Source organism: Rhinoraja longicauda, chromosome 36, assembly GCF_053455715.1.
Source record: "Rhinoraja longicauda isolate Sanriku21f chromosome 36, sRhiLon1.1, whole genome shotgun sequence".
NCBI lineage: Eukaryota > Metazoa > Chordata > Chondrichthyes > Rajiformes > Arhynchobatidae > Rhinoraja > Rhinoraja longicauda.
In genome coordinates, this window is record NC_135988.1 from 13,606 (window position 1) to 157,784 (window position 144,179).

Here is a 144,179-nt window from a genome sequence, read left to right on the forward strand (position 1 = left end):
GTCTCAGATCAACACTGCTTTCCAATCACCAGTTAGAGTGAACCAAATTATTAAACAATGCAAAGGAATCTATTTGGAACATTGGGATGAAGTAACTAAAAGCCAAAGCAGACTAGAGTGCTACCGTGTCCTAAAAAGACATTATAAATTGGCAGACTATCTCTCAACTGTTAGAGACATAAAGCAGAGACAGACCCTCACCAAGTACAGGTTAAGTGACCATCATTTGGCAGTTGAAAAAGGAAGACAGAAGAGATCTTGGCAACCAAGAGAAAATAGAATATGCGGTCACTGCTTGACAGATGAGGTTGAAACAGAGGTGCACTTCCTCTTAAAATGTAAAAAAATCGATAAAATAAGAAAAATATATCTTGAAAAACTCAGTCTGGCGACCCCAGATTTTACAGAACTAGACGATATGTCAAAACTAAGAATAATCCTTGGCGAAGGAAATACGGCACATCTTGGCGCACAACACATAACAGCATGCCACAACCTGAGAGACAGTGAATGACCAACATGTACACATACACTCATACATCAATTGACACTAAGGAAATTAATATCGAGCTATTAAACTTGCTACCTTGCTGTACTATTTACAACTGCAAGAACGAGTAGCAAACGATAAAAGGCCATAAATGTATTGCGTAAATACATATATGTACAGGGGCATATCGACCCATGCATTGTATACTTGTTTTTATATTCATGCATTTTAAATATGTATGCAATGTTCTATACTTTGGCAATATAATGATGTACCTTATCATGCCAATAAAGTAAATTAAATTGAAAATTGAAATTGAGTGTACAGTGGAAATAGGTACCGCAGTATACCAAAATGTCAGAGGATCAGACAATTTAGAGATAAGTGCAGTAAATACCACCATACCAGGTGTTTCCTGACAGCTCAACAGGCAAGCATGTTTTGCAGAGACTTGCTGTGCCTCTGCAGAATGTGGTCGGTTCATTTTACCGACAGGGTTTAAAGTATGAAGGGCAATGTTCAGCATTACCATCTCATCAGACCATTTCTAATTGTGTGTAGGGTACACCAGTTATTGCTTATTGATGCAGAAAATCATCATTTATGCAAGAGGATGTTATTAGAATACATAACTTAAAATCTGCTGCAAACACCCAGCAAACCGCCACAAATACTCACAAAAGGCAATTTGTGAAGACATTTGGACCCCATATCTGAGGAAGGACGGGCTGGCTCTGGAGAGGGTCCAGAGGAGATTTACAAGAATGATTCCAGGAATGAGTGGGTTAGCATATGATGAGCGTTTGACAGCACTGGGCCTGCACTCGCTGGCGTTTAGAAGGTTGGGGGCGGGGTGGGTGTGGACCTCATTGAAACTTACAGAATAATGAAAGGCATAGATAGAGTGGATGTTTCCACTGGTGGGAGAGTCTAGGACCAGAGGGCATAGCCTCAGAATTAAAAGGCGCTGTTTTAAAAAGAAGGTGAGGAGGAAGTTTAGTCAGAGGGTAGTTAATCTGTGGAACTCATTGCCACAGACGGCTGTGGAGGCCGAGTCCGTGGATATTTTCAAGGCAGAGCTAGACAAATTCTTGATTAGAATGGGTGTCATGGGTTATGGGGAGAAGGCAGGAAAATGGGATTAGGAGGCAGAGATCAGCCATGATGAATGGCGGAGTGGACTTGATGGGTCGAATGGCCTAATTTTACTTCTATAACTTGTGAACTTGTGAAGTTCAAAGTGCCAACGTTCAGATAAAATCCATTCCAGTGATAAATGCAGTACCATTGCCCAAGAATACAACCGGGTTCTTCCAAATGGGCAAACACAGAATCCATGTCATCACCAATCATAGTCAGATCCATGGAACCTTCAACATCGAATGGAAAGAACAAAATGTTATTAAATAATCGAAACATCTGCAAAAAATTACAATGATAAAAAATACAGTAAACAACAGCAACTTCATCCCTGAGTCAGGACCCAACCTGAACAGAGGCACATAGGGCAATACTTTCAACAAATGTATCATCATTAATATATATTTTAGCACCAGGCATGACACCTGATCAACAATTAACGCACTGGCGCATGCACACAGCAAGGTGAACTTTCCTTTTCTTTCAAAAATCAGACAAGACAATTCAGAATTATCCCAGCATGTTGCTCTCCCTCCACCATCCCTCCCCCACCCCCACCCCACCCAGACTAAGTTTGTTGACGGCACCAAAATTGGAGGAGTTGCAGTCAATGAAGAATGCTGTCAGAAGATAGAGCAGGATATAATATAAGGGGAGAGTATACAGTCAATGGGAAGACCCTTAATAGCATTGATGTGCAGAGGAATCTTCGAGTCCATGTTCATAGCTTACAGAAGTGGCCGCACAAGTACATTAGGTGGTAATGGAGGTAAATGGTATACTGGCCTGCACTACTAAGGGCATTGAATATAAGAGTCAGTAAGTCATGATGCAGCTCCATAGGACTTTGGTTACGCCACTCTTGGAGTGACGTGTGCAGTATTGGTCGCCCCATTCACGGAAAGATGTGGAGGGTTTGGAGAGGGTGCAGAGAAGGTTTACCAGATTTAGTGCCAGGACGTCTAAACCACTGGGTGGCGCCAGCAATGGCTGCCTCGCCAACTGTCTGTCTGTCCCTTCCTTCTTTGTGTGCTGCTGTACGTGTTAAATGTATGTTGTTTAGTGTTCTTTAGCTTGTTTTAGATAGAGGTGGGGGAGGGGGGAGTTGGGGTAAACTTTTTTAAATCTCTTACCTCAACGGAGATGTGATTTTTTTCCGTACCTTATCTCCTTCCGCACTGCGGCCTAACATCGAGGAGTTGGTGGCCTTTGTTGGAGATCGACTTCGAGAACTCCACCGCGGGAGCCTGCAAACTTACTATCGCGGAGTTGGCGATCCCTGTGGGGGTTCGACTTTGCGGCTCCAACCGCGGGGGCCTGCAGACTTTAACATCGCGGTCTCTGGTTAGAGACCAACTGCGGGAACTCCAAGCCATAGGAGTTTCAAGCGCCCCGACACGGGAGCTTCGATCGCCCCGACTGCGGATGGTTCGACAGCCCCGACTGCGGGAGAATAAAAGGGGAAGCAGATTGGACTTTATTGCCTTCCATCACAGTGAGGAATGTGGGGAATCTGCTGTGGTGGATGTTTATGTTTATTTTTATGTAGTTGTGTGTCTTGTTGCTTTGTTTTGAGTATGGCTGTATGGTAATGCGCATTTCACTGAACCTAAATGAGTACATGTGACAATAAACTGACCTTGACACCTTGAGATCTTGAAACCTTGATTAGTTTAGTTTATTATTGTCACGTGAGCTGATGTACAGTTAAAAGCTTTTTGTTGCATGCTATCCAGTCATTGAAAAGGCTACACATGAATACAATCACACAGTTCCACAGTGTACAGATACAAGATAAAGGGTTTAACATTTGGTGCAAGATCAAGTCTGATGAAGTCCATCAAAGATAGCTCAAAGGTCTCCAATGAGGTCGATGGGAGGTCAGGCCTGCGCTTGTTGTGGTTCCCTGATCCTCGAAATTAAGACAGGCGACACGGAGAATTCTTCGAGAAGTTAAAAGCCTTTATTTTCAAACAACGGCTGGAACAATCAGGAAGCTAACCACCTGACTGCCCACTTAGTACATCGGGCGGTCTATGTTTATAGGATTATTCCAAACCTTATCTTCTTTACATTACTTCATACCCACACTCCTTTCTTCAGTCATTCATTTCTTTGCAGTCACCCGTCTGTCCCACCACCATTAAATCCCATTTAGTAATATATCCTTGTCTCAATGCTCACATCCCTTCATACTTTCCCATCCTTATTTCCCTGCTAGTCCATCCCTCACATGCTTCCATCACCCCAAGGCCTATGTCTTTCCTTATCTCGCCACCATTATCTTTCATCCAAATATAACAAGGTTACAGACAGTTGCAATGTACTAAAGTATAAAGAATGCCCTTGCTGTTAAATTTAAATGGCTAATAATGATTACAGCAGTTACAATGTAACAAACTAATATACAAAATACAACAGTTCCCCCCTTTGAGACCTACGTGGTCTCACAGAAAAAGAAAACTAAAAGCTGCACATGTGGTGAACTTAAATCATCAATCCAATCACAATCATTAGCCCCCAACTCAGGGTATTTAGATATATATAGTGTGCAGCTTGTCAGTGTTGTCTTTCTAACATGCTGACATCCTGGGTTACTAGGCCAAAAACCCACCCCCATTTGCCTGGGGTAGGAAAAAAGACCCAGCTACCCTTACAAACTACATCCTTAATAATCCTCCAAAGCAATTTGCTTGTCATTATAGTATTCTATCGGCGTGATCTGCTTCTCTTGGAGGTTAGACTCGCTCTTGCCCTGGAGCAACGGAAACTGCTTCGCAGTGGCTTTTATGAGGAGAGATTTGATGCATGGAAAAACACAACATAGTACAATAGTAATTACAAATAGGGCGATTCCAATAGTTATTCCCTATTCTTAAAGTCCCTTCGATTCCGCACCTGCTCCCCTGACCCTAGCAGGGCAACGTTAGGACCAGTCTGCTTCCGCCAAGTCCAAATCTATAAAGTCGAGGACTTCCAGGTTTGAGTTGGAAGAAGCAATAATGGCCTCCCCCATGTCGCCTCCACCCATATTGTCATGAGGATGACATGCGCCCACGACCTCATCTTCCACAACCTCAGAATCAATATTGTCTCCCAAGATCTCCTTTATGATCTGGTCAATGCTTGGTCCTTCCCCTGCGCTTTCGTTCTCACGTTCGCTTACCTCGAGGTTATTCACAGGTTGTGCCTGTGAGACAGTCCTTGTACAATGATTGAGATTGTACCATGTACAGCAGTCAGTGAGGCTTTAGTTACCATGAATGGGCCTTCCCTTCTTGGCTCATTCCACCTTCGTCGAAAGGCTCGCACATAGACCTGATCTCCGGGTTTAATAAGTCCTTCTTCCTGGTCTGCCTCTGGTTCTTTTTGCTTTTCCTGTGTATAAATAGACTTGTGTATCGTAGTTAACTGTTGCATGTACTGTTTAAGTTCCACCTCTAATTGTTCCAAGCTTGGTCCCTTGTAAGGACCTCTCCATTTGGGCATTGGCATGGGTTTGCTAGTGAGCATCTCATGTGGTGTTAAATGAGTTGTTCGATTAGTTTGCATGCGACAGCTCATTAATGCTAGTGGCAGGGCATCGATCCAATTTAACTTTGTGGTTGCACAAATCTTATTCAACTTAGCTTTCAACGTTCCATTAACTCTTTCTACCATGCCCTGAGATTGAGGGTTGTATACACACCCAAATCTTTGTTTCACTCTTAGGGCTTGTAACACCAACTTAACAGCTTTTTAGATAAAAGCCGCTCCATTGTCGGAGCTGATTTCGGTTGGTATGCCGAATTGTGGGATGACCTCATTTGTCAGAAACTTGACTACAGTTCCCGCACCCAAGTCTTTAGATGGTACCGCCTCCACCCATCTGCTAAATCTATCAATTATTACCAGCATGTATCTTTTCCCTCTTACCGTTTTCAGCATGTCCACATAGTTGATCACCAAGTGTCTAAATGGTCCTTTGGGCATAGGTATATGATCTATAGGTGTTATTATTCCCTTTCTAACATTGTTTTGAGCACATATCTCACACTGTGACAGAATGTGATCTACTGCAGCCTGCAGATAGGGTGCCAAAACCCATCCTTCTTTATTTTCCTTATCACCTCCCCCTTGCACAATGGTTTAACCCATGCGCTTCTGAGATGAGAATGGTCAGCAGAGGTGTAGGTGCTACCAGCAAACCTTCTTCAGTAGTCCACAGGCCCTCTGCATTCTGCTTGGCTCCCCTCTGTCTCCACATTGTTTGTTCAGCTAGAGTAGCCCTACCTTGAATTTCGACTATATCCTCCTGTGTGGGTTCCAGGTCTAAATTTACCCGAGGGGCGATAATGGCTGATTGGCATCCAGACGCTTTTCTGGCTGCTTCATCTGCGGCATTATTGCCCTTCGTTATCATGTTGTTTCCCTTCTTGTGTGCCTGGCATTTAACAACAGCTAGTGCCCTAGGTTTAGTCAGTGCCTGTATTAGGTCTGAAATTTGCTGAAAATGCTGTATAGGGTCCCCATTGCTTTCCTTGAAGCCTCGCTGCTTCCATACTGACCCAAACAGATGACAGACCCCATGTGCATATGCTGAATCTGTGTAAATGTCAACTTTCGTACCTTCCATCATTTCACATGCTGCTGTTAGAGCCTTAATCTCTGCCAACTGGGCTGAACAAGGTTGTGGGCAAGCTTCCAATTTGATTGTTTGGAAACCTGATTGGTCCTGCTGTACCACTGCAAATCCTACATGATTGCCCTCATGATCCCTATAACATGAACCATCTACAAACAAAACTTTCTTGTCCTCATCATTCAGTGGTTCTGATTGTAAGTCCGCCCTCAACTTAGAAAAGACCATCGTTTTGTCTATGCAATCGTGGGGTTCTCCCTCGTGATCAAGTGGAACATAATCAGCTATGTTACTTGTGGTGCATCTCTGTATAGTAATGTCTGGAAATGTCAACAGTATTTGAAACGCTACTATTCTAGCTGGTGTCAACACAAACTTTCCTTTTTCCAACAGTTCCACTACCTTGTGGTGCGTATATATAATCACAGGATAGCCCATGGTTACAGACGAGGCTTTATTATATGCGTAGTGCAACGCAGCCAGTCCCTGGTAGCAGGGTGGGTAACCCTGCACCACCTCATCCAATCTTGTACTGAAGTAAGCTACAATACAATACAATACAATACAATATATCTTTATTGTCATTGTACCCAGGGGTACAACGAGATTGGGAATGCGCCTCCCATACGATGCAATAATTTAGGTAATTTAGACAGCAGCAACCCAACGAAACGAAACAGTTGTAACAGTTTTGGACAGGGTAAAGTGCAAGTTGATCTATGCGTTGTGGCCATCCGGCTCAGCAGGACCGGTTCATAGCAGCTATGGCCCTGGGGATGAAGCTGTTCCTGAGTCTGGAGGTGCGGGCATAGAAGACCTTGTATCGTCTGCCCGATGGAAGAAGTTCGAACAGACTGTTGCAGGGGTGTGAAGAGTCTTTGTGGATGCTGGTGGCTTTTCTGAGGCATCGTGTGTTGTAGATGCCCTCCAAGTCTGGTAGCTGTGTTCCGATGGCCCTCTGAGCTCTATGGACTACCCGCTGTAGAGCTTTCCTTTCTGCCTCCGTGCAGCTGAGGTACCACACAGGGATGCCATGCGTTAGGATGCTCTCTATGGTGCAGCGGTAGAAGGTCGTCAGCAGCTGTTGGGGTAGACCAGACTTTGTCAGTGTTCTTAAGTAGAACAGTCTTTGTTGTGCCTTCTTGACCAGCGCAGCAGTGTTATTGGACCACGTTAGGTCCTCCGAAATGTGAGTGCCCAGAAACTTGAAGCTGGACACTCTCTCCACACTGACCCCGTTGATAGAGATCGTGGCATATTCCCCGTTATGTGACCTACGGAAGTTGATGATCAACTCCTTGGTCTTGGTGGTATTTAGGGACAGGTTGTTATCCGAGCACCAGTCCGCCAGGTTCTGCACCTCCGCTCTATAGTTTGTTTCATCCCCGTTGGTGATCAGCCCGATCACCGTTGTGTCATCTGCAAACTTGACAATGGTGTTGGTGTCGAATGCAGGAACACAGTCGTGTGTGAAGAGGGAGTAGAGCATGTGGCTCAGAACACAGCCCTGTGGTGTGCCGGTACTCAGGGTGATAGTGGAGGACAGGTGCGGGCCCATTCTCACTGCCTGCGGTCGTTCCAGCAGGAAGTCCAGGATCCAGTCACATAATGACGAGCTAAGGCCTAGCTGGTGGAGTTTGGTGATGAGCTTGGTGGGGATGACCGTGTTGAAGGCGGAGCTATAGTCTATGAATAGCATCCTCACGTACGTGCCCTGTCTCTCTAGGTGAGTCAGGACAGTGTGAAGAGCCAGAGAGATGGCGTCCTCTGTGGATCTATTTGCCCTGTATGCAAATTGATGTGGGTCCAGTGAGTCAAGGATGCTGGATTTGATGTGTGAGAGGACCAGCCTCTCAAAGCACTTCATGACTATCGGCATTAGGGCAACCGGGCGGTAGTCGTTCAGGTTGGAGATCTTTGCTTTTTTCGGCACCGGAACTATGATAGCCGGCTTCAGGCACTTGGGGACCCTAGCCAGAGATAATGACAGGTTAAAGATCCTGGTGAATACCTCAGCCAGCTGTTCAGCACAGTCCTTCAGTACCCTTCCTTGAACTCCATCCGGTCCTGCAGCCTTGCGTGGCTTGACCCTTTGCAGAGCGCGTTGTACCTCCTGTGTGCTCAGTTGCAAGACCTGTCCCAACGCCTCGGCTGGGGTTCTTTCACTCAAGGTGGTTTTTCCAGTTTCAAAGCGGACAAAGAAGGTGTTAAGCTCGTTGTTCAGTGCCATATCGCTGTGGGGGCAGGCAGGGCTGCTCTTGTAGCCAGTGATGTCCCTGACACCCTGCCACATGCTTCTGGTGTCCGTGGTGTTGAAGTGGTCTTCCACCCGTTGCCTATGGGTGTCTTTGGCCCTTTTAATACCTTTGCTTAGGTGTGATCTGGCAACACTGTATGCTGCAGTGTCACCAGATTTAAAGGCATTGTTGCGTGCCCTCAGCAGGTTCTGTACCTCCTTGTTCATCCAGGGTTTCCGGTTTGGGAACATCTTTATCACCTTGTCCTCCGTGACATTCTCCACACAGCAGTTGATGTAGGAGAGCACAGTGGATGCGTATTCCTCCAAGTCTACCTCTGAACCGTAGGTGCTGCATAGCTTTACCAATGCCTGTTTCCTGCATCAGTACTGCTGCAGCGTAGCCCTCCTGTCTGTTGGAAACATAGAGATGAAAGAATCTCTCATAATTTGGCAGGGCAAGTGCTGGGGCTGACTGTAGCTCCTGCTTAATGGTGTTAAAAGCTGTCTCTGCCTCATCATTCCATTGTAAGACATTTTTCAAACTTGCATGTCCTGCTTCCTTCAGTATTTTTCATAATGGGATCACAATTTCAGCATATTCTCCAATCCAACCTAAGCTGTATCCCACCATTCCCCAAAATGTCATCATCTGCTTTACTGTCCGAGGCTTGGGAGTTTTAATTATTGCTTCAATTTGATCTGGTGCTATAGCCTTTACTCCTTTGGAGATCAACCGTCCTAAATATTCCACCTGTTGCTTACAAAACGGCAACTTCTTCCTGGACACGTTATGGGCTCCGTACGCCAGCCTTTCCAAAAGAGTCAGGGTGTCTTGCTCGCATCGGTCCTCACTTTCGGAGCAGACCAACAAATCATCCACATACTTTATTAAAGTACTGTCTAAGGATATACCTACCAAATCTGCCTTCAGTACCTGATTGAAAACATGAGGTGAGTGTTTAAAACCCTGCGGCATCCTAGTATAGGTATATTGAATGCCCCTATAAGTAAACGCAAACAAATACCGACATCTTTCCGCTAACGGCACACTAAAGATTGCTGAACAAAGATCAATCACTGAAAAGCATGTTGCCTCCTGTGGAATGTTAGTCAGCAATGTGTGTGGGTTTGGAACCACCGCTGGCCAATCTCTCATTACCTTATTGACTGCTCGTAGATCATGTACTAATCTCCACCTTGACTTGTCTGCTTTTAAAACTGGTAATAGCGGGGTGTTACAGGGACTCTTTGTTTTGACGAGTACTCCCGCCTCCAACAGGCCCTGTATAGTTAGTGCTATGTCTTCCTCTGCTTCTGGCTTCAAGGGGTATTGCGGTCTCCTTGGCTGAATTGCCCCCTGCATTAGTTCTATTTCTACCGGGTTTGCGGATTTCACTTTTACGACATCTGTATCATGTTGTGACCATAAGCCAGGCGACAGTCTGTTCAACTTGTCCTCCTTCGTCTGACTTTCTCCCTTCTTTAATAAAAGGAGATGTTGCTGGGGACTAACTTCAACCTCTTTTGTTGTTCCCACCATATCTATGCTCACCACTATCTTGATATAATTATCGTCCTCGGATTTCCATACCTTCGGTGTAATCTTTTCCCAGTTAACAATAGTGTCCACTTGTTTCATCAGGGGCCCCAAGTCCCTGGACTGATGTCCCTTATTTACTAATAATGTCACATGGGGTGCAGCTCCTGGCACCCTATACCATTTTTCAAAAAAGGTGTTCCATTTAATTTGCAAGGCTGCCCCTTGTTTTCCAACTATTATGGCTTCTGCCCTTCGGTGATGCTGGCCGCATGTTCCCAGGCACCACAACCTTTCCTGCTCTATGTCCTGGGTCTTGTCAATACGTACCGTACAATGTAGCTCAGTTTTGGGCGGGGTTGGTTCAGGTAATATGGTCATCACCCCCTCTTTCCACCTGTTCCACGTTTTCCAAATTTGATCTTCTATATCTCCTATCCAAAATACATGAGCTTTTCTAGCTTCCCGCATGAACAACTGGGCATTCCATCTTCCCACGCTCAGACCATCTTTGGTACATTCCAACTTTAATAATGCATTTTATTTATATAGCGCTTTTCATATACTCAAAGACGCTTTACATAGATTTAGAGAACATAGGGAAATGAATAAATAGATCAATAAGTAAATAACTAAACGAACAGAGAAAGGAGACAGAAGGTGAGGTGACCTTCAGTGGTTGAAGGCAGTACTGAACAGGTGAGACTTCAGCGATGTTTTGAATGTGGTGAGTGTGGAGGAGTCTCTAACGGTTTGGGGTAGTGAGTTCCATAGGGTGGGAGCAGCGATGGAGAAAGCCCTGTCCCCCCAGGATCTGAGTTTGGTCCGGATGTGGGGGGATAGGAGTTGGGCAGCAGCAGAGCGGAGGGTTCAGGTGGGAGTGTGCCTGTGGAGGAGGTCGGTCAGGTAGGATGGGGCCAGGTTATGGAGGGCTTTGTAGGTTATGAGGAGGAATTTGTACTGGATTCTCTGAGGGATGGGGAGCCAGTGGAGTTTGTAAAGGACGGGGGTGATATGGTCACGGATCGGGGTGTGGGTGAGTAGACGGGCAGCGGAGTTTTGAATGTATTGAAGTTTACTGATGATTTTTGAGGGTGCGCCATAGAGGAGGCTGTTGCAGTAGTCCAGACGGGAGGTGATGAAGGCGTGGATGAGGGTTTCTGCAGCTGTGGAGGAGAGGGATGGACGGAGACGGGCAATGTTTTTGAGGTGGAAGAAGGCTGTCTTTGTGATGTGTTTGATGTGTTTGTCGAAGGAGAGGGTTTGATCAAAGATGATTCCAAGATTCCGGATGTGAGGGGAGGTGGATACTGGGAGACCATCAATGCTGAGGATGAAGTTTTGGGTGGATTTGGTGAGCGTTTTTGGACCAATGATGATGATTTCAGATTTGTTGCAATTGAGTTTGAGGAAATTTGATTGAAGCCAAGATTTTATTTCAGTGATGCAGTTTGTCAGTGTAGAGTGTGTGGTGGGGGAGATTGACTTGGTGGAGATGAGGAGCTGGATATCATCGGCGAAGCAGTGGAAGTTGAGACCATGACGGCGGATTAATTGACCAAGGGGGAACAGGTAGAGGATGAAGAGGAGGAGGCCAAGGACTGAGCCTTGGGGGACACCTTGGGGGAGGGGAGCAGTGGGGGATTTACAGTTGTTAATGGAGATGAACTGGTGTCTGTCAGAGAGGTAAGATTTGAAACAGGATAGGGCTGTGCCGGTGATGTTAAGGGAGGTTTCAAGTCGGGTGAGTAGAATTAAGTGATTTATGGTGTCAAAGGCGGCGCTGAGGTCAAGTAGGATGAGGATGTTGAGGTTGCCAGCGTCGCAGGAGAGGAGAATGTCGTTTGTGATTTTGAGGAGCGCAGTTTCAGTACAGTGGTTTGAGCGGAATCCGGATTGGAAAGTTTCATACAGGTTATTGGTAGAGAGGTGGTATTTGAGTTGGGAAGCTACAGCAAGTTCCAAAACTTTGGACAGAAAGGGTAGGTTGGAGATTGTTTGGGGTGTCAGGGTTTAGACCAAGTTAGACCAGGTTTTTTCAGAATGGGGGTGACAGCAGCGATTTTGAGGGATGGCGGGACGATGCCAGTGGACAGGGAGGAGTTTATTGTTGCAGTGATAAGTGGAGAGAGAGCAGGAAGGCAGGCCTTGACAAAGCTGGAGGGGATGGGGTCCAGAGAGCAGGTGGCAGTTTTTATTCCTGTGAAGAGGTCAGAGAGGTCGGTGGTGGAGATTGGGGAGAACTGAGGCAGGGGCTGACAGGATAAGGGGGGGGCAGGTGCGTTGGTGGTTAAGGTGCTGTAGATGTTGTCTATTTTGCTTTGGAAGAATGAAAGGAAAGTGGTGCATTTGTCAACTGTGAATGATTGGGAGATGGTGTCCAGGGGGCTGAGGAGTTTGTTTATTGTAGAGAAGAGTGTTTTTGGATTTCCGGAGCCAGAGTGAATTATTTGAGAGTAGTAGGTGGAGTGGGCGCGGGAGAGGGCATCTTTGTAGTGCTGCAGGTGGTCTTTGTAGGTTTGGGAGTGAATTGTGAGACCTGTTTTGTTGCGGAGTCTTTCAAGTTGGCGGGCATGAGTTTTCATCACGTGGAGTTCAGGGGTAAACCAGGGAGCAGAGTGGGTGAAGGAAACTGTTTTGGTTTTTATAGGTGCAAGCTGGTCGAGGCAGGAGGAGAGAGTGCGGTTGTAGTAGTCAGTGAGGTCAGAGGGGCTGTGGAGGTCAACGAAGGGAGAGGCGGACATTATTTCAGAGAGGGAGGATGAGAGCGAGGTAGGTGAAACAGAGTTCAGCTTACGGAAGTTGATTTTGCATTTTTGCTTTGGAGCTGGGGTGGGAATATTGACAGACATGGTGATGGCTAAGTGATCAGAGAGGGTGGGGTCGGAGCCAGAGAGGTGATGTCGATTTAGTCCAGTGGAGCAGACAAGGTCCAGAATGTGCCCACGGTTATGGGTGGGAAAATTGACGTGTTGAGTGAGGTTGAAGCAGTTGAGTATTTCAGTGAAGTCAGCGGTTATTGTGGAGTCAGTGGAGTCCATATGGGTGTTGAAATCACCGAGGAGGATTGAGGGGGAGAGAGAACAGAACTGGGTCAGAAAGTCAGAGAAGTCAGAAAGGAATGATGGGTGTGGTTTGGGAGGGCGGTAGACAACTGCCATGACTAATTGTGTGTGGCCAGAGAGTTTGAAAGCCAGGTGTTCAAATGAAGGAGCAGATGAGATGGAGATGAGATTGATCTTGAAGTCCTGTCGGTGAATTACGGCAATCTTTAATTCTAGTTTCAACAAGGCATCCCTGCCTAGCAGATTAATGGGGGTTCCTTCAGACACCAATATCGGTAAAACTATTTCTCTATTGCTCATTTTCAAACTTACATCTTATGGGGTTGTGCATCGTGTTAACTGTGTTTTTCCCGAGAACCGTACAGTTTTAACAAATTTTCCTGACTTGGGAAGGTGGGAGGCATACTGCGGTAGCACACAAGTATATGTAGCTCCAGTATCTATCATCATAGGTGTTAACATATAAGATAATTAGGGGATTGGACACATTAGAGGCAGGAAACATGTTCCCAATGTTGGGGGAGTCCAGAACAAGGGGCCACAGTTTAAGAATAAGGGGTAGGCCATTTAGAACGGAGATGAGGAAGAACTTTTTCAGTCAGAGAGTGGTGAAGGTGTGGAATTCTCTGCCTCAAAAGGCAGTGGAGGCCAGTTCGTTGGATGCTTTCAAAAGAGAGCTGGCTAGAGCTCTTAAGGATAGCGGAGTGAGGGGGTATGGGGTGAGGGCAGGAACGGGGTACTGATTGAGAGTGATCAGCCATGATCGCATTGAATGGCGGTGCTGGCTCGAAGGGCTGAATGGCCTACTCCTGCACCTATTGTCTATTGTCTATTGTCTAACTGCCCACCCAAAATTACCTGAACCATGGATTCTTCTTCTGCCTCTCGCGTTATCATTGGGTAAAGTCCCTTCCCATCCGGGTTCTCTGGGCACCCCTAATATCTAGCACAGGGGTTCACGAGTCCAGTTGGGCCTCCTGTCGGGCCCGTTGGGGCCGACCCTGGGTTAAAACACTGCTCACCCCCTGTGGGTTCCTGTTTGTATGGACCGGGCCATGGACGGTGTGGGCAGTCCCTCGTCAGGTGCCCTACCTGCTTACACCCCCAACATGTTTTATCAACTATCCGTTTACTTACTGGCCTTCCTCGTCCCCTTCCTTGTGTCGCCCCTTGGAGGCCCCAGTCGTGTCGGGGCTGATTTCCTGATTTATTTTGTCCCTGATAGAGCATTTGAGGAAACGTTCCCCCAAAGACATTTATTATTGGCATGGGATTCTCCGGCCCCCGTCTGGCTCTGTCATAGGACCCACTATGCATCAGTGCATTGTTCATTTCTGCAGTTTCAGCCGGGTCTGTTGTTACTGCCAGCATTTTCTTTCCCTTTTTACGTTCTTTCTTTTTCAGTTCTTCTATTTGCATTTGCATCAATTTTCTCTGCACCTCTTCTTGCTGGTCCACCAGTCTTTGTCTATCTTTACGATATTTGTCGACTGCATGAACCAGGTGGTCCCTGAACTGGGAGTGGGGCATGGTTGTCAATCCCACCACTTCCTCCAGTCTGGACTTAACCTGAGGGGGCATGGCATCCATCACAGCGGTCCAAAACAAAGTGGTCAGTAACTCACTACCGTCTATTTGTTGTTCGGTTTCAAGTCTCCACTTTTTCAGTTGATCCTCCAGATAAGCTGTTGGGTTCTCCGTGTCCCCCAGCGGGTCTCCCCTCAATGTCTTTGGGTCCACCTTGAGCGGGTAACAGTCTCTGAGGGCCTGCCATACCCTCCGTCTGACGATGTTAAATGGCTGGCCATCAATCATCAGGTCATTTGCGTTTTTTACCCCTGCCATTACAAATAGTTCTGCTAGTTTCATGGTTCCTATCACTTTCACCAGTCGTGCATTCAAATCTCCCATAGCCAATAACTGTCCTGTAGTTTCCTCCTCAAAGGCTCTTATCCATTTTCCTGCCCCGTCATATATGTTGGGCAAGGCATTTTTCAGCCCTTCTAGATCTCGGGTCGCCCAAGGAATATACTGGGTTTGTCCTGCCTTTTTCAAAAGTAACGGCATCATTCCATCCCTCAGCTCCTGTCTCCCGCTTGCCACCCCCTGTTGTGGTTCTACCTGTATGCTTTCCCACCTCATTCCTTCCTGGGCGTACACCTGGCTTTCATTTCTTTCTCGCTCAACAGTTTTTTCCAACTCCCTTATCTCTATCTCTAAGAGCTTCATGGATGCCTCTATTTCCCTTCTCCGCGCCCTTGTTCTTTCTCCATCACTTTCTAATTCTGCTTCATTCTCACATCTTTGCCCTCTCTCTGATGCCTGCTGATTACTCGCCTGTGATTGTGCGTTGCTCTTTCCCTCATACTCCTCATTTGCTGCCTGACGGGTCTCATAAATCTTTCTGTCCCTGAGGTCCCTGAGGTCCTGAAGCCTTCCGATGTCTGCTTCTAGTTCCCGTGCTTCTTGCTTCATCCTTTCCTTCCCTCACTGCCCCCTTCTCTGTCTATATTCCTTTATGTCTTGCTCATCATTCCAATTTGTGACTTCTCCCTCTATCTCCACTATTCCCTTCAGCAAAGGACACGGCTTTATTCCATCCTGGCCGGAATAGGGAGGGGGATACCCAGGATCCCTTAGGCTGGGGTACAGAGTTGATTTTTTCTCCTGATGCTCCTGACATTCATGCTGTTTTTTGGGTTTTTCACCCTTGTTTGGGGTGGTGTTCCTTTCCTGGTATGCTTTCCTCAGCCTTTCTCCTTCTATTCTAAACAATTTAAGCACGTCTAGTTCTTTTTCCTTTTTCGTACTTACTAGTTCAACTGCAGTTATCTTATTCATTGTACTCATCTTATTTTATTGCACTTGGTCAGTCAGTTTAAATGCAGTCCTTGTTCTCACCCCGTTCCGTCTCTATGGTCACTATACTACCTATTACGCTATTTCTATCTTCTACAGTTCTACTATATTCCTTTAATATTTTGCATTTAAAAAAAAATGTTATCCAATTATTCCAATTCTTATTCTGCCCGTACAGACCCCTACTCACTTAGGGCGGTATCCACAGATCATCTGATCCTGCCCGTACATACCCCTAGCTAACCAGAATGGTATCCACAGGATGTCTTATCTTACCCATGCAGATCCCTAGTTAACTAGAGCGGTATCCACAGGACATCTTATCCTGCCTGTACAGACCCCTAGCCAACCAGAGTGGTATCCACAGGACATCTTAACTTGCCCATGCAGATCCCTAGTTGACTAGAGCGGTATCCACAGGACGCATCGTCTATTCAGTCCCCTATCCTCTTAGGGCGGTATCCACAAGGTCTTATTCACATCACACACAAAATCTTACTCAACTATTATCCACTTACCCCATTGCGCAGCCTTCTCGAGCAATCCTCCGGGTCTCCTTTTTAGAATAATTTCACGATAAGTTCTGTTGGATTGGAGAGGTCTTTGGACCGCCTGGGTGCTTCTGTGTCACCAGAGGTCCTCCATTTTCAACAGGCTGTTAGTCCAAATAAAGTGGAAAACCGGCTACCTTTTTTGCGGGTGGCCACCCTTTACCTATTGAACCGGGGAGCCTCTGGAGGTCTTGGAAACGCCTTTAGCTTCTTGTCCGTTCTTGAACGGCCTCTTTCCGATCCTGCTCGCAGCGCCAATTTTGTTGTGGTTCCCTGATCCTCGAAATTAAGACAGGCGACACAGAGAATTCTTCGAGAAGTTAAAAGCCTTTATTTACAAACAACGGCTGGAAAATGTGGGAAGCCAACCACCTGACTGCCCACTTAGTACATCGGGCAGTCTATGTTTATAGGATTATTCCAAACCTTATCTTCTTTACATTACCTCATACCCACACTCCTTTCTTCAGTCATTCATTTCTTTGCAGTCACCCGTCTGTCCCACCACCATTAAATACCATTCAGTAATATATCCTTATCTCAATGCTCACATCCCTTCATACTTCACCACCCTTATTTCCCTGCTAGTCCATCCCTCACATCCATCCATCACCTCAAGGCCTATGTCTTTCCTTATCTCGCCACCATTATCTTTCATCCAAATGTAACAAGGTTACAGACAGTTGCAATGTACTAAAGTATAAAGAATGCCTACGCTGTTAAATTTAAATGGCTAATAATGATTACAGCAGTTACAATGTAATAAATTAATATACAAAATACAACACGCTCCAGCTGGTAAGCGGACTATTTGGTTGATAGTTGTCAGTGTTTCAGCGACACGATAGACTTGGATTTGCTTCTCCGAACCAGCAAAGGTTGAGGGGAGAATTGATAGAAGCATATAAAATTATGAGTGGCATGGATAGGGTAGATAGTCACAATCATTCATCAAAGCATCGCTACAAAATGGGCGGCATGGTGGCGCAGCGGTAGAGTTGTTGTCTTACAGCGCTTGTAGCACCAGAGACCCGGGTTCAATCCCGACTACAGGTGCTGTCTGCACGGAGTTTGTACATTCTACCTGTGACCGTGTGGGTTTCCTCCTAGATCATTGGTTTCCTCCCACATTCCAAAGATATACAGGTATGTAGGTAAATTTGATTGTTAAACGTCTAAATTGTCCCGAGTATGTGTAGGATAGTGTTAATGTGCAGCGATCGCTGGTCGGAAACAGTGGGCCGAAGGGCCTGTTTTCGTGCTGTATCTCTAAACTAAACTAAAGTTCGGGTGTCTCATGTTGTTTCAGAGTCACACAACATGGAAGCAGGCCCGGCGGCCCAGCTTGCCCGTCCCAAACAAGGTGCAGCTGGGCAGGCAGCGCCTCTGGAGAGAAGGAATGGCTGACGGTTCACATCCCCTTTTTCAGTCTGAAGAAGTGTCTCGACCCAAAACGTCCCCCATTCCTTCTCTCCAGTGATGATGCTGCCCCGTTTAGCTTTGTGTGATATTTGGAAGTGGCTTCTGAGAGTAGGTGCGGGCTGGGGGCTCTGAGTTGTTTGCAATGAGCTTAAGTACCTGGTGGTGGAACAAAGGCAATGAAAAGAACAGCCAGATGGTCAGTGTAGAAAGGAACTGCAGAAGCTGGTTTAAATTGAAGATAGACACAAAATGCTGGAGTAACTCGGCGGGACAGGCAGCATCTCTGGATAGAAGGAATAGGTGATGTTTCGGGTCGAGACCCTTCTTCAGATTGAGTCAGGGGAGAGGGAGATACAGAGATAAGCAAATCTAAGCTGTGAAAATGAGACAAAGGGGAAGTGGATCAAAGAAAATGTAGAATAGATCATTGTTAGCAAGGAGAAGGCGTCAACAAAGCAAACAGAGATAACATGTAAAGGAGGAGAGGCAGACTGGTTAGGTAACTTTGAAGGGGGATATGGAGAGAGAGGGAAAGCAAGGGTTACTTGAAGTTAGAGAAGTCAATATTCATACCACTGGGGTGTAAGCTGCCCTAGCGAAATATGAGGTGTTATTCCTCCATTTTGCGCTGGGCCTCACATTGACAATCGTGGAGGCCCAGGACAGAAAGGTCAGTGTGGGAATGGGAGGGGGGTTAAAGTGTTCAGCAACTGGGAGATCTGATAGGTTTAGAAGGACTGAGCGGAGTTGTTCAGCGAAAAGATCGCAGAGCCTGCGCTTGGTCTCGCCGATATACAGGTGTCCACACCTAGAACAGCGCATGCAGTAGATGCGGTTGAAGGAGGTACAAGTGTACCTCGACCTCACCTGAAAAGAGTTGGAGTCCTTGGACGGAGTCGAGGGGGGGGGGGGGTATAGGGACAGGTGTTGCATCTCCTACGGTTGCAGGGGAAAGTACCTGGGGAGGGTGAGATTTGGGTGGGAAGCGATGAGGGGGTGGAAGGTAAAGACTTGGGGGAACTCTGATCCTGTTGTGACCAGGGGGAGGAGGAGCGAGCGGAGATGTGGGGGTGCTGTGGAGACGTGTGAAGGTCTCATCTATGATGGGGGAGGGGAACCCACGTTCCCTAAAGAATGAGATGTACCGGCTATGGTATATCTGAGATGTACCGGCTATAAGGCATCTTATGAGGCGAAGAGGCACAAGTCTGAACGGCATCGGCTAGGTGACTCAGTTAGAGTCTCATGTGGAGCCTCCCGTCTTTGCTCCAACCCCACTCCTCCCCTCTCACCTTGCTTCACACCCCCTCCCCCATTTGCCCACGTTTGTCCTAAATCCTACTAAACATTTCCTCTCCATATATGTGTCCAAGTGTCCAAGATGCTCATCTGGACCCTCTCGAGTGCTCGCACATCCCTCCTCAGATATGGGCACCAAAACCGCTCACAAATACTCAAAATGTGGTCAGTTTTCTCGGAGAGAAGGCGGCAGAAAGAAGATGGACCCGATAAATCCATTGGGTTCTGAAATGGAGGGTTCTTTCTCATTGGTGCGATCGAGCAGACGAGTCCACGCCTTACTTCAGTCAAACCCTGTCGCTTGTTTGGAGACAAACATCGGATGCAGTGAAAAACATTTATCGAAGCATTAACACCCAGATACGTTGGTGTGTCCGAAGGTTCTGGAGAGACCTGTCTGTGTCCTAGTGTGTGTCCTGCTAAAGTTATGAAGCTGTCGCTGTAATTGTCCGCCGGGAAAATGCTGTGGCTCTTCTTGACTGTGTTGGTATCGCATATTTGGAACTGTGAGTTCATTGGGTTTATTGAAAGTTTCCGGTTATCATTTGATGTGCTATTTATTCTTCTTCTCCCGTAAGTTTATAGCTATATGAACGTTGTGGTAATGGCGTGTGGATAGTAGGAAATATTTAACTATAAATGGAGACACAAGGGACTGCGAATGCTGATTTACCACAAAAAAAAGACTCAGTGCTGGAGTAACTCAGCGGGACTGGCAGCATCTCTGGTGAACATGGTTAGGTGGCGTTTCGAGTGTCCAACCTTCCCCAAACTGATGCTGCCTGACCCGCTGAGTTTAGTTTTTTTAACAGTTTAGTGGAAGAGCGCAGAAACTGGCCATTCGGGCCGGCGAGTCCACGCCGACCAGCGATCACCACCCCACATACACCCGGAATAATTCACAATTTTATACCAAGCCAATGAACCTACAAACCTGCACGTCTTTGGAGTGTTGGAGGAAACCTAAGATCTTGGAAAAACCCACGCAGGTCACGGGGAGAACGTACAAACTCCGTACAGACAGCGTCCGGAGTTAGGATCGAACCCCGCGGTGGAAGGCAGCAACTCGACCGCTGTGCCGCCCCAGTTACTCCAGCACTTTGAGTCCTTATCTCTAAATGTTGTAATAAAATATTGATCTGCAAAACGGATGAAAAATGTCTTCCACGTGTGAAATGTCCACCTGCCCACATCAGGGCTTTTTGAGTGTTTTTGTAATGAGAACAACTAGGGCTGAATGACTGAGAAAGTAAGCTAATTAAATTCAAAATTATAAAGGTAGAAATGGAATCTTGAAGGGTGCCGGGGCAGTCCATTCGTTGGGATAATTTTGCCAAGATTAACACATATAACTTCCCATTTAGATTTTTTGTCGAATAGAGTTAAACGTGAAATTGCGTGCACTGGACAATCCTTCAGTCACATACCAGCCCAGATAAATCGCGGGTCATGTGTGCTGCCATTCTCAAGACATTATGAATCTGAATTTATCGGAGGTGGAGGGCGGTCACTGTTGGAACAGAGCACATCGGAGTCCGGAGAGTATAATCTCTGTGAGGGTGAACAGCACCCGAAGCTGCAGCTGTTGCTGACTGAAGCCGCGCACAAACTCCTGCCGCTGATACTGATCAGTTGCAGCTTTTTATACACATCATGTCAGACAGTGAACCGAGCAAATTCATCAAATGGATCATTTTGTTGGAAAAGCTTTATACATTTTACAGCCTTAAAAAAACATCCTGATGTCGAATCAGCACTGCCAACGTTTAACATTCATTTTGTCATTAATCTTAAACACTCACATTCAGTTTAGTTTAGAAATGCGGCGCGGAAACAGGGCGCTCGGCCCACCGAGTCGACACCGACCAGCGATCCCCGTACACACACGCTATCCTACACACACACACTAGGGACAATTTACAATTACAGGGACAATTTACATTTATTTCAAGCCAAATAGTCAGGATTGAACCCGGGTCCCTGGCGCTGTAAGGCAGCAACTCTACCACTGTGCCACCGTGCCGCCCTTCGATGGCTATTGACAGTGACATTTACACGCAGTGATGGCGTTTAATTTGTTGCTGTTGATCTTTAAATGTGTGACATTATACATCAAATTGAGTTTCCAGTTGGGCCGTAGAGGTGTCCGGCGATAAGCTGCAATACATTTTTCTCTGGGGATTTTTGCGTATTAATTTCCGTTTTTGTGGAGAATCGCAGTGAGAGAGATGTTCCATTTGTGTTTAAATTTCTTTTCACTTGCTCAATTCAGATAAAGGTTCAGTGCAGATTTTCGTGACAAGTTACGGCTTGATGCTTTCCAGGATTCATTATTTATGTTTTCACGAATACTGTTTGGGCCCTCGTTTAGCCACTAGTGCAGTCGGAACAGTTAATGTTTTGGGATAATTTTGCTAAGATTAGCGTATTTCACCTCCCATTTAGATATTTGTCAGAGTTAAACGTGAAATTGTATCCACTCAACACAGCAGTTTTCGTCAGACACAGACCAGCCCAACTCTGGGGGCCAGTACACTTCCATTCTAAAGAGATTATTAATCATAGTTGATCACAGATAGCATGCATACTCTCTTGGAAAAGAGCACAACGGTGTCGGGAGTGTCTAAACTCCGTGACGGTGAATAGCATTGGACCGGCAGCTGTTGTGACTGAACCGACGCACAAATTCCTGCCGCTGGATCAGATGCAGCTTAGATTTAATTTAGTTTAGACACAAAATGTTGGAGTCACTCTGCGGGTCAGGAAGCATCTCTGGAGAAAAGGAATAGGTGACGTTTTGTGTCGGAACACTTCGTCAGACTTATTTATTTTAGTTTATACAATTTCGTTTAGTTTTGTTTGGAGACACAGTGTGGAAACAGCCCCTTCAGTCCACCGAGTCCACAACGACCATTGAACACCCGTCCATTAGTTCTATGGCCTGCACACCAGGTGCAATTTACAGAAGCCAGTTAACTTACAAACCTGCAAGTGTTTGGAATATAGACGGAAACCGGAGCACCCGTAGAAAATCCATGCGGTCACAGGAAGAACATGCAAATTTCACACAGACAGCGCCCGGATTCAGGATTGAACCCGGGGACTTGGCGCTGTGAGACAGCAGCTGTGAAATGTAGTGAAATGAGCACATTTGTAAAATGTAGTTAGTATCGTGTTGTTGGAAAGGCTTTATGAATTTTACATCATTAAGATTCATCCTGATATGGAATGAATACTGTTGAATTTCCATGGATATTGACACTGACATTTTCACACGGCGGTTGTGCTTAATCTGCTGTCAGTGATATTGAAATGTGTGACATTATATGTCAAGGTGAAGTTTTCAGTTTGGCCCGACGTGTGACCGGTGATAAGCAGCAACACGTTTTTTCTCGGGGCATTTTTGCGCATTCCATTCCAGTTTATGTGGAGCATCGCAGTTGGTGAGATGTTGCGATTTTCTTTAAATATTTTCACTGGCTGAATTCGGTTTAAACGCTCAGTGCAGACCTTCGTATCAAGTTACGGCTTGGTGTTTTATCCCCTGCATCGCCCTCGTGCTAAATGCTAAATGATATAGGACATGTAAACAGAACCTTCGGCGGGGCAGCAGCTTCTGAGGAATGAAGACAAAGAATCCACTTTGGACACCGTGGACCGGTGGACAGAATTTGTGGAAAGAAAAGCAGAGAACAAATCACACCTGTTTTTCTTTCCACGGATGCCGACTCCTCTGTGGAGTGCTTCAAACATTTACCTCTTTTTTTGGAATATTTCTCTCATTTACTGCTTTAATAACACATTCAGGAATATCTTCAGCTGTTGTTCCACCTCATTAACTGCTACCCGGTGCCCTTTTCAGTCGCTCGTATAGTTTCGCAATGTTCACTGCTGTGGCCTGCATTTTTTTGATAAACTTCATTAAAAGCAAACGCGCATTGCCTGAAAGGGAATGCATGACAATTTCTTCCCTTCGAAATCGATTGGCCGAGATTCAACGTTTTCTGCAGAATATTCAGAAGAGTTTAATTAAATGCCAATACATTCTTCCGCATGTCCCCACTTGCTCCATCTCCTGCCTTTTCAATTGATGGCTAACGTCAGGTTGACTCGATTAGATTGTACTTATAGAGGTCGGTCAGAAATGTTGTTTTGCTATCAGGGAAATCGGACTCAAATGTGCAAAGTGTTTGCCGAAAGAAATAGGACACTTAAAATTCTGGCTTGATTTAAACATATGATAATAGTTATGTACATCTGAAAACCAAATCAAGAAAAAAATAATTTCTGAATCATCGGCAGAAATTGGGTGCTGGCTAAATCAAACAAACTTTTATTCTGTAATTTATTTTACATTAATTTATCATCACGTGAATTGACCATTGTTGGAGCCGGTGTAATTTACACAATACATCTGCCATGATCCCCCATTACACTATTAGTCTTACTTATAACTATTATTTATTATCTTATTACTCTTATTATTTGTATTTTCCTACCTTTTCTCCTTGTTCTGTATTTTTTATGCTCTGTGTAAAGCACTTTGAATTGCCATTGCAATTGCTATGGAATGTGCTATATAAATAAACTTGCCTTGCCTTAAGCACATTCACGTTCAGTACGGGGAAATAGAGTTATAGAGGCATTGTGACAAACAATACTGAGAGAGCCCTTTCTGCCCCCCGAGTCTAAGGCGAGCGGCAAACACCCAATTGCATAATTAGTCCCATTTTAATTTCCCTCCATTCTCATCAATTCCCCGAAGATATTTTCACTCACGCACACGAGAGAAACTTTAGCGTTGGCAATGAACACTTGATTTTGGAATGTAGGGCGAATCTCGGACGCTCGGAGGGGGCTACGCAGTCCCAATGAAATCTTGCAAAATCGATACTGACACCACGCGTGTTGGCATTGAACTCTATCTGTGATGCAGCGGGCAATGGCTCTGCTGGTTGAAAGAAGCACGCTGTCAGTGTCCTCTATTCAATTATATTACAGTGGCACACACCCAGTTTCAGAGAGCTCGGTTCAATCCTACATCCCGATGATGTCTGCGTTAAATCTACATGTCCTCCCTATGGTTGCGCGGTATCCCGGATGCTCCGGTTTCCTCGCGCATCCCAATGGTTTCTTGCTAGGTAGTTTAATTGACTACGATAAATTATTCTTTAATGGAATGGTCCAAACGGTTCAAAGAAGAGTTGGTGGGCATGTGAGAGAAATATTTCGTGACTGGGTGAAAGGAAATATGGAGAGGATACATGAAACGTTGCTGTTTGAGGCTCGGTATGGAGACGATGGGCCGAATGGCCCTCTTTATGTCCCTGGAAGTTAAGAATGGGAGCTTTGCTTTTACACTTGGCAGCTTGTAGACCTAAATAGTAGTATGCTTGCAGATCTAACGGAGAGAATATCAGGTAGATGGCTGTATGAGCAAGAAACAACGACTAGCAGTACGTAGGGAGTTGAGTTGAATTAGTCTGACACACGAAGGTATCACAAAATGCTGGAGTAACTCGGCGGGTCAGGCAGCATCTCTGGAGAGAAGGAATGGGTAACGTTTCGGGTCGAGACCCTTCTGCAGACTGAATTCCTGCACCATTTTGTGATACCTTCGATTTGTCCCAGGATCTGCAGTTGTTTTCCTACTCGTCTGACACACGGATCAGTTCTCTCTGTATCGCCCGTGGAAATTAAAATTGAAATCAGAATCTTAACTAGCGATAGCACGAACGCGACAAACAGAAGCGTTCAGAAGTCAGAAGTCAAGAGTGTTTGATTATCATGTGTACCAAAAACGGAACATTGTCATGTTTTACTTGTAGGGGAACAAAGTGGGGCTGGAGGGGGAGGGGGGAGGGGGAGGGGGAGGGGGGGGGGGGGGGGGTCGGGTCGTTCACTATTAATCGCAGAATGCTCCTTCCCGTCAGAATTAATAGTTAGACTGGCATTGTAAAGTTATCATCATATCATATCATATCATATATATACAGCCGGAAACGGGCCTTTTCGGCCCTCCAAGTCCGTGCCGCCCAGTGATCCCCGTACATTAACACTATCCTACACCCACTAGGGACAATTTTTACATTTACCCAGCCAATTAACCTACATACCTGTACGTCTTTGGAGTGTGGGAGGAAACCGAAGATCTCGGAGAAAACCCACGCAGGTCACGGGGAGAACGTACAAACTCCTTACAGTGCAGCACCCGTAGTCAGGATCGAACCTGAGTCTCCGGCGCTGCATTCGCTGTAAAGCAGCAACTCTACCGCTGCGCTACGTAAAATGGGCAGTGAAGTTGCCCGAACTAGATCGGTCACAATGGGCGATAGGGCGGTCACCGTGGGCCAAGAGACCTGCATCGTCCCCGCTTCCCAAACCCATCACTCCACCCGTCACACAGGCTGCCAAATCTAATTCTTTACTTCTCATTCCAGGCCGCCTTGTGGATTGTCAGGCTGACCCTACAGGTAATTCCGCTTAATTTTCACTGGTTTAAGCGTGAGATTGATTGTCGCGGAAGATTTTTATTTCACCTCTGCGGCGATAGGCGGACTGATGATCAGTAAGGTTCTTGGAACACGCATTGTGGGAAATCGACCCTGCTGACATTGTTCCTCTTTCCAAGCGTGTTCCCACTTCTCATCCCACGTTTGAGCGCTGGGGACCCAGTCCAGATGCCGCTACCGTTCTGGTCCAATTCCAGGAATACCTGCACATCTCCCACCACTGTTGGCTTCCACTGCCCGTCACATGAGCTTTGAGTACAGCGTGGCACTGACCCGAGCAGCTCATCAGCCGCTCCCCCGAGAATCGCAACGGGCCTGTAGTTGACCTTGGAGACACAAGGAACTGCAGGTGGTTCTTGGTCCTGCAAAATATTCCAAATGGAATTTAAACTGGAGGTGGGTGATGGTTTACAAAACCAATACACAGTACTGGAGTATTTCGGTGGAACAGGCAACATCCCAGGAGAACATGGAGAGGTGTCCGCTGATTAACTCTAGCACGTTGTGTCCTCGCTGCCTGACCCGCCGAGTGACTCCAGCACTTTGTATCCGTAACTTCACGAATATTGTTTGAGCCCTCGCTTAACCACCAGTGCAGTCGAAGCAGTTCATGTGTTTGGATGATTTTGCTGAGATCGGCATATTTCACCTCCCATTTAGATATTTGTCAAGAGTTAAACGTGAAATTGCATCCACTCAACACAGTAGTTTTCGTCAGACACAGACCAGCCCAACTCTGGGGGTCCCGTGTACTTCCATTCTAAAGAGATTATCATTATTAATGATAGTTTATCAGAGACAGAATGCATTCTCTGATGGAAACGAGCACAAGGCTGTCCGGAGTGTCTAAGGCGCTGCCTTCTACCCGGGAAGGCCTGGGTGACCCCGGTTCTCCGGACGTTTACCAACCTACTGGCAATTTTTTTCACACTGTGACAGTTCATTCAGAGTCTGCCAAAGCCGGGTGCTCCCGTTGGTCATTCTCTGGGACATGTGGAGTTTGAATGGCTGGAGCTAGGGGGGCGCGGTGCGCGGAGCGCAGAGTGACCCGCGGCTCAAAGCGGCACTAACGTTGGTTCTTAACTGTTCTGATGTTTGTTTTCAGAAAGCGTGAGGTTGAGGCTGGTGAACGGGAACAGTCCCTGCGCCGGGAGAGTGGAGGTTCACTACAAGGGGATCTGGATGACAGTGCATGATTACGGCTGGGACCTGCCGGACGCGGCTGTGGTGTGTCGGGAGATAGGCTGCGGCGCCGAGGTGGGAGCCCCGCGCGGAGCTCACTTTGGACAGGGGTCAGGACCCATTGTGACGTTGGAGGTTAAGTGCAGCGGGCGCGAGGCCGCTCTACGGGAGTGTGAGTCACGGCCATGGGGGGACTATCCCGTTCCACACTCCAACGATGCCGGCGTCATCTGTGAAGGTAAAAATCAGTCTTTTATACCTTGGTTCCCGCCGCTGTGATAACTCCGGGTTGCCCGGGGACTGGGGTGTATCCGGACTGACGGCCCCTTGCGAGTAATTTGAAATTAAATCCAGTTTTTTTTGAGTATTATTCCGGTGCGATTCTGTTACGGTTCCCACTCGCGTTTGAATTAACCATCTATAATTCGGAACATTAAATATTCTGGATCGGTACAATTACAGGGCCAGAAACTCGGGCGTTTCAGCAGCAACTTTCGTGGAATGGCGTGGGGAGAGGATCATGTTGAGACTCTCAGACCTGTTGCAGGAGCTCGGCCGGTTCCTCTCCCCTACAGATGCCGTCAGACCCCGTGTTTTTTCCCCAGCATCTCGGGATGATCAACAACAGCCTCGCAGCACGAACTGCCCGTGTGTTGTAGTGGCCTTCCACCCACTTGAATGGCAGTGATTAGTTTTGTTTTAGGTAGAGATCTCCAAGAATTATGAAATGATGTTTCCATGCGCCGGCTTTCAGCATCTGCCGTCCCTAATATCTCAATAGTTACATAGCAACCGGCCAGGCAGCATCAGTGGGGAGAATGGCAGTGTTAACGCGTTCCATTGCTCAACTTCTCTGCAAACTTTGCGTTCATCCGCAGTTGCAGGACGCAGCACCAGGTCTCTGACATAAATGAGCGACGCTGCTTCTCACTGCGGGTGCTGTCCGACTTGATGAATAATGCCCGCGCTTCCTGGTTTACAATCAGATTCACAGCATTTGCAGTGCGTTCAGATATGGGGACCTGGCACTGGGTGAGGGTCACAGAGGGTCGGATTACGCATGGATATGTACGGCACGGTTCTCACCAGCACCGCTGGATGATCAACATAATTTTCCCATCACTTGACTGCCTGTGTGGTGGAGTGCATGGCAGTTGGCAGTCTGGTTTAGTTATAGATTTCTTGGAAAGATGCAGAGCGATGAGAAAGCATCGAATTTGAAGAGGGGTCTCGACCTGAAACGTCACCCATTCCTTCTCTCCGGAGATGCTGCCCGTCCCGCTGAGTTACTCCAGATTTTAATATCTATTTTCGCGGTCGGTCCTCGTCTGTCCTATGAAGGTTTTACTTGCCCAGGTGGTATGTGACTGAGCGGGGATCTGCGGGCGGCGCTGAAACAATTATTCTGTCTTTCTGCGTCGGCAAGGTCTGTGCTTTCAGCAGCCCAGCAGAGTAAGTGCAACGTTCAGGTTGTTGTGGAGCAGTGAGCAGTCACGGTCATGGAGAGAATGAACCTATGGTGTGCTGGAGGGATGATTATGTTGCCAGCCAAGTTAATATTTTAGTCCTTGAGTTGACCCATCAGAGCTGACCCACGAAAGCCTTGCTCATCTTTCCCGAGTGCTGCCTTTTAGACAATAGAAATATAATTGGGAGCTACGTGACAGGTCGATGAAAATCCCTGGGATGGCGGGATATGAGGAAAGATTGAAAACACTAGGCTTGTATTCACTGTAGTTTAGAAGGATGAGAGGGGATCTTATAGAAACATATAACATTATGAAAGGACTGGAGAAGCTAGATACAGGAAAAATGTTCCCAATGTTGGGCGAGTGCAGAACCAGGGGCCACAGTCTTAGAATAAAGGGGAGGCCATTTAAAACTGAAGTGAGAAGGAACATTTTCACAGAGAGAGTTAAGAATTTGTGGAATTCCCTGCCACAGAGGGCAGTGGAAGCCAAATCACTGGATGGATTTAAGAGAGAGTTAGATAGAGCTCCGGGGCTAGTGGAATCAAGGGATGTGGGAGAAGGCAGGCACGGGTTATTGATCGTGGACGAGCAATGAATGGCGGAGCTGTCTCGAAGGACCGAATGGCCTCCTCCTGCACCTATTTTCTATGTTTCTAGATCGTTGGTAAACCACTGTGTGAAAGGGGTTTCGCATCTTGCTCTTAAATCCCTGAACACCTCTCTCGCCGTGCAGCGGCCGAGGTCTTCTCTGAATATTTGGAATAAATCATATTATGTAAAGCCAGATGCGAGAGCCAGAACATAGAGATGAGAGTGGTGCAAATCTTGGCATGTGATAGGTGAAAAAGGGAGGGCGCTTGATTGGTGTCGAAGGGAATTTAGTACTTTACCCACACCCTCTATCTGACTTCACTCGTACAGATGTAGGAAAAAAAACTTGCAGATGCTGGTTAAAATCGAAGATAGACACATAATGCTGGAGTAACTCAGCGGGTTTATCAGCAGCTCTGGAGAGAAGGAATGGGTGACGTTTCGACTGAAGAAGGGTCTGGACCCGAAACATCACCCATTCCTTCTCTACCGAGATGCTGCCTGACCCGCTGAGTTACTCCAGCATTTAGTGCCCACCTTTACTCATACAGGCACAGACTCAAAATAAAATAGTTCATTGATCAGTGGTGAGTCTATCGAACAAGTCGGTTTATTAAAAAGCCTTTGCGATGTACATCGCGAAACAGTGAGAGCAAGCCCAACTGCTTCAACAAGCCAAAGTAACTGCACGACCTTATACCCGAATGACACAATGGTCACTTGCAGTTTTGAAAGTAACCACCATTAATCAATGTCTCTCACATTTCATCTTTGTCTTTCCCCAAAGTTAACTTTAATCTTACGTTTCCAGTTGTTTAGAAATCTCCCTCCCATATATCTAATTAGTAGATACCATAAATGTCAAGATTATACTCGCGAGATGGAGTCTTTCGTTTACTTTCTGGAGACTTGGCTGCTCAACACAGGTGACGAAGAGCAGCTGTAATCACAAGAATGCAACAGATAAGAACCTAGACAGAACTAGGAAGGACTATCCTCCCCACCAATAAATAGGAAAGCCTGCTCTTCAGCAGAATGTTTCAGCTTTGCTATTCTGACTACATTTGTTGCCCAGTGTGTGAGCTCGAGGATTAACCAAATTATAACCTTCTCATCCTCCTTATAGTCCTCAACATTCCCGACAACAATCGCCAAATTGATTAAATAAATAAATAAAGCTTAGAAATGAAAAGAAGACATAAGATTGCCAGATAAGAGAAAGACAAGGCGTGTAAAATATAAAACTGGAGGGACTGAGGTGTAGTTGGACAAACGCGAAGAGAAAGGCCAGCATTAAAAGTAAAGGATGCGACAGGGTCAGAAAATGTATATCGAGGCAGGAGAAGGATCAAGGTGACTATGGTGGTGAGAGATGGGGTTCGAGATGTGTGGCCACGGGTGACGGGTGGGGGCAAAGGAAAAAGGGCGATTGGGCGGGAATATCTTGAAATTAAGGAATTCAATGTTCATACCGGTGGGTACCGAACTGGGAGAGAAGAAAGGTTCACCACCGATTTTCCAGCACCCTTTTTTTCCAGAGCCTTTCTAGATTATCGTTTTTCCGGATCAACAGAGGCCTTTGGAGAAGGGGTGGGGGGGGGGGGGGTCGAGGTCAGCCGCGGAAGTGGGCAATGGGAACGGATGTGATGGCATTGGGGAAGGTCCCGAGGAGGTTTCCAAGAATGATTCCAAGGATTATTGGGTTAACATTTGATGAGTTTTAAGGCACTGGGCCTGTACTCGCCGGAATTCAGTTGAAGGGGCCCTCATTGAAACTTACCAAATAGTAAAGGCCTGGTTAGAGTGAATATGGGGAGGGTTTCCGCTCATGGGAGAGTCTAGGACCAGAGGCCATAGCCTCAGAATAAAGGGACGTAACTTTGGAAAGGGAAGAGGAAGAAGTTCTTTCGTCACAGAGTAATGAATCTGTAGAATTCATTGCTACAGACGGCTGTGGATGTCAAGTCAATGGAGGTTTGTAAGGCGGAGATTGACAGATTCTTGTTTAATAAGGGTGTCAGGGGTTATGAGGAGAAAGCAGGAGAATGGGGTTGAGAGGGAAAGATAGATCAGCCACGATTGAATGGTGGAATAGACGATGGGCCGAATGGCCTAATTCTTCTCCTCGAACTGACGGTCTCATGGTTCACTCAGCTCTGGTCGGGCTGGAGTTTCAGAGCCCCAGCTCAGGGGACAAAATCAACCCGCAGAGACCTGTGCTGCACATTTTCGGGGGAGGCAGGTTTGAGCGGGCAGGCGACGTTGAACGGGCCAACGGTTGATAAGATATAATCGAGGTACCTTGAGATGAAAGATAGACAGAAAGTGCAGGATGTCATGTTGTAGCTGTATAAGACATTGGCGAGACCGCATTTAGAATATTGTGTTCAGTTCTGGGCACCATGTTATAGGAAAGATATTGTCAAGCTTGAAAGGGTTCAGAAAAGATTTACGAGGATGTTGCCAGGACTAGAGGGTGAGCTATAGGGAGTGGTTGAGCAGGCTGGGTCTCAATTCCATGGAGCGCAGGAGGATGAGGGGAGGGAGATCTTATAGAGGTGTACAAAATCATGAGAGGAATTGGTTGAGTAGGTGCACAGAGTCTCTTGCCCAGAGTAGGGGAATCGAGGACCATAGGACATAGGTTCAAGGTGAAGGGTAAAAGATTTAATAGGAATCTGAGTGGTAACTTTTTCACACAATGGGTGGTGGGTGTATGGAACAAGCTTCCAGAGGAGGTAGTTGAAGCTGGGACTATCCCATCGTTTAAGAAACAGTTAGACAGGTGCATGGATAGGACAGGATTGGAGGGTTATGGACAAAACGCAGGCAGGTGGGACTAGTGTAGCCGGGACATTGCTGGCCGGTGTGGGAAAGTTGGACCGAAGGGCCTGTTTCCACATTGTATCACTCTATGACTCTATCACACAGTGAGTCCAGCAGCTTCTCCGAAGAAGAAGGATATGTAACGTTTCGGGTTGGAACCCTTCGTCAGTACCAACCTGATACGCCACCCTTCCTTTTTTTCTGCAGAGATGATGCCTGACCCGCTGAATTACGCCAGCACATTGTGTCTATCTTTGGGATAAACTAGCAACTACAGTTCTTTTTTTCCACAGTTTGTACTTAGAGATTAGTTTGATGGGACAGGAGCAGACAGCTACACTGGATCTGTTAGCGCAGTCTTGCTTGTGGAATTTGTCAAGTTCTTCAGGACGGAATGTTGCATAAATAATAATTATATTCGACTTATAGAATCAGGTTTAGGTTAATCATTGTCACGTTACTGAGGTAGAGTGAAACGCTTTGTTTTGCATGCTGTGATCAGATCAGATACACAACACATATGTGCAGTAGGTAATCTAGCCATACTCAAGTACAATATATAGTGCAATGAAGAAGATATAATAATAATAATAATAATAATAATAATAATAATACATTACATTTATATAGCGCTTTTCATATAGTCAAAGACGCTTTACGGGGATTTAGAGAACATAGGGAAGTAAATAAATAGATAAATAAGTAAACGAACAGAGAAAGGAGACAGAAGGTGGGGTGACCTTCAGTGGTTGAAGGCAGTACTGAACAGGTGAGACTTCAGTGATGTTTTGAATGTGGTGAGTGTGGAGGAGTCTCTGACGGTTTGAGGTATTGAGTTCCATAGGGTGGGAGCAGCGATGGAGAAAGCCCTGTCCCCCCAGGATCTGAGTTTGGTCCGGATGTGGGGGGATAGGAGATTGGCAGCAGCAGAGCGGAGGGTGCAGGTCGGAGTGTGCCTGTGGAGGAGGTCGGTCAGGTAGGATGGGGCCAGGTTATGGAGGGCTTTGTAGGTCATGAGGAGGATTTTGTACTGGATTCTCTGGGGGATGGGGAGCCAGTGGAGTTTGTAAAGGACGGGGGTGATATGGTCACGGATCGGGGTGTGGGTGAGTAGACGGGCAGCGGAGTTTTGAATGTATTGAAGTTTACTGATGATTTTTGAAGGTGCGCCATAGAGGAGGCTGTTGCAGTCGTCCAATATAGTATGCAGCATTTTAATGCATCATAGTAGAGGAAGGAGGAGACGGGGGAGCACATATACCATAAGTAAGGGACCGGACAAGTTCTCGCTGATCGTTAGATTTGTGGTGAACTCCAGGAGATGTGTTTGTAAATTGTCTTCATAATTGTGGCTTTCATAACTATGTTTTATATTTTTCTCAGATCACAGAATGCCAAGATTGGTACCCAAAGACGACCAATGCTCGGGAAGACTGGAAGTGCAGTATGGTGAAACATGGGAAACCGTGTGTGACCTGGACTGGGATATGGATAATGCCGATGTGGTGTGCAGTCAGCTTCATTGTGGAGTCGCCGTGTCTGTTCCAAGAGGGGCTTATTTTGGAAAGGGAACTGGCCTTGTACACAACGATGTATTTGAATGCAAGGGTAATGAGACAATCCTATGGGACTGTCCGCGTTCTTCAGGAACTCTTCATTGCAACCACACGAGCGATGTCAATGTGATCTGTTCTGGTGAGTGTCAGCTTTAGAAACTACTTATTAATAAACACTCATTGTATTTGGAAGATAGGATGATATCTCGCCATTTACTTTTATCAAAGGGTTATAAAATGCTGGAATATAATTGAGCACCACACGAATTTGATGTGATATGACAAACGTTTTAACTGGCTAAAATTATTTGAAACTTTTCCTTTAGTCCAACATTATTGAAGGTTTACAAACTTATTCTCCGTGTCCATCATTCAATTGTTACATCACTATCATCGTCCGTCCTGAAAAGGACGCAAGCTTCCGGCGACGATCAGTGGGAGCCTCACTTGTACAATAGACGATGGTGGTAGCAGAATTAGCTCAGGACACTTCCAGTTTCCAGCCCGCGATGCGGACGTTTCTGCTTTGGGGCCTGGTTTACAATGTGGAGTTCAGAAGGGGTAAATGAAGAGTATCTTGAGTAGGTGATATCCAAGCGATGCAAGAGCAATCGTCGAACGAATCCTAATCAAAAATTACCCTGGAGTAAAATAATTAGAATTATTTATAAACAAATTTACTTCTTCACTAAAATCTTAGTGCATTTTGGGTGGAACGACAGTTAGCTGCAGGAAGGAAAACCATGGACAATTTAGATGTAAAGGATTAAACGTAGAAACCTACAAGGAAGGATCCATGCACTCCTCGCGGTGGGGTGGTGGTGCGGATGAATGGGGGTGGGTGTTATAGAAGACGATGCAACTGCCAGTACGACAGATAGAAAGAAACGTCAGAAAAATGCATGACGATTAAATGTATATTTATCCTATGATTTAATTTTTTTGTCAGGAATGAATTTTTGGTCATATGATCCTTTTATAAATGTGGAACCAATTAGTGCATTAGAACGATTACTTCCCATTAGCATTTACAATAATGTACAAGGAAATCACATCTTGATCACTCTGAGAGTGAAGAACATCCGTCTGCCATCAGAGACCATATCACGCCAAGATGAAGCAAGGCTAGATAACAGTATGGAGACAAAATACCGAACTGGATGAATAAGACTATGACGGTTCTTGAAACAATGAGGTCCTAAGAGTTACCGGGAGGATAGGATGGGGAACCAGAATAATGTATTTGTGTCCATAACGAAGGTTTAAACCAGTGTGCCGTGGGGATGCGAACCTGTCAGGAGTCAGGAGCGAAGTAACTAACGGGAAAATGGAACATGGTAAAGGAATTGCTTTAAGGTAGAAAGACACAAAGTCATAATGGGTTTCATCCCCACATCTGCCCTCTACCTCGTCCAATCCAAAATTGGAAACGTAGACAGATGGAAAAATGAACAAATATAATAGGCCTGAGAGGTGGCGGACAGGATGGAATCTGGTATTTTTTCAGTGAAAACAGTACGCATGATGAATTTTAATATTGTGGCATTTAGTAAAGGAAAGGATTAGCAAGGGGAAATATCAACTATTTGCCGAAACGAGAAGAGGGAAATTTAATCCGTGCAAAATGGAAAATTTGATGGGTTGGCTTAAGGTTTCCAGAATACGCGGTGACAAAGAAAAAATAAAATTCGGCAAAGAACAGAGAGCACATTGAGAAACGAAAAGACTGTAACTTACCGACAAGTAGAGAGAATTTAAACAGTGGAATAAGGGAATTATTTCGCAGATTAATTTTATAAAATGTTGATTTTATCTTAGCAATTAATTGGAGTTGCTGCAGCCCCCTGTGCCTTTCACTCGGAACCAGCATCAGCGCTTCGTTGTTCCCAAATTCTGCTGTTTTTTCTTGTGCGAGAAGCCATTGGGCGATACATAAGGGAAAGCGAGTGGGTAAAAAAATACGGCCGATGGAGTAGTGTGTTGAAAAATGAAGAGTGTACAATTAAGAGACCATCAACTTGACCAGGGGCGGGCTTGATGAAATACTCACGGAAGGCCTTCTTGCAACCAGCATATATAAAGTTTCAAGCAGTGGTGGTCATTCTGGTGAACGCTCCAAAACCGTAAGTACTGCAGACGAGATCTGAACAAATTTGTACAAGACTTAAAACTAAAGTCTTGGAAAAATACAACCCCGACGTGCCGTGTTGAAGACGGTACACTATTCACGGTGTGAATTGAAATATCACCACACAGACACACCTGGAAGATGGACGGTTAGAAAATGAGCAAAAATAACAAACAATCTCTCCCTTTCTTCATTTCCCTTTATCCCTTGTGGGAGTATTTAACTGTCTTCATTTATTCCCATTAAAACAGGGAACCATGGACCACGACTGGTGGGTGGGAAGGATAGATGCTCTGGCCGGGTGGAAGTTCTACATGGAGACGAGTGGGGGACAGTTTGCGATCAGTACTTTAGCTTGCTTGATGCCGGCGTGGTCTGTGAACAACTACAGTGCGGCGCAGTGAACGAAACTCCCGGAGGTGCTGACTTTGGCCGAGGATCCGGCCCTGTGTGGAAGGAGAACTACCACTGTCGGGGGGACGAGTCCCGATTAGCTGACTGTCCTGTCTTACCCAGGGATCAGATGAGTTGTTCACACAGTAACGACGCCGGTCTCATCTGCTCAGGTGAGTCACCAAATGTCCTTGAACTGAAAAACAGAGTTGCCCAGTCGCAGACATGTTTACACGGTGACTCTTTTAACCATCGAAAAGACCTGCCGCTTCCTGACGACCATCTTTATTTTCTTTTTAGAAGGACTTCAGGTGCCTTCTTTCCCTTCCCCCACTGATAGGGATACAGGGGGCAATTGTTATGCAGCGTTGTCATCCACCGATAGACTGAATTTGACGATGCAGTGCAGAATTCTTCAGTTTATGAAATTGTTTCGATGGATGGTAACAGAGATTGTAGTTAGTAAAGATAGTAAGGACAGTACGAAGGATAACAACTGTTTCGTAAATTATGTTACTAAGGATAGAGGTAAATGGCGATTTGTACGGTCGGGTTCTAATTATCGGTTCACTGCAACAATACACACATATAAATAAATCACGCCTGCTGCAGAGATCTGAGAAAGACGTTCTAGGAAGAATGGGACATGAAATTTGAAATGGCTTAGTGGTAAAGTCATGCATTCTTTCAAGAGCTAGACTCTAAAACCTGGAGTAACTCAGCAGATCAGACAGCGCCAGGATAGAAATAGTTGACTTTTCTGGTCGAGACCGTTCTTCAGTCATCTGTTCCTTTTCCCCAGAGATGCTATCTGACCCGCTCAATTACTGTGGCTTTTTGCGTCTATCTTCGGTTTAAACCAGCATCTGCAATATGGAATGAGAAATGGAAGAATCATTTTTTCATGGCATGGTATGGTTCCAGGAATGCAGTTCTTTACTAAAATAGAACAAAGGTAAAGCAAGGCTTCAAAAGACCCCCCGCCGACACGAGAAACGGGCGCTGGACTGGTCTCAGCAAGCCTATTGCATTCAGTCTAGATCAGTGCATGACCTGGTGGTTATCAATGGTATCACAAAATGCTGGAGTAACTCAACGGGTCAGGCAGCATCTCAGGAGAGAAGGAATGGGTGAAGTTTCAGGTCGAGGCCCTTCTTCAGACTGATGTGAGGGGAGGGGATGGGAAAAAGATAGGATCCAGTGGGAGACAGGAAGACAGTGGGAGAACTGGGAAGGGTGAGGGGAAAGGGAGGGACAGAGGAACTATCTGAAGTTAGGGAAATCATTGTTCATACCGCTGGGCTGTAGCTGCCCAAGCGAAATATAAGATGCTGTTCCTCCAATTTGCGGTGGGCTTCACTATGACAATGGACGAGGCCCATGGCAGAAAGGTCAGACTGGGAGTGCGAGGGGGAGTTGAAGTGCTCAGCCACCGGGAGATCAGGTTGGTTAAGGCGGACTGAGCGAAGGTCTTGAGCGAAACGATCGCCGAGCCTGCGTTTGGGCTTCGCCGACGTAGAGAAGTTGACATCTGGAACAGCGGGTACAATAGATGAGGTTGGAGGAGGTACAGGTGAACCTCTGCCTCACCTGGAAAAACTGCTTGGGTCCTTGTTTTATCATTTATTAGTTTTTCTTCAATAGCCAGTTTATTCCTTGTTACTGGGCCCATTTCTCTTGGCGAGGCACATAGGTTTCTTGGCATTGTTTTATGTAGATGTGGATGGAATGCTTCTATGCAGTTTAACTGCCAATGTGACATGTGGACAATTGATGCAGAAAATAATCCTTAAACCTAATAGGTGACCAGTTAAATGCTGAGACGTTATTGGATGTTATGGCTTCAGTTTAATTGTTTAACCCAACATGTTTTGTTTTGTAGATGAAGGTTGGTCTTTGAGACTGATCAATGGAAGCAGCCGCTGCGATGGCCGAGTGGAGATTTACCACAATGGTAGATGGGGGAGAGTGCAGGATCGCGCCTGGAACATCCATGATTCCAACGTGGTCTGCAGAGAGTTGGGCTGTGGCTACGCCATATTCGCCTACAACTCCTCAAGGTACGGAGAGGGTGAGCTGCCCGCGTGGGTGAACAACGTCCAGTGTGAAGGAAACGAGTCGCAGCTCCAAATGTGCAGCACATTTACGCTGAATCCGATATCCAACGACAGCACCGGCGTTGGAGTCCTGTGCTCAGGTGAATGATTCAACTTAGAAATTGTAACGATTGTTCTTGACTCCAGAAATTTCGAGTTGTAAAATCAAATACGCCATCTGGGTTTTCGACTTGTCAAGTTGGGAGAGCACGGAAAATGAAGAACGCTTTATTTATCCGTTCCGTCCAATCGAATCAATGGTCCGAAATAGCATTTCTTTATTTACCAACTTAAATTCCTTGTTGATAAATATATACATTACACATCTGAGATCCCTTTCAACTATGTTGGAGGCCAATACTTGTACAATATTCGAGGCACACACACACACACACAAACATTCATAGACAAACACGATCAACACACACTCACACACACACACACACACACACACATTCATACACAAACACTATCACGCACACACACTCATACACAAACACTATCACGCCAACAGGCACAGACGTACGCACACATAAGCGCACACACATTTATATATTAGCCTGGAGAAAGTTATAATTATTTTAAAGATACAGCATGGAAACAGGCCCTTCGGCCCATCGAGTCCCCCCTGAAGATTGATTACCCATTTACATTGGTTCTCTGTTGTCCCACTGCATCATCAACTCTCCAGACGCTGGGGGGGGGGGGATTTAACGAAGGCCATTTAAACTATAAACGTGCCAGTCTTTGGGATCTGGGTGAAACCCACTTGGTCACGTGTGAAACGTGTGATCTCCACAGACAGCACCTGAGGTCAGGATCGAACAGGGGTCTCAGGTAGTGTGAGACCACAGCATTACCAGCTGCATAGCTGAAGAGTTAGCTCCCAGGCAACTTAAAACAAAGCAACTTAAAACAAAATACATGGCAGTGCATTTGCAACATTCCCCACTCTCGGACCTAAGTGTAAAGAGGGGGGTTATCCACATATAGAGACATCCACTGTGGGAGGGCCCGCTCCATTTCCAGTCTGCAGAACGGACCATCAGCTCCAGAGAGCAGGCGATGGTGAGTGTGGGGAGGGCGATGGTGTGTGAGAGAAGTGTGGACAAGTAACGCCGCCATGTGGTTGGAACAACACAGGGCAACTTCCCTAGGGGTAGATTCCGACGGCTGTGATTATAGAAGGCGCAGAAGAACGTGGAAATTGCAATGGTGTGATTAATGGCGTATTGAGAGCCAACAATGTCAACACTGATGCTAGTTTTATCCAACTGGAACGTGACTTTTAAAACTTAGATTTTTAAAATGCAAACTTTAAATTAAGACTGTACTCACACAGTATTTTTACATCTGCGATTTGGGTTTTAACATATAACATATAACATATAACAACTACAGCATGGAAACAGGCCTGTCCGGCCCTACCAGTCCACGCCGACCATTCTCCCTGACCTAGTCTCATATACCTGCACTCAGACCATAACCCTCCAATCCCCTCCTATCCATATACTTATCCAATTTACTCTTAAATAATAAAATCGAGCCAGCCTCCACCACTTCCACCGGAAGCCCATTCCATACAGCCACAACCCTCTGAGTAAAGAAGTTCCCCCTCATGTTACCCCTAAACCTTTGTCCCTCAATTCTGAAGCTATGTCCCCTTGTTGGAATCTTCCCCACACTCAAAGGGAAAAGCCTACCCACGTCAACTCTGTCCGTCCCTCTCAAAATTTTAAAAACCTCTATCAAGTCCCCCCTCAACCTTCTACGCTCCAAAGAATAAAGACCCAACCTATTCAACCTCTCTCTGTAGCCTAAGTGCTGAAACCCAGGCAACATTCTAGTAAATCTCCTCTGTACCCTCTCCATTTTGTCGACATCCTTCCTATAATTTGGCGACCAGAACTGCACACCATACTCCAGATTCGGCCTCACCAATGCCCTGTACAATTTCAACATTACATCCCAACTTCTATACTCGATGCTCTGATTTATAAAGGCAAGCATACCAAACGCCTTCTTCACCACCCTGTCCACATGAGATTCCACCTTCAGGGAACAATGCACAGTTATTCCCAGATCCCTCTGTTCCACTGCATTCCTCAATTCCCTACCATTTCCCCTGTACGTCCTATTTTGATTTGTCCTACCAAAATGCAGCACCTCACACTTATCAGCATTAAACTCCATCTGCCATCTTTCAGCCCACCCTTCCAAAAGGCCCAAGTCTCTCTGTAGACTTTGAAAATCTACCTCACTATCAACTACTCCACCTATCTTAGTATCATCTGCATATTTACTAATCCAATTTGCCACACCATCATCCAGATCATTAATGTAAATGACAAACAACAGTGGACCCAACACAGATCCTTGGGGCACTCCACTAGACACTGGCCTCCAACCTGACATACAATTGTCAACCATTACCCTCTGGTATCTCCCATTCAGCCATTGTTGAATCCATCTTGCAACCTCACTATTAATACCCAACGATTTAACCTTCTTAATCAACCTTCCATGTGGAACCTTGTCAAATGCCTTACTGAAGTCCATATAGACAACATCCACAGCCTTGCCCTTATCAATTTCCCTGGTAACCTCTTCAAAAAATTCAAGAAGATTAGTCAAACATGACCTTCCAGGCACAAATCCATGTTGACTGTTTCTAATCAGGCCTTGATTATCCAAATAATTATATATATTGTCCCTAAGTATCTTTTCCATTAATTTTCCCACCACAGACGTCAAACTAATAGGTCTATAATTGCTAGGTTTACTTTTAGAACCTTTTTTAAACAAAGGCACAACATGCGCAATGCGCCAATCTTCCGGCACCATCCCTGTTTCTAATGACGTTTGAAATATTTCCGTCATAGCCCCTGCTATTTCTGCACTAACTTCCCTCAATGTCCTAGGGAATATCCTATCAGGACCTGGAGACTTATCCACTTTTATATTCTTCAAAAGTGTCCGTACCTCCTCTTCTTTAATCCTCCTAATTTCCATCACTACTCTACTTGTTTCGCTTACCTCACATAATTCAATATCCTTCTCCTCGGTAAATACCGAAGAAAAGAAATTGTTTAATATCTCCCCCATTTCTTCCGGCTCAGCACATAGCTGTCCACTCTGACTCTCTAATGGACCAATTTTATCCCTCACTATCCTTTTGCTATTGACATATCTGTAGAACCCCTTGGGGTTTACTTTTACATTACTTGCCAAAGCAGCCTCATATCTTTTTTTCGCTTTTCTAATTTCCTTTTTAAGATTCCTTTTACATTCTTTATATTCCTCAAAAACCTCATTTACTCCCTGCCGCTTATATTTATTGTATATCTCCCTCTTTTTCCGAACCAAGTGTCCAATTTCCCTGGAAAACCACGGCTCTTTCAAATTATTATTCTTTCCTTTCCACCGAACAGGGACATAAAGACTCTGTACTCTCAAAATTTCACCTTTAAATATCCTCCATTTCTCTATTATATCCTTTTCATAAAACAACAATTTCCATTTCACTCCTTTTAAATCCTTTCTCATCTCCTCAAAATTAGCCTTTCTCCAATCCAAAATCTCAACCCTTGGTCCAGATTTGACCTTCTCCATAATGATATTGAAACTAATGGCATTATGATCACTAGACCCAAAGTGCTCCTCAACACATACCTCCGTCACCTGACCCATCTCATTTCCTAACAGGAGGTCCAACACTGCCCCTTCTCTGGTAGGCACCTCTACGTATTGCTGCAAAAAACTATCCTGCACACATTTTACAAACTCCAAACCATCCAGCCCTTTAACAGAATGTGATTCCCAGTCTATATACGGAAAATTGAAATCACCCACAATCACCACTCTGTGCTTACTACTAATATCTGCTATCTCCTTACATATTTGCTCTTCCAATTCTCGTTCCCTATTTGGCGGTCTATAATACACCCCTATAAGTGTTGCTAAACCTTTCTCATTTCTGAGTTCCACCCAAACAGCCTCCTTAATCGAGCCTTCTAGTCTGTCCTGCCAAAGCACTGCTGTGATATCCTCCCTGACAAGCAATGCAACACCCCCACCTCTTGCCCCTCAGATTCTATCACATCTGAAACAATGAAATCCTGGAATATTTAATTGCCAATCACAACCCTTCTGCAACCATGTTTCACTGATCGCCACAACATCATACTTCCAGATGTCAATCCAGGCTCTAAGCTCATCCACCTTTCTTACAATGCTCCTAGCATTAAAATATACACATTTAAGGGACCCATCATTTCTTATTCTCAGTTTATTTCTTTTCCCTTCTTTCTCTCCTACATATTGGGTCTGAGTGTTTCCCTTTTCTGCCTCCTGCCTCACACACTGCCTATTAGCTATCTGTGTTTGAGTCCCTCCCCCCAACCGTACTAGTTTAAAGTCTCCGCAGTTATTTTAGCAAATCTCCCCGCCAGGATATTGGTTCCCCTCGGGTTCAGATGCAACCCGTCCTTTTTGTACAGGTCATACTTCCCCCAGAAGAGGTCCCAATGATCCAGAAACTTGAAACCCTGCTCCCTGCACCAGTTCCTCCGCCACGTATTTATCCTCCACCTCACTCCATTCCTATTCTCACTATCGCGTGGCACAGGCAGTAAGCCTGAGATTATTACTTTGGAAGTCCTTTTTTTTAACTCTCTTCCTAGCCCCCTGAATTATCCTTTCAGGACCTCTTCCCTTATCCTACCTATATTGTTGGTACCTATATGTACCACGACCTCTGGCTCCTCTCCCTCCCCTTTCAGGATATCCTGGACACGCTCAGACACATCCCGGACACCGGCACCAGGGAGGCAAACCACCATCCGGGTCTCCCGACTGCGTCCACAGAAACGCCTATCTGACCCCCTCACTATAGAGTCCCCTATTACTACTGCTCTCCTCTTCCTTTCCCTACCCTACTGAGCAACAGGGCCGGACTCCTTGCCAGAGGCCCGGGCACCGTCGCTGCCCCCAGGTAGGCTGTCCCCCCCAACAGTACTTAAACAGGAGTACTTATTTCCAAGGGGTACAGACACCGGGGTACTCCCTAGTCCCTGCCTCTGTTCCTTGCCCCCCCTAACAGTGACCCACTTGTCTATCTCCCGTGGTCTAGGAGTGACCACCTCCCTGTAACTCCTATCTATAACCTCCTCACTCTCCCTGATCAGACGGAGGTCATCAATCTGCCGCTCCAGGTTCCTAATACGGTCCCTTAGGAGCCCCATCTCGTCACACCTGGCGCAGATGTGGATGTCTGGAAGACTATCAGACTCCCAGATTCCCCACATCTGACACCCAGAACAAAAAACTGCCCTGGCAGTCATACTCTCCAAACAAAGCCCCGCGCTCAGTTACTAAACCTACCGCCCGGCCGCTACTCCAACCGCTCCAACCGCCCACCCAAAAGAACTGAGTGATCTCCTGGGAGAGGCGAAAAACCGGATAAAAAACCCAGGCCAATTTGGGAAAAAATCCGGGAAATTCCTCTCCGACCCCAAGCTAGGCGATCGAAACTAGTCCAGGAGATCACACAGGTCTTACTCCTTACAATCCCCACACAATCCCCACACAATCCCCACACAATCCCCACACAATCCCCACACAATCCCCACACAATCCCCACACAATCCCCACACAATCCCCACACAATCCCCACACAATCCCCACACAATCCCCACACAATCCCCACACAATCCCCACACAATCCCCACACAATCCCCACACAATCCCCACACACTACTTCCCAAGCTACTGCTGCTGCTTGCTGCTGCTACTGCTGATTGCTGCTGCTGCTGCTGCTGCTACTGCTACTGCTGATTGCTGCTGCTGCTGCTGCTACTGCTGATTGCTGCTGCTGCTACTGCTGATTCTGCTCATTTTAATTAACTGCATTGCTTTGTATGGTAATGTACTACGTTTTAAACTATTCTACATATTGCATTGTATTTCTTTTCTTGGATGCCCAACAACATCAGGCTAAGGGACTGTCGATGAAAAATAGCCTGTCGGCTAACTCGAGTACACTTGAATGTCAATTAATTTACACTGTCCCTTTTTCAAATAAATTTAAATAAATAAATAAATAACAACTCGTGTGTATTTGTTCAACAGACCATCTCCAATTACGGATGGCTGGGGGTGGAAGTACATGTGCTGGACGAGTGGAGATTTATTACCGTGGGTCTTGGGGCACAGTTTGTGATGACTCCTGGGACCTGGTCGACGCTAACGTGGTCTGCAGGCAGCTGGGTTGCGGATATGCTGTGGAAGATAAAATTCCGGGATTCTGTGGACGAGCTAATGGCCAGATTTGGTTGGATGAAGTAAGATGCTCGGGTAACGAATCATACCTCTGGAACTGTTCCTCCGCACCGTGGGGTCGGCACGATTGCAGTCATAAGGAGGATGTGACGGTGAAATGTTCTGGTAAGGATACTTTCGATCTACTGATTTTCTGCAGCACAGAGTGGGAAACCTCATTCCGGAGATGTATTCAATAATTTATCGCACACACTGCGAGCATTGAATCTCGATGATGGAATAGAGTCCTCTCTCTGCATAGGAGTGTAGGAAAATAACTGCAGATGCTGGTACAAATCGAAGGTATCACAAAATGCTGGAGTAAATCAGCGGGTCAGGCATACACAAAATCAGTCTGAAGAACGACCTCGACCCCAAACGTTACCCATTTCTTCTCTCCAGAGATGCTGCCTGACCCGCTGAGTTACTTCAGCATTTTGTGATACCTCTCTCTGAATAGGTTTTCTACTCAGCTACACCAATCTCTCCCAACCTCCCGTGTAGCCATCTCATTTCGCCCTCGGCTGTTGTCAGGGTACACGCAATTTGTCCATATTTTCCGAAACAGCCAGACGAGATGTTTATCCTTTCGGCATTTTCGGCACAGACATTGTGGGCGGAGGAACCTGTTCCTGTGCTGACCGGTTCGGTGCTATTTTCTTGTATGAACGGGAGATGTTCTCTTGGCCCCTTTTTATTTCATACTCTTGCTCTGGGGATCATGATTGGAAATTTTCAGCTCGACTTTAAATAATCGAAGTTTAATTAAATGGAGTATGTGCTCTCAGGGTCAGATCGGTCGCAGAACTGAAACAAGATTGCACCACTTAACACACATATGTCCCTGATCTCCACTTTCAGCGATACGATAGAACAGCTGACCTTGTGATTCCCTCTTCACCAATCTGTTCCCGACTACCAGCCCCTGTTGAGTTTTTTCAGCGACATCTGCTTTTGTTGAACCAGACCTTTCTCATGCGTGGTTTTTGCTATCAGCGGGATGGATACATATTATGATGACCTGTATATCTCATGTGTTCCCTTCACAGAACACAAAGAGATGCGCCTGGTGAACGGAGAGCGGCGGTGTGAAGGGAGAGTGGAAGTGTGGCACAACGGGACATGGGGAACAGTCTGCTCCGAGAAGCTTGAGAGACAAGATGCGGAAGTGATCTGTAAACAAATGAAATGTGGACCCCTCGTATTTATTGATTATATCGCCAAGAAATATGGTGAAGGATCTGGGCCCATATGGATGGATGAGATGAAATGTAGCTCGCACGAGTCAGCCCTTTGGCAGTGCCAATATGACCCTTGGGGACAACACAACTGTGGCCACAACGAGGATGCAGGCGTTTCATGTGGAGGTAACATAGGAAAGTCGGCATCGGATTGCATATTAATCACGCGCGTAAATCCGCCAACATTTCACTGTTCTCAACAGATGCTGAAATGCCCGAGACATCCAGCGGGAAGGGCTGCGACGGTGGAAATGAATCTAAATCTCGCCGTTTACCAGGCGAGTCATTCTACTGCTTGTCAACCCCGGATGTTTGTTTAATAAGTGATTACTAAATAACTGATTATTGTCCTCACCCTCAACAACTTCTCTTTTGACTTCTCTCAAGTTCTTCTCGTTAAACGTGTAGCCATGCGGCCATGTATATCTGCCTGTGAACAGTCCGTCTTCCAACGTGCACTGGCATCATTCCCCAAACTCTTTCCTCGCTACTTCGACATTCGCTTCGGGCCAGCCTCCTGCACCCACGTAGAACTCATTGACTTCATAAACTAGCTTCCAGTATGCCATGAAATTCACTTGAACTCTCTCCCTGACAATTCTCTCTCCTTGCTTGACCTCTTTCTCCATCACAGGGAACGGAATATCGAGTCAAGTATCGATTTGACAGGAAGTGCCCCTGTCCTCACACCTCCTCCTTCATCTACTATCATCTCACTGACTTCCACTATTGCACTGACGCCAAACCCCTACTCTCAAATTCTCGGGCTCCATCGCATCTACTCCTAAAATGAGAAATTCCGCTCTCTGACATTCGAAAAAAAAAATTTCTTTGTAAATGTTGTTTCTACTCCACGGTGGTTCCCTCGTTCCTGTCTCCCATGCGTCCCATAGATCTGCTCGCGCTCCCATCCACCAGTATAAACAAGGATAGAGTTCGTCTGGGCAGAGATATTGGGGACAAGGCAGAAGAATGGAGTTGAGCAGGGAAGACAACCATGGCTGAATGGCGTAGACGATGGGCCGAATGGTCTAATTCTTCTCCTGCAACTTATGAACATGAACTACCCAACCCACATCCCCGCCCATCTTGCAGCTACTCCCCCCCCCCCTTACTAGAATTAGTCTGAAGATGCGTCCAGATCCGAAACGTCACCCGCACATGTCATCCAGAAATGCTATCTGACCCACTGGATTACTTCAGCACTCACGTATTTGTAACGGAGTATTTTATTTAACTTCACTAATAGACCTGCAATTGCGGCTTGATGGCGGCAGCAACAATTGCTCCGGAAGGCTTGTGATATTGTTCAATAACAGCTGGGGAACGGTGTGTGATGACTCCTGGGATCTCGCCGATGCCAATGTGGTCTGCAGACAGTTGGGCTGCGGCTCTGCTCGTCGGACTCCAGAAGCGGCTGCCATTGGCCCGGCCTCAGGTGAAATATGGCTCGATGAAGTGAAATGCACAGGAGCTGAATCATTGCTGACCAGCTGTATGTCGTCACCGCTCGGTCAACATGACTGTGATCACAAGGAAGATGTCTTTGTCACCTGTTCTAGTACGTGTTGTTCGGTATATTCCCCGATCTCTACACCCCTTTAATTTCATAGGTTATGAAATTATTTTTATATTGTTTTTGTTTTTTTAATTGAAAACCTAAAGAGTTGGCGTTGCTAAAAACTCTCTAAAACAATATCCACGTCCAGTTTTGATTCCCTCTGGCTCCCGCACTTCAGCTATGTTATTCATGCGACGTTGACCATTAGACTATACGCTATGCAAACAGTGTTGGTATTCGCTTGCTACTGTTTGCTAATTGCTGAGAACATAATAGGTAGTTTTCAGATTGGCTGACTCGACACGTGAAACAGGACTTGCAATATATATTTTTTTAAATGACGTCCAGCTCCATCCAAATATCTCCGTGACAAGACAGGGTATTCAACTCGTTGCAGTATTTTCTTCTCAGGAAGTGTTAGTAAAAGGAATCATATTGCGCCTCTCGGCAAGGATAACTGACCTTTGATTAATGACTGTTAATTAACTGGTACCATGTGTTGGAACCAAGATAATTCGTGAAATTGGGAAGAATTTGTAGGTGAGTGTTCCTATGTTTGGTGGCATATCGATTCCGTGAAAACAGCGCATGCTCTTTAGTAAGATGTTGTCGAGCAGGTGTCCGGGCTTATGGGGCGAAGGCAGTTGAATGGGGTTAAGAGGGAAAGGTAGATCGGCCATGATTGAAGGGCGGAGTGTACTTGATGGCCTTATTCTGCTCCTGGAACATAGGAGCTTATGAATTGATGGACTGCTGAAACTGAAACTAATATCATGGACTGCTTGATATGTTACCCATAATACATATTATAGATGTCAAGTTTTTTGTAAACTGCATCATATCAAGCAGGAATTTAGAGTTATGCACTTCCATATCCTTTGTGTTCTTCTGATTTGGATTTCATGGCATCGTGGTCAGTGCCAAGCAGTGTGTATGCGGTGTGAATGCACATTATGCCTGAATACAATATTGCAGCTGTTGGCTGGATACAAGGTGTCACTGGTGAGGAATCAGGACTTTCTAGTATATTTTCTATTTATACCAATCCGCACAACACGATAGAGACTTGGGCTTTATTATGGTTTTCCGCTCACCCGTTCTTCTGGTGCAATGCGTGATAGGGTTTTTGGAACATTCCAAGCAAAGCAAGATGCACAACCAGCTTTTTCAAATTCATCAATGGTCCCTGGAAATTTTTACACTTGGGACCAACAGCATCTGTTTTCCATTTATCCAGGAATTTTAATTTCAAAGTTGGAAAACAAGCCGCCCTCCGTGGCTGTTGTGGTTTGCGCAACTCTCGGAATCCTCCTTGTCGTTGAATTTGTCACACTGGTGATAATAACATGCAGGCAATCGGCAAAAAGAGGTGAGGTTCAACTTTACAGCGTTATTATTCCAGAAAATATTTCATAGCACATACTTGGCCAATAAACTTATTCATTCATTCATTCATTCATTCATTCATTCATTCATTCATAGCATGAAGAGACTTTCGTTCACTTTCCATGTGCTCTTTCTTGCATTATGAGCAGTACATGTAACTAAGTGCGGAATGAGATGGTCTTCAATGGTTCCTATTGGAAAGAGCAATTTGTCGTAATAGCACGGAATGTTAAATTGATTCTTGTTTGGGTTCCCCCTCAATTGTTCATTTGACTGTTAATCAACATTCCATTCAACATCCTGCTCAACCCAGTTTCGTGAATGCGTTGCACAATCGCCAATATTCTTATTAGGTTCTATCCCCAAATCTCAAGCTTGCGCTTTCCTCACGTTCTATGTTCCTGCAGTGCTTCATTCCCCATCTCCTTCAATGTATTTGATACAACACAATCTGTCTTTTCCACTTCCTAAATTGACAAACCTGTGGAAACCTCATCTCCTTATCACCCGCTGCCACACTCGTACCATCCGTGTGCATTTGCGAATGCAATCAGTCTTTGAACGGCTTTGCCGGAACGGAACAGAAACAAAGAACTGCTTCCTACTGATGCACACTAGCTTTGATCTTCTTGATGTTCGTAGAATTCGCTAATTTCGGCAAGGAACCATTGGACCTCTTGCGCAATTCTTCAAGTCAAGTCAAGTCAAGTCAAATTTATTTGTCACATAAACATACACGTTGTGCAGTGAAATGAAAGTGGCAATGCCTGCGGGTTGTGCACAAAAAGAATTACAGTTACAGCATATAAATAAAGTTAATAAGTCACTATTAGTGTCGACAAAAATTTAGTCTCTGGGGTTATAAAAGTTGACAGTCCTGATGGCCTGTGGGAAGAAGCTCCGTCTCATCCTCTCCGTTTTCACAGCGTGACAGCGGAGGCGTTTGCCTGATCGTAGCATCTGGAACAGTCCGTTACTGGGGTGGCAGGGGTCCCTCATGATCTTGCTTGCTCTGGATCTGCACCTCCTGATGTATAGGTCCTGCAGGGGGACGAGTGTAGTTCCCATTGTGCGTTATGCCGAACGCACTACTCTCTGTAGGGCCATCCTGAACTGGGCAGAGCTGTTCCCAAACCAGACTGTAATTTTGCCGGACAGGATGCTCTCTACAGCCGCAGAGTAGAAGCAGTGAAGGATCCTCAGAGACACTCTGAATTTCCTCAGTTGTCTAAGGTGGTAAAGGCGCTGCTTAGCCTTACCCACCAGTGCGGCAATGTGCGTTGCCCACGTCAGATCCTCTGCGATGCGGACTCCCAAGTATTTAAAACTGCTCACCCTATCCACAATAGACCCAGTGGCGTGTACGTCCTTGGATGTTTAGCTCTTCTGAAGTCCACAATCAGCTCCTTTGTTTTAGTGACATTCAAGAGGAGGCTATTGTAACGCCCATCAACAGTTTACCTTGAATATCAACGTTTCCTAATTTTACATGTCATATGCAAAGGACTAACTGTTGAATACTAATCCTGTATATCCACAAGTTACCCCACACTCTCCTTTCAACAGCTGCGGTGATGAGAGGCAAGGGTTCTACCTTTGGCTTTTACGAAGCAATTTATGAAGAGATTGAGGATATTCTCCCTGGAAAGAATTTCAGTCAGACGGATGATTCAGGTGTGTATTTGCACTCGACAGTCGCTCTTCAGCGATAAATATCCCCTCCACTCCAATAACCGTATTAATGATCACTGATTAAAAAGAAAATCATAGTAGCGGATAAATCAGACAAAAGCAAACTGTTGGAGCAACGCAGCGGGTCAGGCAGAATCTATGAAGGAAAATCTACAGATGACCGTTCGTGTTCGTACCCCTCTTCATGTCTGGAGTAGAGCGGAGATGGTTGATAGGAAAAGGCGTGAGGAAATGACAATAGACAATAGGTGCAGGAGTATGCCATTCGGCCCTCCGAGCCAGCACCACCATTCAATGTGATCATGGCTGATCATTCACAATCAGTACCCCGTTCCTGCCTTCTCCCCAAATGCTGCTCAAAGTTCTGGTAAATGACAGGTGGGCGTATGCAAGGAGGGGAGGAATTGTAAGACAAATCAATTTGGGGAGGCGCATAAAGATTGCAGGTGATCACAAAGGTTGGAGGTGATAGGAGGGAAGACAAGGTGCTCCAGATGGTGGAATCGGATAAGAAAAAGAGCCAAAAACTGAAATGTAGAAACATTGGGAAGAATGGTGGATAGGTGGGAAAAAGGGGATTGAGATTGTGGACACTGTGCAGATAGGGATAGGTTATGAGCTGATGGAGATGGTGGAGGTGAGGAAATGAAATGGGAAGCGATGGACGGGCACAGTGGGGAGAATGTTGTGTTTGAGAGAGCCAGGTTTGATAATCAGGAAAGAGAAGTGGGGTGTCAATTGGAGAATTAAATAGTTATACCATTGGATTGTCAGCGATACCTGAAGTGCTGTTCTTCCAGCTTGCATGCAACCTCACAATCTGGCAATGTAGGAGGTGGAGGACAGAGAGGGCGAAATGGAAAAGGACAATGGAATTGAAATCCAGCTGTCCCTGGTGGACAGAATCTGGTTGCCTCGTCTGCATTTGGCATCACCCAGGTAAAGGAGGGTACATCGACAGCATGGAGTTAAATAATGGAGATTGACGTTTAGGTCCCTGAATGGAGATAAAGGAGCAGGTGTAGGAATAGGTGTTGCATCACCTGCGGTCAGTGGGAGGGGGAATGTTCGAAGTGGATCGTTTGAAGGTAGATTGAGTCAAGGAATCTGCACCATCCTGGATTCACCCACAAATCCATGGGCGTTGTGCTTTTCCCAAAAAAGTGTGTTCAATGAAGCCTACAGATAGATGGGATTAGATGGCGCCCATGAGATTGGCCATGGCTACTCATTTGATTTTGTAGAAAGCGAGAAGCATCCAAAGAAGACAAGTTCCACGAGGCAGCGGACACTGTTAACTGCAGTGAAGTAGTTGGGTCACTGCTCTGGGACAAAAGCAATTGCCCAGAGAGCTTCGTGTTGGGAAGGCACTATTCATCGATGGTACACATGAGGAGGTGTGAGCCACAAATTTGAAGTTGTAAAAGTTGTGGGGAGCATCTGACGTGTGCAGATGTAAGTAGGCACGGTTGGCAGTGAGGACGAGGTAGATTTAAGTTATGAGGTTAAACAGTGGGGCAACAGGAGTTAGAAATAAAACTCCCATTGGCACAGTCCAACACTTTGTGTTCCTTTGTGTAAAACAGGATCTGCGGTTTTTATTGGTTCGTTAATGGATCGCTACAGCTTACCATTCTGTTGAACAGTGTTGCACCATTAGGTCACATGTCGTATCCGCGATACTGTCATCGGGACGATGAATAATGTGTGTCTTCTGCTCCCATGCCCAATTTAGCAGGTCTAATAAGTATCTCTTTCATTGATTTCTAGTCCCTGGATCCATTGATTCCATCAATCAAATAGAATATTACACCAGCGACCCTCTGGGTGGCGCTCATCCATCAAGCGAACTCCCTGAAGGAACCTCGTCCAGTGTTGGAGGTTGGTGCATGATTTGCTTTCCATTTTCTCCAATTTTTATTCATTTTGTTCGTAATCAGAACATATCAGGGAAAAGGTGTCCGAGCATGTTCGCTGTGAAATGATAGAGAGGCGATCTCAAGGAATTGTAAGGGATTTCTATTTAAAACATCAACAATTTGGCTTTGCAGATAAACCTCTCGCCTGCTGCCAGCTGTGTAATTGAATGAAACATTTATTGTCTGTTTATGTTCTCAATTCCTATAGGACTTGAAATATAACACGCGTGCGCCGGATTGGAGCAACGTTAAATAGTTCACAGGCCCAACACAGTCCTCTCTCCGTCCAAGTATCCATTACACAACAACATCTTAGTCTGAAGAAGGGTCTCGACTTTCCCATTCCCTCTATCCAGAGATGCTGCCTGTCCCGCTGAGTTACTCCGACATTCTGTGTTTATCTCACATCCCTTGCAGCTTGCAAAACAACTTTGGTTTTCAGGAAGATCATTCCAGCTTCTACTTCCTCCTAGATCTAGTTCCTGATGACCATGACGATCCTGAGAGTAAAACAACTGATTGTCCGGGCTATCAGTTCCCGGTGGACGGTGGCGCCGGTGACCCTCTGATGCTAACAGTTGCCGGCGGCAACGTGGACAATGGTGGTGAGTCAGTCTCTGACAAGCCGCAATCACCAATCCTCAGCAAAATATTCCACAAACTGCGTTATGTTATATTCACTTTCGTGCTTCAAATATTATTTCCTAAAAGCAAAGACATGTTCCGAAAAAGGTGCCCAAGAAGGGTTTTGTTCTTACTTGAACAACGTGTCATTCACAACTGCGATGTGAACCATATGAATACAGTATCTAATTTGTCATGTTCCACGTCGGTTTATTCTTCCCAAGATACTGCGCTGTGAACATGCACGGGAATAACGGGGGGGAAAAGGCCTGGAACAGAAACCAGTTCTAGTCACCGCGCACAAACAAAGTGCCTTTTTACAAAAAAATGAATCACTGTACATCAAAACGGCACTTCTGGTTATTCTAATGCCAGACACAAAGCGGCGGAGTAAGTCAGGGTCATCATTGGACAACATGGACCACACCTGGAGTATTGCGTACAGTTTTGGTCTCCTAATCTGAGGAAAGACATTCTTGCCATAGAGGGAGTACAGAGAAGGTTCACCAGATTGATTCCTGGGATGGCAGGACTTTCATATGAAGAAAGATTGGATAGACTCGGCTTGTACTCGCTGGAATTTAGAAGATTGAGGGGGGATCTGATAGAAACTTACAAAATTCTTAAGGGGTTGGGCAGGCAAGATGCAGGAAGATTGTTCCCGATGTTGGGGAAGTCCAGAACAAGGGGTCACAGTTTAAGGATAAGAGGGGCGTCTTTTAGGACCGAGATGAGAAAGTTCTTTTTCACACAGAGAGTGGTGAATCGGTGGAATTCTCTGCCACATAAGGTAGTTGAGGCCAGTACATTAGCTATATTTAAGAGGGAGTTAGATGTGGCCCTTGTGGCTAAAGGGATCAGGGGGTATGGAGAGAAGGCAGGTACGGGATACTGAGTTGGATGATCAGCCATGATCATATTGAATGGCGGTGCAGGCTCGAAGGGCCGAATGGCCTACTCCTGCGCCTATTTTCTATGTTTCTATGTTTCTATGGATCATTTACGGTTAGAAACATAGAAAAAACATAGAAAATATGTGCAGAAGTAGGCCATTCGGGAAACCAGATATCTAGGAGGGGGGGAGAGGTCTGTGAAAGAGGCGGGGGAGTCTGGTAAGTGATAGGTGGATACGGTTGAAGAAACTACAACCCGACGGAATGAACGTTAAGTCTTCAATTGTATACATAACCCAACCACCCGCCCACAAAAACTGCACACCCTCTTCCCCCACATCTCCCCCTCTCTTCCTGTTCACCACCACCCCGAATGCGCACCAGTATTCCCATTATACGTCCCCTTTCCCCTCTCCATCCTTTTCCATTATATCCCTTCACATTTCACACCACTTCTTCCAATATCTCACAGCCTTTTGTCTTTTTCCATCTCTTGCCTTGGTCCATCTGCCGATCAATCAACCCTCACTGGTAACCACATATCACTTGCAGGAATTTTTCCCGCCCCGCCTCTCCTCCAGCTTTATCCCAGTATTACAATTTATCTGAAGAAGGGTCCCGACTCGAAACGTTCCCTATCCATGTGGTTAGGAGATGTTGGCTGACCCTTTATGTTTCTCCAGCACTTTGGGGTTCTTTATGTACACCAGCATCTACAGTTCCTTGTGTGTACTCTATTCCAATGCCGCCGTTCTTCCATAGTTGAATAATCCTCGCCTTGCAATGCCGTCTCCCGCACACTGAGGTTCGTGTCATTCTTTTTCAACTATACAGAGCATACTCTGCAGATTCTCACTGATCCTGTTTTCCCGGCGACCTGCTCTTCAAACAGCAATGATGAACTCCACTGCGGCACGTTCGCAGTCCCGGCCCTTGCAGCACCCATTGTGTTTGACGGCTCTATTCCATATTTTACATCAGAGCCATGAAGACGGTAAGAAAACAACATTTCATGCGTTTGCTTTCATTGGCCGCATCGCAACACCAGTGATGTGGGCGTGGGGTATTTGTTCAATTTTGGTTGGAATTTCCCCTCTTAGTGAACAGGACTGTATTGAATGATCTGTGATGCTAATTCGAAATAAAGTTACTGGTGAGAAAATGCCACGTACTTTTGTTGAAATACACAATTATTTACACATTCCGTTGACTTTCTATTAAGAAGTGATGCTTCTCTTTATTTTAACTGCAATATCTATAAATCATATTCATACTTCATATGACCTTGCACTGTACATCTGTAATTAAGCCGCTGAACTGAGTTAACAGAGACCATATTGTGTCACCAACTTGATTTGGATGAGAATGTACAAGACATGATTGGTACGTTTGAAGATGAGAATAAACTGGGTAGTATCGTAGGCAGTGAAAATCGTTATGAAAATTATAGCAATCTCTTGAACGGCTGGGCAAGTTCATAGAGGATTGGCTAATAGAGTGCCATGTCCTCCGTGAGGCATGTTGCAGTTGGGGAAAGCAAACCAGGCCAATGGGCTCGCAGCGAATGACGAGGTCCAGGGGCGAGTGAAAGGCAGAGGGATCTAGGATGTCCAGATACACAGTTTCCTAAAGGAGGCGTCACAGGTAGACAGTGTGCCAAAGAAGGCTTTTGGCACATTGGCTTTCATCAGTCAAGTTTGACGTTGGCAAGGGTCCGTTTGGGGTACTCTGTATAGTTTTGGTCACCCTGCTAAACGAAGCATGTCACAAAGCTGAAAAGAGAGCAGATATGATTTGCGAGGGTATTGCCATGACTTGAGCGGCTGAGATATAGGGAAAGGCTGGACAGATTAGGACATTATTCCTTGGAGCGTAGGTGGCTAGGGGTTATCAAATAGAGGTTTATAAAATGATGAAGGGACTGGATAGGGCGAATGTACAGTGCCTTTTATCGGCAGGAGGAAAATCAAGAATCACTGTACATAGGTTTTAGGGGAGAGCGGTAGATTTAAGGTGATAGGGCAAACTTTTAATTCGGAGGATTGTCGATATGTGGAACGAGCTGCCAGAGGAGGTAGTTGAGACAGGCAATGTAACCGATTGTAAACAATACTTGGACAGGAAATGTTAAATGGATAAGAGGCAAACGCGGGCAAGTGGGTGTAGCTTAGGTGGGCTTTTTGGTTGGAATTGACGAGCTGAGCCAAATGGCCTGTTACAGGGTTACATGACTCCATGACTCAAATATTACAAAAATCTTTATTTATTCATGGTATATTTTTATTTTAGCTGGCCTAATAATATTTGCTTTGTTTTCTTTCCCAGGTGAATTTGTTTCCAAAGCCTGTCTTGAAATGATGGAAAACGTTTGTCGTTGGGTTGTGCCTTTCACCTTTCCTGCAAGATAGACAAGCAGATCTTCACAGCATTGATATCACTCGCCAAATTATCACAAGCAGAATCTTTGATTTGTTTTTAAACCACTTGGTTTGATTTTTTTGTCCTAAACTTTAGAAGAAAACATTTATACACTGCTTGCTGAATAGGTGTAGAAAAACATTTTTAATCGTCATTCTACTTCTGGAAGACAGATCTTTTTGTCCTAATCAATAAACGTATGTTCATTTGAATTTGTAAGCCTTTTTATACATTCCATGTAAATGCTGAAGATTGTGGAGGAGGTAAAATGAATGTACTGTATTCTTATCATGCTTTACCTTGCTTTGGTGTTCGTGATCCCTGAGCTCTGGAGCGCCAACGATGGCTGCCACGGTGTACTGCTCCTTGCTGTTTTGTATGGATTTGTTCGTTTGTGTTGTCTGCGGTAATCCCACAAAGATTACTTTCACGGGAGAGGTACTCCTTAACACCAGACTCAATAACCAAAGTCTGTAGTCTCTTTTTTGCTCTGGTTTATTTTCACCCACATGTTTAGACCGTAATGGTGTATCCTTATTGTGTTTGATGCGTTTATGCTTTATTCGTAATTGTTAACTGTATGTTTGTGTTGTCATTTGTGAGTAGAGCACCAAGGCACATTCCTTGTATATGCACATACTTGGCCAATAAACTTATTCATTATTATTATTATTATTAATGAACTGTTTCAATCTCGCCTTGCTCCATGTAATAATCAAACATGCTTAATAAATACTTCAGATGGAATTCGATATGAATGTGTTCATATTTATCCGAGCGTACATACACATTCCATGGACACTAACACAAAGCACCACGTTGATTGCCCGTGGTCTCATGGTGTGAGCTAAAGACGCAGGCCAGACATTGGAGTACATAATTGTGAAGGCTTAGTAATGAGCGGAAGACATCCTTTCAAGACAAGGGTGATAAATGTACATTGGATAATAAGTCAGATTATACGGTTTACTTGCCACATCGCGAAATAATTTGCAAAATCCAATTCTCATCAGCACATGGAAATAGACATCAAGAGGGCAATGAGGAAATCATGAAATCGGTAACCAGGTCGTCATATAGGGAGAGAAAACAGAGTAAAATATAAGGTCAAATTTATGTCTGCTCCAAACGTGCTGATTCCCACAGTGCTCTAATCCACTTTCAAAGACGCTATATCCTGTTCTCAATTCCTCCGTCTCTGTCGCATCTGCTCCCAAGATGAGCCTTTCCATTCTAGGGCATCCGAGATGTCGTAATTGTCTAGGAAACGTGTCCTCTCTCCCCCCCCCCCCCCCCCCCACCCACCCAATCATAGATCGATTCTTCAATGTCGTCTCATTTGTGGTCCGTATTTCTCTCCCCTCCCTCCAGCTGGAACCAGGATAGAGTTCCCATGATTCTCACCTTTCTCCCCAACAGCCTCCGCACCCAACGCATCATCGACATCACCGTCACCACCAATGCGTTCTCTCCACAGTTACATCATCCCATTTCCTCTCCCTTTTGCTTTTCGCAGAGACTTCTCCCTCCACATAACCTCCATTCACACTCCCTTCTCACCCAAACCAGCCCCTCTCCAAGTACGTTCCGCTACAACCGCAGGAGATGTAGTACCTTGCCTATATCCCCTCACTTGCCTTCATCTAGCAACCCCATCAGTCCTCCCACGTGATACGGATGTCCAAGTGCACCTCCTATAACCTCACCAACTGCATCCGGTGTTTCCGATACCGTTTCCTGTACATCAACGTCACCAAGCAGAGTCTCATCCACCGTGTTCCGCACAACTGCGTTCAATCCTCCAAGGGTTGCTGGATCTCCTGGTGGGCAACCATTTTAACCTCCTTCACGGTCCCACACAGACGTTTCTGTCCTGGTCCTCCTCCGTTGCCAGAGTGAGGCGTCATGCAGACTGTAAGAACAACCCTCATATTCCGCTCAGATAACTTCCATCCCTGCGGTATGAACATTTCATTTTCCAATTTTAGGTTATTACCACCCCCCCCCCCCCCCCCCCCCATTCTCCCCCTCATCCCCGTTTCTCTGCTCTCACTTATCTCTGCCTCAGATGGACCATACTTCAATTTGTTCCATTATATCAAATTAATATGCAGACAATGCTCTTTCGGGAGCCTTTGTTAATTCCATATTCACAGGATTTGCTCACTCTATCAGTGAGCAAATTCCAGAACATAGCGCTCCCTGGGTGTGAAGAAAATCTCACCTCCCCTCTGGATCTTTTAGGAATCACCCCACATCTGTGCCTTCCGTTTGCTCGACTCCCACTGGCACCAGTTTCAAGTTATCTCCAAGAAAGTCCCTTCTAAAGTTGAATATCTCCCCACAAGTTCCTCGCCATCTGTTGTCCACACACAGCTCTGTTATTTGTGATCGTATGTTAGGCAAATCTACAGGAGGGGTCAAATACATACATTTTACGTTTTTCTAACCTGTATTTACGTTGTTTGATGGTCAGTAGCCGTTGCGTTCTCAGTTTGTTTAATATGGAAAAAATAGCGATAATAATAAATAGATCACATGCAATTCGATATTAACGTGTTCATATTTTGTCGAGAAGCGCTTGCCAGCCTTGGCGATAAATTCCATGTTAGTAATTCCTCCTTATTTCAAAACTAGACAAAAAGTACAGACTATAAATCCTTAGGCACCCACCATTATCCACGTCTTTAAATTTCGCACCTCACACAGGCTAAGTTGTATACCCTGACATTTTCACCCTGGAAAAAAGCTCCTGCCTGTCTGCTCTTTTTATATCAGGTCTCCCCTCAACCTCCGACGTTCCAGAAAAAAAAATCCAAGTTCACCCAGTCTCTCTGTATAAAGAATACCATCCAATCCATGCACCTTGCTGGCCAACTACTTCAGCATCCCCTCCAGAGACTTCACGTCCTTCTTGTAACGGGACGTCCAGAGAACTTCACACAATACTTCAAATGCGGTCAGATATAGCTGGAATGTGACTTTCTGACTCTTATACATATTGACATTGCTTAGGGACGCAAGCACACTTTACGTTTTCTTCATCTCTATCTACTTATGTTGCCATATTCAAAGAGAAATAGACTCGAAGCCCATTCCCCCCCTCCCCGTCCACCCCCCCCCCCCTCCCCCCTGTGAATCAATGTTCTCGAGGGACTTGCGATCAACCATATACTTTACCGTCATATTCGAGCTCCCCAGCCACTTCTTCAGTCACTCCAGCATTTTGGGTATATCTTTGGTATATCCAAGATCTGAATCTTTTTTTTTAAAAGAACACCACCTGGCTCTTTTCATTCCTCAGAGGAATGTACAGAATATAGTAGATGTTAGAGTTCGTTTTTATATTCCCCGCAAGTTTTCTTTCATGCTACCCCCCCTCTTAATTAACCTCTTTGTCCTCCTCTGTTGAGTTCTAAACTTCCCCCAGTCCTCCGGTTTGCTGCCAATTTACACTGATCAGCCAAAACATTATGACCACTGACAGGCCCAGTGAATAACATTGGTTATCTTGTTACAATGGCACCTGTCAAGGGGTAGGATATATTAGGCAGTAAGTGAACAGTCAGTTCTTGAAGTTGATGTGTTGGATGCAGGACAAAAAGACCTGAGCGACTTTGACAAGGGCCAAATTGTCATGTCGAAACGACTGGGTCAGAGAATCTCTGAAACGGCAAGGCTTGTGGGGTGCTCACGGTCAGCAGTGGTGAGTACCTACCGACAGTGGTCCGGGGGGGACGACGAACCACAGACCGGCGACAGGGTGTTGGGCGCCCAAGGCTCATCGATGCGCGAGGGCAACGAAGGCTATCCTGTCGAACCGACAGAGAAGGTCTACTGTGGCACAAGTCACAGAAAATGTTAATGGTGGTCACGGGAGGAACGTGTCACAACACACAGCGCATCGCACCCTGCTGCGTATGGGGCTGCACACGGAGGACCAACAGCATATTAAGCAGGTGGTCTTAACATTTTGGCTGATCGGTGTATATGCCTCTTCCTTGGATTTAACACGATCCTTGATTTCCCTCGTTAGCTATTGCCCGATTTATTTTTTCGCCGGCAAGGGATGAACAATTTTTGGAGTTCATCCATGCGGTCTTTAAATCTTTGCCATTGCAAGAAGTATTTAAGTATAATTTGCCAATCTATCCTAGCCAATTCCCGTCTCGTACCTTCAAAATTTCATTCATGATCTGACACCCACTCGGCTCATTTTCTTCTCTAGCTTTCATCAATTATTCTACCCTTCTCCAATCGCGCTCCATTCTTCTTTATCCGCCTACAACTCGCCAGGCATCGCGTTCCCCAACCTCATTTTACCAGTTTTCTTCCCCTTACTTTTCTAAGCTCTTTTGAAGATCTCTTCGCTCTTCCATGAAGTGTGGTGACCAGGATAGAGCTCAACACTGCAGGTGTGGCAGAACAAGTGTTTATTATCTGGTGTCAGTCGCCGCATGTGCCCAAACTCCCTGTCCATATCAGCAGCAGTGCTCGAAAGGCTGGCGAGGCGATCACAGGAGGATAGATGCATAACTGCGGGAAATTCTATTGTACATCAGAAAACACTGTGGGCAAGTGATCGAGGGGTTGAATGTTGAAGGCGGTCGATATGGTGTAGATCAATTGGGCTGATTGGCCGTGGAGCTTTCAAACCTCTTCAAAGTTGTTGTGGTTGCAATCATCCAAGCAAGTGGAAAGGCCTTGGGTTGTCATTCAATCCGTGCACTGCTCTTTTACACATGGTTTTTATTTGGCCGGTCAGTTGACCTTGATCAGTGGTGATTGCCAAGATGTTGGTGTGTGCGACTCAACAGTAGTAATGACACGGATTGTGAAAATGTATGTTCTTAAACGTTAGTTTGTGTTTGGTGGTCATTATCTGGGCCGATCTTGGTATGAATGTTACTTGCCATTTGTCGGACAATGCCAGCTTTAAGATGATACATTTGCTGAGAATTCGCAAACGGAATTTGACTGTGCATGGTCATCAGCAAGCATTCGTACACGGACCTTGCGATATCATTAACCAGGCAGCTAAAGTTGGCAGTGCCTTTGGCATCATTCTGTGGACCTTGGGCAGGGATTGGATCATTGACCTCAATCAGCAACAACTACTTGGCTTTGTGAGAATTGCCTTGCCAGCTGTGAATAGCAAACATGCATTTGTATTGATATTTTATTACAGCCCTACCGGCAGTCCCATCACATTGCTGCGAGGTCTGAACTAGGGATTGCGCTTCCTGCCACATTATTGAAATCGCTTTATTCGCAAGCTCTGTAGATGTTCTGGGGAGCGGCTCGAATTCACACTAAGGCAGTTAGGTCTGACCATTCATATCTCATAAAAACATATCCAGGTTGGCCCACTGGTGTCCGACTTTGATGGAGTTATTAAACATTATTCTGCCTTCATTCGCATTCTCTTCCGAGTTATGAAGCCACGGGGCAGTTTTTTCGAAGAGACCCGGAGGGAATTCTTCCCCGACTCTGCGCCCAATTCCCGAGTAAACATCTCGGAATGGTCCCCTCATCATCGCCCAATTGTTTCGGGAAGTTTGCAGTGCAAAAGTGACTTGCAATGCCTCAATGCCATGGGTGGCTCTATAACATACACCTACGATTTAGTTTACTGAAGATGAAACCCATCTCATTGCAGTACAAGTAATTTTCCAAGTTTTTCTGTCGATTACTAAACCTTTGCAAAAAACACAATGAGGAAAGCAGAAGGAGGACGTGCAAAGAATCTGACCGGCAAGGTAAAAGTAAATCGAAGCAATTCTACAGGGGTGTTAACAGTAAAAGTGTGGCGAGGGAATGGACTGGTCCCCTTAAGGATCAGCGCGGCCGCTTTTGCGAAGAGCAGGTATCGTTTGTTTAGAGACAGTTCCTGTCTCCAAGGTCTTCAATTGTGCTTTATATAGAGGGTTCCCGACAATGTACTATCGTCAGAGTGCCTGCGAGAGCATCAACTCTGACTCAACCTGTGATCAACACGTCTTCATAAAAAGAATCAACACATGATAATAGAAGAACTGTGTTTTATTTTGCAATGGAACGGAATCATCCACTGCCATTGGAGATTCGGGTATTATTAGCTCTTTGGGATATACAGAAGTTTTACTATCCTCTTCTTGCTGTCGTTGGTATCCCCAGTAAGTTTTTTTAAAATCAAATTGGTAGTTTACTAATAATGTCTAACTATAAACCCATTCTAAGAATTTACTCTGCCATATTTGCTACCTCTAGGTCGACTTAAAGCAATCGTCCTTTCTGACAAGTTCAGCAAATTCCATTTACTGGATGTTGATATAAGTCATAGATTCCGATCCCCATACAAGCGGCGTTGACAACGGAAAGGCAAATAGAAACTCACTGACGGAGCTATTTGTGGTGAACAGAAAATAAATTGGTGATTGGACTCAAAGAGTTGCATTGCAGTCTATCATCGGTGAATTCAATTTGGACCAAGAATTCAGCCTCAGAACTCGTTCTTCGACATGTGGAGATTACTGCCGATTATAGCGAACGAGCTTCGACGGTGTTAAATCTCTGCTGTTTATACATGTAGCGATGTATTCATGTTTAAATTATAAAGTTTAGTCGTTTAGTCTCCTCTCGAACGCGGAAGGTTTAATAATCGGATCCTTCCTTGAACAGACTGCCACAACTGTTAATCTCGCAACATCACCCTGCTCCTTCCCCTGCTGTCTGATTCCTGATAGCCCTGTCCTCTCTTACAGTTAACCTGCTGACGATTGCCATCTTGTCTCGAAGAAAATGTGGTCTCTCCAAATGTGTCACCTGCTACCTGGTGGCCATGGCATCCGCAGATCTACTGGTCATTATCATCGATCTGATATTAAGGCATATTCCAATCGTTTTTCAGTTTGAATTTGTATTGGACATCCCGCTGTGTAATATCCACGCTGCCCTGCTTTACGCAGCCACGGATTGTTCTGTCTGGTTCACTATAGTGTTTACCATTGATCGATTTGTAGCTATCTGTAGTCAGAAATTGAAATCCAGATATTGCACCGAAAAAGCATCAAAGGCGATTTTAGCAACAGTGACTATCCTTTCCCTTCTGAAAAACGTCAGCTGGTATTTTGTGTACACAGGAAGCTATTGGCTTCTAAACCACCCTTGGTTTTGTTTATTAAGAAATAATGTCCAGAATTCACGTGCTTGGGGAGCGATTGAATTGCTTCACTTTGTACTGACACCGGGGGTTCCCTTTATCCTGATTTTGCTGCTCAACGCATTGACGGTCAGACACATTTTAGCGGCCAACAGAGCGCGCAGAAGATTGCGGAACCAAAACACCGCGGAGCCCCCAAAAGACACGGAGATGGAGAACAGAAGGAAGTCCATTGTTCTACTCTTTGTCATTTCTGGAAATTTTATAATATTATGGGTGATATTTATGGTATTCTGTATATTGCAACGAATGAGTTATTTGGTCTACATGTCTGTCTCTCTGCCTTACTTTGTGCGAGAAATGGGCTTCATGCTGCAACTCCTGAGTTGCTGCACAAACACGTGTATTTATGCCGTGACCCAAACTAAATTCAGGATACAGTTTGCGCAGTTTGGCAAGTACCCTTTTATAGTCATTCTTAAATTTGTTAAATGATAAACTGAATTTGTCTGATGACAGACTTCGTCTGTCGAAAGGCACCTTTTTGCCCGATCACTTGGAGTTAGCATGTAGGAAAGAACTGCAGATGCTGGTTTACACTGAAGATAGACACAAAATTCTGGAGTAACTCAGCTGGACAGGCAGCATCTCTGGATAGAAGAGATGGGCGACGCTTCGGGTCGAGACCCTTCTTCAGACGGATAGTCAGGGGAAAGGGGGACACAGAGGTATGGAAGGGTAAGGTGTGAAAGCGAGACATCAAAGAGGTCGTAGCTCAAGGAAAATGTAGAATAGATCATTGTTAGCTCGGGGAAGGTCACAACGAAGCAGAAAAAGATAAAATTTAATCAGAAAGACAGTAAGAATGGTCGGAGAACGGGGATGGAGGAGGGATGGTGAGAGAGGGAAAGCAAGGGTTACTTGAAGTTAGAGAAGACGATATTCATGCCGCTGGGTTGCAAGCTGCCTAAGCGGAATATGAGGTGCTGTTCCTCCAATTTGTGTTGGGTTACACTCTGAAAATGGAGGAGGCCCGGGATAGAAAGGTCTGGAGCCCAACTGTGGTTTCGCAAGTTCAGACCGTCTCCTCCTGCTCCCACATGCAAATGACCTGCAGATCGGTAAGTCAGTTACAACTGTAAATTGTCGTTCGTGTGCAGGTGAGTGGTGGTGGTTGTGGTGGTGGTGGGGGGGGGTGGTGAATGGGGGTGTTGGGAGAACAACAATCAGGTTAAATGAATTTTCGGTGGTCGGCGCAGTCAATGGGCCGACGGGCGTGTTTCCCGCGTGGACTCGAAGACAACGATTGAATATTGAATGAACCCGGAAGGCCACAAATCGCAAAAACCTCCATGCAACATTATGAAAGAGACTTGGCAATTGTGAAAAAAATCATAAATGCATATTATTGAGAAGATAATCAAACTGATTATCTTCTCAATAATATCGGGTCTGAGAAGCAGCGGATCGGTGGAGAGATAGCAGTCATCTACCCTCCACTCCATCAATCTGAAGAAGCGTCCCGAAAATAAATGTTGTATGTCCATTTCCCTCCATCGATGCTGTCTGACCAATGAGCTTCTCCGTGTAGAAAGGAACTACACGGAAATAAACTGCAGGCTTATACCGAAGATGGACACAGAGTGCTGGAGGAACTCAGCGGGCCAGGCAAGACCTCTGGAGAAAAAGGATGGGTGACGTTTATTCAGACTGAAATTAGAAGGGATGGGACTGGAGGTAAGAAAAGGTCAAAACCAATGCGTTTCTCCAGCAGTTTGATTTTTGCTCTGGCTTGCAGCGTTTGCAGTCTCTTGCTTCTCGATGAGAAATGATGCTGGTGTCACAGAAAAGCATTCCAAACCTTTGTAGAATCAGGCATGTTACATGAAACCGACAGAAATATACCAAGTTCAGCGACTGAATGTAGATATTATGGTGGAAATGCAACAGCGAATGTAGTTCAGATCAACGTACTAACATTTTTTTAAACATCAGATAGTTTTTAAAAAAGCAGAAAAATTACGGGTTCAAAATTGAATGTAGCCAAACCTGTAGTTGTGGTGCTCACATTTTGAGAAGGCATTTTTCAACCTGTGCATCTGGCGCTTTGTTGGGTCCCACCGGGATATTGTCGTCTTTCTGAATACCTTTCTGGAAGTAATTGTGAATTTGCATTTTGCGATCCCTCCCCCCACCAACCCCCCACCCCCGATACATTAGTTATTTGTTTGTATCTGCATTTCAGCCATCAATATATTAAACTTAACTCCGTTTTTCCAATGAAACATAATGTCTCGCAGTTTCTTGAGATCGTGAGCCTAAATTGCATATTCCGTTAATAACACTCCCTTTCTAAGCCAGAGGGTGGGGAATCTATGGAATTCATAGGCCCAGACGAGGATGGAAGCAAAGTCATTGGGGATTTTTACAGTAGAGATCGATAGGTTCTTGATTATTAAGAGTGCCAATGGTTGCGGGGAGAGTGGGTTTGAGGGGGGAAAATTAGAACAGCCTTAATCGAATGGCGGAGAAGACCCAATGGGTCGAATGTCCTAATTTTGCTCTTATGTCTTATTGATTTATTTCCCGCAACAAAATAAAATACCAACATTTAGCAACATAAGGAACAGACGCAGGTAATTTTGCGTGGAATACAAAGAGTTCTCTACACGACATAGATAGGTGAAGTTTTATGTCAGGATTCTTCAACCCAACCCGACCGTATCTTATCCATGTCTCCCAGAGATGATGTCTGAGCCGCTGTGTTACTCTAGCACTTTGCATTAATACAAATAATTACCTTGTTAAAGAGCAGCATAAACGGCGGCACAAAACGCATGCTTAGTCTGAAGTGGAAGTGCGGAATTTAGTTGCCAGTGGCATTCATTATTTTCACATGGATATCCGTCCAAACTCTAATGGACACCCAGCGATCGGCATCTGGGATGCACATGGGTTTATCATAAGCTCCCATCTGATTAATTTCAATTCTAGAAAAGGGTAAATGTGCATTTGAATGTTATTCCATTAAAGTAGACACAAAGTGCTGGTGTAACTCAGCGAGTCAGGCCGCATCTCGGGAGAAAAGGAATGGGTCACGTTTCGGGTCGAGACCCTTCTTCAGACTGAAGGGTCTCGACCCGAAACGTGACCCATTCCTTCTCTCCCGAGATGCTCCCTGACCCATTGAGTTACTCCAGCATCTTGTGTCTACCTTCGATTTAAACCAGCATCTACAGGTTTTTTCCTACACACAGTGTAAGCAGTGCTACATTCCTCAATGTTTTCATTACTTTAATCATATTTTAATTATTTTCAGTTTATCCCAGTCTTCCTATTTGAACAAATGTGCAATGCTCGCCATCCTATCTTCTCCTGGCACTAATCCTGTAGTCGGGGGGGGGGGGGGGGGGGATTTAAAATTCTCTAAATATTAAAAATTCTATACAAATACTACAGCCAGTAGTTCAGTGATTACCTCTCTTGCTAGATTAAGACAACAAATATACAGCTGATAAATTCACAACTGGTTTGGCCCAATTGTCATATTCTCTTCTGCGCCAGTTCTCCTTAGCCATAACTTCACTAATGCTTAAAACATTTAAAAGCAAATCTCCTCAATATTCTGAGCCAGAAAATTCCAGGGTTTCAATAGCCACTGAGAAAAAGTTACCAGGTACCTTATTTTCAATGACCCTCCCTAGTCTGATAAACGTGTCTTCTCGTTCGTGTATCTTTCATTCGTCCAACGTCTTGAAATCCATTATCTCATCTTATCCCAAGGATGGTAAATGTTTCCATAAGACCTCCCTTCATTCATATAAACTCAAAGAATATAATTTAATGCTTATACTTCCCTTTTGCTAAACCCCACCTCACTTGCAATAGAGAACCATTTACCTTGCTGTATCTGCCTGCTAAATGTTTGTGATTCCTGCCCATAAACACTTACATCCATCTGCGCTTTGCTCTTCTCCACTCTTTCTGTCATAATTGTCTGACTTCATATACCACTTACGATGTGCACAATCTTACACTTTCCAATATTCAACTACTTTTGTTAATTTTGCACACAGTTTATACCGTTTGCAGAGTTTGAATATGATCATGGCAACATGGCATTCCCCCTATTTTTGTACCATTGCGAAAGTTAGATAGAAACATAGAAACATAGAAAATAGGTGCAGGAGTAGGCCATTCGGCCCTTCGAGCCTGCACCACCATTCAATATGATCATGGCTGATCGTCCAACTCAGTATCCTGTATCTGCCTTCTCTCCATACCCCCTGATCCCTTTAGCCAGAAGGGGCACATCGCATTCCCTCTTAAATATAGCCAATGAACTGGCCTCAACTATCTTCTGTGGCAGAGAATTCCGCAGATTCACCACTGTGTGTGAGAAAAAACGTTCTCATCTCGGTCCTAAAAGACTTCCCCCTTATCCTTAAACTGTGACCCCTTGTGCAGGACTTCCCCAACATCGGGAACAATCTTCCTGCATCTAGCCTGTCGGACCACTTAAGAATTTTGTAAGTTTCTATAAGATCCCCCCTCAAACTTCTAAATTCCAGCGAGATGCTTTACACTCTGCCCCGTCCTCCACTTCATTACTGTGAGTCATGATTAACTGAGGGCAAATAAATGTTCCTTTGGGCACTCAAGTATCTACATCCTTCCAAACTGATCAAGGAAAATGTTATTCTCACAAAATAACCAATCTTCATCCATGCTCACATTCTTCCATTTTTGACGACACCTTGCGAAATGCCATCTCAAACTAAATATACACTGCATATATGCATTATCCTCTCCCATTTTGCTTCCACCATAAATGGACGTCGGCAAATCTGTCAGACTTTATTTATATTTCACAAGTGGCTTTGATTACTTGTCAGTGGGAAGAAGTGTCTCGACCGGAAACGTCACCCATTCCTTCTCTCCCGAGATGCTGCCTGACCCGCTGAGTTACTACAGCATTTTGTCTTTGACTTTCTCTAAGCGACTAATGCGTTCTTGCTTTTTTGCCGAACCCCCAACATCTCGATCAAAAACAGATTTTAAACTTACAATCCCATAGATACCCACTTGAAATTTTGGTGGCAGGTTTCTCCCTCTCTGCCAGTTAGATGTGTATATTTCCTCTCTACATTACTTTTCAGAAGGACGTGAAAACTAATGTGTTGGGGAAGAAAAACACGAAAGACGGATAAATCGCCTTTCCTGACCAGGATCCTACGATGTTATGGGGAACAAGGGATGAGGTTGCTCTGCTCATGGCTGATATTTTATGCATCTTTGTTAGTCACAGGTAAGGTACTGGAAGACTGGGGATAGTTAGTGCTGCACTTCTATTTAAGACGGGCAATAGAGAAAAGCCAAGGGATAGCAGTCCGGTGAGTCTCGGGTCAGTGGTGAGAAAGCTATTGGAAGGAATTCTGAGAGATAGGAATGATTTGCTTTTAAAAAATGAACTGATTGATTAGGAACAGTCAGCGTGACTCTGTATGTGGTAAGTCAGGTCTCAAAAATGTGATTGAGTTTTTGAAGAGATTACCCAGTGGATTGAAGACCACGGGACAGTAGACGTTGTCTGCAGGGAGTTTACCAATGCCTTGACAAAGGCTTGCACGATGCGGGAGATCACAATTGAGCTAGCCAGAGATACAACATTAGCTTAGTGGTAGTTGATGTTGCATTTTCAAACTGAGGCTATGATCAATGGTGTACCACAGGAATCGGTGATAGATTCTTTGTTATTTGTAAGATATATGAATGATTTGGATGAGAATGTAAAAGTGGCACGAACAGTCAGTTTGCAGCTAATACTAAAATTGGTGGTATGGGGCCAGTAAAGTTGGTTTTCTGAGGTTACAATAGACTATTGATGAACTGGGAAGGTGATGGTATTGCAGATGGGATTCTACTCAGACGCAGTGCTATTGGGTAAGAAGGAGTTCTAGGTTTTAGACATGCAAAAATGGGGTAATTGTGTAGAAACAGTTGAGAGCCCAGATAATTATGGGAAGGGGAAGCCAAACTTCTGTAAAATAGAATTATAGGAGACGTAATGTATGTAAATTGCAATAACCAGAAGGCAACCACATGGAAGGCACAAAAACATACGCGTAGCACCTGCCCTGCTGTGCAGTTGCCCATTCATAGAACATAGAAGAGTAGAGCTCAGGAACAGGCCCGATGTGTCCACAATGTCCGTGCCGAAAATGAAGAGAAATTGAACTAATAAACCCTGCCTGAACCTGATCAATATCCCTCTATTTCCTTGTATATCCATTTACTTATCTAAAAGCCTCTTAAATGACTATCGTTTCTGTTTCAATCACCACGCTCGATAATGCATTCCAGGCACTCGGCCCTTGTCGCGCACGTCTCATTTAAACTTTGCCCCTCAGTTCTGAGGTCAGTGCCCTCCAGTTGTTGACATTTTCATCCTGGAAAAAGAATTCTGACCGGCAGTTAATGTTCTACCTTGCTTAACTTTTTTATTGTCCAATTCTAACTTTGGAGACTCTTCGCATCCTCGCAGGTGAGTTTACTTCACTGCAGAGGGGAAAATGTTTGTAATGTTTGCTCAAGAACAGTTCGCAAGAGTTTTCAGCACTCGCTGTGAACGACGGAGAAGAATAAACACGGTGAATTGGGCAGGTGGAACGCTAACCCCACCACGAAAGAGAGGATGAGAGGCAGAGAATTTCAGTGAAATAAATACATTAGGCCAGCTGGGAAATACCACTTAAAATAAAGAAATGGAGGGAGACAGGGAGAGCAGAATAATGAAATTAACTCGTCTTTGTCGTAGTTGGATGTAATCACTGGGACCGGATGCTCTTCACTTGAAGAACATTGAGCAATTTTGGAAAGGTAAGATTCATTACTCTGGGACATAGAATATATTTACCTTTGCCCATGTTTTCAGATAGTAACTGATAGCAATAAGCGTGACATCACGAAACGTAGATTGGTAAACATGAACGAGAGGATGCTGCCTATTTGTTCTGCGCTGTTGCTAGAGTTGTGACACAGACCACCGTGGCAAGGGGATTAAAGAAGCGTTCAGTACATTGAGATGTTTTCAGATGGTTTGAGAGTGAGGGTGATACACCATTTGCCAAAAATACCCAGTTATGTGGTGGTAGGAGGGTATGAAATGAAGAGAAACATGGCATATAGGGCGCTCATGGGACCTTGGTCAGACTCCTTGTAATGGGCATGATCCTCTTTTTTGAACATGGAAAGCAAGCAGGTCAAGCTTTTCTCGAGACCATGATGTTGATGAATACATACACTGTAAATCTGTATGGCACGTGTCTTGCTCACATGTGAACAGATATTCTAGAGCGTAAATAATGGAAACTAGGCAGGTCCATCACGAATGGAATCCGCGCCATTGGCCTGATGTATTAGTGACTCACTGATGCTTCTTTGACTGCACCCATCACGCCTACAACTTATACCATTTGGAACGAGAAGCCAAACTGCAAATGGTAATAGCCCCACTCGTACGTTTGCACGGTCAGCTCACATCATGTCGTGGGAGGGAAATATATCTTGGAACAAAAGGGTCAGTATGATATGGGAATGTCTTCACCACAAGGAATTAAGAGATTCCAAAAGCAGCTTATCATTATACTCACAGGGCAGTAATTATGGACAATGATGTTGCTATTGGCAGAGATGCTAATGCCCTGTATTTAAATGACAATCATGTTACATGGACAAATTTACTAAGCAGGACCTGGAGGGTTACATCTTGAAAGCCAGCAGAGGGAGGCTACGACAGTGATAAGTAGAACGAGTCCAGTGTTCAAACAAAAGTTTAAAAGCTCAAAAGTCAAACGTTCTGCGGTGGCATCAGTGTGGCATTTATCGTGGAATAAGTTTGAACCATTGGGAGTTAGTGTAGAGGCAGGTTGGAAGGCAGGTGATCCACAAACTGGACGGACCGTGGTGTACTGCTGGTGCACCGGCCGGAGCGAAGAGCCAAGAAATCTACTGATCAATTATGGGGCAGTAAACGAATGAAAAATTCACGGTTGCAAAAGATCACATCTAACGTTGATGAATCAGGGAGACATTAGTTAGTGGCAATTTGAATGGGGACTAAAAAGATCGTTCTGCTTAGACTAGCTGAAGCAAAGGGAGACGTAACCGTTCAAATCGTTCATGGTGTAAAAAAGGGCCACTGTTCTACTGGACGTTCCCAGTCAGCGCGCAATCCTGGGCGTAACTACATGTGCGATTCCATGCAGGCCAGAAGGTGGCTTGGCAAACAGGACTTTGTTCAAAATCTTTCATGTTAGTTCTTCTTTCGGTCCTTATTAGCCTACCTTTCCCCCTATGGATCTGTGGCCCAGAACCTTTCGGTCAAATCTCCCCTATGCAACTGAGAGGGTATAAAGTGCCCATATCTGGCCATGTAAAGCCAAGCCTTGATCTATTACTATATGGGATTCATAATGAAAAGAGACTGAAGTCAAAGACACCTATTTGTCTTCCTTTCACGTCTAGATTTTCTCCACCCATCTCCCATTCCCCCCCCCCTCCCCTCCTCACCTCTATCTTCCTATCATTAGTCCGCCTTTATCCTACTCTAACCACTTTTCTTGCTTTCTCCCCCCTCCTACAGTCAGACTGAATGAAGAAGGTTGGTCCCGATCCAAAACGTCGCCTGTCCACTCCATCCACCGACGCTGCCTGACCCACTGAATTATTCCAGCAATCTGTTATTTACTCACGACCCCAACATCTGCGGTTCGTTGTGTCCCTGCACATGTTTTGATGAACATTGAGTTTATATTGCTTTATCCTCAATATTGATGGTCTCCCAGTATCCACCTCCCCTCACATCCGGAACCTTGGAATCATCTTTGATCAAACCCCCTCCTTCGACAAACACATCAAACACATCACAAAGACAGCCTTCATCCACCTCAAAAACATTGCCCGTCTCCGTCCATCCCTCTCCTCCACAGCTGCAGTAACCCTCATCCACGCCTTCATCACCTCCCGTCTGGACTACTGCAACAGCCTCCTCTATGGCTCACGCTCAAAAATCATCAGTAAACTTCAATACATTCAAAACTCCGCGGCCCGTCTACTCACCCACTCCCCGATCCGTGACCATATCACCCCCGTCCTTTACAAACTCCACTGGCTACCCATCCCCCAGAGAATCCAGTACAAAATCCTATTCATGACCTACAATGCCCTCCATAACCTGGCCCCATCCTACCTGACTGACCACCTCCACAGGCACACTCCCACCTGCACCCTCCGCTCTGCTGCTGCCAATCTCCTGTCCCCCCCCCATCCGGACCAAACTCAGATCCTGGGGGGACAGGGCTTTCTCCATCGCTGCTCCCACCCTATGGAACTCACTACCCCAAACCGTCAGAGACTCCTCCTCACTCACCACATTAAAAACATCACTGAAGTCTCACTTGTTCAGCACTGCCTTCAACCATTGACCGTCACCTCACCTTCTGTCTCCTTTTTCTGTTCGTTTACTTATTTATCTATTTATTCACTTCTCTATGTTCTAGAAATCCCCGTTATGCATCCTTGAGTGTTTGAAAAGCGCTATATAAATGTAATGCATTATTATTATTATTATTATATTTCAATCCGATTAAATCTCTAATCCTACTCAGTTTGTCTGTGATCTGTCATTACAGCTCAGAGCTGCCCTCTCCTGGGCAGTTGTACTTTAGCAGTTTGATTCACAGACAGCTGGAACCGAACCATTTCAAACACCACTTTCCATTTTCCCCACAATATCCACCTGGATAGATAGCTACAACACTCCAGTGGGAATTCCTCCAGACATCTACAGCAGAGGCAGAAATGCTGGAGGCGGATAAACTGAAATCTGAAGGAAACACAGTGAAGCCTAATGTTTACATATTATAAACTGAGGATAACTCAGAGTTTTAATGTTCTTCATGTTCATAAGTCGTGGGAGCAGAAAATCTAGTCTACTCTGCCATTCAATAATTTAGTTTAGTTTAGTTTAGCTTAGAGATACAGCACGGAAACAGGCCCTTTGTCGGTGCTCGATCAAGGGCAAGAGTGCGTCTGGCTCAGTTGGTATTGGACCAGAGCGGATCTTCGTTTGTGAGTTGACAAATGCAGATAGTTTAATCCAAGCAAGTTGGACGTGTCGCACTTTGGAAGCTCGAATGCAAGGGGAAAATATATAAATTTATGGCAAGACCCTAAATGGCATCAATTGTAAGGCCACATATAATGACCACCGAAAACTCCCCTTGGAAAGGTGGTGGTGATCAATTCTCTCGAACAATAAGCGAGCAATAGACAGACGCAGAAAGCTGGAGTAACTCTGCGGGTCACACAGCATCTCTGGAGAAATGAAATTGGTGACGTTTCGGGTGTCGTGACCCTTCCTCAGACATAGTGGATAGTGTGGACAAAGTGCAAGTCATCGTGCAGGTCGGCAAGTAAACTGGCCCTTCAGCCCAAAATGTCCATGCCAGCAACCAAGCATCCATTTACACAATCCTACATAATTCCAATTTACATTCCCATCAACTCCTCCAATTCCGGCATGCACCTACACGCTACTACAAACAAGGGCAAATTTCTGGTGGATTTGATTCCCCATTGTAGGGAAGATGAGGAATCCTGGGATTAACAGTGATGTGATCGTATGCATTCTGAATTGGCTTACTGATAGAAGGCAGAGGGTTGCAGTGGAAGAATAATACTCAGGCTGCAGGCCTATGACCAATGGAGACCCACAGGAATCTGTGCTGGGACCTCTGCCGTCAATGGTACACGTACGGCTGAGTTACTCCTGCATTTTGTGTTTACCTTTGGTTTAAACCAGCATCTGCAGTTCCTTTTTATCACAGTTAAAGGAAAATATAATCCAGATAATTATCCCATCAAACAATGTGTAGGAATTCCCTGTTTTTCAATGAGTTCTCTTCTGATTAGGCAATAAGGCCATAAGACGTAGGAGCAGAATTAGACCATCCGGCCCATTGAGTCTGCTCTGCCATTCGATCATGGCTGATCTAATTTTTCCTCTCAACCCCATTCGCTGGCCTTCTCCCCATAACCTTTGACCCCCTTACTAATCAAGAACCTATAAATACCCAGTGCCTTGGCCTCCACTGACGTCTGTGTGACCATGAATTGCATGGATTCATCACCTACTGGCTGAAGAAATTCCTCCTCATCTCCATTCTAAACCAAAGCAAGTGTAGACTCAAGATAGACACAAAATGCTGGAGTAACACAGCGGGAAAGGCAGCATCTCACGAGAGATGGCCGGGGTGATGTTTCGGGTCAAGACCCATCTTCAGTCTGAGAGTCGGGAGAGAAGGAAATTGGAAATATGGAAGAGGGTATAAAGAGAATATAAGATGTGAAAACGACAGATCAAAGCAGACAATAATCAAGGAAATGTAGAATGGTTCATTGTTGGCTGAGGGGCAGGTGACAACGAGGCATACAAACAGTAACATTAATCAGGAGGACAGTGAAACTAGGCAGAAAACTAGGGTGGGGGAGAGGCAGAGAGAGAGCGAAAGCAAAGGTTACTTGAAGTTAGGGAAATTAATACTCATATCACTGGGTTGTAAGCTGCCTGAGCGATATATGAGGTGCTGTTCCTCCAGTTTACATTTGGCTTCACTCTGACAGTGGAGGAGACCCAGGAATCAATGGTTGGTTGGGAATGGGAGGGGGATTTAGTGTTTAGCAACCAGGAGATCGCATTGGCCAAGACGGACTGAACAAAGGTGTCTGCTTTACCTCACCTTGTACATCAGGGCCCTCCCTCCATCCCAGGAATCAACCTGGTCAATCTTCACCCCATTCCCTCAATTGCAAAGTTTCTCCTTCCTGAGGTAATGTAGGAAAATAACTGCAGATGCTGGTACAAATCGAAGGTATCACAAAATGCTGGAGTAACTGAACAGGTCAGGCAGCATCTCAGGAGAGAAGGAATGGGTGACGTTTCAGGTCGAGTCCCATCTTCAGACTGATCCTTCCTGAGGTAAGGTGAACCAGGCCTAGGCAGAATAGTCCAGATGGAGTCACACAAGGACCAGTTAAAATTGGAGCTGGAGCAGGTGGCCGCTGGCTGCGAGAGATCACGTGGGGCGGTGACGTCACCTTGTCCCGTATTTGGGAGTGAGAAAGTTGGCAACCCTAGTGAGGAGGATACCTAGGTCCTGGGCACACTATCGCCTTTCATTCTCCCATCATTTTGAATACTCCACCTGTTCTTTGTTCCACAAAGTGAAGCTACCCATCAAACCGTGTTCCACGAGAAGAACAGAAGTTTGCTCCTGAAGACAGACACAAAAAACTGGAGTAACTCAGCGGGACAGTCAGCACCTCTGGAGATAAGGAATGGGTGACATTTCGGGTCGAGACCCTTCTTCAGACTTGCTGAACATAAACTTCTTCAGACTCAGTTTGGTCCCGGTGAAACTCAGCAAATCTGGCAGGGAAGTGGACATCTGAAGTAAGGTCCAGACACGAAGTGCCACTCGAGTGCGCTTCCCTCCCACATATGCTGCCTGACCATCTGCGCTCTTCCAGCGCTTTACAGATGCAGGGATCTTTGTCGACGTACAGTCTCTTGTGTCTCCTTTCGCTCCCTGTGGCCTGGCCAACATTCAAACAATGAATCAAATTAACCGGTTATTCATCTTGCTGCTTATGAAGCCTTGTCTTGTGCAAATATTCCATTGGCAGTTTCTCGAGGACTTCAAACAACGCTAAATGGCATTGTTGGCAATATATTTCTGGCCACTCTGCACTTGAAAGAAAATCAAAATCCCCTTAATATTAAAGAACGGCGCAGCCAGATATAAAATTTCATACAACATATTGGGTGCATGATCTTGAGAGCCGCTGCCAGGCCTCAGTTTAAGATGAGGAACATATCGTTGGAATTATCTTACTCCTAGTAAAACTGATTTTCATTTTACAAGAGGTTGAAGAAAATCACTTGCAAAGGAAAAGTGCAGAAATGCCAGGCTTTTATTTTGACTCAAGAACCATTCTCACAGGATTGGAGTAACTTAGCAGTCCAGGCAGCATCTCTGGAGAGCACGGCACGGGGTGAAGTGTCTCGACCTGCAATGTCACCTATTCCTTTTCTCCAGAGATGCTGCCTGACCCACTGAGTTACTCCAGCTATTTCAGTTTCAACCAGCATCTGCAGTTCCTTCCTACACAAGTGATAGGTGGATACAGGCGAGTGGGGTTTCCATTGGCGGATGGATGGACAAAGGCTGCTGATGAACTGGAGACAATAGGGTGTAAGTTAAGTAGAGAAGAGGAGTGGCATGTGAAGGCAGAGGAGGCACGGTGGCGCAGCGGTAGAGTTGCTGCCTTACGATGCCAGACACTCGGGTTTGATCCTGACTAGGGGGGTGTTGTATGCACGGAGTTTGTACGTTCTCCCCGTGACCGCGTGGGTCTTCTCCAAGATCTTCAGTTTCCTCCCACACTCCAAAGACGTACAGGTTTGTAAGTTAATTGGGTTGGTATAAGTGTAAGTTATTTCTAGTGTGTGTAGGATAGTGTTAATGTGCGGGGATCGCCGGTCCATGCTGACTCGGTGGGCCGAAGGGCCTGTTTCCACGCTGTATCTCTAAACTAAACTAAAGGAAGGGATATACGTGAAGGGGGTGGGCAATAAGGGAGCATGATAGTGAGTAGAAGGCATGTGGCACAGGGAAGAAGGGGACAGGGGAGGGAGGGGGTAGGGAAGAGGGGGGCTGTGTTGCCTAAAATTGGAGAATGCGGTGTTCATACCATTGGGTTGTAAGCTGCTCAAGTGGAATAGGAGGTTCTGTTCTGGCTGCTTGTGTTTGATCTCTATCTGGCAAACCTGGTGTGCATCTATTTCATAGAAACATACAAACATAAAAAATAGGTGCAGGAGTAGGCCATTCGGCCCTTTGAGCCAGCAGCACCCTTCAATATGATCGTGGCTGATCATCCAAAATCAGTACCCCATTCCAGATTTATCCCTTGATTCCCTTAGCCTTAAGAGCTAAATCTAACTCTCTCTTGAAAACCCATCCTCCATTCATGTATGCGTGCCTGCACGCGTGTGTGTGCGTATGTGTACACACGTGCGTGTGTCTGTGAACTCACTGCCCTTCTTCAATTTGGTAGCTGTGTCCTTTGAGACAAAGAATGAGCAAAAGGGAGAAGATAAAATTGACCCTGATCAACACTCAAAGAGATGATAGACACAAAATGCTGGAGTAACTCAGCGGAACAGGCAGCATCTCTGGAGAGAAGGAATGGGTGACATTTTGGGTCGAGACCCTTCTTCAGTCTCAAGAGTCATACAGCATAGAAACAGGCGCTTTGGTCCGCTTGCCCATGTCGACCAAGATGCCCCATCGACACCCGTCCCCCCTGCCTGCGTTTGGCCCATATCCCTCTAAACGTGTGCTACCCATCCTTCACCTAGACTCTGGATTTGAGCTTCACTGCATTGAGGGGGTGGGGAAATAGCCACAGGTGATATCTGAGAATGTGTGTGATGGATGTTGGGAGGGATAGGGGAGATTATTTGATCTGTACTTGTTCATCCAAGTGATATAATTTCTTTGTTAATTTCACCTCAATGTGATCTTCAGTCTCCATCTAATGGCCTTATTTCAATAGATTACTGCAAAAAAAAATTAAAACTTCTTCACCACTGCGTTCTAAAAGTGAAGGCTTGTTTAGATCTAATTTAATTGAAGAAGCCTATTCACAATTCCACTCGGTAGATTTTGAAGATCGTTATTGGTTTTAACTCTCTTAAACAAAAATAAACAGAAGGAACTGCAGGTGCTGACTTACATGGAAAAAAGACACAAAGTGCTGGAATAACTCAGAGGGTCAGGCAGCTTCCATGAACAACGTGGATAGGCGCTAACTTCGGGTCAGGGCCCTTCTTCGGTCTGATTGTTGTTGGGGGGAAAAAGGTGGAAGAGATGTGGGGGCAGGACGAAAGCGGGCAGGAGGTAGGTTGATTCAAGTCAAGGAGGTTTAGACTGGTAGATGGGTGGACAAAGGCCTGAGATGGGAAGAAGAGGTTAGGCTGTGAGATGAGTAGACAAGGAGAGAGGTTGCGTGCAATGTGAAGCCAGAGGAAGGGATTGAGGTGGAAGGAGATGTGGGAATGGGAAAGAGGTCTGGAATTACCTGTAGTGATCTGGCGGGCTGGGTCTCGACCCGAAATGTCGCCCATTCCTTCTCCCCAGAAATGCTGCCTGACCTGCTGAGTTACTCCAGCATTTTGTGATACCTGGGATTGGGAAAGGATTGTTGATGGATAGTTACCTAAAATTTGTAGAATTCAATGCTCATACCATTGGGTTGTAGACTACCCAAGCGGAATATGAGGTGCTCTTCTTGCAGTTTGCGTGTGGTCTCACTCTGGCAGTGGAGGAGGCCCAGGACAGAAATTTAGTGTGGGAATGGGAAGGGGAATTCAAACGGTTAAAATGGGAGGTAGTCTCCAAATAATATTGGAGAACAAGGAACTGCAAACTTTTATCAGTTTGAAGTAGGGTCCTGGCCTGAAACGTCAAATATCCATGTTCTCCAGAGATTCTTGCCTGACCCGCTGAGTTACTCCAGCACTCAGTGAAACATCACCTATCCATGTTCTCCAGAGATGCTGCCTGACCCGCTGAGTTACTCCAGCCCAGCACTCAGTGAAACGTCACCTATCCATATTCTCCAGAGATGCTGCGTGACCCACTGAGTTACTCCAGCACTCTGTGAAACGTCACCTATCCATGTTCTCCAGAGATGCTGCCTGACCCGCTGAGTTACCCCAGCACTCAATGAAACATCACCTATCCATGTTCTCCAGAGATGCTGCCTGACCCACTGAGTTACTCCAGCACTCTGTGAAACGTCACATATCCATGTTCTCCAGAGATGCTGCCTGACCCACTGAGTTACTCCAGCACTCTGTGAAACGTCACCTATCCATGTTCTCCAGAGACGCTGCCTGACCCGCTGAATTTGTGTCTCTAAAAAAACTTTGTAGCCTCACGTGGTGGTGGTGTGAGATAGTGGTTCTGTGACTGAGCACAGCCAGGATCCCAGAGAGCTGATCCAAGAACACAAGTTCAAATCCCATCATCGTAACTACAGCACTTAAAAACTTGAATAATTAAATAAGCTGGGGATATGAAACTCTCGTCTCAGTATGAACCTCGAAGTTGCCATAAAAACCCATCTGATTCTTAGTTTAGTGTAGCATAGAGATACAGTGTGAAAACTGGCCCTTCGGCCCACCGAGTCCACACCGACCAACAATCTCCTCCTACACCAGCACTATTCTACACAATGAGGGACAATTTACAGAAGCCAATTAACGTACAAACCTGCACGTCTTTAGAATGTGGGAGGAAATCGCAGAGAAAACCCACCTGGTCACGGTGAGAACGTACAAACTCCACACAGACTGCACCCGTAGTCAGAATCATCTATTCTGATCTATTGCATCCGCTGCTCTAGATGTCAACTTCTTTACATCGGCGAAACCAAACGCAGGTTTGGTGATCGCTTCGCTCAACACCTGCGCTCAGTCCGCCTTAACCAATCTGATCTTCCGGTGGCTGAGCACTTCAACTCCCCCTCCCATTCCCAGTCTGACCTTTCTATCATGGGCCTCCTCCAGTGCCATAGTGAGGCCCACCGGAAATTGGAAGAACAGCACCTCAAATTTCGCCTGGGCAGCTTGCAGCCCTGCGGTATGAACATTGACTTCTCCAACTTTAGATAGTTCCTCTGTCCCTCTCTTCTCCTCCCCCTTCCCAGATCTCCCACTGTCTTCCTGTCTCCACCTATATCCTTCCACTGAGCGAATTCCACCTCATAATTTTCACTGTGTATGAAAAAAAATTCAACCCCCTCTGGTTATTTTGGCAACCACCTTAAATCTGTGCCCTCTGTTCGCCTCCCTCCCACTGCGAACCATTTCTTCTGATCGTCCTGATAATTTTGAACATCTTCCCACAGGTATCTCAGTGTCTCTGATCATGCCAGGCTTATCTGGATTATATTTTCCTTTAACTGTGATAAAAAGGAACTGCAGATGCTGGTTTAAACCAAAGGTAAACACAAAATGCAGGAGTAACTCAGCCGTACGTGTACCATTGACGGCAGAGGTCCCAGCACAGATTCCTGTGGGTCTCCATTGGTCATAGGCCTGCAGCCTGAGTATTATTCTTCCACTGCAACCCTCTGCCTTCTATCAGTAAGCCAATTCTGAATGCATACGATCACGTCACTGTTAATCCCAGGATTCCTCATCTTCCCTACAATGGGGAATCAAATCCACCAGAAATTTGCCCTTGTTTGTAGTAGCGTGTAGGCGCATGCCGGAATTGGAGGAGTTGATGGGAATGTAAATTGGAATTATGTAGGATTGTGTAAATGGATGCTTGGTTGCTGGCATGGACATTTTGGGCTGAAGGGCCAGTTTACTTGCCGACCTGCACGATGACTTGCACTTTGTGCACACTATCCACTATGTCTGAGGAAGGGTCACGACACCCGAAACGTCACCAATTTCATTTCTCCAGAGATGCTGTGTGACCCGCAGAGTTACTCCAGCTTTCTGCGTCTGTCAATTGCTCGCTTATTGTTCGAGAGAATTGATCACCACCACCTTTCCAAGGGGAGTTTTCGGTGGTCATTATATGTGGCCTTACAATTGATGCCATTTAGGGTCTTGCCATAAATTTATATATTTTCCCCTTGCATTCGAGCTTCCAAAGTGCGACACGTCCAACTTGCTTGGATTAAACTATCTGCATTTGTCAACTCACAAACGAAGATCCGCTCTGGTCCAATACCAACTGAGCCAGACGCACTCTTGCCCTTGATCGAGCACCGACAAAGGGCCTGTTTCCGTGCTGTATCTCTAAGCTAAACTAAACTAAACTAAATTATTGAATGGCAGAGTAGACTAGATTTTCTGCTCCCACGACTTATGAACATGAAGAACATTAAAACTCTGAGTTATCCTCAGTTTATAATATGTAAACATTAGGCTTCACTGTGTTTCCTTCAGATTTCAGTTTATCCGCCTCCAGCATTTCTGCCTCTGCTGTAGATGTCTGGAGGAATTCCCACTGGAGTGTTGTAGCTATCTATCCAGGTGGATATTGTGGGGAAAATGGAAAGTGGTGTTTGAAATGGTTCGGTTCCAGCTGTCTGTGAATCAAACTGCTAAAGTACAACTGCCCAGGAGAGGGCAGCTCTGAGCTGTAATGACAGATCACAGACAAACTGAGTAGGATTAGAGATTTAATCGGATTGAAATATAATAATAATAATAATAATGCATTACATTTATATAGCGCTTTTCAAACACTCAAGGACGCTTTACAGGGATTTCTAGAACATAGAGAAGTGAATAAATAGATAAATAAGTAAACGAACAGAAAAAGGAGACAGAAGGTGAGGTGACGGTCAATGGTTGAAGGCAGTGCTGAACAGGTGAGACTTCAGTGATGTTTTTAATGTGGTGAGTGAGGAGGAGTCTCTGACGGTTTGGGGTAGTGAGTTCCATAGGGTGGGAGCAGCGATGGAGAAAGCCCTGTCCCCCCAGGATCTGAGTTTGGTCCGGATGGGGGGGGGACAGGAGATTGGCAGCAGCAGAGCGGAGGGTGCAGGTGGGAGTGTGCCTGTGGAGGTGGTCAGTCAGGTAGGATGGGGCCAGGTTATGGAGGGCATTGTAGGTCATGAATAGGATTTTGTACTGGATTCTCTGGGGGATGGGTAGCCAGTGGAGTTTGTAAAGGACGGGGGTGATATGGTCACGGATCGGGGAGTGGGTGAGTAGACGGGCCGCGGAATTTTGAATGTATTGAAGTTTACTGATGATTTTTGAGCGTGAGCCATAGAGGAGGCTGTTGCAGTAGTCCAGACGGGAGGTGATGAAGGCGTGGATGAGGGTTACTGCAGCTGTGGAGGAGAGGGATGGACGGAGACGGGCAATGTTTTTGAGGTGGATGAAGGCTGTCTTTGTGATGTGTTTGATGTGTTTGTCGAAGGAGGGGGTTTGATCAAAGATGATTCCAAGGTTCCGGATGTGAGGGGAGGTGGATACTGGGAGACCATCAATATTGAGGATAAAGCAATATAAACTCAATGTTCATCAAAACATGTGCAGGGACACAACGAACCGCAGATGTTGGGGTCGTGAGTAAATAACAGATTGCTGGAATAATTCAGTGGGTCAGGCAGCGTCGGTGGATGGAGTGGACAGGCGACGTTTTGGATCGGGACCAACCTTCTTCATTCAGTCTGACTGTAGGAGGGGGGAGAAAGCAAGAAAAGTGGTTAGAGTAGGATAAAGGCGGACTAATGATAGGAAGATAGAGGTGAGGAGGGGAGGGGGGGGGAATGGGAGATGGGTGGAGAAAATCTAGACGTGAAAGGAAGACAAATAGGTGTCTTTGACTTCAGTCTCTTTTCATTATGAATCCCATATAGTAATAGATCAAGGCTTGGCTTTACATGGCCAGATATGGGCACTTTATACCCTCTCAGTTGCATAGGGGAGATTTGACCGAAAGGTTCTGGGCCACAGATCCATAGGGGGAAAGGTAGGCTAATAAGGACCGAAAGAAGAACTAACATGAAAGATTTTGAACAAAGTCCTGTTTGCCAAGCCACCTTCTGGCCTGCATGGAATCGCACATGTAGATACGCCCAGGATTGCGCGCTGACTGGGAACGTCCAGTAGAACAGTGGCCCTTTTTTACACCATGAACGATTTGAACGGTTACGTCTCCCTTTGCTTCAGCTAGTCTAAGCAGAACGATCTTTTTAGTCCCCATTCAAATTGCCACTAACTAATGTCTCCCTGATTCATCAACGTTAGATGTGATCTTTTGCAACCGTGAATTTTTCATTCGTTTACTGCCCCATAATTGATCAGTAGATTTCTTGGCTCTTCGCTCCGGCCGGTGCACCAGCAGTACACCACGGTCCGTCCAGTTTGTGGATCACCTGCCTTCCAACCTGCCTCTACACTAACTCCCAATGGTTCAAACTTATTCCACGATAAATGCCACACTGATGCCACCGCAGAACGTTTGACTTTTGAGCTTTTAAACTTTTGTTTGAACACTGGACTCGTTCTCCTTATCACTGTCGTAGCCTCCCTCTGCTGGCTTTCAAGATGTAACCCTCCAGGTCCTGCTTAGTAAATTTGTCCATGTAACATGATTGTCATTTAAATACAGGGCATTAGCATCTCTGCCAATAGCAACATCATTGTCCATAATTACTGCCCTGTGAGTATAATGATAAGCTGCTTTTGGAATCTCTTAATTCCTTGTGGTGAAGACATTCCCATATCATACTGACCCTTTTGTTCCAAGATATATTTCCCTCCCACGATATGATGTGAGCTGACCGTGCAAACGTACGAGTGGGGCTATTACCATTTGCAGTTTGGCTTCTCGTTCCAAATGGTATAAGTTGTAGGCGTGATGGGTGCAGTCAAAGAAGCATCAGTGAGTCACTAATACATCAGGCCAATGGCGCGGATTCCATTCGTGATGGACCTGCCTAGTTTCCATTATCCATGTTCTCCAGAGATGCTGCCTGACCCACTGAGTTACTCCAGCACTCTGTGAAACGTCACCTATCCATGTTCTCCAGAGACGCTGCCTGACCCGCTGAATTTGTGTCTCTAAAAAAACATTGTAGCCTCACGTGGTGGTGGTGTGAGATAGTGGTTCTGTGACTGAGCACAGCCAGGATCCCAGAGAGCTGATCCAAGAACACAAGTTCAAATCCCATCATCGTAACTACAGCACTTAAAAACTTGAATAATTAAATAAGCTGGGGATATGAAACTCTCGTCTCAGTATGAACCTCGAAGTTGCCATAAAAACCCATCTGATTCTTAGTTTAGTGTAGCATAGAGATACAGTGTGAAAACTGGCCCTTCGGCCCACCGAGTCCACACCGACCAACAATCTCCTCCTACACCAGCACTATTCTACACAATGAGGGACAATTTACAGAAGCCAATTAACGTACAAACCTGCACGTCTTTAGAATGTGGGAGGAAATCACAGAGAAAACCCACCTGGTCACGGTGAGAACGTACAAACTCCACACAGACTGCACCCGTAGTCAGAATCATCTATTCTGATCTATTGCATCCGCTGCTCTAGATGTCAACTTCTTTACATCGGCGAAACCAAACGCAGGTTTGGTGATCGCTTCGCTCAACACATGCGCTCAGTCCGCCTTAACCAATCTGATCTTCCGGTGGCTGAGCACTTCAACTCCCCCTCCCATTCCCAGTCTGACCTTTCTATCATGGGCCTCCTCCAGTGCCATAGTGAGGCCCACTGGAAATTGGAAGAACAGCACCTCAAATTTCGCCTGGGCAGCTTGCAGCCCTGCGGTATGAACATTGACTTCTCCAACTTTAGATAGTTCCTCTGTCCCTCTCTTCTCCTCCCCCTTCCCAGATCTCCCACTGTCTTCCTGTCTCCACCTATATCCTTCCACTGAGCGAATTCCACCTCATAATTTTCACTGTGTATGAAAAAAAATTCAACCCCCTCTGGTTATTTTGGCAACCACCTTAAATCTGTGCCCTCTGTTCGCCTCCCTCCCACTGCGAACCATTTCTTCTGATCGTCCTGATAATTTTGAACATCTTCCCACAGGTATCTCAGTGTCTCTGATCATGCCAGGCTTAGCGAAGTACCGCCTCTGCACAGACGTACACAGACACGCACACGGGAACACACACACACACACACACACAAGCCAGGCAGACACATACATAGACACACAGGCAAACACGCATGCAGACATACAGGCAGACACACAAATAGACACACACAGACATACACACATAGACACACAGGCATACAGACAGACAGACACACACGCAGGCACTCACATAGACACACAGGCAGACCAACGCATAGACACACAGGCAAACACGCATGCAGACATACAGGCAGACACAAATGCAGTCACAAATGCAGACACACACATAGACACACATGCTGACACACACACAGACACACTCATAGACATACACAAAGGCAGACACAAATGCAGACACGCGCAGACACACATGCAGACATAGAGGCATAAACACATGCAGACACAGATATAGACACACATAGACATACACACACAGGCAGACACAAATGCAGATACACATGCAGGCAGACACACACACACGCATGCAGGCATAACACAGCCACGCACATGCACACACACGTGCACGCACACACACATGTGCACACACACGCGCACATGCAAACACACACGCACATACACACACAGACACACATGCGCAACCACGCACGCACACACACACAGACACATATGAACACACACCCCTCTGGTGGTATAAGTCCAATAATATTTGGTTCCTGTGCTCTATCTGATCAGTTGTAGGAAGCTATTTTTTAATTCCACTATACATTAGAATAACACCATTAGTTGACCATCAAAGTTCAGCAGTACAGTTCTCACTCCACTGAGCAAACTGCTCAAAAATAACAATAATCATAAGGAACATAAATGTGCATAAAAATTAAAGAGGTAATTGACAAGTGATAATAAATTAGACATAAGGAACTAGAGATGATTGTGCACCAAAACAATTGCAAAGTGCTGGTATAACCCAAAGAGCGGGTCAGGCAGCATCTCTGCAGAACATGGACAAATGATGTTTTGGGTCGGGACATTTAAGAGGATTGGATGGAGTGGATGTGGAGAGGATGTTTCCACTAGTGGGAGAGTCTAGGACTAGAGGTCATAGCCTCAGAATTAAAGGACGTTCCTTTAGGTGGGAGATGAGGAGGAATTTCTTTCGTCAGAGGGTGGTGAATCTGTGGAATTATTTGCCATAGAAAACTGTGGGGGCCAAGATAATGGATATTTCTAAGGCAAAGATAAATTCTTGATTAGTACGGGTGTCAGGGGTTATGGGGAGAACGCAGGAGAATGGCGTCAGGAGAGATAGATCCGCCATTACTTGATGGGCCAAGTGGCCGAATTCTGCTTCTATCACTTATGACCTTGCGACTTAAGAGATTTTTGGACAGGCATATGGATATGCAGGGACGGAGGGATATGGGTTATGTGCCGGCAGATCAGGGTTGGTCCTGGCACAGACATGTTTGGCACAGGCATGTGGGCCGAAAGGCCTGTTCTTGTGCTGTACTGTTCTATGTTCTCTGCGCTTTGGAATGGTGGTAGTAGGGGCAGAAAACGGGAAGAGAGGTGGCGATGGTACAAAGCCTGATAAGTGGATACAAATATGAAGGGGGGGTTGATAGATGGATGGTTGGCAAAGTCCAGAGATGAAAAGGCATAAAGTGCATGATAAGGAGATAAGGATAGAGGAGGCGTGGGTGTGAAATGTGAAGCCAGAGGAAGGAATACATGTGGAAGGGGTGGAGGGAGGATGAGGCGGGCGGGGGGGGGGGGGGGGGGGGGTGGGGGCAAGGAAAGGGAAAAATAGGTGCACATCTGGTGTGAAAGGGGGGTCCCAACCTGAAGTGGCACCTCTCCATGTTCTCCAGAGATGCTGCTTGGCCCGCTGAGTTACTCCAGCACTTTGTGCCTATTTAAGTCGATCAATGTGGTCATTGTTCGCCACTTTGCAGCTTGAAACAATAGAAGGGCCTGCTGCGCCATCTACTGGTTGGGGCCTGTGGTGCAGTTCAGTTCAGTTCAGTTCCAATGACTTGTGTGCACAGGTGCCACAGCAAGTCCCTATACCTCCTCCCTCACATCCATTCAGCGATTCCAGCAGTCCTTCCAGGTGAAGCAGAGGTTCACACGCACCCCCCTCCAGCCTCATCTACTGCATCTGGTGTTCCCAATCTGGTGGCCTCTTGTATATTGGAAAAACTTGACAACTGTTTGGCGAAAACTTACTCTCAGTCCACAAATGCAACAAGAGCTCCCGGAGTGCTGGTCATTTTAACTCCCGTTCCCATTCCCATACTAACCCTTCTGTCCTGGGCCTCCTCCATTGCCATAGTCAGACCACATGCAGACCTCCCAACATTTGATTTTACAAATTCATAATTTTGATTTCCAAAATTCAGAATTTTACTTCAAAATTCATAATATGGCGCATAATGCAACCTTTCAGCAAACAAAAAGTATGCATGCCAAATGTGCTACATTCATGTGTGAAAAACCACTATTATTTCCAAAAGTCTGTAGTTCTTGGACATGTAAAATGTCAGGCCTATCATGAGTATATTCTGCTATTTATAGAAGGGTTATTGAACAGAGATGCTTTTTGCAACACAAAGAAAAATTGTTTTGTTTTGTTTTTTGTATTTTGCTTTTTCCTTACACTTCCCTATTCTCTTGGTATTGAATTAAAGAACAATGGTCATTAAATTTATGACTAAGTTATGAAGAAAGAGTTGTTATATGCGACTCGACTAAGCATTCGGAAGTACTTGTTGAAGTAAATTCGCATATTAATTGATAATCAGCCCAAAAAGGTGGTCATTGGCTTTTCTGCTGTGTTTTATATTTTAACCCCGTCTTAATTAATTAATATATAGTTATATAATCTTGCACTTTTGGCCAAGGAAGTAGGCTATGGGGATATATGTGCTGGTTCCAGCTGGGCTGGAGTTCCAGAGCCCCGGCCGCAGGTTGCAAATTCAACCCACCGATCGGCCGTGGAAATCCCGATGAGGTCGAGATTGGCTGCCTTGCCCAGCCTGGGTGCCACATATAAGGGGACACTTCCAGGGCGCGGGGGATTTCTCGCCGAGCCCCTAGCGACCTCTAGCTGCCGGATTGACATATTGCAATTACCGACTGTGTTGCGGAAAAATGTGAGACGAAATCGGAAAGGCGGAAATGAAATAAGCGGAAAATTTCCGCCAATTTCGGAAGGGTTGGGAGGGGTGCACATGCAAACTGGAGGACAGCACCACATATTCCCCTTGGGTAGCATACACGTATGAACATTGAATTATACAATTTCACTTAACTAAACTACAAACAATGCCCAGTTTCTCCTCCCCCCTCAGTTTGACGCACACTCACTCCTCCCCTTCCTCCTCCTCTTCCACTTACATTACTTCCTCTGGCTTCTCAATTCACAGGGCGGCCAGGGTGGCGCAGCGGTAGAGTTGCTGCCTTACAGCGCCGGAGACCCGGGTTCGATCCTGACCACAGGTGCTGTCTGTACGGAGTTTGTATGTTCTCCCCGTGACCGCATGGGTTTTCTCCGAGATCATCGGTTCCTCCCACACCCCAAAGACTTTCAGGCATGTAGGTTAATTGGCTTGGTGTATGTGTAAGTTGTCCCCAGCGTGTGTAGGATAGTGTTAATGTGCGGAGATCGCTGGTCGGCGCGGGCTCGGTGGGCCGAAGAGGCCGGTTTCTCTAAACTAAACTAAACATCCATCCATATCACACACCTTTTGTCTTTTCATCTCTGGCCTTTGTCCAATGATCTGCCAATTAACCTCTCCCTCTCATCTGTATCCATCTATCACTCACCAGGCTTTGTCCTACCCCCACCTCTCTTCCAGCTTTCTGCATCCCCACCCCCACCCCCACCCCCCCACCACCACAATCAGTCAGAAGAAGGTTCCATCTATCATGTCACTCATCCATGTTTTCCAGAGGGTAACAGGTGAAGATCCTTGTGGTACTCTTCAGATGCAAGGATTTCATCTTCAGCCAGTCTGAAGAAGGGTCTCGACCCGAAACGTCACCTATCCCTTTTCTCCAGAGATGCTGTCTGACCCACTGAGTTACTCCAGCTTTTCGTGTCCATCTCATTTGAAACCAGCGTCTACAGTTCCTTCCTACACCTTATTTAGTTGAGTCAGTTGTCATCCTAATGAGTTCTAATATCTGAATACATACCATGGCAAGAGATGTTCAAACGATGATCATTTATTTAAGGGGGGTGGGGGGGGGGGGGTGGACAGGGGGAACGCAGAACTCTGTTTAACATTTGTGGGGCATTTACTGAATGTTGCAGAGTGCCAACATTCTCACACAGTCTGAATGATGTAGATTAGTGAAACTCATTATGTTTAAATATTTTAATTTTCTTAAAACACCAACATGCACTCCAGTCTGTTCATCCCGCAGTACCAAGGAATGGTGGTGTTGTGTATATGCTCCTCATTCACTTACACTCTCCAGCTTGCTGATAGATACCCAGAGGTAGCTATTTTACCTGTGGCTGCACAATTACTAACTCACGGGAACAAGATTAGCCGATGGTAACCATTCTGAGCATTCACTTCTGTTTTTTGCAGATGAGCTCATTTTAACTTGGCATCACGTTCAGCAAAAATAACCTTGTGGGCCGAAGGGCCCGTTCCTGTGCTGTACTGTTCGGTGTTCTATGTATCTGGTCTGAAAAACTCTCACCTGGAAGTAATGTGTAGGCGTTGGAGATGAAGAACAATGTATATTATCCATGGATTATTGAGGAGTGCGTTGGGAGTGTTATGAATGGAACTTTTGGTTGCCAAATACTGCGCCAGTTTTCACGGAGACATCACTTATGTGAGTGCTATCATCCAGTTTCCTCTAATGCATGCCTGCTCCATTGCTTATAGAGAAAAATCCTTGAAATACTTAGACCGTAGGAAATTATCCTGCCACAGCGACAGTCTCTGAATGCTGTTCCTCATTTATTCTGAATTTCTGTGCTTTTCAATATAGTACTCTTGAGATTCAAGGATTTCAATCTTTTTTTATCCAGACATTAATTTCTATGACAAGATGTGATTAGGGCTCAGGTTGGCTGATGTTCATACACAGTGTGGGACTGGAATCATAGCGACGTCAGGCAGTGCAATATAAAGTCCACAGTGGGACATCATTGCAGAAAAATGTATTTTAAAATAAACGGACTCAGATACTTTCCTTCTCGTTTTTTGGAAAAAAAATGTAATTCATATTTGCAAAATTCCATGGAAGAATACGGTTGTTGAATATCTGCTCAAACCTCCACAATAATCAAGCTCCCACCAAACTTCTGGACTTACTTTCCCACAACCAGGCACATCTTCGCATCTCCATTAATGACTTGGATGAAGGGATTAAAAGTACCATTAGCAAATTTGCAGATGATACAAAGCTGGGTGGTAGTGTGAACTGTGAGGAAGATGCTATGAGGTTGCAGGGTGACTTGGACAGGTTGTGTGAGTGGGCGGATGCATGGCAGATGCAGTTTAATGTGGATAAGTGTGAGGTTATCGACTTTGGTGGTTAGAATAGGAAGGCAGAGTATTATCTGAATCGTGTCAAGTTAGGAAAAGGGGACGTACAACGAGATCTGGGCGTCCTAGTGCTTCAGTCACTGAAAGTAAGCATGCAGGTACAGCAGGTAGTGAAGAAAGCCAATGGAATGTTGGCCTTCATAACAAGAGGAGTTGAGTATAGGAGCAAAGAGGACCTTCTGCAGTTGTACAGGGCCCTAGTGAGACCGCACCTGGAGTACTGTGTGCAGTTTTGGTCTCCAAATTTGAGGAAGGATATTCTTGCTATTGAGGGCGTGCAGCGTAGGTTTACTAGGTTAATTCCCGGAATGGCGGGACTGTCATATTTTGAAAGACTGGAGCGACTAGGCTTGTATTCACTGGAATTTAGAAGAATGAGAGGGGATCTTATCGAATCGTATAAGATTATTAAGGGGTTGGACACGCTAGAGGCAAGAAACATGTTCCCAATGTTGGGGGAGTCCAAAACTAGGGGCCACAGTTTAAGAATAAGGGGTAGGGCATTTAGAATGGAGATGAGGAAAAACTTCAGTCAGAGAGTTGCGAATCTGTGGAATTCCCTGCCACAGAAGGCAGTGGAGGCCAATTCTCTGAATGCATTCAAGAGAGAGCTCGATAGAGCTCTTAAGGATAGCGGAGTCAGGGGGTATGGGGAGAAGGCAGGAAATGGGTACTGATTGAGAATGATCAGCCATGATCACATTGAATGGCAGTGCTGGCTCGAAGGGCCGAATGGCCTACTCCTGCACCTATTGTCTATTGTCCAGCCCTTTTCTGCCACCTGCAGAGACCTCTCCCGCCACAACTCCATGGTTCACTCATCCCTCCCCACCCAAACCACCCCCCCCCCCCCCAGCTACTTTCCCCTGTAACCGCAGGAGATGTAACACCTCTCCCTGTACCTCCTCCCTTGCCTCCATCTCAGGGACCCCAGCGGCCCTTCCAGGTGAGGCACTTTCTCTAACCTCAACCACTGCATCTGGTGTACCCGATGTGGCCTCTTGTACATCGGCGAGACCAAGCGTTGACCGTTTTGTTTTCTGTGCCCTTTCCCGCCCCAGCGCGAACCTATTTCACCCACTATCTGACCTCCCCTTTCTCCTCACTCATCCCCTTCCACCTACATCCCTCTCTATGCCTTTACATTACACTCACCTCACCTAATCTGCCACCCGTTTGTCTCCCTTTCACCTCTAGCCTTTCTACACCCATTCGCCAAGTAAGAAATCCATTGTTCCATAGAAAGTAGGTGCAGGAGAAGGCAATTCGGCCCTTCGAGCCAGCAACACCATTCAATATGATCATGGCCGATCATCTGGAATCAGTACCCTGTTCCTGCTTTTTCCCCATATCCCTTAATTCCGTTGTTGGTACTACATATGCCATCACTGCCGCAGAAGGCAGTGGAGGCCAATTCACTTGATGTTTTCAAGACAGAGTTAGATTTAGCTCTTTTGGGCTAACGGAATCAAGGGGTACGGGGAAAAAGTAGGAACGGGGTACTAATGTTGGATGATCAACCGTGATCATATTGATTGGTGGTGCTGGCGTGAAAGGCCAAATGGTCTCCTCCTGCACCTATTTCCCACGTTTTCTATGTTTTCTATTGAACACTCTTGATACTTCACTCTCGAGAATGCCCCCCACTTGCCTGCAAGGGTGACATTGTATCAATGATCAAATTATCTCAGCTAATTGACTGTTCATTGCTTCCACAATCAGCATGCCTTGGTCGTAGCTACCCCGTTAGTCTACTCCAACACGCCTCTATCATCAAGAAGCAAATGGGCAATAACAGCAGCGGACCACCACCACATTTAGGTTGCCCACACCAAGCCGCACACGGTCATCATTTGGAACTAGTTTGCTGCCTTGCCAACACCACACGCAAGAGCATTGTGTGCATGCCGTCACCAGAGAGGCTACAATGTTTGAAGATGGTGATTTTTACTACCACTTTCTCAAAGGTTATTTGGTTTGGTGAATATATGCTCACAGCACCAGCATTACCCGGAGCCAGGAAAAAAAGAATAAATGAAAACAAAATCTGTACTACTTGATATCAATGAGAAGATGGGGCCTAGTTTACATTGTTGAGACCAAGTGTAGACTTGGTGACCATTTATTTGGCTGAACACATACATTCGGTCTACCAAGGCCTGCTGAATCTCCCGGTTGCTTTAATTTAGGTTAGTTCAGAGATACAGAGTGGAAACAGGCCATTCGGACCACTGAGTCCGCACCAACCAGCGATCCCCGCATACTAACACTATTCTGCACAAATTTTACATTTATACCAAGCCAATTAACCTACTAAATGTATGTATTTCGAGTGTGGGAGGAAACCGATGATCTAGGGAAAAAACCCACTTAGGTCACGGGGAGAACATACAAACTCCGTACAGACAGCACGCGTAGTCGGGATTGAACCCGGGTGTCAGGCGCTGCAAGCGCTGTAAAACTCTACCGCTGCACCACCATGCCGCCCCATTCTAACTTCCCTTCACATTCCCCTACTGACCTTCCTGTCCTGGGTCTCCTCCATTGCCAGCGTGAGGCCACCTCACACAAGTTGGAGGAAGGGCACCTCATATTCCACTTGCGTAGCTGACAACGCAATGGTATGAATACTGAATTCTCCAGTTTTAGGTAACGCCCCACCTTCAGCCCCTCTGTTTTCTGTGCCCTTTCCCGCCCCGGCGCGAACCCATTTCACCCACTATCTGACCTCCCCTTTCTCCTCACTCATCCTCTTCCACCTACACCCCTCTCTATGCCTTTACATTACACTCACCTCACCCAATCTGCCACCCGTTTGTCTCACTTTCACCTCTAGCCTTTCTCCACCCATCTGCCATTTAGCCCCCCTCCCTCCTCACCTGTATCTTCCTATCATTAGTCCACCTTTATCCTATCCCCACAACTTTTCTTGCTTTCTCCCACCTCCTACAGTCAGACTGAATGAAGAAGAATGGTCCCGACCCAAAACATCTCCTGTCCACTCCATCCACCGATGCTGCCTGACCCACTGAGTTATTCCAACAATCTGTTATTTACTCATGATCCCAGCATCTGCAGTTCTTTGTGTCCCTGCATTACTGTTGTTGTACATGTTTTGGTGAACACTGAGTTTATATTGCTTTATATTTCAATCCGATTGAATCTCTAATCCTACTCAGTTTGTCTGTGATCTGTCATTACAGCTCAGAGCTGCCCTCTCCTGGGCAGTTGCACTTTAGCAGCTTGATTCACAGACAGCTGGAACCGAACCATTTCAAACACCACTTTCCATTTTCCCCACAATATCCACCTGGATAGATAGCTACAATAATCCAGTGGGAATTCCTCCGGACATCTACAGCAGAGGCAGAAATGCTGGAGGCGGATAAACTGAAATCTGTAGGAAACACAGTGAAGCCTAATGTTTACATATTATAAACTGAGGATATCCCAGAGTTTTATTGTTCTTCATCTTCATAAGTCGTGGGAGCAGAATATCTAGTCTACTCTGCCATTCAATAATTTAGTTTAGTTTAGTTTAGCTTAGAGATACAGCACGGAAACAGGCCCTTTACAATTCATTAAATATCCACAATTTCTTGGATCGGTCAATTGAGCTATCTCGAATGGATGTAAACAATTTCATCTTTATTCCTTTTTTATTGGACTATGGGTGTTTTTTTTAAAATCCTTACCCTATTCCAATGAGAGGAATAGATTGGGTAGATGCACAGAATCTCTTGCCCAGAGTAGGGGAACCGAGGACCAGGTTCAAGGTGAGGGGAAAACGATTTAATAGGAATCTGAGGGGTGACTTTTTCACACAAACGGTGGTGGGTGTGTGGAACAAGCTGCCAGAGGAGGTAGTTGAGGCTGGGGCTATCCCAACGTTTAAGAAACAGTTAGACAGGTACAAGGATAGGACAGGTTTGGAGGGATATGGACCAAGCGCAGGCAGGTGGGACAAGTGTAGCTGGGACATGTTGGCCGGTGGAGGCAAGTTGGGCCGAAGAGCCTGTTTCCACACTGTATCACTCCATGACTCTAATTTGACTCTTTTGGAGAATTGGCGATCATTGGTGTAAAAATCCTGTGATGGTCTTGGTTTTCGGGACGTCCAATGCTGTTGCATTATTGAGCACTGGAGGGCAGATGCGGACCGTGAGAGCAGACCTCAACTACCTGCTATTGAAGTGGTTTGGAAGAATGAATGACCATTGTTAAAGTTAAGGTACAACAAATTTCATAATTTATCATCATATATTGAATTTAAAAGGAGCAAACTCTCTTTCAAAAATGGACCGACTAAAAGGTAATTGCAAATGAAGGGACTCTTCTGAGCTGCCAGTGTCCTGACTCTATTAGTTCAGTTACGTTTATTGACACGTGCACCGAGGTACAGTGAAAAGCTTTCGTTGCGTGCTAACCAGCCAGTGGAAAGACAATACATGATTACAATCGAGCCCGTCACAGTGTACAGATACATGACCAGGAAATAATAAGGAAAGAACCGATGGAAAGCAACAGGAGCTCTCCCTGACATTGTGTTCATAACTTCACGTCATTGAAGCAGAAATAGGCCATTCGGCCCATCGAGTCTACGTTGCCATTCAATCAAGGCTGATCTATCTTTCCCCCTCAGCCCCATTCTCCTCCCTTCTCCCCATATCCCCTGGTTGGTATCTGTATTTGTGACTCCATCCAATTTAGAAGGTGGGCGGCTTTGTGACTTCTGTTTAAAACCTCCCACGCCCTTTGGCCAAGCTACCAAGGTGAAAACAGGTTTGATCACATCTCCCCTCCGGTAGCAGATGGTGTGATTATCATTGTCACGTGCACCGAGGTGAATAACGTTTAGTGCAAGATAAAGTCCAGTAAAGTCTGACTGCAGTTACTCCGAGGGTCTCCAATGAGGTAGATTAGAGGTCAAGACTGCTCTCTAGTTGGTGATACGATGGTTCAGTTGCCTGATAACAGCAGGCACGAAACTGTTCCTGAATCTGGAGGTATGCATTTTCATACTTTCAGTTTAGTTTAGTTTAGAGATACAGTGCGGAAACGGGCCCTTTGGCCCACTGAGTCCTGTAAGTTATTGGGGCAAATCCTCCAAAATTATGGAAGAACTCGTTATTGTTATAATTATTATTAATTATTGTTATAACTCGGGGATAAGGACCTGGACATTTTTTTAAACAGACATGCTGGCTGCAAAAACACAACCCCCCCCCCCAAGTGATCACAAAGGAAGAACAAGTTCAAAGCCTGTCTGTGGGCCTGGGCAGCCACATGACTATGCGAGTGGTGAGAACAGGAAAGGCCGGGAAGAGATAACGAGATTACCTTGGAAAGACAAAGGAAGGAACGGAGCCCAGCAGACGGGGGTGAATAGCCCAGCAGCAAGACAATCACCATCGTAAATGGCCCATCCATCGGGTCAATGGGAGCCCATCCAGGTGATGGAATAACGATTAGGCCGATGCATCATGACATCTGCAAACCCATTATCATCGGAAGCCTATTGTTCATGCCAGATCGAAACTGGCAATCATCAAAAGACCCTTTTGTCTAGAGGATCACCTGGGAGTTTTCAAGGGAGAAACTCTCGGGTAGAAAAGGGGAGCAGGCAAGCAAGAGAAGAGGCCCCTTCTTGGTTTTCGGCTGCTCTGTTGGACGGCTCCTGACCCTGCATCGATCTAGCTGTAAGTACCCCAGACGACCTGGTGAAGTTCCCGAAATAGGATAGAGGTTGAGAGAAGGAGAGGAGGGGGGGGGGGGGGGGGGTGTATTTGTAATTAAATTGTGTAAAGTAAGTTTTTTTACGACATGCCCGATAATTTTCTTTCCATAGTCTTAGTTTAAAGCATAAGTTTTGTCACGTGTTATGTAGTATTGGTGAGATTCGATTTTCCATTTGATTAATAAAGCCTGTAAATTTTAGTCTCGCTTTGAGTCCGTCTGGGTTTCTGTTTTCTCTCATCAGCACGCTCTGGTCAAGTCAACCTTTTATCATATCCCACCATAGTTACGAGGTCTAGAACCCAGGGGAATCCGGGCGCCTCGAAACGCCCACTCTCCCTTTTGTATTCTCTCTTGGGAACCGCTCGAGTGGAGTGGTGGCCGGGGTGGCCGTTTGACCCACCGACAAGGTAGAGAATCACTCGGGCAGTTGGGCCCGAAGTGGAGCAAAGGGAACGAAACCCCTACTGTCCGCACCGACCAGTGAACCCCGCACACATTAACACCACTCTGCACACACTAGGGACAATTTTACATTTATACCAAGCCTATTAACTTAACAAACCTGTACTTCCTTTTAGTGTGGGAGGAAACCAAAGATCTCGAATAAAACCCTCGCAGGTCACGGGGAGAACGTACAAACTCCGTTCAGACAGTATCCGTAGTCAGGATTGATCGCGGGTCTCTGGTGATGTAAGGTAGTAGCTCTAACACTAAGCCACCATGTTTAGCTTAGTTTATTCTCATGTGTGCTGAGGTACAGTGGAAAGCTTTTGTTGCGTGTTGACCATTCGGTGGAAAGACAATACATGATTACAATCAAGCCACCCATAGATGCACGATGAAGGGAATAACGTGAATAACGTTTAGTGTAAGATAAGGTCCAGTAAGTCCAAAGACAGCCCGAGGGTCTCCAGTGAGGTAAATTCCATCAGCCATTCTTCAGCCCACTTGTAGAACTGACCAAGATCCTGCTGCAATATTTGACCATCAGCTTCACCATCTACAACACAACCCACTTTCGTGTTATCTACAAATTTGCTAATCATGCCATGAACGTTCTCATACACAACATCATTGATATAGATGACAAACAGCACTTGATTGTAGTTGGGGATCTGCCTTTAATTATGTTTTACTTTTATTTATTTACTTATTTTTGTTTACACAAGTGCCAATTACCTCACAGGATGGCTGATGCGTAATGAATGAGTGTATCCTGAATCATCTGACATGTTGCAGATATATATGGGCCTGCGCCTTGGAAAAATGTAGTAGCTTTGCTGTCAAATTGTGCATTTGTATTTGTGATATGATGTGTTGTGAACACATCAGCTGCCAAGGGGCATCCAGGGAGGGTGGGTGAGGGTTATTATTTTGTTGTTATATATAAAAAACAAAATGGAGGGGAATGTAATGCATTATGTTAACCGTATTGTATCTTTCCTTCAATAAAATAAAATATCTAAAGCAATGGGGCCAGCACTGAACTCTGAGGCACACCACAGTTATGAAATCAGTTTGGATTAGAAACTCAGCCTGATCTCTCCTGCCCTTCCACATGGTGATCGGTGGTTGATTTCTATTACTGTAGCCCACTGGTTTATACAGAGACACAAGGGTCTGCATGTGCTGGATCTTGGCAAAAAAAAGAAAAAAAGCTCCAGAGAAACTCAGCAGGCCTGGAAGCATTCATTTGGGTTGATCCAAAACATAGTCTGTCCATTTTCCTCCACAGATGTTACCTGGCCTTCTGACTTCCATGAACAAAGAGAGACACAAAATTCTGGAGTAACACAGCGGGAAAGGAAGCATCTCTTGAGAGAAGGAATGGGCGACTTTTTGGGGTGAGACCCTTCTTCACAAGTGAAATCCTATCAGTTGGTAAAACTTGGCTAAGAAAATGATTCCTTGTTTGGTGCAGGAAGAAGTCATGTTGTGAAGTTACGTCGTAAAAAATCTGCAGATGCCTTATTAATACACAAAAGGACACAAAGTGCAGGAGTATCTCAGCAGGTCAAGCGACATCTCTGGAGGCAATCACCGGGACAGAGAGCATCTCTGGAGAACACGGATAGGTGATATTTCAGTCAAGGCTCTTCGCCAGACTGATTTTAGGGGGGGGTCTAGAATAAAGCTGGAAAAGGGGAGTGGCAGGACAGAGCATTGCAGGTAATAGATCGACATAGGTCAGGGAGGTTTGATATTCAGATAGTTGGAACAAAGTCCAATCATAAGAAAGGAAGGTGTGAGACAGGTTGTGAGAGTTGTGGAGTATAGAGCCAGAAGGAGGAAAGTAGAGAGGTGGGAGTGTGGGGGGTGGGGGGGGGGGGGAGTGGGGGAATAGGTGGGAGACCAGGTGAGGCATTGAGAAGGGAAGCAGCGGGGAGGAGAGGATGGGGGGGGTCAAGAGGTCACCTAAAAATGCAAAACTAATAAAAGGGGTGATGTTATAAAGTTATGTAAGGGATCACAGAGGGTGTGCAGTAAAAGAGAGCATGCACCAATCTAATTGGAGAGAGGAGGAGAATGTCGGCATAATGGGGCGTGGCTGTGTTCTGCAGCTGCGGCTCACCGGCAGTCTCCGTTTTTTTTTGGTGTTTTTTTGTCATTGTTGATGTTAAATGTACGTTTTGTTTTATTTTTAATTCTGTGTATGTAGGGGGGTGGTGGGGGGGTTGGGGGAAACCTTTTTTTAAATCTCCTCCTCAACGGAGATGCGACCTTTACCGTGTCGTATCTCCGTTCGCGCTACGGCCTAACATCGTGGAGTCGGCGGCCTCCAGCTGGGATCGACCTCGAAGACTCCGGTCGCAGGGCCTGTACTTACCATCTCGGAGGCTTCGGCCGTGGGCCCTGCAGACCGCAACATCGGGAGTTCGCAGGTCCCTGGCTGGCGACCGGCTTTTGGGAGCTCCAGCCGTAGCAGCTTCGACCGCCCCGAAGCGCGAGGCACGATCAACCCGCTCGCAGGCCCTTCATCACCCTGCGTGGCTCGGCCGCGGCACTTTACATCGCCCGGTGGGGGCTCAGGACTCTCATCGCCCTGCGTGGCTCGGCCGCGGCATTTTCCATCGCCCGGTGGGAGCTCAGGACTTTCAGCGGCCTGCTCGGCTCGACCCTGGGACTTTCCATCGCCCGGTGGGGGCTTCAAGGGGTTGGGAGCCTCGATCGCCTCGTGGCGCCACGGGAGAAGAACGAGGAGGAGATAAGACTTTGCCTTCCATCACAGTGAGGGTATGCCTAGAGCAATCACTGTGATGGCTGTTTTGTGTAAAAAATTGTATCTGTGTGTCTTGTGTTCTTTAATGTCTACTGCCGGACCCTGACGTGAGAGGACGCTGGCGTTGATTATTCGCCGCTTTTCCGTCAGGATAGTTTGTCTGTTTGTCTGTTTGTTTCTATGTTAATTGTATTTGTAAAGCGCTTTGTGCATGTGTTAAGGCGCTATATAAAATAAATATATTATTATTATTATTATTATACCTTGAGGAGATTTTGCAGTGGAGCAAACAAAATGTGTAGGGAGGAACTGCAGATGCTGGTTTAAACCAAAGACAGACGCAAGAAGCTGGAGTAACTCAGCAGGTCAGGCCGCATCTCTGCAGAAAAGGAATGGGTGACATTTTGGTCAAGACCCTTCTACAGACCAAAGAATTTTGAATTAAGGACATGAAACAGAACTTGGATCCGAAATCTTCCAACTCAAAGCACAGTGTACTGTGGAAATATGTACCGCAATATACCAAAATATCAGAGGATAAGACAATTTAGAGATAAGCGCAGTAAATACCACTATACCAGGTGTTTCCTGCCAGCTCAACAGGCAAGTATGTTTTGCAGAGACTTGCTGTGCCTCTGCAGAATGTGGTCGGTTCATTTTACCGACAGGGTTTAAAGTATGAAGGGCAATGTTCAGCATTACCATCTCATCAGACCATTTCTAATCGTGTGTAGGGTACATCAGTTATTGCTTATTCATGCAGAAAATGATCATTTCTGCAAGAGGATGTTATTAGAATACATAACTTAAAATCTGCCGCAAACACCCAGCAAACCGCCACAAATACTCACAAAAGGCAATTTGTGAAGTCATTTGGACCCCATATCTGTGAAAGGATGTGCTGGCTCTGGAGAGGGTCCAGATGAGATTTACAAGAATGATTCCAGCAATGAGTGGGTTAGCATATGATGAGCGTTTGACAGCACTGGGCCTGCACTCGTTGGCGTTTAGAAGGTTGGGGGCGGGGTGGGTGGGGACCTCATTGAAACTTACAGAATAATGAAAGGCATAGATATAGTGGATGTTTCCACTGGTGGGAGAGTCTAGGACCAGAGGGCAGAGCCTCAGAAATAAAAAGCACTGTTTTAAAAAGAAGGTGAGGAGGAAGTTTAGTCAGAGGGTAGTTAATCTGTGGAACTCATTGCCACAGACGGCTGTGGAGGCCGAGTCAGTGGATATTTTCAAGGCAGAGATAGACAAATTCTTGATTTGAACAGGTGTCAAGGGTTATGGGGAGAAGGCAGGAAAATGGGATTAAGAGGCAGAGATCAGCCATGATGAATGGCGGAGCGCACTTCATGGGTCGAATGACCTAATTTTACTTCTATAACTATTGAACTTGTGAAGTTCAAAGTGCCAACGTTCAGATAAAATCCATTCCGGTGGTAAATGCAGTACCATTGCCCAAGAATACAACAGGGTTCTTCCAAATGGGCAAACACAGAATCCATGTCATCACCAATCATAGTCAGATCCATGGAACATTCAAGATCGAATGGAAAGAACAAAATATTATTAAGTAATCAAAACATCTGCAAAAAATTATAATGATATAAAATACAGTAAAAAATTATACAGCAACTTCATCCCTGAGTCAAGCCCCAACCTGAACAGAGGCACATAGGGCAATACTTTCAACAAATGTATCATCATTAATATATATTTTAGCACCAGGCATGACACCTGATCAACAATTAACACACTGGCGCATGCCCCCCCCCCCCCACCCAGACTAAGTTAAGTTTGTTCACGACACCAAATTTGGAGGAGTTGCAGTCAATGGGGAATGCTGTCAGAAGATAGAGCAGGATATAATGTAAGGAGAGAGTATACAGTTAATGGGAAGACCCTTAATAGCATTGATGTGCAGAGGAATCTTCGAGTCCATGTTCATAGCTTACAGAAGTGGCCGCACAAGTACATTAGGTGGTAATGGAGGTAAATGGTATACTGGCCTGCACTACTAAGGGCATTGAATATAAGAGTCAGTAAGTCATGATGCAGCTCCATAGGACTTTGGTTACGCCACTCTTGGAGTGACGTGTGCAGTATTGGTCGCCCCATTCACGGAAAGATGTGGAGGGTTTGGAGAGGATGCAGAGAAGGTTTACCAGAATTAGTGCCAGGACGTCTAAAGCACTGGGTGGCGCCAGCAATGGCTGCCTCGCCAACTGTCTGTCTCTCCCTTCCTTCTTTGTGTGCTGCTGTATGTGTTAAATGTATGTTGTTTAGTGTTCTTTAGCTTGTTTTAGATAGAGGTGGGGGAGGGGGGAGTTGGGGTAAACTTTTTAAAATCTCTTACCTCAACGGAGATGTGATTTTTTTCCGTATCGTATCTGCGGCCTAACATTGAGGAGTTGGTGGCCTTTGTTGGAGATCGACTTCGAGAACTCCACCGCGGGAGCCTGCGAACTTACTATCGCGGAGTTTGCGATCCCTGTGGGGGGTCGACTTTGGGGCTCCAAACGCGGGGGCCTGCGGACTTTAACATCGCGGTCTCTGGTTAGAGACCAACTGCGGGAACTCCAAGCCGTAGGAGTTTCAAGCGCCCCGACACGGGAGCTTCGATCGCCCCGACTGCGGATGGTTCGACAGCCCCGACTGCGGGAGAATAAAAGGGGAAGCAGATTGGACTTTATTGCCTTCCATCACAGTGAGGAATGTGGGGAATCTGCTGTGGTGGATGTTTATGTTTATTTTTATGTAGTTGTGTGTCTTGTTGCTTTGTTTTGAGTATGGCTGTATGGTAATTCGCATTTCACTGAACCTAAATGGGTACATGTGACAATAAACTGACCTTGACACCTTGAGATCTTGAAACCTTGATTAGTTTAGTTTATTATTGTCACGTGAGCTGATGTACAGTTAAAAGCTTTTTGTTGCATGCTATCCAGTCATCGAAAAGGCTACACATGAATACAATCACACAGTTCCACAGTGTACAGATACAAGATAAAGGGTTTAACATTTGGTGCAAGATCAAGTCTGATGAAGTCCATCAAAGATAGCTCAAAGGTCTCCAATGAGGTCGATGGGAGGTCAGGCCTGCGCTTGTTGTGGTTCCCTGATCCTCGAAATTAAGACAGGCGACACGGGGAATTCTTCAAGAAGTTAAAAGCCTTTATTTGCAAACAACGGCTGGAACAATCAGGAAGCCAACCACCTGACTGCCCACTTAGTACATCGGGCAGTCTATGTTTATAGGATTATTCCAAACCTTATCTTCTTTACATTACCTCATACCCACACTCCTTTCTTCAGTCATTCATTTCTTTGCAATCACCCGTCTGTCCCACCACCATTAAATCCCATTTAGTAATATATCCTTGTCTCAATGCTCACATCCCTTCATACTTTTCCACCCTTATTTCCCTGCTAGTCCATCCCTCACATGCTTCCATCACCCCAAGGCCTATGTCTTTCCTTATCTCACCACCATTATCTTTCATCCAAATGTAACAAGGTTACAGACAGTTGCAATGTACTAAAGTATAAAGAATGCCTACGCTGTTAAATTTAAATGGCTAATAATGATTACAGCAGTTACAATGTAACAAACTAATATACAAAATACAACAGTTCCCCCCTTTGAGACCTACGTGGTCTCACAGAAAAAGAAAACTAAAAGCTGCACATGTCGTAAACTTAAATCATAAAACCAATCACAATCATTAGCCCCCAACTCAGGGTATTTAGATATATATAGTGTGCAGCTTGTCAGTGTTGTCTTTCTAACAAACTGACATCTTGGCTTACTAGGCCAAAAACCCACCCCCATTTGCCTGGGGTAGGAAAAAAGACCCAGCTACCCTTACAAACTACATCCTTAGTAATCCTCCAAAGCAATTTGCTCGTCATTATAGTATTCTATCGGCGGGATCTGCTTCTCTTGGAGGTTAGACTCGCTCTTGCCCTGGAGCAACGGAAACTGCTTCGCAGTGGCTTTTATGAGGAGAGATTTGATGCATGGAAAAACACAACACAGTACAATAGTAATTACAAATCGGGCGATTCCAATAGTTATTCCCTATTCTTAATGTCCCTTCAATTCCGCACCTGCTCCCCTGACCCTAGCAGGGCAACGTTAGGACCAGTCTGCTTCCGCCAATTCCAAATCTATAAAGTCGAGGACTTCCAGGTTTGAGTTGGAAGAAGCAATAATGGCCTCCCCCATGTCGCCTCCACCCATATTGTCATGAGGATGACATGCGCCCACGACCTCATCTTCAACAACCTCAGAATCAATATTGTCTCCCAAGATCTCCTTTATGATCTGGTCAATGCTTGGTCCTTCCCCAGCGTTTTTGTTCTCACGTTCGCTTACCTCGAGGTTATTCACAGGTTGTGCCTGTGAGACAGTCCTTGTACAATGATTGAGATGGTACCATGTAGACCGGCCCTCTACCTGGACAGCAGTCGGTGAGGCTTTAGTTACCATGAATGGGCCTTCCCTTCTTGGCTCATTCCACCTTCGTCGAAAGGCTCGCACATAGACCTGATCTCCGGGTTTAATAAGTCCTTCTTCCTGGTCTGCCATGGTTCTTTTTGCTTTTCCTGTGTATAAATAGACTTGTGTATCGTAGTTAACTGTTGCATGTACTGTTTAAGTTCCACCTCTAATTGTTCCAAGCTTGGTCCCTTGTAAGGACCTATCCATTTGGGCATTGGCATGGGTCTGCCAGTGAGCATCTCATGTGGTGTTAAATGAGTTGTTCGATTAGTTTGCATGCGACAGCTCATTAATGCTAGTGGCAGGGCATCGATCCAATTTAACTTTGTGGTTGTACAAATCTTATTCAACTTAGCTTTCAACGTTCCATTAACTCTTTCTACCATGCCCTGAGATTGAGGGTTGTATACACACCCAAATCTTTGTTTCACTCTTAGGGCTTGTAACACCAACTTAACAGCTTTTTAGATAAAAGCCGCTCCATTGTCGGAGCTGATTTCGGTTGGTATGCCGAATTGTGGGATGACCTCATTTGTCAGAAACTTGACTACAGTTCCCGCACCCAAGTCTTTAGATGGTACCGCCTCCACCCATCTGCTAAATCTATCAATTATTACCAGCATGTATCTTTTCCCTCTTACCGTTTTCAGCATGTCCACATAGTTGATCACCAAGTGTCTAAATGGTCCTTCAGGCACAGGTATATGATCTATAGGTGTTATTATTCCCTTTCTAACATTGTTTTGAGCACATATCTCACACTGTGACAGAATGTGATCTACTGCAGCCTGTAGATAGGGTTCCAAAACCCATCCTTCTTTATTTTCCTTATCACCTCTCCCTTGCACAATGGTTTAACCCATGCGCTTCTGAGATGAGAATGGTCAGCAGAGGTGTAGGTGCTACCAGCAAACCTTCTTCAGTAGTCCACAGGCCCTCTGCATTCTGCTTGGCTCCCCTCTGTCTCCACATTGTTTGTTCAGCTAGAGTAGCCCTACCTTGAATTTCGACTATATCCTCCTGTGTGGGTTCCAGGTCTAAATTTACCCGAGGGGCGATAATGGCTGATTGGCATCCAGACGCTTTTCTGGCTGCTTCATCTGCGGCATGATTGCCCTTCGTTATCATGTCGTTTCCCTTCTTGTGTGCCTGGCATTTAACAACAGCTAGTGCCCTAGGTTTAGTCAGTGCCTGTATTAGGTCTGAAATTTGCTGAAAATGCTGTATAGGGTCCCCATTGCTTTCCTTGAAGCCTCGCTGCTTCCATACTGACCCAAACAGATGACAGACCCCATGTGCATATGCTGAATCTGTGTAAATGTCAACTTTCGTACCTTCCATCATTTCACATGCTGCTGTTAGAGCCTTAATCTCTGCCAACTGGGCTGAACAAGGTTGTGGGTAAGCTTCCAATTTGATTGTTTGGAAACCTGATTGGTCCTGCTGTACCACTGCAAATCCTACATGATTGCCCTCATGATCCCTATAACATGAACCATCTACAAACAAAACTTTCTTGTCCTCATCATTCAGTGGTTCTGATTGTAAGTCCGCCCTCAACTTAGAAAAGACCATCGTTTTGTCTATACAATCGTGGGGTTCTCCCTCGTGATCAAGTGGAACATAATCAGCTATGTTACTTGTGGTGCATCTCTGTATAGTAATGTCTGGAAATGTCAACAGTATTTGAAACGCTACTATTCTAGCTGGTGTCAACACAAACTTTCCTTTTTCCAACAGTTCCACTACCTTGTGGTGCGTATATATAATCACAGGATAGCCCATGGTTACAAACGAGGCTTTATTATATGCGTAGTGCAACGCAGCCAGTCCCTGGTAGCAGGGTGGGTAACCCTGCACCACCTCATCCAATCTTGTACTGAAGTAAGCTACAATACAATACAATACAATACAATATATCTTTATTGTCATTGTACCCAGGGGTACAACGAGATTGGGAATGCGCCTCCCATACGATGCAATAATTTAGGTAATTTAGACAGCAGCAACCCAACGAAACGAAACAGTTGTAACAGTTTTGGACAGGGTAAAGTGCAAGTTGATCTATGCGTTGTGGCCATCCGGCTCAGCAGGACCGGTTCATAGCAGCTATGGCCCTGGGGATGAAGCTGTTCCTGAGTCTGGAGGTGCGGGCATAGAAGGCCTTGTATCGTCTGCCCGATGGAAGGAGTTCGAACAGACTGTTGCAGGGGTGTGAAGAGTCTTTGTGGATGCTGGTGGCTTTTCTGAGGCATCGTGTGTTGTAGATGCCCTCCAAGTCTGGTAGCTGTGTTCCGATGGCCCTCTGAGCTCTATGGACTACCCGCTGTAGAGCTTTCCTTTCTGCCTCCGTGCAGCTGAGGTACCACACAGGGATGCCATGCGTTAGGATGCTCTCTATGGTGCAGCGGTAGAAGGTCGTCAGCAGCTGTTGGGGTAGACCAGACTTTGTCAGTGTTCTTAAGTAGAACAGTCTTTGTTGTGCCTTCTTGACCAGCGCAGCAGTGTTATTGGACCACGTTAGGTCCTCCGAAATGTGAGTGCCCAGAAACTTGAAGCTGGACACTCTCTCCACACTGACCCCGTTGATAGAGATCGGGGCATATTCCCCGTTATGTGACCTACGGAAGTTGATGATCAACTCCTTGGTCTTGGTGGTATTTAGGGACAGGTTGTTATCCGAGCACCAGTCCGCCAGGTTCTGCACCTCCGCTCTATAGTTTGTTTCATCCCCGTTGGTGATCAGCCCGATCACCGTTGTGTCATCTGCAAACTTGACAATGGTGTTGGTGTCGAATGCAGGAACACAGTTGTGTGTGAAGAGGGAGTAGAGCATGGGGCTCAGAACACAGCCCTGTGGTGTGCCGGTACTCAGGGTGATAGTGGAGGACAGGTGCGGGCCCATTCTCACTGCCTGCGGTCGTTCCAGCAGGAAGTCCAGGATCCAGTCACATAATGACGAGCTAAGGCCTAGCTGGTGGAGTTTGGTGATGAGCTTGGTGGGGATGACCGTGTTGAAGGCGGAGCTATAGTCTATGAATAGCATCCTCACGTACGTGCCCTGTCTCTCTAGGTGAGTCAGGACAGTGTGAAGAGCCAGAGAGATGGCGTCCTCTGTGGATCTATTTGCCCTGTATGCAAATTGATGTGGGTCCAGTGAGTCAGGGATGCTGGATTTGATGTGTGAGAGGACCAGCCTCTCAAAGCACTTCATGACTATCGGCGTTAGGGCAACCGGGCGGTAGTCGTTCAGGTTGGAGATCTTTGCTTTTTTCAGCATCGGAACTATGATAGCCGACTTCAGGCACTTGGGGACCCTAGCCAGAGATAATGACAGGTTAAAGATCCTGGTGAATACCTCAGCCAGCTGTTCAGCACAGTCCTTCAGTACCCTTCCTTGAACTCCATCCGGTCCTGCAGCCTTGCGTGGGTTGACCCTTTGCAGAGCGCGTTGTACCTCCTGTGTGCTCAGTTGCAAGACCCGTCCCACCGCCTCGGCTGGGGTTCTTTCACTCAAGGTGGTTTTGCCAGTTTCAAAGCGGGCAAAGAAGGTGTTAAGCTCGTTGGTCAGTGCCATATCGCTGTGTGGGCAGGCAGGGCTGCTCTTGTAGCCAGTGATGTCCCTGACACCCTGCCACATGCTTCTGGTGTCCGTGGTGTTGAAGTGGTCTTCCACCCGTTGCCTATGGGTGTCTTTGGCCCTTTTAATACCTTTGCTTAGGTGTGATCTGGCAACACTGTATGCTGCAGTGTCACCAGATTTAAAGGCATTGTTGCGTGCCCTCAGCAGTTCTGTACCTCCTTGTTCATCCAGGGTTTCCGGTTTGGGAACATCTTTATCACCTTGTCCTCCGTGACATTCTCCACACAGCAGTTGATGTAGGAGAGCACAGTGGATGCGTATTCCTCCAAGTCTACCTCTGAACCGTAGGTGCTGCATAGCTTTACCAATGCCTGTTTCCTGCGTCAGTACTGCTGCAGCATAGCCCTCCTGTCTGTTGGAAACATAGAGATGAAAGAATCTCTCATAATTTGGCAGGGCAAGTGCTGGGGCTGACTGTAGCTCCTGCTTAATGGTGTTAAAAGCTGTCTCTGCCTCATCATTCCATTGTAAGACATTTTTCAAACTTGCATGTCCTGCTTCCTTCAGTATTTTTCTTAATGGGATCACAATTTCAGCATATTCTCCAATCCAACCTGAGCTGTATCCCACCATTCCCCAAAATGTCATCATCTGCTTTACTGTCTGAGGCTTGGGAGTTTTAATTATTGCTTCAATTTGATCTGGTGCTATAGCCTTTACTCCTTTGGAGATCAACCATCCTAAATATTCCACCTGTTGCTTACAAAACGGCAACTTCTTCCTGGACACGTTATGGGCTCCATACGCCAGCCTTTCCAAATTTGATATTCTATATCTCCTATCCAAAATACATGAGCTTTTCTAGCTTCCCGCATGAACAACTGGTCATTCCATCTTCCCACGCTCAGACCATCTTTGGTACATTCCAACTTTAATAATGCATTTTATTTATATAGCGCTTTTCATATACTCAAAGACGCTTTACATAGATTTAGAGAACATAGGGAAATGAATAAATAGATAAATAAGTAAATAAGTAAACGAACAGAGAAAGGAGACAGAAGGTGAGGTGACCTTCAGTGGTTGAAGGCAGTACTGAACAGGTGAGACTTCAGCGATGTTTTGAATGTGGTGAGTATGGAGGAGTCTCTAACGGTTTGGGGTAGTGAGTTCCATAGGGTGGGAGCAGCGATGGAGAAAGCCCTGTCCCCCCAAGATCTGAGTTTGGTCCGGATGTGGGGGGATAGGAGTTTGGCAGCAGCAGAGCGGAGGGTGCAGGTGGGAGTGTGCCTGTGGAGGAGGTCGGTCAGGTAGGATGGGGCCAGGTTATGGAGGGCTTTGTAGGTTATGAGGAGGATTTTGTACTGGATTCTCTGAGGGATGGGGAGCCAGTGGAGTTTGTAAAGGACGGGGGTGATATGGTCACGGATCGGGGTGTGGGTGAGTAGACGGGCAGCGGAGTTTTGAATGTATTGAAGTTTACTGATGATTTTTGAGGGTGCGCCATAGAGGAGGCTGTTGCAGTAGTCCAGACGGGAGGTGATGAAGGCGTGGATGAGGGTTTCTGCAGCTGTGGAGGAGAGGGATGGACGGAGACGGGCAATGTTTTTGAGGTGGAAGAAGGCTGTCTTTGTGATGTGTTTGATGTGTTTGTCGAAGGAGAGGGTTTGATCAAAGATGATTCCAAGATTCCGGATGTGAGGGGAGGTGGATACTGGGAGACCATCAATGCTGAGGATGAAGTTTTGGGTGGATTTGGTGAGCGTTTTTGGACCAATGATGATGATTTCAGATTTGTTGCAATTGAGTTTGAGGAAATTTGATTGAAGCCAAGATTTTATTTCAGTGATGCAGTTTGTCAGTGTAGAGTGTGTGGTGGGAGAGATTGACTTGGTGGAGATGAGGAGCTGGATATCATCGGCGAAGCAGTGGAAGTTGAGACCATGACGGCGGATTAATTGACCAAGGAGGAACAGGTAGAGGATGAAGAGGAGGAGGCCAAGGACTGAGCCTTGGGGGACACCTTGGGGGAGGGGAGCAGTGGGTGATTTACAGTTGTTAATGGAGAGGAACTGGTGTCTGTCAGAGAGGTAAGATTTGAAACAGGATAGGGCTGTGCCGGTGATGTTAAGGGAGGTTTCAAGTCGGGTGAGTAGAATGAAGTGATTTATGGTGTCAAAGGCGGCGCTGAGGTCAAGTAGGATGAGGATGTTGAGGTTGCCAGCGTCGCAGGAGAGGAGAATGTTGTTTGTGATTTTGAGGAGCGCAGTTTCAGTACAGTGGTTTGAGCGGAATCCGGATTGGAAAGTTTCATACAGGTTATTGGTAGAGAGGTGGTATTTGAGTTGGGAAGCTACAGCAAGTTCCAAAACTTTGGACAGAAAGGGTAGGTTGGAGATTGTTTGGGGTGTCAGGGTTTAGACCAGGTTAGACCAGGTTTTTTCAGAATGGGGGTGACAGCAGCGATTTTGAGGGATGGCGGGACGATGCCAGTGGACAGGGAGGAGTTTATTGTTGCAGTGATAAGTGGAGAGAGAGCAGGAAGGCAAGCCTTGACAAAGCTGGAGGGGATGGGGTCCAGAGAGCAGGTGACAGTTTTTATTCCTGTGAAGAGGTCAGAGAGGTCGGTGGTGGAGATTGGGGAGAACTGAGGCAGGGGCTGACAGGATAAGGGGGGGCAGGTGCATTGGTGGTTAAGGTGCTGTAGATGTTGTCTATTTTGCTTTGGAAGAATGAAAGGAAAGTGGTGCATTTGTCAACTGTGAATGATTGGGAGATGGTGTCCAGGGGGCTGAGGAGTTTGTTTATTGTAGAGAAGAGTGTTTTGGGGTTTCCGGAGCCAGAGTGAATTATTTGAGAGTAGTAGGTGGAGTGGGCGCGGGAGAGGGCATCTTTGTAGTGCTGCAGGTGGTCTTTGTAGGTTTGGGAGTGAATTGTGAGACCTGTTTTGTTGCGGAGTCTTTCAAGTTGGCGGGCATGAGTTTTCATCACGCGGAGTTCAGGGGTAAACCAGGGAGCAGAGTGGGTGAAGGAAACTGTTTTGGTTTTTATAGGTGCAAGCTGGTCGAGGCAGGAGGAGAGAGTGCGGTTGTAGTAGTCAGTGAGGTCAGAGGGGCTGTGGAGGTCAACGAAGGGAGAGGCGGACATTATTTCAGAGAGGGAGGATGAGAGCGAGGTAGGTGAAACAGAGTTCAGCTTACGGAAGTTGATTTTGCGTTTTTGCTTTGGAGCTGGGGTGGGAATATTGACAGACATGGTGATGGCTAAGTGATCAGAGAGGGTGGGGTCGGAGCCAGAGAGGTGATGTAGATTTAGTCCAGTGGAGCAGACAAGGTCCAGAATGTGCCCACGGTTATGGGTGGGAAAATTGACGTGTTGAGTGAGGTTGAAGCAGTTGAGTATTTCAGTGAAGTCAGCGGTTATTGTGGAGTCAGTGGAGTCCATATGGATGTTGAAATCACCGAGGAGGAGGATTGAGGGGGAGAGAGAACAGAACTGGGTCAGAAAGTCAGAGAAGTCAGAAAGGAATGATGGGTGTGGTTTGGGAGGGCGGTAGACAACTGCCATGACTAATTGTGTGTGGCCAGAGAGTTTGAAAGCCAGGTGTTCAAATGAAGGAGCAGATGAGATGGAGATGAGATTGATCTTGAAGTCCTGTCGGTGAATTACGGCAATCTTTAATTCTAGTTTCAACAAGGCATCCCTGCCTAGCAGATTAATGGGGGTTCCTTCAGACACCAATATCGGTAAAACTATTTCTCTATTGCTCATTTTCAAACTTACATCTTATGGGGTTGTGCATCGTGTTAACTGTGTTTTTCCCGAGAACCGTACAGTTTTAACAAATTTTCCTGACTTGGGAAGGTGGGAGGCATACTGCGGTTGCACACAAGTATATGTAGCTCCAGTATCTATCATCATAGGTGTTGACATATAAGATAATTAGGGGATTGGACACATTAGAGGCAGGAAACATGTTCCCAATGTTGGGGGAGTCCAGAACAAGGGGCCACAGTTTAAGAATAAGGGGTAGGCCATTTAGAACGGAGATGAGGAAGAACTTTTTCAGTCAGAAAGTGGTGAAGGTGTGGAATTCTCTGCCTCAAAAGGCAGTGGAGGCCAGTTCGTTGGATGCTTTCAAAAGAGAGCTGGCTAGAGCTCTTAAGGTTAGCGGAGTGAGGGGGTATGGGGAGAGGGCAGGAACGGGGTACTGATTGAGAGTGATCAGCCATGATCGCATTGAATGGCGGTGCTGGCTCGAAGGGCTGAATGGCCTACTCCTGCACCTATTGTCTATTGTCTATTGTCTAACTGCCCACCCAAAATTACCTGAACCATGGATTCTTCTTCTGCCTCTCGCGTTATCATTGGGTAAAGTCCCTTCCCATCCGGGTTCTCTGGGCACCCCTAATATCTAGCACAGAGGTTCACGAGTCCAGTTGGGCCTCCTGTCGGGCCCGTTGGGGCCGACCCTGGGTTAAAACACTGCTCACCCCCTGTGGGTTCCTGTTCGTATGGACCGGGCCATGGACGGTGTGGGCAGTCACTCGTCAGGTGCCCTACCTGCTTACACCCCCAACATGTTTTATCAACTATCCGTTTACTTACTGGCCTTCCTCGTCCCCTTCCTTGTGTCGCCCCTTGGAGGCCCCAGTCGTGTCGGGGCTGATTTCCTGATTTATTTTGTCCCTGATAGAGCATTTGAGGAAACGTTCCCCCAAAGACATTTATTATTGGCATGGGATTCTCCGGCCCCCGTCTGGCTCTGTCATAGGACCCACTATGCATCAGTGCATTGTTCATTTCTGCAGTTTCAGCCGGGTCTGTTGTTACTGCCAGCATTTTCTTTCCCTTTTCACGTTCTTTCTTTTTCAGTTCTTCTATTTGCATTTGCATCAATTTTCTCTGCACCTCTTCTTGCTGGTCCACCAGTCTTTGTCTATCTTTACGATATTTGTCGACTGCATGAACCAGGTGGTCCCTGAACTGGGAGTGGGGCATGGTTGTCAATCCCACCACTTCCTCCAGTCTGGACTTAACCTGAGGGGGCATGGCATCCATCACAGCGGTCCAAAACAAAGTGGTCAGTAACTCACTACCGTCTATTTGTTGTTCGGTTTCAAGTCTCCACTTTTTCAGTTGATCCTCCAGATAAGCTGTTGGGTTCTCCGTGTCCCCCAGTGGGTCTCCCCTCAATGTCGTTGGGTCCACCTTGAGCGGGTAACAGTCTCTGAGGGCCTGCCATACCCTCCGTCTGACGATGTTAAATGGCTGGCCATCAATCATCAGGTCATTTGCGTTTTTTACCCCTGCCATTACAAATAGTTCTGCTAGTTTCATGGTTCCTATCACTTTCACCAGTCGTGCATTCAAATCTCCCATAGCCAATAACTGTCCTGTAGTTTCCTCCTCAAAGGCTCTTATCCATTTTCCTGCCCCGTCATATATGTTGGGCAAGGCATTTTTCAGCCCTTCTAGATCTCGGGTCGCCCAAGGAATATACTGGGTTTGTCCTGCCTTTTTCAAAAGTAACGGCATCATTCCATCCCTCAGCTCCTGTCTCCCGCTTGCCATCCCCTGTTGTGGTTCTACCTGTATGCTTTCCCACCTCATTCCTTCCTGGGCGTACACCTGGCTTTCATTTCTTTCTCGCTCAACAGTTTTTTCCAACTCCCTTATCTCTATCTCTAAGAGCTTCATGGATGCCTCTATTTCCCTTCTCCGCTCCCTTGTTCTTTCTCCATCACTTTCTAATTCTGCTTCATTCTCACATCTTTGCCCTCTCTCTGATGCCTGCTGATTACTCGCCTGTGATTGTGCGTTGCTCTCTCCCTCATACTCCTCATTTGCTGCCTGACGGGTCTCATAAATCTTTCTGTCCCTGAGGTCCCTGGGGTCCTGAAGCCTTCCGATGTCTGCTTCTAGTTCCCGTGCTTCTTGCTTCATCCTTTCCTTCTCTCGCTGCCCCCTTCTCTGTCTATATTCCTTTATGTCTTGCTCATCATTCCAATTTGTGACTTCTCCCTCTATCTCCACTATTCCCTTCAGCAAAGGACACGGCTTTATTCCATCCTAGCCGGAATAGGGAGGGGGATACCCAGGATCCCTTAGGCTGGGGTACAGAGTTGATGTTTTCTCCTGATGCTCCTGACTTTCATGCTGTTTTTCGGGTTTTTCACCCTTGTTTGGGGTGGTGTTCTTTTCCTGGTATGCTTTCCTCAGCCTTTCTCCTTCTATTCTAAACAATTTAAGCACGTCTAGTTCTTTTTCCTTTTTCGTACTAACTAGTTCAACTGCAGTTATCTTATTCATTGTACTCATCTTATTTTAGTGCACTTGGTCAGTCAGTTTAAATGCAGTCCTTGTTCTCACCCCGTTCCGTCTCTATGGTCACTATACTATCTATTACGCTATTTCTATCTTCTACAGTTCTACTATATTCCTTTAATATTTTGCATTTAAAAAAAAATGTTATCCAATTATTCCAATTCTTATTCTGCCCGTACAGACCCCTACTCACTTAGGGCGGTATCCACAGATCATCTGATCCTGCCCGTACAGACCCCTAGCTAACCAGAATGGTATCCACAGGATGTCTTATCTTACCCATGCAGATCCCTAGTTAACTAGAGCGGTATCCACAGGACATCTTATCCTGCCTGTACAGACCCCTAGCCAACCAGAGTGGTATCCACAGGACATCTTAACTTGCCCATGCAGATCCCTAGTTGACGAGAGTGGTATCCATAGGACGCCTCGTCTATTCAGTCCCCTATCCTCTTAGGGCGGTATCCACAAGGTCTTATTCACATCACACACAAAATCTTACTCAACTATTATCCACTTACCCCACTGCGCAGCCTTCTCGAGCAATCCTCCGGGTCTCCTTTTTAGAATAATTTCACGATAAGTTCTGTTGGATTGGAGAGGTCTTTGGACCGCCTGGGTGCTCCTGTGTCACCAGAGGTCCTCCATTTTCAACAGGCTGTTAGTCCAAATAAAGTGGAAAACCGGCTACCTTTTTTGCGGGTGGCCACCCTTTTCCTATTGAACCGGGGAGCCCCTGGAGGTCTTGGAAGCGCCTTAAGCTTGTTGTCCATTCTTGAACGGCTTCTTTCCGACCCTGCTCGCAGCGCCAATTTTGTTGTGGTTCCCTGATCCTCGAAATTAAGACAGGCGACACAGAGAATTCTTCGAGAAGTTAAAAGCCTTTATTTGCAAACAACGGCTGGAACAATCAGGAAGCCAACCACCTGACTGCCCACTTAGTACATCGGGCAGTCTATGTTTATAGGATTATTCCAAACCTTATCTTCTTTACATTACCTCATACCCACACTCCTTTCTTCAATCATTCATTTCTTTGCAGTCACCCGTCTGTCCCGCCACCATTAAATCCCATTCAGTAATATATCCTTATCTCAATGCTCACATCCCTTCATACTTCGCCACCCTTATTTCCCTGCTAGTTCATCCCTCACATCCATCCATCACCCCAAGGCCTATGTCTTTCCTTATCTCGCCACCATTATCTTTCATCCAAATGTAACAAGGTTACAGACAGTTGCAATGTACTAAAGTATAAAGAATGCCTACGCTGTTAAATTTAAATGGCTAATAATGATTACAGCAGTTACAATGTAATAAATTAATATACAAAATACAACACGCTGCAGCTGGTGAGCGGACTATTTGGTTGATAGTTGTCAGTGTTTCAGCGACACGATAGACTTGGATTTGCTTCTCCGAACCAGCAAAGGTTGAGGGGAGAATTGATAGAAGCATATAAAATTATGAGTGGCATGGATAGGGTAGATAGTCACAATCATTCATGAAAGCATCGCTACAAAATGGGCGGCATGGTGGCGCAGCGGTAGAGTTGTTGTCTTACAGCGCTTGTAGCACCAGAGACCCGGGTTCAATCCCGACTACAGGTGCTGTCTGTACGGAGTTTGTACATTCTCCCTGTGACCGTGTGGGTTTCCTCCTAGATCATTGGTTTCCTCCCACATTCCAAAGATATACAGGTATGTAGGTAAATTTGATTGTTAAACGTCTAAATTGTCCCGAGTATGTGTAGGATAGTGTTAATGTGCAGCGATCGCTGGTCGGAAACAGTGGGCCGAAGGGCCTGTTTTCGTGCTGTATCTCTAAACTAAACTAAAGTTCGGGTGTCTCATGTTGTTTCAGAGTCACACAACATGGAAGCAGGCCCTGCGGCCCAGCTTGCCTGTCCCAAACAAGGTGCAGCTGGGCAGGCAGCGCCTCTGGAGAGAAGGAATGGCTGACGGTTCACATCCCCTTTTTCAGTCTGAAGAAGTGTCTCGACCCAAAACGTCCCCCATTCCTTCTCTCCAGTGATGATGCTGCCCCGTTTAGCTTTGTGTGATATTTGGAAGTGGCTTCTGAGAGTAGGTGCGGGCTGGGTGCTCTGAGTTGTTTGAAATGAGCTTAAGTACCTGGTGGTGGAACAATGGCAATGAAAAGAACAGCCAGATGGTCAGTGTAGAAAGGAACTGCAGATGCTAGTTTAAATTGAAGATAGACACAAAATGCTGGAGTAACTCGGCGGGACAGGCAGCATCTCTGGATAGAAGGAATGGGTGATGTTTCGGGTCGAGACCCTTCTTCAGATTGAGTCAGGGGAGAGGGAGATACAGAGATAAGCAAATCTAAGCTGTGAAAATGAGACAAAGGGGAAGTGGATCAAAGAAAATGTAGAATAGATCATTGTTAGCAAGGAGAAGGCGTCAACAAAGCAAACAGAGATAACATGTAAAGGAGGAGAGGCAGACTGGTTAGGTAACTTTGAAGGGGGATATGGAGAGAGAGGGAAAGCAAGGGTTACTTGAAGTTAGAGAAGTCAATATTCATACCACTGGGGTGTAAGCTGCCCTGGCGAAATATGAGGTGTTATTCCTCCATTTTGCGCTGGGCCTCACATTGACAATCGTGGAGGCCCAGGACAGAAAGGTCAGTGTGGGAATGGGAGGGGGGTTAAAGTGTTCAGCAACTGGGAGATCTGATAGGTTTAGAAGGACTGTGCGGAGTTGTTCAGCGAAAAGATCGCAGAGCCTGCGCTTGGTCTCGCATGCAGTAGATGCGTTTGAAGGAGGTACAAGTGAACCTCGACCTCACCTGAAAAGAGTTGGAGTCCTTGGACGGAGTCGAGGGGGGGGGGGGGGGGTATAGGGACAGGTGTTGCATCTCCTACGGTTGCAGGGGAAAGTACCTGGGGAGGGCGAGATTTGGGTGGGAAGCGATGAGGGGGTGGAAGGTAAAGACTTGGGGGAACTCTGATCCTGTTGTGACCAGGGGAGGAGGAGCGAGCGGAGATGAGGGGGGCTGAGGAGACGTGTGAAGGTCTCATCTATGATGGGAGAGGGGAACCCACGTTCCCTAAAGAATGAGATGTACCGGCTATGGTATATCTGAGATGTACCGGCTATAAGGCATCTTATGAGGCGAAGAGGCACAAGTCTGAACGGCATCGGCTAGGTGACTCAGTTAGAGTCTCATGTGGAGCCTCCCGTCTTTGCTCCAACCCCACTCCTCCCCTCTCACCTTGCTTCACACCCCCTCCCCCATTTGCCCACGTTTGTCCTAAATCCTACTAAACATTTCCTCTCCATATATGTGTCCAAGTGTCCAAGATGCTCATCTGGACCCTCTCGAGTGCTCGCACATCCCTCCTCAGATATGGGCACCAAAACCGCTCACAAATACTCAAAATGTGGTCAGTTTTCTCGGAGAGAAGGCGGCAGAAAGAAGATGGGCCCGATAAATCCATTGGGTTCTGAAATGGAGGGTTCTTTCTCATTGGTGCGATCGAGCAGACGAGTCCACGCCTTACTTCAGTCAAACCCTGTCGCTTGTTTGGAGACAAACATCGGATACAATGAAAATCATTTATCGAAGCATTAACACCCAGATACGTTAGTGTGTCCGAAGGTTCTGGAGAGACCTGTATGTGTCCTAGTGTGTGTCCTGCTAAAGTTATGAAGCTGTCGCTGTAATTGTCCGCCGGGAAAATGCTGTGGCCCTTCTTGACTGTGTTGGTATCGCATATTTGGAACCGTGAGTTCATTGGGTTTATTGAAAGTTTCCGGTTATCAATTGATGTGCTATTTATTCTTCTTCTCCCGTAAGTTTATAGCTATATGAACGTTGTGGTAATGGAGTGTGGGTAGTAGGAAATATTTAACTATAAATGGAGATACAAGGGACTGCGAATGCTGATTTACCACAAAAAAAAGACTCAGTGCTGGAGTAACTCAGCGGGACTGGCAGCATCTCTGGTGAACATGGTTAGGTGGCATTTCGAGTGTCCAACCTTCCCCAAACTGATGCTGCCTGACCCGCTGAGTTTAGTTTTTTTAACAGTTTAGTGAAAGAGCGCAGAAACTGGCCATTCGGGCCGGCGAGTCCACGCCGACCAGCGATCCCCGCACACTTACACCCGGAATAATTTACAATTTTATACCAAGCCAATGAACCTACAAACCTGCACGTCTTTGGAGTGTTGGAGGAAACCTAAGATCTTGGAGAAAACCCACGCAGGTCACGGGGAGAACCTACAAACTCCGTACAGACAGCGTCCGTAGTTAGAATCGAACCCCGCGGTGGAAGGCAGCAACTCGACCGCTGTGCCGCCCCAGTTACTCCAGCACTTTGAGTCCTTATCTCTAAATGTTGTAATAAAAATAGTGATCTGCAAAACGGATGAAAAATGTCTTCCACGTGTGAAATGTCCACCTGCCCACATCAGGGCTTTTTGAGTGTTTTTGTAATGAGAACAACTAGGGCTGAATGACTGAGAAAGTAAGGTAATTAAATTCAAAATTATAAAGGTAGAAATGGAATCTTGAAGGGTGCCGGGGCAGTCCATTCGTTGGGATAATTTTGCCAAGATTAACACATATAACTTCCCATTTAGATTTTTTGTCGAATAGAGTTAAACGTGAAATTGCGTGCATTGGACAATCCTTCAGTCACATACCAGCCCAGATAAATCGCGGGTCATGTGTGCTGCCATTCTCAAGACATTATGAATCTGAATTTATCGGAGGTGGAGGGCGGTCACTGTTGGAACAGAGTACATCGGAGTCCGGAGAGTATAATCTCTGTGAGGGTGAACAGCACCCGAAGCTGCAGCTGTTGCTGACTGAAGCCGCGCACAAACTCCTGCCGCTGATACTGATCAGTTGCAGCTTTTTATACACATCATGTCAGACAGTGAACCGAGCAAATTCATCAAATGGATCATTTTGTTGGAAAAGCTTTATACATTTTACAGCCTTAAAAAAACATCCTGATGTCGAATCAGCACTGCCAACGTTTAACATTCATTTTGTCATTAATCTTAAACACTCACATTCAGTTTAGTTTAGAAATGCGGCGCGGAAACAGGGCGCTCGGCCCACCGAGTCGACACCGACCAGCGATCCCCGTACACACACGCTATCCTACACACACACACACTAGGGACAATTTACAATTACAGGGACAATTTACATTTATTTCAAGCCAAATAGTCAGGATTGAACCCGGGTCCCTGGCGCTGTAGGGCAGCAACTCTACCGCTGTGCCACCGTGCCGCCCTTCGATGGCTATTGACAGTGACATTTACACGCAGTGATGGCGTTTAATTTGTTGCTGTTGATCTTTAAATGTGTGACATTATACATCAAATTGAGTTTCCAGTTGGGCCGTAGAGGTGTCCGGCGATAAGCTGCAATACATTTTTCTCTGGGGATTTTTGCGTATTAATTTCCGTTTTTGTGGAGAATCGCAGTGAGAGAGATGTTCCATTTGTGTTAAATTTCTTTTCACTTGCTCAATTCAGATAAAGGTTCAGTGCAGATTTTCGTGACAAGTTACGGCTTGATGCTTTCCAGGATTCATTATTTATGTTTTCACGAATACTGTTTGGGCCCTCGTTTAGCCACTAGTGCAGTCGGAACAGTTAATGTTTTGGGATAATTTTGCTAAGATTAGCGTATTTCACCTCCCATTTAGATATTTGTCAGAGTTAAACGTGAAATTGTATCCACTCAACACAGCAGTTTTCGTCAGACACAGATCAGCCCAACTCTGGGGGCCAGTACACTTCCATTCTAAAGAGATTATTAATCATAGTTGATCACAGATAGCATGCGTACTCTCTTGGAAAAGAGCACAACGGTGTCGGGAGTGTCTAAACTCCGTGACGGTGAACAGCATCGGACCGGCAGCTGTTGTGACTGAACCGACGCACAAATTCCTGCCGCTGGATCAGATGCAGGTTAGATTTAATTTAGTTTAGACACAAAATGTTGGAGTCACTCTGCAGGGTCAGGAAGCATCTCTGGAGAAAAGGAATAGGTGACGTTTTGTGTCGGAACACTTCGTCAGACTTATTTATTTTAGTTTATACAATTTCGTTTAGTTTTGTTTGGAGACACAGTGTGGAAACAGCCCCTTCAGTCCACCGAGTCCACACCGACCATTGAACACCCGTCCATTAGTTCTATGGCCTGCACACCAGGTGCAATTTACAGAAGCCAATTAACTTACAAACCTGCAAGTGTTTGGAATATAGACGGAAACCGGAGCACCCATAGAAAATCCATGCGGTCACAGGAAGAACATGCAAATTTCACACAGACAGCGCCCGGAGTCAGGATTGAACCCGGGGACTTGGCGCTGTGAGACAGCAGCTGTGAGATGTAGTGAAATGAGCACATTTGTAAAATGTAGTTAGTATCGTGTTGTTGGAAAGGCTTTATGAATTTTACATCATTAAGATTCATCCTGATATGGAATGAATACTGTTGAATTTCCATGGATATTGACACTGACATTTTCACACGGCGGTTGTGCTTAATCTGCTGTCAGTGATATTGAAATGTGTGACATTATATATCAAGGTGAGGTTTTCAGTTTGGCCCGACGTGTGACCGGTAATAAGCAGCAACACGTTTTTTCTCGGGGCATTTTTGCGCATTCCATTCCAGTTTATGTGGAGCATCGCAGTTGGTGAGATGCTGCGATTTTCTTTAAATATTTTCACTGGCTGAATTCGGTTTAAACGCTCAGTGCAGACCTTCGTATCAAGTTACGGCTTGGTGTTTTATCCCCTGCATCGCCCTCGTGCTAAATGCTAAATGATATAGGACATGTAAACAGAACCTTCGGCGGGGCAGCAGCTTCTGAGGAATGAAGACAAAGAATCCACTTTGGACACCGTGGACCGGTGGACAGAATTTGTGGAAAGAAAAGCAGAGAACAAATCACATCTGTTTTTCTTTCCACGGATGCCGACTCCTCTGTGGAGTGCTTCACACATTTACCTCTTTTTTTTGAATATTTCTCTCATTTACTGCTTTAATAATACATTCAGGAATATCTTCAGCTGCTGTTCCACCTCATTAACTGCTACCCGGTGCCCTTTTCAGTCGCTCGTATAGTTTCGCAATGTTCACTGCTGTGGCCTGCATTTTTTTGATAAACTTCATTAAAAGCAAACGCGCATTGCCTGAAAGGGAATGCATGACAATTTCTTCCCTTCGAAATCGATTGGCCGAGATTCAATGTTTTCTGCAGAATATTCGGAAGAGTTTAATTAAATGCCAATACTTTCTTCCGCATGTCCCCACTTGCTCCATCTCCTGCCTTTTCAATTGATGGCTAACGTCAGGTTGACTCGATTAGATTGTACTTATAGAGGTCGGTCAGAAATGTTGTTTTGCTATCAGGGAAATCGGACTCAAATGTGCAAAGTGTTTGCCGAAAGAAATAGGACACTTAAAATTCTGGCTTGATTTAAACATATGATAATAGTTATGTACATCTGAAAACCAAATCAAGAAAAAAATAATTCCTGAATCATCGGCAGAAATTGGGTGCTGGCTAAATCAAACAAACTTTTATTCTGTAATTTATTTTACATTAATTTATCATCACGTGAATTGACCATTGTTGGAGCCGGTGTAATTTACACAATACATCTGCCATGATCCCCCATTACTCTATTAGTCTTACTTATAACTATTATTTATTATCTTATTACTCTTATTATTTGTATTTTCCTACCTTTTCTCCTTGTTCTGTATTTTTTATGCTCTGTGTAAAGCACTTTGAATTGCCATTGCAATTGCTATGGAATGTGCTATATAAATAAACTTGCCTTGCCTTAAGCACATTCACGTTCAGTACGGGGAAATAGAGTTATAGAGGCATTGTGACAAACAATACTGAGAGAGCCCTTTCTGCCCCCCGAGTCTAAGGCGAGCGGTAAACACCCAATTGCATAATTAGTCCCATTTTAATTTCCCTCCATTCTCATCAATTCCCCGAAGATATTTTCACTCACGCACACGAGAGAAACTTTAGCGTTGGCAATGAACACTTGATTTTGGAATATAGGGCGAATCTCGGACGCTCGGAGGGGCTACGCAGTCCCAATGAAATCTTGCAAAATCGATACTGACACCACGCGTGTTGGCATTGAACTCTATCTGTGATGCAGCGGGCAATGGCTCTGCTGGTTGAAAGAAGCACGCTGTCAGTGTCCTCTATTCAATTATATTACAGTGGCACACACCCAGTTTCAGAGAGCTCGGTTCAATCCTACATCCCGATGATGTCTGCGTTAAATCTACATGTCCTCCCTATGGTTGCGCGGTATCCCGGATGCTCCGGTTTCCTCGCGCATCCCAATGGTTTCTTGCTAGGTAGTTTAATTGACTACGATAAATTATTCTTTAATGGAATGGTCCAAACGGTTCAAAGAAGAGTTGGTGGGCATGTGTGAGAAATATTTCGTGACTGGGTGAAAGGAAATATGGAGAGGATACATGAAACGTTGCTGTTTGAGGCTCGGTATGGAGACGATGGGCCGAATGGCCCTCTTTATGTCCCTGGAAGTTAAGAATGGGAGCTTTGCTTTTACACTTGGCAGCTTGTAGACCTAAATAGTAGTATGCTTGCAGATCTAACGGAGAGAATATCAGGGTAGATGGCTGTATGAGCAAGAAACAACGACTAGCAGTACGTAGGGAGTTGAGTTGAATTAATCTGACACACGAAGGTATCACAAAATGCTGGAGTAACTCGGCGGGTCAGGCAGCATCTCTGGAGAGAAGGAATGGGTAACGTTTCGGGTCGAGACCCTTCTGCAGACTGAATTCCTGCACCATTTTGTGATACCTTCGATTTGTACCAGCATCTGCAGTTGTTTTCCTACTCGTCTGACACACGGATCAGTTCTCTCTGTATCGCCCGTGGAAATTAAAATTGAAATCAGAATCTTAACTAGCGATAGCACGAACCCGACAAACAGAAGCGTTCAGAAGTCAGAAGTCAAGAGTGTTTGATTATCATGTGTACCAAAAACGGATCATTGTCATGTTTTACTTGTAGGGGAACAAAGTGGGGTTGGAAGGAGGGGGGGGGGGGGGGGTCGTTCACTATTAATCGCAGAATGCTCCTTCCCGTCAGAATTAATAGTTAGATTGGCATTGTAAAGTTTTTCCAGGGCTACGTAAAATGGGCAGTGAAGTTGCCCGAACTAGATCGGTCACAATGGGCGATAGGGCGGTCACCGTGGGCCAAGAGACCTGCATCGTCCCCACTTCCCAAACCCATCACTCCACCCGTCACACAGCCAAATCTAATTCTTTACTTCTCATTCCAGGCCGCCTTGTGGATTGTCAGGCTGACCCTACAGGTAATTCCGCTTAATTTTCACTGGTTTAAGCGTGAGATTGATTGTCGCGGAAGATTTTTATTTCACCTCTGCGGTGATAGGCGGACTGATGATCAGTAAGGTTCTTGGAACACGCAGTGTGGGAAATCGACCCTGCTGACATTGTTCCTCTTTCCAAGTGTGTTCCCACTTCTCATCCCACGTTTGAGCGTTGGGGACCCAGTCCAGATGTCGCTACCGTTCTGGTCCAATTCCAGGAATACCTTCACATCTCCCACCAGTGTTGGCTTCCACTGCCCGTCACATGAGCTTTGAGTACAGCGGGGCACTGACCCGAGCAGCTCATCAGCCGCTCCCCCGAGAATCGCAACGGGCCTGTAGTTGACTTTGGAGACACAAGGAACTGCAGGTGGTTCTTGGTCCTGCAAAATATTCCAAATGGAATTTAAACTGGAGGTGGATGCTGGTTTACAAAACCAATACACAGTACTGGAGTATTTCGGTGGAACAGGCAACATCTCAGGAGAACATGGAGAGGTGTCCGCTGATTAACTCTAGCACGTTGAGTCCTCGCAGCCTGACCCGCCGAGTGACTCCAGCACTTTGTATCCGTAACTTCACGAATATTGTTTGAGCCCTCGCTTAACCACCAGTGCAGTCGAAGCAGTTCATGTGTTTGGATGATTTTGCTGAGATCAGCATATTTCACCTCCCATTTAGATATTTGTCAAGAGTTAAACGTGAAATTGCATCCACTCAACACAGCAGTTTTCGTCAGACACAGACCAGCCCAACTCTGGGGGTCCCGTGTACTTCCATTCTAAAGAGATTATCATTATTAATGATAGTTTATCAGAGACAGAATGCATTCTCTGATGGAAACGAGCACAAGGCTGTCCGGAGTGTCTAAGGCGCTGCCTTCTACCCGGGAAGGACTGGGTGACCCCGGTTCTCCGGACGTTTACCAACCTACTGGCAATTTTTTTCACACTGTGACAGTTCATTCAGAGTCTGCCAAAGCCGGGTGCTCCCGTTGGTCATTCTCTGGGACATGTGGAGTTTGAATGGCTGGAGCTAGGGCGGCCCGGTGCGCGGAGCGCCGACTGACCCGCGGCTCAAAGCGGCACTAACGTTGGTTCTTAACTGTTCTGATGTTTGTTTTCAGAAAGCGTGAGGTTGAGGCTGGTGAACGGGAACAGTCCCTGCGCCGGGAGAGTGGAGGTTCACTACAAGGGGATCTGGAGGACAGTGGATGATTACAGCTGGGACCTGCCGGACGCGGCTGTGGTGTGTCGGGAGCGAGGCTGCGGCGCCGCGGTGGGAGCCCCGCGCGGAGCTCACTTTGGACAGGGGTCAGGACCCATTGTGACGTGGAATGTTAAGTGCAGCGGGCGCGAGGCCGCTCTACGGGAGTGTAAGTCAGCGCCATGGACGGACTATCCCTATCCACACTCCAACGATGCCGGCGTCATCTGTGAAGGTAAAAATCACTCTTTTATACCTTGGTTCCCGCCGCTGTGATAACTCCGGGTTGCCCGGGGACTGGGGTGTATCCGGACTGACGGCCCCTTGCGAGTGATTTGAAATTAAATCCAGTTTTTTTTTAGTATTATTCCGGTGCGATTCTGTTACGGTTCCCACTCGCATTTGAATTAACCATCTATAATTCGGAACATTAAATATTCTGGATCGGTACAATTACAGGGCCAGAAACTCGGGCGTTTCAGCAGCAACTTTCGGGGAATGGCGTGGGGAGAGGATCATGTTGAGACTCTCAGACCTGATGCAGGAGCTCGGCCGGTTCCTCTCCCCTACAGATGCTGTCGGACCCCGTGTTTTTCTCCAGCATCTCTGGATGATCAACAACAGCCTCGCAGCACGAACTGCCCGTGTGTTGTAGTGGCCTTCCACCCCCTTGAATGGCAGTGATTAGTTTGGTTTTAGGTAGAGATCTCCACGAATTATGAAATGATGTTTCCATGCGCCGGCTTTCAGCATCTGCCGTCCCTAATATCCCCATAGTTACATAGCAACCGGTCAGGCAGCATCAGTGGGGAGAGTGGCAGTGTTAACGCGTTCCATTGCTCATCTTCTCTGCAAACTCTGCGTTCATCCGCAGTTGCAGGACGCAGCACCAGGTCTCTGACATAAATCAGCGACGCTGCTTCTCACTGCGGGTGCTGCCCGACTTGATGAATAATGCCCACGCTTCCTGGTTTACAATCAGATTCACAGCATCTGCAGTGCGTTCAGATATGGGGACCTGGCACTGGGTCAGGGTCACAGAGGGGCGGATTACGCATGGATATGTACGGCACGGTTCTCACCAGCACCGCTGGAAGATCAACATAATTTTCCCATCACTTGACTGCCTGTGTGGTGTAGTGCGTGGCAGTTGGCAGTCTGGTTTAGTTCGAGATTTCTTGGAAAGATGCAGAGCGATGAGAAAGCATCGAATTTGAAGAAGGGTCTCGACCCGAAACGTCACCCATTCATCCTCTCCGGAGATGCTGCCCGACCCGCTGAGTTACTCCAGATTTTAATATCTATTTTCGCGGTCGGTCCTCGTCTGCCCTATGAAGGTTTTACTTGCCCATGTGGTATGTGACTGAGCGGGGATCTACGGGTGGCGCTGAAACAATTTTTCTGTCTTTCTGTGCATCTTCTCAAGTGCAACGTTCAGGTTATTGTGGAGCAGTGATGAGTCACTGTCATGGAGAGAATGAACCTATGGTGTGCTGGAGGGATGATTATGTTGCCAGCCAAATGAACATTTTAGTCCTTTAGTCATTTTAGTAATCTTTCCCGAGTGCTGCCTTTTAGACGATAGAAATATAACTGGGAGCTACGTGACAGTACGATGAAAATCACTGGGATGGCGGGATTGTCATATGAGGAAAGATTGAAAAGACTAGGCTTATATTCACTGGAGTTTAGAAGGATGAGAGGGGATCTTATAGAAACATATAAAATTATAAAAGGACTGGAGAAGCTAGATACAGGAAAAATGTTCTCAATGTTGGGCGAGTACAGAACCAGGGGCCACAGTCTTAGAATAAAGGGGAGGCCATTTAAAACTGAGGTGAGAAGGAATATTTTCACCCAGAGAGTTGTGGATTTGTGGAATTCCCTGCCACAGAGGGCAGTGGAAGCCAAATCACTGGATGAATTTAAGAGAGAGTTAGATAGAGCTCCAGGGGCTAGTGGAATCAAGGGATATGGGGAGAAGGCAGGCACGGGTTATTGATCGTGGACGATCAATGAATGGCGGTGCTGGCTCGAAGAGTCGAATGGCCTCCTCCTGCACCTATTTTCTACGTGTCTATGTTTCTAGGTCGTTGGTACACCACTGTGTGAAAGGGGTTTCGCATCTTGATCTTAAATCCGTCAACACCTCTTTCGCCGTGCAGAGGCCGAGGTCTTCTCTGAATATTTGGAATAAGGCGGATGCGAGTTCTGCATCTTCTCAAGTCATATTATGGAAAGCCAGATGCGAGTGCCAGAACATAGAGATGAGAGTGGCGCAAATCTTTGCAAGTGATAGGTGATAAGGGGAGGGCGCTTGATTGGTGTCGAATGGAATTTAGCACTTTACCCATACCCTATATCTGACTTCACTCATATACAGGTAGGAAAAAAACTGCAGATGCTGGTTAAATTCGAAGATAGACACAAAATGCTGGTGTAACTCAGCGGGTTTGGCAGCATCTCTGGAGAGAAGGAATGGGTGACGTTTCGACTGAAGAAGGGTCTGGACCCGAAACGTCACCCATTCCTTCTCACCCGAGATGCTGCCTGACCCGCTGAGTTACTCCAGCATTTAGTGCCCACCTTTACTCATACAGGCACAGACTCAAAATAAAATAGTTCATAGATCAGTGGTGAGTCTATCGAACAAGTCGGTTTATTAAAAAGCCTTTGCGATGCACATCGCGAAACAGTGAGAGCAAGCCCAACTGCTTCAACAAGCCAAAGTAACTGCATGACCTTATACTCGAATGACACAATGGTCACTTGCAGTTTTGAAAGTAACCACCATTAATCAATGTCTCTCACATTTCATCTTTGTCTTTCCCCAAAGTTAACTTTAATCTTACGTTTCCAGTTGTTTAGAAATCTCCCTCCCATATATCTAATTAGTAGATACCATAAATGTCGAGATTATACTCGTGAGATGAAGTATTTCGTTTACTTTCTGGAGACTTGGGTGCTCAACACAGGTGACGAAAAGCAGCTGTAATCACAAGAATGTAAGAGATAAGAACCTAGACAGAACTAGGAAGGACTATCTTCCCCACCAATAAATAGGAAAGCTTGCTCTTCATCAGAATGTTTCAGCTTTGCTATTCTGCCCAGTGTGTGAGCTCGAGGATTAACCAAATTATAACCTTCTCATCCTCCTTATAGTTCTCAACATTCCCGACAACAATTGCCAAATGGATTAAGGAAATTTAAAAAGGTTAGAAATGAAAAGAAGACAAAAGATTGCCAGATAAGAAAAAGACAAGGCGTGTAAAATATAAAACTGGAGGGACTGGGGTGTAGTTGGACAAACGCGAAGTGAAAGACCAGCATTAAAAGTAAAGTATGTGACAGGGACTGAAAATGTATATCGAGGCAGGAGAAGGATCAAGGTGATTATTGTGGTGGGAGATGGGGGTCGAGATGTGTGGCCACGGGTGACGGGTGGGGGAAGGGAAAAGGGGCGATTGGGCGGGAATATCTTAAAATTGGGGAGTTCAATGTTCAAACCGGTGGGTACCGAACTGAGAGAGAAGAGAGGTTCACCACCGATTTTACCGCATCGTTTTTTCCCCAGAGCCTTTCTAGATTATCGTTTTGCCGGATCAACAGAGGCCTTGGGGGAAGGAGGGGGGTGTTCGAGGTCAGCCGCGAAAGTCGGCAATGGGAACGGATGTGATGGCGTTGGGGAAGGTCCAGAGGAGGTTTCCAAGAATTATTCCAGGGATAATTGGGTTAACATTTGATGCGTTTTAAGGCACTGGGCCTGTACTCGTCGGAATTCAGAAGGAAGAAGGGGCCCTAATTGAAACTTACCAAATAGTAAAGGCCTGGGTAGAGTGAATATGGAGAGGGTTTCCGCTCATGGGAGAGTCTAGGACCAAAGGCCATAGCCTCAGAAAAAAAGGACGTAACTTTGGAAAGGGAAGAGGAAGAATTTCTTTTGTCACAGAATAACGAATCTGTGTAATTCATTGCTCCAAATGGCTGTGGATGTCAACTCAATGGAGGTTTGTAAGGCGGGGATTGACAGGTTCTTGTTTAATAAGGGTGTCACGGGTTATGAGGAGAAAGCAGGAGAATGGGGTTGAGAGGGAAAGATAGATCAGCCACGATTGAATGGTGGAATAGACGATGGGCCAAATGCCCTAATTCTTCTCCTAGAACTGACGGTCTCATGGTTCACTCAGCTCTGGTCGGGCTGGAGTTTCAGAGCCCCAGCTCAGGGGACAAATTCGACCCGCACAGACCTGTGCGCCACACTTTTGGGCGTGGCAGGTTTGAGCGGGCAGGCGACGTTGAAAGGGCCAAGGGTTGATAAGATATAACCGAGGTACCTTGAGATGAAAGATAGATAGAAAGTGCAGGAGGTCATGTTGTAGTTGTATAAGTCGTTGGCGAGACAGCATTTAGAATATTGTGTTCAGTTCTAGGCACCATGTATGGGAAAGATATTGTCAAGCTTGAAAGGGTTCAGAAAAGATTTACGAGGAAGTTGCCAGGACTAGAGGGTGAGCTATAGGGAGGGGTTGAGCAGGCTGGGTCTCAATTCCAAGGAGCGCAGGAGGATGAGGGGAGGGGGGGGGGGTCTTATAGAGGTGTACAAAATCATGAGAGGAATAGGTCGGGTAGATGCACAGAGTCTCTTGCTCAGAGTATGGGAATCGAGGACCAGAGGACATAGGTTCAAGGTGAAGGGAAAAATATTTAATAGGAATCCGAGTGGTAACCTTTTCACACAAAGGGTGGTGGGTGTATGGACCAAGCTTCCAGAGGAGGTAGTTGAAGCTGGGACTATCCCATCGTTTAAGAAACAGTTAGACGTGTACATGGATAGGACAGGTTTGGAGGGTTATGGACAAAGCGCAGGCAGGTGGGACTAGTGTAGCCGGGACATTGCTGGCCGGTGTGGGAAAGTTGGACCGAAGGGCCTGTTTCCACATTGTACCACTCTATGACTCTATCACACAGTGAGTCCAGCAGCTTCTCCGAAGAAGGATAGGTAACGTTTCGGGTTGGAACCCTTCGTCAGTACCAAACTGATACGCCACCCTTCCTTTTTTCTCCAGAGCTGCTGCCTGACCCGCTGAGTTACGCCAGCACATTGTGTCTATCTTTGGGTTAAACTAGCAACTACAGTTATTTTTTTCCACAGTTTGTACTTAGAGATTAGTTTGATGGGACAGGAGCAGACGGATACACTGGATCTGTTAGCGCAGTCTTGCTTGTGGAATTTGTCAAGTTCTTCAGGACGGAATGTTGCATAAATAATAATTATATTCGACTTGTAGAATCAGGTTAGGGTTAATCATTGTCACGTTACTGAGGTAGAGTGAAACGCTTTGTTTTAAATGCTGTGCAAACAGATCAGATACACAACACATATATACAGTAGGTAATCAAGCCATGCCTAAGTACAATATTTAGTGCAAAGAAGAAGATACAGAGTGCCGAATATAGTGCGCAGCATTTTAGCGCATCATAATAGAGGAAGGAGGAGATGGGGGAGCACATATATCGTTAGTAAGGGACAGGAAAGGTTCTCGCTGATCGTTAGATTTGTGCTGAACTCCAGGAGATGTGTTTGTAAATTGTCTTCATAATTGTGGCTTTCATGATTATCTTTTATATTTTTCTCAGATCACAGAGTGCCAAGATTGGTACCCAAAGGTGACCAATGCTCGGGAAGACTGGAAGTGCAGTCTGGTGAAACCTGGGGAACCGTGTGTGACCTGGACTGGGATATGGATGATGCAGATGTGGTGTGCAGTCAGCTTCATTGTGGAGTCGCCGTGTCTGTTCCGAGAGGGGCTTATTTTGGAAAGGGAACTGGCCTTGTACTCAACGATGTATTTGAATGTAAGGGTGATGAGACAATCCTAGGGGACTGTCCGCGTTCGTTAGGAACTCTTCATTGCAACCACACGAGCGACGTCAGTGTGATCTGTTCTGGTGAGTGTCAGCTTTGGAAACTAATTATTAATAAACACTCGTTGTACTTGGAAGATTGGGATGATATCTCGCCATTTACTTTTAATAAAGGGTTATAAAATGCTGGGATATGATTGAGCAACACACGACTTTGATGTGATATTGACAAACGTTTTAACTGGCTAAAATTATTTGAAACTTTTCCTTTAGTCCAAAATTATTGATGGTTTATAAACTTCTTCTTTCACGTCCATCATTCAAATGTCACATCACTATCATCGTCATTCCTGAAATGGGCGCAAGCTTCCGGCGACGATAAGTGGGAGCCTCACTTGTACAGTAGATGATGGTGGTAGCAGAATTAGCTCAGGACACTTCTAGTTTCCAGCCCCGCGACGCGGACGCTTCTGCTTTGGGGCCTGGTTTACAATGTGGAGTTCAGAAGAAGGAAACGAAAAGTATCTTGAGTAGGTGATATCCAAGCGATGCAATAGCAATCGTCGAACGAATCCTAATCAAAAATTACCCTGGAGTAAAATAATCAGGGTTGTTTATAAACAAATTTACTTCTTCACTAAAATCTTAGTGCATTTTGAGTGGAACGACAGTTAGCTGCAGGAATGAAAACCATGAACGGCTTTAGATGTAAAGGATTAAACATAGAAACCTACAAGCAAGTATCCCTGCACTCCCAGCGGTGGTGCGGATGAATGGGGGTGGGGGTTATAGAAGATGATGCAACTGCCAGTACCACAGATAGAAAGAAACGTCAGAAGAATGCATGACGATTAAATGTATATTTATCCTATAATTTTTTTTTGTTGTCAGGGATGAATTTTTGGTCATGTGATCCTTTTCTAAATGGGGAACCAATTAGTGCATCAGAACGATTACTTCCCATTAGCATTTACAATATTGTACAAGGAAATAACTTCCTGATCACTCTGAGAGTGAAGAGAGTGTCATCAGAGACCATATCACGCCAAGATGAAGCAACGCTGGATAACAGTATGGAGACAAAATACAGAACTGGATGAATAAATTAAATTAAGACTATGACGGTTTTGAAACAATGAGGTCCAAAGAGTTACCGGGAGGAGAGGATGGGGAACCAGAATAATGTACCAGAATTATTTACATCGGCGAAACCAAGCGCAGGCTTGGCGATCGCTTCGCTCAACACCTGCGCTCGGTCCGCATTGACCAAACTGGTCTCCCGGTGGCCGAGCACTTCAACTCCCCCTCCCATTCCCAGTTTGACCTTTCTGTCATGGGCCTCCTCCAGTGCCATAGTGAGGCCCACCGGAAATTGGAGGAACAGCACCTCATATTTCGCCTGGGCAGCTTGCAGCCCAGTTGTATGAACATCGACTTTTCCAACTTTAGGTAGTTCCTCTGTCCCTCTCTTCCCCTCCTCCTTCCCAGATCTCTCTCTATCTTCCTGTCTCCACCTATACCCTTCCTTTGTCCCGCCCCCCTGACATCAGTCTGAAGAAGGGTCTCGACCCGAAAAGTCACCCATTCCTTCTCTCCCGAGATGCTGCCTGACCTGCTGAGTTACTCCAGTATTTTGTGAAAAAATACCTTCGATTTGTACCAGCACCTGCAGTTATTTTCTTATAGAATAATGTATTTGTGTCCATAACGAAGGTTTAAACCAGTGTGCCGTGGGGATGCGAACCTGACAGGAGTCAGGAGCGAAGTAAACTAATGGGAAAATGGAACATGGTAAAGGAATTGCTTTAAAGTAGAAAGACACAAAGTCATAATGGGTTTCATCCCCACATCTGCCCTCCACCTCGTCCAACCCAAAATTGGAAACATAGAATGAAGGAAAAATGAACACATATAATAGGCCAGTGAAAACAGTACGCATGATGAATTTTAATATTGTGGCATTTAGCAAAAGAAAGGATTGGCAAGGGGAAATATCAACTATTTGCCGGCATGAGCAGAGGGAAATTTAATCCTTGCAAAATGGAAAATTTGATGGGTTGGCTTAACGTTTCCAGAAAACGCGGTGACAAAGAAAAATTAAAATTCGGCAAAGGACAGAGAGAACATTGAGAAACGAAAACACTGTAACTTACCGACACGTAGGGAGAATTTAAACAGCGGAATAAGGAAATAATTTAGCAGATTAATTTTATAAAATGTTGAGTCTATCTTAGCAATTAATTGGAGTTGCTGCAGCCCCCTGTGCCTTTCACTCGGAACCAGCATCTGCGCTTCGTTGTTCCCAAATTCTGCTGGTTTTTCTTGTGCGAGAAGCCATTGGGCGATACATAAGTGAAAGCGAGTGGGTAAAAAAAATACGGCCGATGTAGTAGTGTGTTGAAAAATGAAGTGTACAATTACAAGACCATCAACTTGACCAGGGGCGGGCTTGATGAAATACTCACGGAAGGCCTTCTTGCTACCAGCATATATAAAGTTTCAGGTAGTGGTGGTCATTCTGGTGAACGCTCAAAAACCGTAAGTACTGCAGACCAGATCTGAACAAATTTGTACAGGACTTAAAACTAAAGTCTTGTAAAATGACGACCCCGACGTGCCGTGTTGAAGCCGGTACACTATTCATGGTGTGTATTGAAATATCACCACACAGACACACTTGGAAGGTGGACGGTTAGAAAATGAGCAAAAATAAACAAACAATCTCTCTCTCCCTTTCATAATTTCCCTTTATTCTTAGTGGGAGTATTTAACTGTCTTCATTTATTCCCTTTAAAACAGGGAACCATGGACCACGACTGGTGGGTGGGAAGGATAGATGCTCTGGCCGGGTGGAAGTTCTACATGGAGACGAGTGGGGGACAGTTTGCGATCAGTACTTTAGCTTGCTTGATGCCGGCGTGGTCTGTGAACAACTACAGTGCGGCGCAGTGAAGGCAACTCCCGGAGGTGCTTACTTTGGCCGAGGATCCGGCCCTGTGTGGAAGGAGAACTACCACTGTCGGGGGAACGAGTCCCGATTAGCTGACTGTCCAGTCTTACCCAGGGATCAGATGAGTTGTTCACACAGTAACGACGCCGGTCTCATCTGCTCAGGTGAGTCACCAAATGTCATTGAACTGAAAAACAGAGTTGCCCAGTCGCAGGGATGTTTACATGGTGAATCTTTTAACCATTGAAAACACCTGCCGTTTCCTGAGGACCATCTTTATTTTCTTTTTAGAAGGACTTCAGGTGCCTTCTTTCCCATCCCCCACTGATAGGGTACAGGGGGCAATTGTTATGCGGCATTGTCATCCACCGATAGACTGAATTTGAGGACGCAGTGCAGAATTGTTTCGTTTATGAAATTGTTTCTATGGATGGTAACAGAGATTGTAGCTAGTAAAGATAGTAAGGACATTACGAAGGATAATAACTGTTTACTGAATTATGTTACTAAGGATAGAGGTGAATGGCGATTTGTACAGTCAGGTTCTAATTATCGGTTCACTGCAACAATACACATATATAAATAAATCACACTGCTGCAGAGATCTGAGAAAGACGTTCTAGGAAGAATGGGACATGAAATTTGAAATGGCTTAGTGGTAAAGTCATGCATTCTTTCAAGAGCTAGACTCTAAAACCTGGAGTAACTCAGCGGGTCAGACAGCGTCAGGATAGTTGACTTTTCTGGTCGAGACCCTTCTTTAGTCATCTATTCCTTTTCTCCAGAGATGCTATCTGACCCGCTCAATTACTGTAGCTTTTTGCGTCTATCTTCGGTTTAAACCAGCATCTGCAATATGGAATGAGAAATGGAAGAATCATTTTTTCATGGCATGGTATGGTTCCAGGAATGGTATCACAAAATGCAGGAGTAACTCAACGGGTCAGTCAGCATCTCAGGAGAGAAGGAATGGGTGACGTTTCAGGTCGAGGCCCTTCTTCAGACTGATGTGAGGGGAGGGGACGGGACGAAGATAGGATCCAGTGGGAGACAGGAAGACAGTGGGAGAACTGGGAAGGGTGAGGGGAAAGGGAGGGACAGATGAACTAACTGAAGTTAGGGAAATCATTGCTCATACCGCTGGGCTGTAGCTGCCCAAGCGAAATATAAGATGCTTTCCCTCCAATTTGCGGTGAGCCTCACTATGACAATGGACGAGGCCCATGGCAGAAAGGTCAGACTGGGAGTGGGAGGGGGAGTTGAAGTGTTCAGCCACCGGGAGATCAGGTTGGTGAAGGCGGACTGAGCGAAGGTCTTGAGCGAAACGATCGCCGAGCCTGCGTTTGGTCTCGCCGACGTAGAGAAGTTGACATCTGGAACAGCGGATACAATAGATGAGGTTGGAGGAGGTGAAGGTGAACCTCTGCCTCACCTGGAAAAACTGTTTTGATCCTTGTGTTATCATTTATTAGTTTTTCTTCAATAGCCAGTTTATTCCTTGTTACTGGGCCCATTTCTCTTGGCGAGTCACATAGGTTTCTCGGCATTGTTTTATGTAGACGTGGGTGGAATGCTTCTATGCAGTTTAACTGCCAATGTGAAATGTGGACAATTGATGCAGAAAATAATCCTTAAAACTAATAGATGACCAGGTAAATGCTGAGACGTTATTGGATGTTATGGCTTCAGTTTAATTGCTTAACCCAACATGTTTTGTTTTGTAGATGAAAGTTGGTCTCTGAGACTGATCAATGGAACCAGCCGCTGCGACGGCCGAGTGGAGGTTTACCACAATGGCAGATGGGTGAGAGTGCAGGATAGCGCCTGGAACATCAATGATTCCAACGTTGTCTGCAGAGAGTTGGGCTGCGGCTACGCCATATTCGCATACAACTCTTCAAGGTACGGAGAGGGTGAGCTGCCCGCGTGGGTGAACAACGTCCAGTGTGAAGGAAACGAGTCGCAGCTCCGAAAGTGTAACACATTTACGCTGAATCCGATATCCAACGACAGCACCGGCGTTGGAGTCCTGTGCTCAGGTGAATATTGTCGTGAAGATTCAACTTAGAAATTGTAATGACTGTTCGTGACTCCAGAAATTTCGAGTTGTAAAATCAAATACGCCACCTGGGTTTTCGACTTGTCATGTTGGGAGAGCACGGAAAATGAAGAATGCTTTATTTATCCGTTAGGTTCAATCTAATCAATGGTCCGAAATAGCATATCTTTATTTACCAACTTAAATTCCTTGTTGATAAAATATACATTACATATCTGAGATCCCTTTCAACTATGCTGGAGACCTGTACAATATTCGAGGCGCATACACACAACCACCCACACACACACATACACACACACACACACACACACACACACACACACACACACACACACACACACACACTCACACACAAATACTATCACACACACACACACTCATACACAAACACTATCCCACCAACAGGCACATACGTACGCACACATCAGCGCATACACATTTATATATTAGCCTGGAGAAAGTTATAATTTAGTTTAAAGATACATCATGGAAACAGGCCCTTCGGCCCATTGAGTCCACCCCGAAGATTGATTACCCATTTACATTGGTTCTCTATTGTCCCACTGCTGGGGGGGGGGGGGGGGGGGGTTAACGGAGGCCATTTAACCTACAAACGCGCCAGTCTTTAGGATCTGGGTGAAACCCATTTGGTCACGTGTGAAACGTGTGAACTCCACACAGACAGTACCTGAGGTCAGGATCGAACCGGGGTCTCAGGTAGTGTGAGACCACAGCATTACCAGCTGCGCCGCTGAAGAGTTAGCTCCCACGAGACTGCAAAGCAACTTAAAACAAAATACATGGCAGTGCCTTTGCAACATTCCCCACTCTCGGACCTGAGTGTAAAGAGGGGGGTTATCCACATATAGAGACATCCACTGTGGGAGGGCCCGCTCCATTTCCAGTCTGCAGAACGGATCAGCAGCTCCAGAGAGCAGGCGATGGTGAGTGTGGGGAGGGTGATGGTGTGTGAGAGAAATGTGGACAAGTAACGCCGCCATGTGGTTGGAACAACACAGGGCAACTTCCCTAGGGGTAGATTCCGAGGGCTGTGGTTGCAGAAGACGCAGAAGAACGTTGACATTGCAATGGTGTGATTAATGGCTTATTGAGAACCAAAAAATGTCAACACTGATGCTAGTTTTATCCAACTTGAACGTGACTTTTAAAACTTAAATTTAAAAAATGCAAACTTTAAATTAAGGCTGTACTCACACATTTTTACATCTGCGATTTGGGTTTTGACTGCTCATTTTATTTAACTGTATTGCTTTGTATGGTAATGTACAACGTTTTTAACTATTGTACATATTGCATTGTATTTCTTTTCTTGGATGCCCAACAACATCAGGCTAAGGGACTGTCGATGAAAAATAGCCTGTCGGCTAACTCGAGTACACTTACATTTGTTGGAATGTCAATTAATTTACACTGTCCCTTTTTCAAATAAATTTAAAAAATAAAATAAATAACAACTCGTGTGTATTTGTTCAACAGACCATCTCCAATTACGGGTGGCTGGGGGTGGAAGTACATGTGCTGGACGAGTGGAGATTTATTACCGTGGGTCTTGGGGCACAGTTTGTGATGACTCCTGGGATCTGGTCGACGCTAACGTGGTCTGCAGGCAGCTAGGTTGCGGATATGCTGTGGAAGATAAAATTCCGGGATTCTGTGGACGAGCTAATGGCCAGATTTGGTTGGATGAAGTAAGATGCTCGGGTAACGAATCATACCTCTGGAACTGTTCCTCCGCACCGTGGGGTCGGCACGATTGCAGTCATAAGGAGGATGTGACGGTGAAATGTTCTGGTAAGGATACTTTCGGTCCACTGTTTTTCTGCAGCACAGAGTGGGAAACCTCATTCCGGAGATGTATTCAATAATTTATCGCACACACTGCGAGCATTGAATCTCGATGATGGAATAGAGTCCTCTCTCTGCATAGGAGTGTAGGAAAATAACTGCAGATGCTGGTACAAATCGAAGGTATCACAAAATGCTGGAGTAATTCAGCGGGTCAGGCATACACAAAATCAGTCTGAAGAACGATCTCGACCCCAAACGTCACCCATTCCTTCTCTCCAGAGATGCTGCCTGACCCGCTGAGTTACTTCAGCATTTTGTGATACCTCTCTCTGAATAGGTTTTCTACTCAGCTACACCAATCTCTCCCCACCTCCCGTGTACCTATCTCATTTCGCCCTCGGCTGTTGTCAGGGGACACGCAATTTGTCCATATTTTCCGAAACAGCCAGACGAGATGTTTATCCTTTCGGCATTTTCGGCACATACATTGTGGGCGGAGGAACCTGTTCCTGTGCTGACCGGTTCGGTGTTATTTTCTTGTATGAACGTGAGATATTCCCTTGACCCCTTTTTATTTCATACTCTTGCTCTGGGGATCATGATTTGAAATTTTCCGCTCGACTTTAAATAATCGGTTTAATTAAATGGAGTATGTGCTCTCAGGGTCAGATCGGTCGCAGAACTGAAACAAGATTGCACCACTTAACACACATATGTCCCTGACCTCCACTTTCAGCGATACAATAGAACAGCTGACCTTGTGATTCCCTCTTCACCAATCTGTTCTCGACTACCAGCCCCTGTTGAGTTTTTTCAGCGACATCTGCTTTTGTTGAACCAGACCTTTCTCATGCGTGGTTTTTGCTATCAGCGGGATGGATACATATTATGATGACCTATATATCTCATGTGTTCCCTTCACAGAACACAAAGAGATGCGCCTGGTGAACGGAGAGCGGCGGTGTGAAGGGAGAGTGGAAGTGTGGCACAACGGGACATGGGGAACAGTCTGCTCCGAGAAGCTTGAGAGACAAGATGCGGAAGTGATCTGTAAACAAATGAAATGTGGACTCCTCGTATTTATTGATTATTACGCCAAGAAATATGGAGAAGGATCTGGGCCCATATGGATGGATGAGATGAAATGTAGCTCGCACGAGTCAGCCCTTTGGCAGTGCCAATATGACCCTTGGGGACAACACAACTGTCGCCACAACGAGGATGCAGGCGTTTCATGTGGAGGTAACATAGGAAAGTCAGCATAGAATGGCATATTAAACACGCGCGTAAATCCGCCAACATTTCACTGTTCTCAACAGATGCTGAAATGCCCGAGACATCCAGCGGGAAAGGCTGCGACGGTGGAAATGAATCTAAATCTCGCCGTTTACCAGGCGAGTCATTCTACTGCTTGTCAACCCCGGATGTTTGTTTAATAAGTGACTACTAAATAACTGATTATTGTCCTCAACCTCAACAACTTCTCTTTTGACTTCTCTCACGTTCTTCTCGTTAAACGTGTAGCCATGGGGCCATGTATATCTGCCTGTGAACAGTCCTTCTTCCAACGTGCACTGGCATCATTCCCCAAACTCTTTCCTCGCTACTTCGACAATCGCTTCGGGACTGCATCCTGCACCCACGTAGAACTCATTGACTTCATAAACTAGCTTCCAGTATGCCATGAAATTCACTTGAACTCTCTCCCTGACACTTCTCTCTCCTTGCTTGACCTCTATCTCCATCACAGGGAACGGAATATCGAGTCAAGTATCGATTTGACAGGAAGTGCCCCTGTCCTCACACCTCCTCCTTCATCTACTATCATCTCACTGACTTCCACTATTGCACTGACGCCAAACGCCTACTCTCAAATTCTCGGGCTCCATCGCATCTACTCCTAAAATGAGACTTTCCGCTCTCTTACATTCGAATTTTTTTTTTCTTTGTAAATGTTGTTTCACCTCCACGGTGGTTCCCTCGTTCCTGTCTCCCATGCATCCCATAGATCTGCTCGCGCTCCTATCCACCAGTATAAACAAGGATATAGTTCGTCTGGGCAGAGGTATTGGGGACAAGGCAGAAGAATGGAGTTGAGCAGCGAAGACAACCATGGCTGAACGGCGTAGACGATGGGCCGAATGGTCTCATTCTTCTCCTGCAACTTATGAACATGAACTACACCACCCACATCCCCGCCCACCTTGCCTAGATTAGACCCGCCTTCATCTCTCTTGCAGCTACCCCCCCCCCCCCCCTTACTAGAATTAGTCTGAAGATGCGTCCAGATCCGAAACGTCACCCGCACATGTCATCCAGAAATGCTATCTGAACCGCTGGATTACTTCAGCACTCACGTATTTGTAACGGAGTATTTTATTTAACTTCACTAATAGACCTGCAATTGCGGCTTGATGGCGGCAGCAACAATTGCTCCGGAAGGCTTGTGATATTGTTCAATAACAGCTGGGGAACGGTGTGTGATGACTCCTGGGATCTCGCCGATGCCAATGTGGTCTGCAGACAGTTGGGCTGCGGCTCTGCTCTTTGGACTCGAGAAGCGGCTGCCATTGCCCCGGCCTCAGGTGAAATCTGGCTCGATGAAGTGAAATGCACAGGAGCTGAATCATTGCTGACCAGTTGTCTGTCGTCACCGCTCGGTCAACATGACTGTGATCACAAGGAAGATGTCTTTGTCACCTGTTCTAGTACGTGTTGTTCGGTATATTCCCCGATCCCTACACCCCTTTAATTTCATAGGTTATGAAATTATTTTTATATTGTTTTTGTTTTTTTAATTGAAAACCTAAAGAGTTGGCGTTGCTAAAAACTCTCTAAAACAATATCCACGTCCAGTTTTGATTCCCTCTGGCTCCCGCACTTCAGATATATGTTATTCATGCGACGTTGACCATTAGACTATACGCTATGCAAACAGTGTTGGTATTCGCTTGCTACTGTTTGCTAATTGCTGAGAACATGATAGGTAGTTTTCAGATTGGCTGACTCGACACGTGAAACAGGACTTGCATCCAGCTCCATCCAAATATCTCCGTGACAAGACAGGGTATTCGACTCGTTGCAGTATTTTCTTCTCAGGAAGTGTTAGTAAAAGGAATCATATTGCGCCTTTCGGCAAGGATAACTGACCTTTGATTAATGACTGTTAATTAACTGGTACCATGTGTTGGAACCAAGATAATTCGTGAAATTGGGAAGAATTTGTAGGTGAGTGTTCCTATGTTTGGTGGCATATCGATTCAGTGAAAACAGCGCATGCTCTTTAGTAAGATGTTGTCGAGCAGGTGTCCGGGCTTATGGGGCGAAGGCAGTTGAATGGGGTGAAGAGGGAAAGGTAGATCGGCCATGATTGAAGGGCGGAGTGTACTTGATGGCCTTATTCTGCTCCTGGAACATAGGAGCTTATGAATTGATGGACTGCTGAAACTGAAACTAATATCATGGACTGCTTGATATGTTACCCATAGTACATATTATAGATGTCAAGTTTTTTGTAAACTGCATCATATCAAGCAGGAATTTAGAGTTATGCACTTCCATATCCTTTGTGTTCTTCTGATTTGGATTTCATGGCATCGTGGTCAGTGCCAAGCAGTGTGTATGCGGTGTGGATGCACATTATGCCGGTAGCATAATTATGCCGGGCGGCACGGTAGCGCAGCGGTAGAGTTGCTGCTTTACAGCGAATGCAGCGCCGGAGACGCAGGTTCGATCCTGACTACGGGTGCTGCACTGTAAGGAGTTTGTACGTTCTCCCCGTGACCTGCGTGGGTTTTCTCCGAGATCTTCGGTTTCCTCCCACACTCCAAAGACGTACAGGTATGTAGGTTAATTGGCTGGGTAAATGTAAAAATTGTCCCTAGTGGGTGTAGGATAGTGTTAATGTACGGGGATCACTGGGCGGCACGGACTTGGAGGGCCGAAAAGGCCTGTTTCCGGCTGTAGATATATGATATGATATGATATGCCTGAATACAATATTGCAGCTGTTGGCTGGATACAAGGCGTCACTGGTGAGGAATCAGGACTTTCTAGTATATTTTCTATTTATACCAATCCGCACAACACGATAGAGACTTGGGCTTTATTATGGTTTTCCGCTCACCCGTTCTTCTGGTGCAATGCGTGATAGGGTTTTTGGAACATTCCAAGCAAAGCAAGATGCACAACCAGCTTTTTCAAATTCATCAATGGTCCCTGGAAATTTTTACACTTGGGACCAACAGCATCTGTTTTCCATTTATCCAGGAATTTTAATTTCAAAGTTGGAAAACAAGCCGCCCTCCGTGGCTGTTGTGGTTTGCGCAACTCTCGGAATCCTCCTCGTCGTTGAATTTGTCACACTGGTGATAATAACATGCAGGCAATCGGCAAAAAGAGGTGAGGTTCAACTTTACAGCGTTATTATTCCAGAATATATTTCATAGCACATACTTGGCCAATAAACTTATCCATTCATTCATTTATTCATTCATTCATTCATTCATAGCATGAAGAGACTTTCGTTCACTTTCCATGTGCTCTTTCTTGCATTATGAGCAGTACATGCAACTAAGTGCGGAATGAGATGGTCTTCAATGGTTCCTATTGGAAAGAGCAATTTGTCGTAATAGCACAGAATGTTAAATTGATTCTTGTTTGGGTTCCCCCTCAATTGTTCATTTGACTGTTAATCAACATTCCATTCAACATCCTGCTCAACCCAGTTTCGTGGATGCGCTGCACAATCGCCAATATTCTTATGAGGTTCTATCCCCAAATCTCAAGCTTGCGCTTTCCTCACGTTCTATGTTCCTGCAGTGCTTCATTCCCCATCTCCTTCAATGTATTTGATACAACACAATCTGTCTTTTCCACTTCCTAAATTGACAAACCTGTGGAAACCTCATCGCCTTATCACCCGCTGCCACACTCGTACCATCCGTGTGCATTTGCGAATGCAATCAGTCTTTGAACGGCTTTGCCGGAACGGAACAGAAACAAAGAACTGCTTCCTACTGATGCACACTAGCTGTGATCTTCTTGATGTTCGTAGAATTCGCTAATTTCTGCAAGGAACCATTGGACCTCTTGCGCAATTCTTCAAGTCAAGTCAAGTCAAGTCAAATTTATTTGTCACATACACATACACGATGTGCAGTGAAATGAAAGTGGCAATGCCTGCGGGTTGTGCACAAAAAGAATTACAGTTACAGCATATAAATAAAGTTAATAAGTCACTATTAGTGTCGACAAAAATTTAGTCTCTGGGGTTATAAAAGTTGACAGTCCTGATGGCCTGTGGGAAGAAGCTCCGTCTCATCCTCTCCGTTTTCACAGCGGAGGCGTTTGCCTGATCGTAGCATCTGGAACAGTCCGTTACTGGGGTGGCAGGGGTCCCTCATGATCTTGCTTGCTCTGGATCTGCACCTCCTGATGTATAGGTCCTGCAGGGGGACGAGTGTAGTTCCCATGGTGCGTTCTGCCGAACGCACTACTCTCTGCAGGGCCATCCTGTCCTGGGCAGAGCTGTTCCCAAACCAGACTGTAATGTTGCCGGACAGGATGCTCTCTACAGCCCCAGAGTAGAAGCAATGAAGGATCCTCAGAGACACTCTGAATTTCCTCAGTTGTCTAAGGTGGTAAAGGCGCTGCTTAGCCTTACCCACCAGTGCGGCAATGTGCGTTGCCCACGTCAGATCCTCTGCGATGCGGACTCCCAAGTATTTAAAACTGCTCACCCTATCCACAACAGACCCATTTATCTCCAGTGGCGTGTACGTCCTTGGATGTTTAGCTCTTCTGAAGTCCACAATCAGCTCCTTTGTTTTAGTGACATTCAAGAGGAGGCTATTGTAACGCCCATCAACAGTTTACCTTGAATATCAACGTTTCCTAATTTTACATGTCATATGCAAAGGACTAACTGTTGAATACTAATCCTGTATATCCACAAGTTACCCCACACTCTCCTTTCAACAGGTGCGGTGATGAGAGGCAAGGGTTCGACCTTTGGCTTTTACGAAGCAATTTATGAAGAGATTGAGGATATTCTCCCTGGAAAGAATTTCAGTCAGACGGATGATTCAGGTGTGTATCTGCACTCGACAGTCGCTCTTCAGCGATAAATATCCCCTCCACTCCAATAACCGTATTAATGATCACTGATTAAAAAGAAAATCATAGTAGCGGATAAATCAGACAAAAGCAAACTGTTGGAGCAACGCAGCGGGTCAGGCAGAATCTATGAAGGAAAATCTACAGATGACCGTTCGTGTTCGTACCCCTCTTCATGTCTGGAGTAGAGCGGAGATGGTTGATAGGAAAAGGCGTGAGGAAATGACAATAGACAATAGGTGCAGGAGTATGCCATTCGGCCCTCCGAGCCAGCACCACCATTCAATGTGATCATGGCTGATCATTCACAATCAGTACCCCGTTCCTGCCTTCTCCCCAAATGCTGCTCAAAGTTCTGGTAAATGACAGGTGGGCGTATGCAAGGAGGGGAGGAATTGTAAGACAAATCAATTTGGGGAGGCGCATGAAGATTGCAGATGATCACAAAGGTTGGAGGTGATAGGAGGGAAGACAAGGAGCTCCAGATGGTGGAATCGGATGAGAAAAAGAGCCAAAAACTGAAATGTAGAAACATTGGGAAGAATGGTGGATAGGTGGGAAAAAGGGGATTGAGATTGTGGACACTGTGCAGATAGGGATAGGTTATGAGCTGATGGAGATGGTGGAGGTGAGGAAATGAAATGGGAAGCGACGGACGGGCACAGTGGGGAGAATGTTGTGTTTGAGAGAGCCAGGTTTGATAATCAGGAAAGAGAAGTGGGGTGTCAATTGGAGAATTAAATAGTTATACCATTGGATTGTCAGCGATACCTGAAGTGCTGTTCTTCCAGCTTGCATGCAACCTCACAATCTGGCAATGTAGGAGGTGGAGGACAGAGAGGGCGAAATGGAAAAGGACAATGGAATTGAAATCCAGCTGTCCCTGGTGGACAGAATCTGGTTGCCTCGTC

General features: G+C 45.8%; 3 protein-coding genes and 1 long non-coding RNA gene across 4 annotated transcripts; all 4 read left to right on the forward strand.

Annotated features, from left to right (window-relative positions):
- Positions 1–3,005: 3,005 nt before the first annotated feature.
- Positions 3,006–26,910, forward strand: LOC144610331 (uncharacterized). Its single transcript, XR_013549406.1, has 3 exons — positions 3,006–3,125; positions 25,664–25,696; positions 26,841–26,910. It is a non-coding gene; the product is annotated as an uncharacterized LOC144610331 (long non-coding RNA).
- A 7-nt stretch (positions 26,911–26,917) lies between these two features.
- Positions 26,918–50,197, forward strand: LOC144610224 (scavenger receptor cysteine-rich domain-containing protein DMBT1-like). The gene is made up of 12 exons (XM_078428820.1): positions 26,918–27,155; positions 33,190–33,414; positions 35,742–36,056; positions 37,766–38,080; positions 44,109–44,423; positions 45,347–45,664; positions 45,742–45,816; positions 45,947–46,065; positions 46,173–46,312; positions 46,858–47,099; positions 48,337–48,468; positions 50,052–50,197. Exons 1-12 carry the CDS (start codon positions 26,918–26,920, stop codon positions 50,195–50,197), a joined length of 2,580 nt encoding a protein of 859 aa, XP_078284946.1.
- A 7,511-nt stretch (positions 50,198–57,708) lies between these two features.
- LOC144610225 (neuropeptides capa receptor-like) lies at positions 57,709–63,667 on the forward strand. Its single transcript, XM_078428821.1, has 4 exons — positions 57,709–57,854; positions 60,893–61,251; positions 62,043–62,186; positions 62,775–63,667. Exons 1-4 carry the CDS (start codon positions 57,709–57,711, stop codon positions 63,665–63,667), a joined length of 1,542 nt encoding a protein of 513 aa, XP_078284947.1.
- Positions 63,668–123,060: 59,393 nt separating this feature from the next.
- Positions 123,061–143,279, forward strand: LOC144610226 (scavenger receptor cysteine-rich type 1 protein M130-like). The gene is made up of 9 exons (XM_078428822.1): positions 123,061–123,241; positions 124,386–124,634; positions 130,103–130,321; positions 133,130–133,456; positions 136,849–137,154; positions 138,076–138,393; positions 139,548–139,859; positions 141,421–141,552; positions 143,134–143,279. Exons 1-9 carry the CDS (start codon positions 123,061–123,063, stop codon positions 143,277–143,279), a joined length of 2,190 nt encoding a protein of 729 aa, XP_078284948.1.
- Positions 143,280–144,179: the final 900 nt, after the last annotated feature.

Coding starts and splice junctions, on each gene's coding strand:
- LOC144610224 (XM_078428820.1), top strand. CDS start 26,918: ATGACAGTGCATGATTACGGCTGGGACCTGCCGGACGCGGCTGTGGTG. Junction 45,817..45,946: donor TAAATCTCGCCGTTTACCAG/GCGAGTCATTCT, acceptor TTAAACGTGTAG/CCATGCGGCCATGTATATCT. Junction 48,469..50,051: donor CAGGCAATCGGCAAAAAGAG/GTGAGGTTCAAC, acceptor TCCTTTCAACAG/CTGCGGTGATGAGAGGCAAG.
- LOC144610225 (XM_078428821.1), top strand. CDS start 57,709: ATGTCCAAGTGCACCTCCTATAACCTCACCAACTGCATCCGGTGTTTC. Junction 57,855..60,892: donor AAGGGTTGCTGGATCTCCTG/GTGGGCAACCAT, acceptor CTTAAACGTTAG/TTTGTGTTTGGTGGTCATTA. Junction 62,187..62,774: donor TGCTGTCGTTGGTATCCCCA/GTAAGTTTTTTT, acceptor CCTCTCTTACAG/TTAACCTGCTGACGATTGCC.
- LOC144610226 (XM_078428822.1), top strand. CDS start 123,061: ATGGGCAGTGAAGTTGCCCGAACTAGATCGGTCACAATGGGCGATAGG. Junction 123,242..124,385: donor TTGTCAGGCTGACCCTACAG/GTAATTCCGCTT, acceptor GTTTGTTTTCAG/AAAGCGTGAGGTTGAGGCTG. Junction 133,457..136,848: donor CTGCTCAGGTGAGTCACCAA/ATGTCATTGAAC, acceptor CAGACCATCTCC/AATTACGGGTGGCTGGGGGT.